Here is a 144,179-nt window from a genome sequence, read left to right on the forward strand (position 1 = left end):
TTAAACATATTTTTCGACAGATCAAAAATCGGTCAGAGAGTTTTTTTAAAACGTGAGATTTTCACGTGTTCTTCACTATTTCAAAAGTTTTCAAAAAGCTTTTCTCACTCTCTTCGATCGATCCAGATTCACTATCAATTTTTTTTGTCGTTTTCCCTCAAATTTTTCTCAAGGTTTTTGTCGTCTAGCACCAGTAAGACCATTCTACCCTTTCTTTTTTGGTTTAATGTCATTTTTCATGCATTTTAGGGAATTTTTCAGACCTAATAGTTTTTGGGGATTTTAATGTTTGACATGTTTTCTTTCACAATTGATTAATGGGTTTTTGTTATTGAATGATGTAAACATGTTCCTTATAGTTTAATATGATCAATTTTGTGATTTGGGAAGAATTGAAAATCCTAAGGCTTGAAACTCACTGAATTTGGAGATTTTGTTCAATTGAGATTAATTTGATGAAATTGGCTTGTGTAATTGATTAATTATGTCATTATATATTGTTATCTAACTTGTGTAATGATAAATTGATCAATTTGTTGGGATTTTTGGAATTGGGTTTTTCAAAGTTTGGATTTTTGTTCTAAACCTTTATGTTCAAGCCAATTCTGTGCTTTTAAAAAGTATAATTGGACTATTCTCAATGCATTAGAGCATGCATCATGTGGTTATTCTGTTCATGCATCATATAAATTGTTTTTTTTTTTTTTTAATTCTCTAACCATGTCTGATGCAGTCTGCCCTTGGTTTTTTCTTTTGTCTCTTTTCTATCTATCCTTTCCAATCCTTAGCATCATGGTTAGGAAAACTAGAGCCCATAGGACATCCACCTCCTCTTCTACTCCAACTTTTGATAGTGAGAGGTTTTTTAGTGAGAAAAACTAGGAGACCTATGAGAAGTTGAACATTCTTAGATCTGTGTGGGTTAAGAGAAAAATTGTTTTAGATGAGCTTGACCCGGAAATTAGGAGAAATTTTGAGCGTAGGGGCTGGTTGTCTTTGATGGATATAGACCATCCTCTTCCGGCTACCTTGATTAGAGAGTTCTACTCAAACCTCTTTGTCCACTCCAATGATTCCAACACCCAATTTGTGAAGAGTTGGATATGGAGTGAAGAGTATGTCATTACTCTTTCAGTAGTAGCCTCTGCTCTTGGGGTGCCTAAGGTACAGCAGCCTGTGTACCCTTATGATGAGTCACCTCCACTTGATGACATTATGTCATATTTGACTGGTACTTCCATTCAGTGGGGTATTGATCCTCGGATTACTTCTCATGAGTTGATCGAGATTCATTACCTGTTTTTCCAGATTTTTTGCCATTCTATCTGGTCCATCTCTCACTTGCACACCATTCCTATCAAGAGATGTGCATTTTTGTATGCCCTTATGACAAATGCTCCTATGAGTTTTCCTCATCTTTACATTCGACCCTTGGTTGAGGTTCATAGGAGTAGTTCTTCTGCTCATGCTCTTTTCTTCCTGGTTTTTATTCATCGAATTTTATTGCATTTAGGTTTAGATGAGTTTCTTGCTTCTGAGCCTGTACACATTATAGCTCCTATAGGTGCCACCTTCGTTAAGCAGAGAGCTGCTCAGATGAGAGCTAGCTCTAAACGTCCTAGAGTTGAGTCTTCTTCGGATGTTGCACCTCCTCCTCCTCCTTCTTCAGGTGATCCACCTGCTGATGAGTATGTTGATCCGACTGCTGCTACTGCTCCTTCACCTTCTACTTCAGATGATTCTAGCATTCGTCTTATGTTGGACACTGTCATGACCATTCAGGCAGCTCATGGTTAACTTTTGGTGGACATGCCCACGGAGTTTGAGGCTTTACGTGCAGATTTGGCGAGTTTTAGACGGTCACCTCCACCACCTCCTTTTGATAATAAGTCTTGATTGCCCTTTGACAATTTGTCCCAAAAAGGAGGAGTACATATGGATGGAGAGAGAGATAAGGGGAGTTTTTTTTTTTTTTTTTTTTTGGAGCTTTGGAGATTTAGATGGTATCTAGGTGCTTCATCTTGTACTTATTTTTTTGGCTCATGATGTATTTATTTTGATGTCTTTATTTTTTTTATGAGTTGTATATGATAGGGGGAGACATTGTGTTCTTATTTCTATTTCTCGTTTCACATTGTACTACATTGGCTATTGATTTATGTTTATGAGGTTATTCATGATATATGTCTTTTATTTTATGTTATGTGAAATCAAGAATTTATTTTGTTTTACTTGTATTTTCCACACATGTGTTTATTCAAATGTTACAGAAATATATAGGTTGATTCAGTCGTGCTGCTTTCTACACTTGCAACTGATAGATAGTAGTTAGGTTGAATTGTTTTTGGTTGGACAATTATATTGTAATGGGCTGTTTTTGTAACTTTGAGCATTTTGTTTTATTATGTGTTTTGTTACAAATTGCCAAAGGGGGAGTTTGTTAGGTTCTAAGGATTTAAGACCTAAATATTTTAGAACTTCAATGTATAATGTTGGCAAACCATGATCAAAACTTAAAGTCTAGATTAAGGCTGTTCAAAGTGTGTTTATTGTAAAGTTGGAATCGACTAATTGCAAAAAATTACTGTTCACTTTCTGCAAGGCTCGATCGATCGAAAATTAGACTCGATCGATCAAAGCTCATGTAGATTGTTTTTCTGCAGAATTTTCCAACTCAAGCCCAAGCCCATATGACGTGTAGGGTTTTATGTTTTGCTTTAAGTATAAAAGGAAAAACCCTAGCCACGTTTGACTGTTGTTGTTTATGTTGTGTGTGTGAATCTCTTGTGAGATTTAGAGGTGTTTGCCTTCATACATACTTAGGGTTATCAAGATCAAGATTGATGTCGAGAGCTTGGTGATCGTTTTAGTTGCTGCATAAAGATCTTAAAGAAAAACACAAGTGGGAGTACTTGTGGTTGCTGTGAATCCAAGAAAGAAGTAGTCCGTGGACTCAGAGCTGTCACGTAGTCGTGGTAATAAGTTTTCTACTCGAGGTAGCAATAGAATGTAAGTGGTCTAAATCGCTATTGTAAAACTTCAATTATTTCATAGTGGATCTATTTCACCTTGAGGATAGTTAGGTTAAATTCTCCCCAGGTTTTTTACCGGTTTGATTTTCCTGGTTTATCATATCGTTATGTTCTTTATTTTCCGCACTATTTCAATGATATGATTTATCTATGTTAACCTAGATCTGTATAATTTACCTAAGTTAATCACTTGACTAAATAACTAGGTTAATCTATTTGTATTTAAGAGGTCTAAAAACGTACAAAATGTAACAAAACATAGTCTTGAAATATTGAACCAAAGGAAATAAGGAGTCCCTATTTATAAATTTGTTCTTATATTTGATGTGACTTAAGAATATTTCAATTCTCTTCATAGAGTACACTACATGGCAGAACCTCAAGCTCTCTTGCGTGAGGTCTCTACTTTTATATATTCGGACATATGTGATTTAATGTTAGGAATATATGTCACTATTTTATATAATTGGCTAATCTTTTGACAAAACTCACTTTACTTGTAATTGAGTTGATCTAGGATGTGTTTAATGCTTCAAGAAACAAGGTTTTAAATTCAAGTGTTAAAACCATACAAGTCTGTCCAAGAATCAAGTTAGAAAGTGTAGGATTTTAAAGCTCGATAGCTAGCTTGACAGCTAGCCTCTATCGAGGTTTAAAGAGAGCTGTTTCAGCCCGAGGCTTAATAGCTGCTCGATAGATAGGGTATGTGTCGAGATTTATGAAGTTCAGATTTTCAGTTTTGATTTTCATCCAATCCGTTAATGTATGTTTGGGTTTTCTTTTCTTACAACCCTAAACATATATAAGGATTATTTTAAGGGCCGTAAAAGGTGACATAAGTTGCACAAGAGAAAATTCTATAGTGTGAAGAAGAGTGTGATTGGAAATAGGGATGGCAATTTAGATTCGACCCGCAGATACCCTGCCCGGTCCGACCCTAATGGGCCGGATTTTACCCGGCACGATAAATAATAGGGTCGGATATGGGTTTAAAAAAAAAAACCTGAAGCGGGTCCGGGTCGGGTTCGGATTTTATAAAAAAAAAAAAAAAACCCGAAACCCGACCCGGTTAAGACCTGATTATATTATATATAAAAATACTAAATTACCCTCATATATATATAGTTAAAACCCTAAACTCTCAATTCCGCTCCTCATTTCAGCCTCTCACGCCTCTCATCTCTTCATCTCTCTGAGTCACTACCTCTCATCTCTTAGCGATCTCACACGCACGGCCACAAGCCGTATGTATAGCATGATGAACATCATGAACTCATCAGACAAGAGCTAGCGAGACTCCCGTTTCCGACAGATGGAAGTATCGATACCAGAAGAGCTAACTATCCTCGCAGTTCCGACAGATTTAAGAAGGGAAGGAGGTAGTTTCATCCTCGCCATTCCCGTTTCTCTCAAGTCTTAACTCCGTTTTGTCCTCGCCATCGCCGATCTCGCACTGTCTCCATTTTTTTTTTCTGGGTTCAGTTCGCCTCAATCATGTGAATTTGTGTTTGTGTTTGTGTTTATGATTTCTGAAAGGGAAAAATGAAAATCATAGATCTGAAATTTGTGTTTGGATTGTGATTTTGAAAGGGAAAATGTAGATCTGAAATCTATGTTTGTGATTGTGATTGTGTTTGGATCTGAATTTTTTTTTTTTTTTTGGTTGGGCCACGAATTGAGCCCAATCCTTTAACGGGACCTGGTTGGGGCGGGTTCGAGGCCCAGGAAAAAACCCGCTTAGTTAACGGGCCGGGTCCGGGCCATGGGTCTTGGCCCGCAGGTCGGGTCCGGGTATAGAAAAACCCAGCCCGAACCCGACCCGTTACCATTCCTAATCGGAAACCTAGTTTACCCTAGTTCTTAAAGAAGCTGCTGTGTTTGTCCACCATAGGGTTTTGTGATCAAGCAACTTCATGATCTTTATCGTGTGATGAACTGAAGAACTTTCTAATTTTTGCCGTGTAGGTTTTCCCCATTCGTAAACTAATCACTGTGTCAATTTATTTTTCGCTGCATACTTTAATTAATTGGTGATTTGTTTGTGCTGTCACGTACAATTGCATGTTAATTTGATTAATTAATAAACTTGGCTAATTAATCAATTAATTCATCACAATGGGTCAATACGTTTTTGGCCTATCATTATATATGCTAGAAATATTATATTCTTATGTACTATCTTGAATTCTTTATAATGCAATAGGATAGCATTTAACAATCAAAGTAAACAAACAAAAAAACAAACAAACAAAAAAAACCTTAAGACACAAAACTAAATCGCATTAACCCAAAATAGAGTTTTAAAGAACACAAAAACTTATCAACCTAAAGTAGAGATGCAAGAAAATAAAAAATAATCCACCAAAAAATTGAGAGGGAAATAATAATTTTTTGTGATGGAAATTATGCATAGAATAGAAGAGTGAGTGAAAAATTTATACTAAGAGAATGATAGTAAGAAGAAACAAAATAAAGGAAGATAAATGGAAAGAGGAAGAGCAACATTAAGGAAGAGGGCTTGGGGAGATGAAAAGGTAAAGGGAATGAGATAGATTGGAGACTGTAAATGTTAAAAAAAATTAGTACAATTTTATGAGGACAATTTTATTTATTTGAATTTAAGTAAAATCTTATATTTTTACATATATATATATATATATATTTTAAATAAAAAAGTTGAGAAGGTATAAATAATTTAATGATAAGGAGGATCTGGCTAACTTTCAATGTTGAATAAAATAAGATGAGAAAAAAAAAAAGTAGAGATAAAATATATAACAATAAACACTATCAAAATTATTTTATGTAATAGAATAATAATATATTCTTATCTACTATATTTAATTCTTTATAATGCAATAGAGTAACATTTAACCATCAAAGATAACCCCAAAAAAAAAAAAAAAAAACTTAAAACACAAAACTAAATTGCATCAATCCAAATTATAGTTCTAAAAAATACAAAAATTTATCAACCTAAAGCAGAGATGCAAGAAAAATAAAAAATCTACCAAAAAATTGAGAGAGAGAGAGAGAGAGCCTTTTTTTTTTTTTTTTTTTTTTAAAAAAAATTTTATGGGAGAGAGAGAGAAGAGCCTTTTTGTAAGGAAATAAAACTATGCAAAGAATGAAAGAGAAAATGACAAATTTATAGTAAGAGCGATGTAAATAAGAAGAGACAAAATAAAGGAAGATGAAGAGAAAGCTGAATAGTGATATTGATGCAGAGGGTAGTGGGAAGATGAAAAGATAAGTGAGGGAAAAAGGTTGAAGAAAGTGTAAATATTTTAAAAAAAAACAGTGAATGCTAAAAAAAAATTATAGAAAAATTGAAAAGAAAAAAAAAAAATAATGACGTGAACACTAATGTAGCTTAATTGGAGTATAACAACAATAAATTCTACGCTTAAGCTTTTAGATATACTAGTTACGGATCCTACGCATTGCGCGTGATAATATTTTTAGGGTAGTCTCATTAAATTTATTTTTGCAAATTGGACTAATTTAATAAATAGTAATGTATTTCATAATCATATTTTCATTTGTTACAGTGACAATCACAAATGTAATATATAATTTTTGTCATACCAAAATGAAAACAACACAATTTTTCTCAAGAATTCAAAAGGTTGAAAAAATATTAATTTTTTTATAAAAATTATTTATAGTGTTTTATGTCTCATTAAAAAGTAACTAAAATTTGGAAATTATTTTTTAGTTTTAAAAAAACTTTTTCAAATCCAAAACTTTCTACCGTACAATCAAAAACACCGAGAAACGTATCAAAAAAATTTATAAAATTTAACAAAACTACAATTCAAATAAAAAAGAAAGGGAAAAATAAAACTCACATCAAAGTCAAAGTCATTCTCAAAATAAAACTCACATCAAAGTCAAAGTCATTTCAAATGTGATGTGATCAAGCCAAATATTCAATGCATAATCAAATTCAAAAATTTTATCCTATCATACATAATGATTGTAATCAAGCCATGTGTAAGGACTAGATTTGTGGCTTAGTCCAGGATGAATGGACTTAGGCCCAAAAAGCCTAAAACAATGAATTTGTAGAGAGTGATATGGAATTGGATGGCAATCATGAACAAATAAGAAGTACTGATATGAATGAACTTCTTGTCCGAGGAGGCAAGTGTGCATATAAATCAACTAAATAGAGTACAAGTGCAATTTTGATTGTTATAGTGTTCTTTCTCTCTATTTTTCCGATCATTTTCTCATGGAGAGTCTTTTACATTATATAGCTCCCTTTGGACCATCTTAATCTTACACTTGTTGGTCATTTGAGCCCTTATCTGAGTACTTGTCCCACCACAACCACAACTCACAGAAAGCCAAAGAGGGTGTATGATGGGACAGATACTCAGATAAGGGCTCAGATGACCAATAAGTGTAGAATCAAGATGGTCTAAAGGGAGCTATATAATGTAAGAGACCCTTCATGAGGAAATGATCGGAAAAATAGAGAGAAAGAACACTGTAGCAATCAAAATTGCACATGTACTCTGTTTAGTTGATTTATATGAACACTTGCCTCCTCGGACAAGAAGTTCATTCATATCAGTACTTCTTATTTGTGCATGATTGCCATCCAATTCCATATTAGCCATTGTCTAATTCATTAGGGCCTAGTTTTTTAACCCACTTTCTACAAATTCATTGTTTTGGGCTTCTTGGGCCTAAGTCCATTCATCCTAGACTGAGCCACAAATCTAGTCCTTACACCAAGTATTGTGTTAATATTGTCATAATCTAATCTAACATCTAATCAACATGCAAAAAATGGATAGATAAATAAATAATTTTAAACTTGAAATTGAATTTGTTTTCTTAAAAATCTCAAAAAATACACTAATGAGATAAGGAAGATGAGTAATACAAAATATTCATAAATGCTTAAAAATAATTACTCACGCATCTAAAAACATCATATAATAAAGATTTAACAATTTGGTGCTAATTTGTAAACAATATATTTACAAACAGTAAAAGGAAACTGCACAAAGGCCATCTTCTTCAACTGCACTAACTATTCTTCATCATATTGTCCAAAGTATCTTGTTGTTTTTCAAATAAACTAAAACTTGAAAATAACCGTCTAAGAGGAATATGTATAGACAATACTTGATTATAATATTAAAATTAAAGTAGATAAATATGTAAAGTTAAAACCGTCTAAGATGAATTTGTAAATCCAAAGTATTTATATATTTAATAATGTCAAAAAAAATTAAAAGTAAAAAATAAATATGAAAAAAATAATGATGTGACAATGACGTTGAGGATGAGGTGGCTTAATAAGAGTGTAATAACAATAAATACTACGCTTTAACTTTTAGATATACTAGTCACTGACCTGTGCGATGCACGGGATAGTTAAATTTAAAATCACTTATATTTATAATAACAAAGATAAAACAAATGTGTGATTGCATTAAAGATAGATTAATATAAATGAATCTAAATGCTTAGAAAGGCTTTTAGAATAATTTCCCAAAAATTGAAGAGACCAATTTATATTGCTAAGGTCTAAAAAATAATAATTGTGACTTCTTAGGATCAAGCATGCTATCTACTATAGTCAGACCTAAAAAACTATTATGCCATCTTAAAAAATAAAGGATTTTCAAATTTTAACATAAATATCATTCTAGAATCCCATCTATTCTTTTTATTCTTCTTAAACATGCACCTCTTATTGATATTTGATTTCCTTTAAGCTCATATTCCATGTTAATTAGATATAAATTAACGTTATTTTCTATTATAAATTATTACATATAAATAAACCTCATTACATAAATATATTTTACACTTATATGATTTTGGAGATTATTCACCTAACAATCTTCACCCAAGCATCCTCCTTCTAGAGTCTCACCTCTTTTCTTTAAATCTGCATATGAACAATTTTAAGTGAAATAGTTTCAGCCAATGATTTCGTGTAAATAAAAGTCACTTTTGCCCAAATCTAAGTGGCTTTTTTTTCTCCTTTTGGAGTGTGGGTGGGTTTTGCCTTTTGTAATTGCATGCTCTTACTATGCAAAACCAAAAACAAAAGATTCTAGAGTTTCTTATGTTTCAACATCTTATAGCCTTACACATCATCAAACACCATCAGCATGAGATGTTAATTCTGTGAAGCAATGTGAAAAAGAGTTGGAAGACATTATTTGGCAAACTGATTGAAGCCATCCGTTCATATATTCATTACATGCATGTGTAGAAAATAAAAAATAAGTTTTGTTTTCTTTGCTCACCATGACCAATATATATCAATCCTAATTGAGCACATATGAGTTCAAAATAAAGATAGTAGTTTCGATTTTTGTCTGCAATGATTTTTCACTTCCATCAACCAGGACCATTCGTTATAATGAAGAGTTACGTCATTGTAGAGTTTATATATGGTATAAAATACGAGTAATGGCAATTGACAACACAGCCACATGCATCTTATTTCATTCATATATACTTTAGTTCATCTTATTCGTTCAAGTCAAAATTTACTTCTTAAAGCAATGAAGGACACCACAATGATGCAGTTATTTACTAATAACCTTAATCCAAAAGTTCAAACTCTGAATCTAAGTATCATGACTAACCTAAACCTGAAACAATAGATTATCCATGAAAACCGAACAAATTGTGGATAGAATCTAAAGCATTCAAAAACATTAATCATTGCTTGGTATAATAGATATATAGAATCAAATGGTTAAAATACTATTTTAGTCCCTAAACTTTATCAAAATTTTGATTTTCATCCCTGAACTTTAAGGAGTTCATTTTTCGTCCCGAAACTATTGAAAAGTTCATTTTTCATCCCTAAACTATTGAAAATGTTTTATTTATGTCATTAAACTTTACTTTTCATTCCTAAATTATTGAAATCAGTACCTTTTTCATTCTTATTTTTTTTTCTAAACCATTAAAAAAAACTATTTACAAAGTTTAGGGATGAAAAAGAACTTTTTAAAGTTTAGGGATAAAAAACAAATTTTTGTCAAAGTTCAGGGACCAAAATAGTATTTTACCTAATCAAAATTCATGACTATGTATAGCAGATTGCTTTATAATTCCTATGCTACAATAAATTCCATGATAATTGTTATGCCAATTCTTTGAAGATAAAAAATCTCACCAAAGTGTACTTATAGGAACTTGTTTGGACTTGTCAAACTTCATAAGGTCGGAGATTTGAAACACAATTTATACATTATAAATAAATTGAAACTAAATAAAACTCACCAACATTCTACCTTTTCATACTGGAAAACCTATCAGCATTAGCCATTGCACTGAGTGACAATGTTTTTCCAAACAAATCTCTTGGCATCCATATCCCTGATATTTGCTAATGGTTCAGCTTCAATCCACTTGGTGAAGTAATCTGTGCTGACTAGTAAATATCTCTTATTTCCTACTGCCTTAGGAAAAGCTCTAACAATATCCAAGCCCCATTGAGCAAAAAGCCAAGGGCTGGATAGAGGATTAAGGACTCCTCTTGGTTGATGAATGTTTGGGGCAAATCTTTGGCATTTGTCACACTTCTTCACATATTCTTGTACTTCCTTCTACATGTTCGGCCACCAATATCCCTACGTAAGGGCTCTGTGAGACAAGGACCTGTGTCCTGTGTGACTTCCACAAATCCCTTCATGTAACTCTTCTAGAAGTAGCTCTGAGGCCTCAGGGTGTATGCACATCAAGTACGGCCCAGAAAAAGAGCGCTTATACAACTTTTGATCCTCGAACAGCCAAAACTAAGGACCCTTTCTTTGCACCTTGTCGGCCTCGGATTTACTCTTGGGCAAGATGTCTTCCTTAAGAAATAATACAATGAAGTCCATCCAGCTAGGACCCACCCTAATCTGATGAATATGACCATGTTTCTCCCTACTTCAGTGGGTTTACACAAGTCTTCCACAAGGATCACTTGAGATAAACTTTGTGCCAAGGAGGTTGCCAATGTGGCAAGAGAGTCAGTATGTGTATTTCTACTCTTAGGGATTTATGATAAATTAAAAGACTCAAACCCTGACTTTAAGTGTCTAACTTGGTTTAAATACTCTTACATTCTGAGATCTCTGGCTTCCAACTCTCCCCCTACTTGGCCGACAATCAATCTCAAATTTGAGAATATCTCCACTACCTTTCCACCCATTTTTTGAATCATGGTCATTCCTACCAACAGAACTTCATACTCAGCTTCATTGTTTGTGGTCAAGAAGTCCAATCTCAAGGATTTCTCAATTATGGTCCTCTCGGGAGATATTAGAACTAGCCCCATTCCAGATCCTTTATGATTTGCTGCACCATCAACTTATACCCTCTAGGACAAAGGTTCTTGCAGGGAGTCCATCGATGTCTTACTTCTCCACTCTTCTTCTAATGGGGATTCAGCGAACTCTGCCACCAAATCAGCAAGGACTTAACCCTTGACCGAGGTGCAAGGCATGTACTTGATATCAAAAGCCCTTAGGATCGTGCCCCATTTGGAAATCCTCCCTGTATAATCAGCATTTCGGAGTAGAGATCTGAGCGGAAGTTGGGTTAGGACAACAACCATGTGTGATTGGAAGTAGTGGGGGAGCTTACGTGTAGCGTGCACCACTGCTAAAATGGCTTTCTCCAGTGGAAGGTAACGGACCTTGGCCTCATGTAGTGACTTGCTCACATAGTAAACTGGCATCTACACACCACTATCAACTTGTACCAGCATCAAGCTCACTGCGTGGGAGGCCATTGCAATGTAAGCAAACAGAACCTCATTCACCTCAGGTCTGGACATAATGGGTGGCCAAGAAAGGTATTCTTTCAATTGCTGGAAAGCTAGAACACACTCCTCGGTCCATTCAAATCTCTTTCACTTGTTCAACAACTGAAGAAAGGCCTATACCTGTCTGCTGATCGAGAGATGAATCGGTTTAAGGCAGCAGTCATTCCTGTTAGCTTCTGGACTTCTTTACGATTCCAAGGTGGTTATAGACTGTTAATTGCCTTAATTTGATTAGGATTGACTTCAATCCTACAGTAAGTGACCATATAGCCCAAGAACTTTCTTGAACTAACACCAAAAGAACACTTAGAAGTATTAAGCCGCAGCTTGTGCCTCCTCAAGATCTCGAAGATATTCCCGAGGTCGTTAACAAGCTCAACCCTGTTCATCATCCTCTGGTAGGTAGCCCTTGCATTCTTTAAACCAAAATGCATTACTTTGTAATGGTAATTTCCAGTGGGGGTGACAAAAGTTGTCTTCTCTTGATCACTTATATCCAGTAGTATTTGGTGGTATTCTTGGAAGGCATCCAAAAAGCTCATCCAAGGATGGCCTACAGTTGTGTCCACTAGCTGATCAATCCGAGGCATGGGGAAAGGGTCCTTTGGACAGGCCTTGTTCAAGTTTGTGAAATTCATGCATACTCATCATTTTCCACTTTTCTTCTTTACTACTACTGTATAGGCTAACCATTCAGGGTAGAACACTTCCTTAGTAACCCTAGCCTGCTTAACCTTGTTCATCTCCTCCTTGACAGCATCAAAATGTTCTTTAGATGAGTGCTGAGGTAGTTGCTTCTTAGGGAGGAAAGTTGGGTTGACATTCAGATGATGGCAAATGAAGTTTGGATCCACCCCAGGTGCTTCATAAGCATTCCATGCAAATACATCAATGTTCTTTCTAAGGAATGCTATCAACTTCTCCTTCTCCTGAAGAGGTAGCTAAGCTCCGACCTGAAAGAATTTCTCCAGATCACTATCTATAACAATCTCTTCTACCTTCTCGCATTTTGCCCCTTTCAACACCGCATCTGTAGATAGGACCGGAATCCTTGATTGCTATGAGCTCCCCTCAGCAGAGGCCAATGACTCATTTTCAGGCTGATGTATAATTGCAGCCGCCAAGCACTGCCTAGCCATAGATTAACTAATAACAAGCTCTTCAACTTGGTCCCCGAACGGATATTTTACCTTCAAATGCAGGGTAGAAGAAACAGCCCCAAGGGCATGGAGCCATGGTCTTGCCACAATGGCCTTGTAGGGAGAATAAGCATCCACCACAATGAAGTCCACTTCTACTACCTCTGAACTTACTTGTACGGGTAGTCTAATCTGACCCTTTTGAAAGACAACTTTTCCATCAAAGCTTATCAAAGCTGAATCATATGCTGTCAAATCCTCAAACTTCAGATTCAGCCCTTTGTATAAGTCAGGGTACATAATCTTTGCACCATTGCCCTGGTCCATCAATAATCTTTTCATATCATACCATTCTATCCTAAGCGTGACCACTAAAACATCATCGGGTGGCTACATGGTTCTAACCTTGTCCTCATCCAAAAAGCTCAACACTGGTCGGACCTCCACTTTAGCCCTCTTCGGCTTAGGATTAGAGTCGTCGGCGTGTGGCAAAGCTACAGGCATCACCCTGGAGGGCTGCGAGCCAGTTCTTCCAAGAGCAGCAAAGATGACATTAATTGTACCCAAATGGGGCCTTGAAGAAGCATTCCTCTAAGCCCTCGACCCTGCTTAGTCTCCTTGCCCATTAGGCAGATATAAAAACTGTTGTAACCTTCCATCTCTGACTAGTTGCTCTAGATGGTTCCACAAAGTTCTATAGTCCTCGGTGGCATGCCCTCATTCCTAGTGGTATTAGCAATGAAGACTTTGGTTGCGCCTCATAGGGTCTCCTCCCATCTTGTTTGGTCGTTTGAAGTATGGCTTGCTCTTGTTCTTCTCCAAAACTTGATGCACTGACTCTTAGAGAACACCGAGTTAATCGCCTAAGGAGCCGTAAACCCAGATTGCCCAACAAAATCCCTTCAAGGCCTGTTATTGTTGTAGCGGTCCAACCTAAAATCCCTCATCTCCTAAGGGATAACCTTACCCTTCCTCTTGCCTTGCTGTTGGTCCTCCTTGACCCGTTTATACTTATCAATTCGGTCCATGAGCTGATGCATAGTGCCAGCAGGTTTCCCAGTCAAGGACTTCCTCAAACCATGCTCGGCAGGTAGGTCGACCTTAAATGTCCTTATAGCCATGTCATCGAAATCCCCATCGATCTTATTGAACATCTCCTAGTATCTGTCCGAGTACGTTTTCAAGTTCTCCCCTTCTCGCATGGACATGGATAACAAGGAGTCCAAGGGTCAAGAAACTCTACTGCACGTGATAAAACGAGACCCAAATGCTCGGGTGAGCTCTTTGAAAGAATTAATGGAACCTGCACCTAGGCCATCAAACCACCTCATGGCCACAAGTCCTAAACTGGAGGGGAATACCTTGCACATTAAAGCCTTATTCTTGGAGTGCATAGTCATTCTCTGGTTGAAGTGGCTTACATGCTTTATAGGATCTGTTTGACCATTGTACATGGTGAACGTGGACTAGGTGAACCTCCGAGGAAGTCTCCCTCCCTCGATTCTATGCGTGAAAAGTGACTTGGAAATTTGGTTGAGTGCTCTACTCATAGCATCATTTCCAAAGCTTTTGGAAGATGAATTTTTGTTTCTGCGCTCATAATAGTAGTCCTCATCATACGAGAAGGACTCACTAGAAGGAGTCCTTGATCTGCGTCTATAACTACCATCCTCTTCATCATCAAAAGAGAAGTCAAAATGGGAGGGAGTTCACCTTCGCCGTTCGTGACACAACTTCCTCTTTAAATGATCAATCTCCCACTGCATGTTCTTAGCATCTTCCTCATGAGAGAGGTGGCTCCCACCCCGAGAATGGCTCCTACCGGTCTGGGTAGTATGCACACTCCCTTCCCAGTCCCTTCTTTGTTCAAGATTACGGAAATAATCTTGACACTAAGACCCCATAGATTCTGCCTGATTCGGACCTGAACCTACCATAGTTGGATGTTAGACTCACTATGACACCAGAAAATTCCCATAGACGACGCCAATTGTAAGGACCATATTTGAGTCTGTAGCCCAAGGGATGAATGAACTTAGGCCCAAAAAGCCCAATACAATGAATTTGTAGAGAGTGAGTTGGAAAACTGAGCTCTAATGAATCAAACAACAAGTAAAGTGGATTCAGATGATAAGAAAATGAAGATATTCTAGTTTAATCTGAAGAAAATCATCCTCGACATAGTCCAATGAGATCATTTCTTATATATTTATCTCGAGTTTGATTACAAGTTCAATTCTTGATTGCTACAGTGTTTTTCTCTTAATTTCTGATCCATTTCTCTCAGGATATCTCTTCCATTTTATACTATCTTCCCTTTTCATCTCCACCTTCCATGTGCAAATCAGATTGTTGGTGTTGATCCTTATCCCATCAGCACCTTCCTGAAATCTTTGGATAGTAGCTGTAAGGCTGAAAGTTACTGTTCAGATATCACTTCCTCATTAATACAACCAAAGAGTTATCTGTAGAGCCTTTAATGCGATGGTAGCAGTTTTCCCTTCAGATATTTTATAGCTTCCCTATATCTTGTTCCTTCTTGATACTTATTCTCGTCAGTGGAACCATCCGGAACGTTACTCTTGATGTCAGACCGCATCGTCTGACCTCGGCTTTGCCTAGCCATGGAAGCATTCATCCTCGGATCACTTCCCTGGAACATAACACCTAAATCCCTTCCTTTATTTATCAGTGTTGACCTCTATCCCATGTCTATCCATCCTCGGACTTTTGAGGTGTCCTTGGACTGGGCCCCCGGCCCGATACATTCTATTGGGCCTAATATCTCTACAAAAAGTATAATTTAAGTGGTAAAGTATAATTTTTCTTTTCTGTTTTTAGTTTTTTCTTTTGAAATGGGCTGCACATTTCTGGAATATTAAGTATCCGTTTGGATACAACGTTTGGTGTTCAACGTCTGCATTTCACGTTTTTATTTTATTTTTTTTTTTTAGAAGAATGTTTCACATTTCCATTGGGTCTCGTGCACTGTTCATGAGACTCATAAACCCTTTTTTTTTTTTTAGCAAAACTTTCATTAAAAATGAATCCAACAACACTATTCACACATTTAAAAATTATTTTGCTATAACGTTTTCAGTTTTCAGCGGTATCCAAATAGACCCTAATTAAAAGAACTTTTTTTTTTTTTTTTGGAGAAACAAACACACACACATACGAGAGAAGGAAAGGGGTTGAGTGTGATGTTAAATGTAGATTTATATAATGATTGGGTCTTTCCACTTCTTTAAAGTGAACGTTTTGACTTCGTAAATTGATCCCATTGCGATTTATCCTTTAATAATAATAAAAATAATTCCATTGTAATTTTGCTCTTTCATTTCAGACATGTTAAACTCAATCAGGTTAAGAACTTTTGAAATCAAACCCAGCCAAACCCCTCTCCTTTACTGCATTGAGAAGTATTCATCTTTTTCTTTTTCATTTTTTCATTTTTTTTTTTTGGAGGGAAGAGAAGTATTCAACCAAAACTCAACCCAAATCCTTGTTTTACATCTTTGTTTCTCTTAAAGAGGAAATAAAGGGGTATTTGCCTATGCCATAGTTGGAAATAGAGAATCATGAGGTTTTTAACTTTTTAAATGCGAGGTAGGGTAGAAACAATATTCAAACCCAAAACTAATTACTAATTGTTCCAAAAGTTTAAATCATTAGGAAATTATGAATTTAATCATTTAACCAATATATATTCTAATAAAAGCAATTTTTTGAGTTTTAACAAAGGAAATTGAAGATGTAATCTAAATATTATATCATAGCAATTAAGGCGAAGTCTTACAGACTTATCCGTGGAATAAAAGATACACAAATCATATGTAGAGATCATGAACAATAGAAGTACTGTATAGAAATGAAAAACAAGCATGCACATCATTTTACTGAGGTAGTGGACGTTGATTTTGATTTTAAACTTTATGCAGTAGGGTGAGAGGCTTCCATTGCTATGCCACAGAGGCCTTCCTTTGCAGCAACATCTCTTTGCATCTGTATGTACCCGTCTTCGCCCCATTGTGTACCCCATGAATTCTTCACTAGCCAATACTTAGTCCCATCATTACTTACCTCATACCCAACAGCAGTAACACCATGGTCTAGGCTAGTGCCACAAGGTCCTGTAAAAGCACCAGTCGAATAGAACTGGAACTCAAAGCCTCCAGCATCAATGGCAACAGAAACTGGTTGATTAGCTACAGCCTTTAGCAATGCCTGCTCACTGTTGGCAGGCACATCTTCATAGCCAGTTATTTTGGCTGCATCGTTGGCTTCTTCGTTAGCGTTGCAAGTTCCATCAACACCCATGTAGGGGTAGTTGGCCTCTGTTGTGAGGCCGTGATTGTGTTGTATGAATTGGAAGGCATTATCCATCAAAACACCCTGGCAGCCTTGGTCCACACCTTTAGTATCACAAATTCACAATCTACTAGCTCTTGTTCAGACAAAGAGATTAATTTACCAGTTGTTAGCTGAGTAATTCCTTCCATAGCTGCCACTGCTGAAAATGCCCAGCAACACCCTATATGTTCATCACAAGAAAGAGTCAAAATCTTTTATATATATATATATATATATATATATATTTTTGGATAATTCAATAGTTGGAAGATGGAGATTTGAACTCTTGATGTCTCCATTGGAAACACAAGGAACTTTTAGACTTTTAATTAAGCTACAAGGTTATATTCTTGGCAAAAGAGTCAAGAGTCTTGAAGTCAATAAATATTGTTTATCTCAAAATTAAACACTTACCACATTGGCCTTGGTCCTTGATGGGTGTTACAGCTCCTTTCTTTCTCCAATCCATACTAGAAGGCAAAGCAGTCACATTTTCATATTTGAAGGATGTTGTCTCTGTGGAGCACTCATGCCCCTCGAATCTATTTCGTGAGGCTTTGAACTCTTCGTTTGTAAGATCTGCAAATTGGTTGACACTTAGCTTGTAAGATTTGTTTGCATCACCGTTCGAAGATTCTATACGTGCCACATTTTCCTTGAATATCTTGAAACGGTTCTCTTTCTCGTAATTGTCCTCGTATACACGTCCATAATGAGCCATCCATTGCTCATGCCTCTCACGCATTGATTCATCTTGGAGGGTGCGAGCAGTAGCTTGAGAAGCCAAAGCTCCCATACTGAGGATTAAAGCGAAACAAATCCATTGGCTCTGGTTAGTGAACCCCATGGTACTGGTAGCAGCTAGGATTTAATAAATTGAATGAATGAAAGGCACACCAACTCCACGGTAGCTTATGAGATTTATATAGATTAATTCATGTGTGTAGTCCTGCTAGAGGAAGCTTTGTCCATCATCTTCAACGTGCACGCACAGGTTTTCTGATTTGAGCCCATAATCTAATTTGATTACTAATATGATTTTCTCTAGAGTGATTACGTGGTGCATGCACTTGTCTCTTTATGTGTATTAATATGGGTTGAATCTTAAATTGATCCATGCCTTGGTCTCTAATAGTGAGCAGTTTAATCGTTTTCCTTTGTACTTTTCTTATATCAGAACAGGCCAAAATGCTCTCACCGTACCGTTTCATTCCATCATTAAAGGGCTGTGTATCAAATGCATGGTTATGACGTTACAAAAGGTGTTAAAAGAAGCTTCAAAGTTCATAGCACAAGCTAAGGCTTTGAATTAACAACCAATATCAACGAACGCTTGAACTGGACAGAACTATTTAACAACCAATTTCACTTCTATTTAACCAATTGGTCTCGCCTGTGAATGCAGAGAAAATTCCAAAAAAAAAAAAAAAATAAATAAATAAAGGATTTCGTGTACGTTTGGATAGAGTTGAAAATTCATTTTCAGATGCGTTTTGCGTTTCCAATGGGTTCTTGTGCACTATTTACGAGACCCGCAAGTACTTCATTCAGCAAAAAAAACTTCAAAACTGAGTCCCACTATATTATTCACATATTTAAAAATTATTTTGTTACAATATTTTTAGTTTTTAGTAATAAAACATTTCATGTGATTATTGTTAAGGCCCAACAATTGAATTTGGCTAATCAAGCAAATTAAGCACCGAGTCCACCATGCTGGCTCACATTGTGGACTAGAAATAAATTCGGTTCACGAGAACCAATTGGGCTGTGATCATATTGAATTTGAGTCCATTCTTGAACTTCACAATCATGGTAAGCCCGTAAACATTTGTTGGGCTAGTTCAGCCCATTTTCAGGTAATTACATTCTTAGAGCAATCACATCGATCACATCAATCCGTGCAAAATTCATGTCTATTTTGCAAGAAAAAACATTTTTTTTTTCTATTTTACACACTCACTTTTACAAGATATCCACATCAGTTTATCTATTCTATCATCTATTTTATTTAAATAATAATATTTCTTTAATTTTTTATTATATCAAACAAACCACTACCCACATGGCCCCACCCACCTTTTTCTTTCTTTGTTGTGAGCACATGAACAGTGCACAGTTACTGTTCATTTGCAAAACAGTTTGTATATTTGCACATTTTTACAAGTACTGATGTATGTGTTTTTTGGGTTAAAATATGCAAAATTGAACATTTTTTGTATTTTGCAAATTTTTGCAACCATTGATATGGCTACTCTTACAACCTAGAAGATACCCTAAATTACACAGTGCATTATAAACTTTCAAAATACATTGTCAGTATCTTAAACTATAATTCGTATTACAATTTGCACTTGTCATCAATTCTACCATTATCTTGGATGGAAAACCAAAGTTTAAGGCAGAAAGTGTAATCCAAAGTATAGTTTAAGATAATAAATGTAATTTCTCATTTGTTTTAAATGGATTGAGAATGTGAGCAATTGAGTCTTTTCACGTGGTACCATCCATGTTAACAGTAAAATTGATGGTAAGATGCAAAGTGTAATATAGGTTATAGTTTAGGATGGTAAGTTAGTAACTGTGCATTCTAAAAATTTAAAGTGCAAAGTGTATTTAAAAGTATAATTTATATCAATCAATTTTTGGTATAGGCGAAAATTGAACCCTAAATCTCTTATCCAACCATCAGAGACTTTATCAGATGAGCTAACTAGAACTCACTAGAAAAACCTAATTCGTTGAGTGTGATGTTGAATATAGATTTATATAATGGTTGGCCTTTAAATGAACGATTTGACTTCGTAAATTAATCCCATTGTGATTTATCCTTTAATCAAAAAATAAATAAATAAATAATCCCATTGTAACTTTGCACTTTCTTTTCAGACATGTTAAACTCAATCAGGTTAAGAACTTTTGAAATCAAACCCAGTCAAACCCCTCTTCTTTACTGCATTGAGAAGTATTCAACCTTTTTCTTTTTTTAGGGAAGAGAAGTATTCAACCTAAAGTTGACCCAATTCCATGTTTTACATCTTTGATTCTCTGAAAGAGGAAATCAAGGGGTATTTGCCAAAGCCATAGTTGGAAATAGAGAATCATTTATTAACCCTTATTTATTTATTTTATTACATCATCACCACCACTTGTATGGTGGATATTCACAACTTCTTAGCATATTCCTAACATATGGGCCAGAAACTCTGACATTAAATGAATACTCACTTTGAATTTCGTAAAATAATAGTGAAAACCCTAAACTTATAGTTGAAGCCTTCCCTGTACATAGATATTATAGAGGATAAGTTATCCATGACATGATACTTAAGAATGGTCACTTAAGTCCTCTTAAAATCTTACTAGATTCTAATTGGAAACATCAGATCCCATTGATGTAGCTAACGAAATTCTTTAGCTATAAAATATAAGGTAAATATCATTTTTTAAGCAGTGTTGTTCTACGTGGTTCTTGAATTATGTGTTCTTCATATATGTAATGCTGCGTTATAGAAAGCAAGACAAACAAGTTCTATTAAAAAAATTACAAAAAGTACAAATCTTGGTTAATTGGATAGTTCACATTGGAGAGATAATTTACCTTTGTCACAAAAGTTTCTTTATATTTTTGGATAATCACATAAATAAAAGTGCACTAGCTAAGTCGGACGAATTTCTTTTGATTCACTCAAATAGGTTCGAAAGAAAGAAAGGGCCACATTAGAAGAACAGTTATGATTCATAGCAATACATTAGCAGTATATTATTTGTCTATTTTTTTTTTTTTTAAATTTGGTTAATTATAACTAAAAAGCAAATGAGATATATGACTGGCTATGAATCTACAATTGATAACCTATAAAATAGAACACCAAAATTGGGATAGAGGGCCACCAATATTGCTGGATGAATTTTCATTTGGTTAATTAGATATTTAGCATGATTATGCAGGTAATAAACTCCTAATTTTAAAGCTTTATGTACTTTTTTTTTTTTTTTGTTGGTTACAATAAGTGAAGAGGGACTCAATTCCCTTAAGAGTAAAGGAGACAAATTGATATCAAACTTCTTATTTTAAGTGGATTTCAATTAACTCAGCTGGTAAAGAATTTTCTTGTTGAATGAGAGATTTGTGATCCAATTTCTACCTATACCAAAAATTAATTGGTATCTTAATTTGATAAAAAAAGAGTCATAAAAAACAGACAACATAAATTGAAACTATATCTTAAAATAAAATAAAATAAATTAACTTCTTGTTCCAAAGGCTCCCCGTATAACACGTTTTTTTTAATGTTAATGTGAGTTGTTAAAGCACTTGCATAATTTCTGAGAGTGATCATATTAACAGTACTTAACACTAATATACCGAATATCATCAATACAAATTCTGACTTACTTTTTACAAAGGCCGACAAATTCATAATTTTAATCCTAGCCTTGTCTTTTGACTATTAACTCCAGCTTGAGTCACTTAAGATTGGTTGAAAACAAACAATTTCCTATTCCCCCAAATCTCAGACCAAATAGCTTACCCTTTTTAATTGATTGAATTTGAACAAATATAAATTAAAATTGTAAGTTATTATATAAAGATGTACGAATAGTACCGCTGTTTTGCTTACCACATTATGTGTGTTCAGGTTATTTATAGAAGTCCCTATTTTTATCTGAATTGATGGTTTGAGAAGTAGGCCCGCCTTGTACTCTTTTTTTTTTTAACATAAATATATTTGTGATAAAATAACTTAACTTACCATAATTTGTTTGGTTGCTAGTTTTTGGAGATGGAGGTTCCATTTATTTTTGACCAATTGTCAAATGTCATACCAACCTAGCAAAAAACCCATCGTCATACCCACAACATTAAAAATATTTAAATAAAAATATATATAAATAAGAACAACAACAACAAAATTGCAGAAAAACATTCTCAAAAAAAATTGCAGAAAAAAATAAGTAAAAAAATAAAATTTTTTTTAAAAAATAAGTAAATTTATTTTGTATGCATTTACAAAATTATATCAACTTCTTTGAAGTAGAAATTAATCATTGGACCTGCTTTCCATCATATTAAAAACCCATAAAAGCAGGTAATTTCGGTTGGACTTCCAATCAAAGACTTCCTTTTGCCAATATTATTGCCTCGGAGAAGCAAATGGCCTTTTTCAGGCTTGAGTTAAAGACTAGATGCTCAACATATTTATGCGCCTCACAATGTTATTCTTTTGGTCTCAAATCTGAATGCACCTTAAAAAAAAAAAATCAAACACCATCATTATGGGCTAATTACCATATTCCCATTTTGGGGTAACTCTTTCCAGATTGTCATTGTTGGATTGAGTGAAGGCTGTGAAGCTGTTCTTGTTTAGTGCCACTCGAGTTTTTGCACTGTGTAGGCTCAAGTAATATTGCCATGGAGCAGTAAAAATATCCTCGTGATCCCATAATATTTTTCTAGACATGCTTGTTAAGTAGTAATTTTAACAAATTATTTGAATGATAATATTTGACCTCATAAATTGAGGGTTTTACTTTGAGTTGTCACTTATTTTCTTTAAATTAAAAAAAAAATTAAGAAAACATTATATTTTATGGATAGAATTGAAAATTTACATTTTATTAAACATAAAAATGAAAATTACATAACTTTGTTCTTAGATACAATCTAAGAAATTATATGGTTTAAATTTCCTAATTACATTTTAAAACATGATAAATTACATCAATAAGAGACTTAGTCTAAAACCATTGATCTAAAGTTGGAGACTTAAGGGTTGTTTGGTAAAGTAGTTTGAGAAAGGTTGTTTATAGTTTTTTTGAAATACATGTGTGAAAATATGTGTGATGTTGTTTAAAATGTGAAAAATGTGAATTTGAGATTGATGACCAAATAGGCCCTAGATTATAAAGTGAAAAAGTGTTAAGTAGTCTATCAAATGGTTAGCACCTTAATTTAGCAACAAGGTAGCATTCTATATTTTGAATTTTTCTTTGTCCATTTTTTTTTTTTTTTTGTATGTACCTTGTTGCTAATATTATATCATATATTGAAATGCATTTGTTAAAATTTATTCAATTAATATAACTTTCTTTTGAACGCAACTAAAATGTAAATTAAGAAAGCTATATCATTATTGATTAGTGAACTCCACCTTCACTCCTAACTGGCTGCTAGCTAATCTGATTGTTAAATTCCTAACAGATTGGAGATAATCTATAAACATGCATTAGACTTTCTCCTTCACAGGAAGAAAATGTAATAGTGTTGTACCAAAATATATATTTACATATATGTATGTATGTATATATAAATTAAAATTAAAATTAAGAAAAAAATGACATGCGACACACCAATTTTATGTTTAGGACTTGGGACAATGAGTGCTTTGCTGTCTAGTGATTTGGAGGCAATAGAAAAGCGTGGAAGCACGATTACAAATCCTACATTCCTACCACACAAAAAAAGTGAGACATGAGGCATTAAATGCTATCTCCTTTTCCTTCCTAAATTACCCTAAAAAGTATTTTTTGAGAATAACCTTACAAAGTAGTTATCATTATTATTATTATTATGTATAGAATCGAATGCTTATGCTCTTTTATAGTGGTACTTTGAGTTAAGTAATGTATTTAAATTTGGTGAAAGAGTGCAATTAAGTGTGTGTGTTTAACAATTTTTTTTCTTAAAAAAAAAAAAAAATCAAACAATGCTAAAATTACAATAAATTACACAATTTATATCACAATAGACTACTGACGAATTGTGAGTGATTGAAAAAATGTGGTAGGTTAAAAAAAAAAAAAAAGATTTGTACCTCAATCTAAAAGACATAAATATAAATAAGAGGAAAGGATTTCAACAATGCTTTGGTTGCATGAACTCACATCAATAAAAGTATTCCTTCTCAAAAAAAAAAAACTCACATAAAGAAATAAGAGAATAAAAGCTTTGCTGATATGTGTTGGATCTCCTTAATTACTACGAAGTACCTTAACTCAACATATTTTAAACCAGAACTTGAACTTTACTAATATATGTTGGATCTCACATTCTCACATATACTTGTTTGTCACCGTGATCATTTAATTGAGGGGTATATTTTCCTGGGCTGTAATTTGAACTCCCAAAGCCAATTAGAGAACAATAACGCAATGCAACATCAATAAGGAAAGAATACAAACATCGCGGGTAAATTACTAATTTGTTCATTCAACTATAGAAATTGACGTGGGTTCCAGTTATCTTAACTAGCTAGTAAAGTTTCTGATAGTTGAATAAAAAATTTAAGATTCAATCATCATTTACACTAAAAACTAATTGATATCTTGATATGATAATAAAGAGTTATTATCAGAAGCGGATGCTATAAGTTAAAATTCTCTCCAAAAAAAAAACTATAGAAATTGATTCTCAACTATTAATTGTGACAATTTTGTTTATAAAATTTTTAAATCAAGTCAATTTCATCTTTCAATCTTCTCTTACCATTAAAATTTTAAAAGAATTATGTAACAAACGGATCACTGCACTATTAATTTTTTTTTTTTTTTTTGGGGTCTAAAATACATTTTACACCCATAAAGTTTGAGATTTCTTCTAAATCAAATACTTGACTTTTAAAACTTTAATTTACACCATTGAATCCTACAAGGATGCCAATGTACCCATTCCGTCGTGGTATCATTGTCAACATTTTAGAAACGATTATTTTCTTTTTCTATCCAAAAGGACGTCATTTTTGTGTAGGTTAGCAGCAAGATTCGATAGGAGGAGCACATCGATATTGTTGCAATACTCAATAGTATTAATTACATGTTTTCATAGTCAAGCGATCAATTTATAAACAACCTCAAACTTAGAGGGTGTAAATAGTATTTTAACTCTCTCTCTCTTAAATAAATGTTGCTCTAAGAAGCTAAAAGTTAAAATTCACCTATATGTATGGGTTTTTTTTCCCCTTGTAATGTTGGTAAATATTGTACTTTGAAATAAATAAATAAATAAAAATCATGCGATTCTCTCTCTTCTAGGAGGGAGAGATATCATAACCACTAATGGTAGAAATGAGGTAAATGGGAATTGCAAAATCTCATGATGAAAAGTGTGGGAGTTGTAAAATAAGCACAAGGGTATGAGTGCAAATCCATTACAAATAGTTTTGGCAGTGGCTTTACTCAATGTGACTTGCAACGATAGTAGACTAGGGTAGTCATAACCGCACTACTTGCGTTCGGTGTACATTGTCCCATCGACTGAAAATGAAAATAGTATTGTAGGGCAATGATGCACTCTTACGATGCCACACATACTATGTAAGGGTATAAATACCTCCTCCATCAGTAGGAAGAGGTATGCTTAAAGCCTTAAACTCAAAACTTGCTCTTATTATTTCCCTTACCAAAAATAGTAACTGACTTGAGTTTCAGAGTGCTTACCATCGCCTAGCGCAATAACATGCTTTTCTAATGCAGAACTTGTACCTAGTTTCAGTAGAGCTTCATCTCCTATCAATTCATAATACGCAAATCCCCAAATTACCCAACATCGATGCTCTGACTAGTTACAGAGGTATGATTAAAACCCCTTTTTTTTTTTTTTGCTAAATCCAAATTTCATTAGCAGCAACAAAATCTATCTTCTAAGCTTCCTTGATAGCAATTGGAAAGGAAGATATATTATATCCAAAAGGCTTATTAACGTGCAAAAATTTGTATCTATTTTAACATAAGAATACTACTTTTTTAACTTTTTACCTATTTACTTTTCATAATACCCCACATCAGATTATCTATTTTGCACAACATTTCATTCAAATATCAATTTTTCTTGATTTTTAAAATTATTTATTTTTCTTTATACACAATAATCATCATTTACTTTCTTCCCTTATTCTCGAGATACTTAAAGAAAGAATATAAAACTAAATGCAAAATAAATAGTATCAATGTAAATTTATATAGTTCCTGTAGTAAACTTGTAAATTTACATAATTATACACTGACTGATATTGATAATTTTTAAGTAAAAATGTGCAAATTTTACACATTTTTTTAATTATACACTCACTGATATCATTTTGTCAAGTATGGGCTACAATTTTTTTTTTTTTTTTTTGGAGATAAAAAACTACGTATTATTATTCAACTAACTAAACAAAGAAGCAACAAAGTGAGAAATATTTGGAGGAACAAACTCTATTCAAACTAACAGAAGTGAAGATAACCTAGTTCTCCTATTTCAACGGCCTCTTAATCCAACCAAAATTTCTTGAGTTTTAGGACATTACAAATAGTGTTAGAAATCGTGTTAACAAAAGCATGATTAAAACATAAATGTCTTTGGTGGGATTTTGAACAATTTTGAAGATGAGTTTTGTCGGGCTTTGATTTTCTTAATAAACCAAAGGATTCTCAAATAAAAAATAAAAAATAAAAACCAAAGGATCCAAGGCCGTTGAATGAATAGTCACCATCTTAGCAAACTTACTAATAACTCCTCAAAAAAGTGAAAAGCTCGTATTTTCATAGATCTTGTCTATACTCCATAATGAAATTCTTTTTTAGTAAATGAAAATTTATTAAAGCAAAATATAAAAAATAAAAAAATAAAATAAAATAAACACCCAACAAATGGCAATGTGACTTTCATATAAGCCATCTATCAAAAACTTTTAACTTGTATAAGATAACATCAATCTGGTATAAAAAAGATATTGGTTGAAGCTTCATACTTTCTACATAAAGCTATGGCTGGTAATTATTTTTTCCCCATAGAACAGGATTAAAACCCATAGCTCTTTACTATGATAATATAAAAATCCATGAACATATTTTTATGTCATCAAATAGATAATTATATATAGCCTTCTAAAAAAAGATTATATAAAGATATACAATATATCTATCGATTCTATCCTTTGTGTCTTTTAAGTTTTAATCGTGTGTAATCCTAAGAAGTCCACGAACCTCTTATATTATAATGAATGAAAGTTCAGCTGAATTTTTTTGGGGAGAACTTTCTTTCTAATTTTTTTTGGAGAAGAATTTTCTATTTAATTATATATATAACTTTCTAGATTGAGGGAAAAGGAGGGGAGTAGAGTAGAGTAAAATAGAATTGACCTAAAATTAGTTTATTTTCACTTTTCAGCCAACTTCATTCTACTCCCCTTCACTCCTCCGTCCTCCCCTTACAAGATAAAACCCACTATCATAGTTTTACTCAAAAAATTAATTGTACAGCAATTTCCTAATTTCATCCATTCTACTTAAAAGAACTTGTGATAATATAACATTTTGTCATGGTAACTTTACTCTAAATAATAACCTTTGTGAACTGACTATACTTTTTAATTTCTAGTCACTTTTTTGTGCAACTCTAATTGTAATAACCATGTATATTTTTACATTCATTTTTCTATTATACAATGTTCTACTGTTGTCATTGTCTTCTAAATTGAGGACATGGATAATTTTGCTCCTTATCCTCATGAAAACAGGTAGACGAATCAGTAATAATTGACCTTCTATATGAGGCCCACTTTATAAAAGCTACTGTATGCATCAAAATAAATTTACAATACAACTGTTTTCTCAAAAAACTATACAATATAACTGCAAAATTTACCCAGTTATCAACGCAAGGAGGAAGAAGTTTGTAACGGAATAGTGGGAAAATTCATATCCTGGTATCAATGTCCTGGGTGCTTAATCTTTTCGTAGAAAGATGAAACTATTGCACACTAGCTAGTAATTTTCGTAAGAAATTTAGCTACCTCAGAACTTGCCAAATAATCTAACGTTATGAATGAATGAGAAGTCTTAGTATTTATAGACTTTTGCATGTCTATTGAGAAAAGATACACATGTTTACCAAAAATTTCTAAGGGTGTGCACGTATTGGATTTGATGGGTTGAGGGAAAATTTTTAACCAATCTGCCATTAGTGAGTTGGAAAAATTCCAAACCATTGTCAATCCACCAAACTATTTTTTTTAAAAAAATGGTAGGTTGGTTGAAAATTTGGGTAGTTTCAACTAGGCAAATTAAGCGAGTTAGGTGATGTCAGTTTTAAGTATACGTTGTATACTAAACTTCTAAATTTATTTTATCATTTACAAATAAATTTAAAAAGTACTTCTTCTAAATCCTATAAATCATTGAAGAACTTGAAACAAATATATAAACAATTAAAGAAAATCATAGGAAACAATTTCTTATAGATCAAAGTATACACGACTTATGGTATGAGTATTTTCTAACTTTTTTCTCCAAAACGCTTTCAAAAAAAAAAACTTTTTTCTCCAAAACAATAAAAAAAAAAGTTTTTAAGCATATCCATGTCATTGTGTTTGCTTTCGAATACGTTGGAAAAGTTTCATATTTTCCATATTACTATGTGTAAATTATGGAGTTAATAAAAAAAAAATCTTAAATTTGATATGAGATATAAACTATTGAATTTTTCTATTTTGTTTCAGGATTTTTGCTCCCTCCCAAGAAGCAAAATGCATTAAAATTTAGAATTTTTTTATGGCTACAACAAAATGTCACACAACATTTTCATAATAAGTTTTTTTTTTTTTTTTTTTTTTTTGTGGAAAAATATTTGATAAGTTGAGTTGTCAGTTTAACTTTTTAATAGAAGACAATCCAAAATTTATTCTAAATACGGAAATATTGGGTTGTAATGAAAATAGTTTGACCTTTACATTTTTTTTTTTTAGAAGATTGACATTTGCAATTGTTAAAAAAAAAAATATAGGATATAATTTAAACACCCGAACGGTTAGTAAAACAATTAATAAGCACAAATTTGGTGACTACATAAATTTTAAAGTCAAAATAATATTTAACACGTGTTAATTAACTGTTAACCATTTTTAAATTGATTTTGTAGGTTAGTAAAAGATTTTATAATTTTATTTCACAAAAGCTTTCCAAAATAGAAATAAAGATAGGGATGAAAATAAAATACTTTTTAGGTTAAAATGCAAAAATTATTCTCTAAGTTTCACTATTATTCATTTGACTCCTTTAACTTTCACTACAAAACACACGGGTCTTAGGCCGCGTTTTTTTTGGCAAACGCGGCAATAGAAGGACTAGAGCTGCATTTTTAAAAAATGTGGCTTAAAGAAAACAACATAAGCCGCATTTTAAATGTGTGGCAATAGAACGCCAATATTCTAAATTTCAAACGTGTTCAATTTAGTACTTCATTATACTTTCGTTAGACCTTTGCCATTAGCTCCCAAAACGATGACATTTTGATCTTTTTTTATTTTATTATTTTTCTAAATTTAAAAAAAATGTTAATTAAAAAAAGGAACCATAAATTTAAAAGATTATGGCAATTTAATTTAAGAAAAACTTGAGTTCCAAACGTACGGCAATTTGATCAAACATAATGCTTGAAATTCAAGTTTGACAAACTTGAATTCCAAAAAGATGCTACATAATTAAATAACTTTGGTAAAATGTTATTTGGTAAATTTTTCCAAAAATTATGCTACTTAGCAATTTTTTCCTGAAAGTTGAGAACTTCACCATTGATCATTGTCTCCGTAATGTTTTCTTCACCACCCACCATTTCAATCCCATTGATCAGTTATTATGGAAAGTGATACTAAATGAAAAATGCTCAAAGCTCTGTATTTTTCTTATTTGTTGCTTATTTAGATTCTTTGTGCGAGGAATTATGGAAGGAGTTGCATATTTGTAAGGTTCAAGGGAAGTTCCAGAAGAAAAGAATTTCATAATTTTCTTAGTCAATAAGTAAAGCCTTTTTCTTTTCATTTTTGTTTTGAATTTATGGGTTCTTGTATTTTTTTTAATTTTTTATTTATAAATAAATAATAAAACAATAAATTTAATAATTAGTATTAAAAAAAGACCAAACAGCAAAGATAAACAGAGGTAGAGGATTGAATTGAATAAAATCAAAGTTAAAAGATTGAAACAAATAATGGTAAGACTTAAAGGGTAGATTTTGCATTTTAGGCTACTTTTTAATTTAAGGAAATTTAGGGTACGTTTGGTACACTGAATGAGAATTGTGGGGCCCAAATGATTTACGGGCCAGGCCCATCTACCTGGGGAAAATCCGAAGGCCCAAGCCAAGGAGGGCTATGGCCCAAACTCGACAAAATAGCCTGTGGATATCGCTGAGGACGGCTCAGTCCTCGGCAGACCCAAAGTCCCCCCCCCCTGAAGGAAGGGTAAAAACGGTATAGGACCGAAATCAGGACAAAAGATCTAAAATATCCAGGGAAAGCTGCTCTCACTGCCATTCAATGCTCTGAACCTGACAGAGCCGCAGTCTTTGGCTTTTACAACCACCCCCAGCGACTTTGAATATGGGCTGATGGGACAAGTATCAATTTTGGAAAGATTGACCCTATACGTGGGCGAAGGACAGTGGACGCAGGCGAGTATAAAAGGAAAAATAAGTAACCTAAAGAAGGGGGTTGGGAAAAATGGCCAAAAACCAGAGCCTCCCAGCCCACCTCCAGGAGAAAGACTCCAGGGGTGTAGGAAAACGTAAACTAGTACGAACACCGCGAAAAACCCACCGCCTATCGATCAAGGCCTAGCCTTCCAAACCCACGCTCTACAAATGATGTTGTTAGGGGCCTTTTCACGTGCGAACCCGACACTGTTACGGTCCGCCACGAATCGCGTCCTTACAATTGGCGCCGTCTGTGGGGAAGGCTTGTGTGTTGGTATAGGAAGTGGGTCGATAGGGTTTCTTCGTTATATCTAACCGTTGGTTATAGAGTTCTAGTACAAAGTTCTGTTACGGACTACGTTTCATGATTAGGGGCTTGGTTGAGGAGCTAACTCCCTTAAAGCCAAGGTCTCCCGTAAAGAGCAAACTAGGCACTTGGTAACGTTAACCGTATGGATAAACTCTAGGGGCTTGGCTGCGGAGCTAACTCCCCTAAAGCCAAGATCCCACACAAAGAGGCCTCTGGGGAAACCAACTACCTGGATGTGGAAAACTAGGTTTTGGACAGAACCAAGGCATTGCATAGTCCTCGGACTCAAGCCTCTAGGGAAACCAACTACTTGGATGTGGAAAACTAGGTTTTGGATAGAACCAAGGCATTGCATAGTCCTCGGACTCAAGCCTCTGGGGAAACCAACTACCTGGATGTGGAAAACTAGGTTTTGGACAGAACCAAGGCATTGCATGGTCCACACGGACTCAAGCCTCTGGGAAACCAACTACCTGGATGTGGAAAACTAGGTACCTTGCTGGGACTCAAGCCTCTGGGGAAACCAACTACCTGGATGTGGAAACTAGGTTTTGGACAGAACCAAGGCATTGCATACTCAAGCCTCTGGGGAACCAACTACCTGGACAAAACAGTTTTGGACAGAACCAAGGCATTGCATGGTCACCGGACTCAAGCCTCTGGGGAAACTAACTACCTGGATGTGGAAAACTAGGTTTTGGACAGAACCAAGGCATTGCATCGTCCTCGGACTCAAGCCTCTGGGGAAACCAACTACCTGGATGTGGAAAATTAGGTTTTGGACAGAACCAAGGCATTGCATGGTCTACGGACTCAAGCCTCTGGGGAAACCAACTACCTGGATGTGGAAAACTAGATTTTGGACAGAATCAAGGCATTGCATAGTCCTCGGACTCAAGCCTCTGGGGAAACCGACTACCTGGATGAGGAAAACTAGGTTTTGGACAGAACCAAGGCATTGCATAGTCCTCGGACTCAAGCCTCTGGGGAAACCAACTACCTGGATGGGGAACCAACTATTTTAAAAAAAAACTATGGCACATAAACCTCAAAATTCATCCGAAGAGAGCTCCGCGTTAACAGATGGGTTAATACCTTGATTGCGCGGATTCCTCGGTCCACCCTCTGATCCCCCAATATCAAAGGGGTTGATGCGATACGGCGTAACATATTATCCAGAAGCACAACCAAAGCCCCTCGCTACTCGGCTACCCTCTCGGACGAATTACTTAGAGTTTGTCGTACTCGGACATCGCTCTTGCATGCATTGCGTAGCACTCAGCCGTTATCCCGGTTAGTTCCAAGAGTTTAATTTATTTGATGACTAACCTTGTTATGTTTGATAATATTTGTAAGTCTAAACTAGTAGGACTCTGTGTTAAGGCCTTTCTCTGCCTAGAATATCATTAAGGGCAAACTCATATTTAATATTCATGCATAAAGTAGTGGTTACGGAGAAAAAAGATATGTATAGAGAAATAAACACATATTTTATTAAGACAAAGGAACAGTACAGTGTACAATGGAAAGCTGAAACAAAGCCTACATCGAAGCTAACTACGTAAGTAACGAAGAATACAAGAGAGTAAAGATAAAGCCGAGGAGGCAGTTCAGAGGAGAGGTTGGCTACTGTCTCGAGACCTTATTCCCCCTCCATGCTTTTGCACGCCCATAACTCAGGCAGCAAAAGAACCCAACTTGGGGCCTGCACCGATACAGAAAAGGTGCAGGAAACCTGACCTCAGGCTAACACCATCTACAGAAAAGGTGTAGGGAGCCGGAAGTTGGGAAGCCCCCGTAAAAATTTGCCTGCTACAAGGCAGACGACGCTGATGGCGGAGATTCCTTTTTCTGACATACCAAAAATCTGGCATGACCAGAACCTGCTTCGGATTCTGACTAAAAGAAGGAGGAATACCATCTTCCTCCTGTCAAGGCGGAGGACTGGCTTGAATCTGTACCATCCTTGTCCATACCATATCACCTTGAGGATTCGGTGCCTCTGAAGCACGCGGAGACCTTTCATCCCTATCCAAGCCTCAAACATCTTGCTTTGGGGCACTGGCACTAGAAAGAGAGATCGCGGATATGGAAGAAATATAGTTCTGAAGGGAACGGGAGAGTTCATGTGCAAGTGAAGTGATCCCCTATCCCATTTATACCCAGAAGTAAACCGATGGCATTTAATTCGCGCAGCGTCCCAAGGAACGCTACAAACAAAATGTCTCTGGCTCGATTTCCAACGTCGTCTGCAACCCTGAGGATAAAGGAGTCTCGAGAGGGTGCACCTCGAACACTGGGACGCCAAAAGGTACCGCGTGATCAAAGGTTATGGAAACACCTCTTAATTTGTGGGCCCAGTAAATTCGCGGCCCAGGCCCGTTCAGCATATGGGCCCAGGGACAGAACCAAGGCCTTGTATGGTCCTCGGACCCAAGCCTGTGGGGAAACCAAGTACAAAAAATTATAAAAATTACAAGTTTTGGACAGAATCAAGGCCTTATATGGTCCTCGGACCCAAGCCTGTGGGGAAACCAAGTACAAAAAATTATAAAAATTACAAGTTTTGGACAGAACCAAGGCCTTGTATGGTCCTCGGACCCAAGCCTGTGGGGAAACCAAGTACAAAAAATTATAAAAATTACAAGTTTTGGACAGAACCAAGGCCTTGTATGGTCCTCGGACCCAAGCCTGTGGGGAAACCAAGTACAAAAAATTATAAAAATTACAAGTTTTGGACAGAACCAAGGCCTTGTATGGTCCTCGGACCCAAGCCTATGGGGAAACCAAGTACAAAAAATTATAAAAATTACAAGTTTTGGACAGAACCAAGGCCTTGTATGGTCCTCGGACCCAAGCCAATGGGGAAACCAAATACTTGGATAAGAAAAGGTTTGAATCCCGTAAGATGGGTTACTTGGTAAAAATGTCAGGTCACTTCATCCACGGCTTAAACACCATAAAAGGTTAAGGCCAATAAAGGTGTAAGGAAGGGGGTGGAAAGCCCCAGCACTTAGTCATATAAAAAGGCCGCTCATTTGGTGGGTGCTATATCTTCAAATGGTTATTCCTTACATGACATCAAGCCTTCGTTTCTCTCCTCGGCTAGCATGGGGTAAGTATTACTTTTCACTGATCGGCCTTATTATGTCAAGCATTTCTATTAAAGTTATGGCGACGTCTTTTTATTATCAAATCTTTTGGTCTTAGCCGTCATTGATTTAGATGCTATATTAATATGCCGAGCAGCGTTTGTAGATCCAAAAGAAAAAAAAAAGCATAGAGACAAAACATGCGAAATAAAATAACAACGATTTTTATTAATACGAAAAATTATTACAATGTACAAAGAAGGGCTCGAACGAGCCTATACAAAATGCGAACTGCCTAAGCGATAGTTACATCCGTAGTACAGATAATTAAACTCCCAGGCGTCTTCTAAACTCGTTTTCAAAGTCTCTCCAATCTTTGCCTCGATACTGCTCATATAATGATAAGAACCTTCTTTGGGAAGAAATGGCGGAGAAGGAAATAGTAAGGAAGAAATCAATGAAGAAGATGGAGGAGATGAATGAAGAAGATGGAGGACATGAGTAAAGAAGGAGGAGAAGAAGAGAGAAGAGATGAAAAGAAAGAAAAAGGAGTAAAAGAGGGAGAAGTGAAAGCACCAGGATGGAACTGGTGCTGGGAAGACTAAGAAAGGGAGATGGAGAATAGCCCCAGTGAAGGAAGAAAGGAAGAAGTAGAGACGCTTAGTCCCTGCCTCGATCCTGACTCCCAACACACTGGAGCCATACTAGGTATGCTCATAGGAGAGCGGTTGGTACTGATGATGGGTGTTCTCGACTCAGTCACGCCGAAAGTTTGACGTGACGAGTCCCTGCTTCGGATTTTGATTGAAAGAAGGGTGAGGTTGATTTTGAGTCTTCGCCATCCCTGTCCCGATCGAGCCATAATGAGCTTTATTGGAACATGGCGTCTATGGGAGGGGTTTGGCTCCTGCATCACTCGTTGTTATGATAAAGTGTATCACGATTTAGTTTGTGGACCAGTGGGTAAAATGAACCCTCGGGGAGGCCAAATATTTCAAATCTCAGAAAGATGAGAAGGAATTCTTTACAAAAACAATAACCTCCGCCTTTCCTTCTTATACTGAGGGTGGAGCGGGAGACATTTAATAGGTTCAAATATCCAAAGGAATCTGCCAACACGAACATGCCGGTTCCGTTTCTCCACCCCATCAAAACAAACCGCCGAATTAAAGCAGTCTCGTAAATAGTGGTCATTAAAAGCACGTTTTGGGATACCCGAACGATAAGAGCGCATCAAGTGCGAAATCAAAAGGCTGCCTCATAGACCGGCGCGTTTCTTGGACAGATGAGGAGCCGCCAGCATTATTAAAAGGCCAAATTGATTAGGCCGTAGGAAGAGGTTTTGCATCACCAAAACCCCCCTTTCCAACCAAGAGGTTGGACAGCCGGGTTTTGAGGGGCTATTGTGGGGCCCAAATGATTTACGGGCCAGGCCCATCTACCTGGGGAAAATCCGAAGGCCCAAGCCGAGGAAGGCTATGGCCCAAGCTCGACAAAATAGCCTGTGGATATCGCCGAGGACGGCTCAGTTCTCGGCAGACCCAAAGTCCCCCCCTGAAGGAAGGGTAAAAACGGTATAGGACCGAAATCAGGACGAAAGATCTAAAATATCCAGGGAAAGCTGCTCTCACTGCCATTCAATACTCTGAACCTGACAGAGCCGCAGTCTTTGGCTTTTACAACCACCCCCAACGACTTTGAATATGGGCTGATGGGACAAGTATCAATTTTGAAAAGATTGACCCTATACGTGGGCGAAGGACAGTGGACGCAGGCGAGTATAAAAGGAAAAATAAGTAACCTAAAGAAGGGGGTTGGGAAAAATGGCCAAAAACCAGAGCCTCCCAGCCCACCTCCAGGAGAAAGACTCCAGGGGTGTAGGAAAACGTAAACTGGTACGAACACCGCGAAAAACCCACCGCCTATCGATCAAGGCCTAGCCTTCTAAACCCACGCTCTACAAATGATGTTGTTAGGGGCCTTTTCACGTGCGAACCCGACACTGTTACGGTCCGCCACGAATTGCGTCCTTACAAGAATTATGATAGGAATTGTAATCTTTATTACTAGAAATAAAATGTGTTATAATATAATAATTAAATCCATTCATTAGTTTGATTGTAAGTGATAACATTAGAATGAAACTTAACATTTATTTTAGGAAATTTCTTACTCATACAATTATATTTTCTTAAAAATTGTTATTTTTAAATTTAAGAGAGATATGTGTTATTTTTTATAATTTTTTATTTTTATAATTGTTAGATGTATATGGAAAGTTTGTTTACTTGGAAATATATTAAGTCTTGAATATATATTATTTACAATTATATTACCACAACCTTTTAAAAAGTAATAGTTATTCCTCATTTTGAAGAATAGCTATTCATAAGGAATGATTATTCTTTGTAATAAAAACATAACCAAATTAAAGAATAACTAAATCATAGGAATAACTATTACATTACAGCGCTTATTACAATCTACCAAACATGCCCTAATTGTTTGATTCAATATATATATATATATATATATGAATGAATGTGGTAATGTAATTGTAAATAACACAAGAGAACTTAGTTATATATATATATATATATATATATAAATAAAATGAAAGAAAGAAAAAGAGGTAGTCGTAAAGACGTGTTAAGAAAAAAGGTGAAAATATCTTTTAGGTCCCTACATTTATGTCAAGTTTCACTTTTGTCCCCACTTTTTTGAGCTCATATTTTGGTTTTAAAATTTTAAAAATCATTTTCAATTTAGTTTATATCGTCATCTCACTAATGAAAAGTGCCTATATGGCACTGTGTGCCTATGTGGCCAATAAAATAATAATAAAAAATGTCACATTAGCATCCACATCAGCACATAAACATAAAAACACAAGAACACAAACTTAGAACATAAACATGCTAACAAGGAAAATGAAAAAAATGAAAAACTAAAATGAAAATACGAATTGGAAGAACAAAGAACATCATAGCTCAAAGAATTTCTATTCCAAAATTTTTATACATTCTTCCAAAAAAATCAATTATACATTCAACTAAAAATTGTTATCCTAAATCCTAATACATCATTTCTAATAACATAGATTCAACCAAATACATAGAATTTCATATAATGAAGATTCATGCCAACATATTTCCAAACCTAGTCAATCAAAACCCAACCTAATCAACAACAAAACATCCATTATATAGAAACCAAAAGAAATACAATCAACAACAAAACACCCATTGGATTGTGTGATACTCACTATTTTCTTTGCTTCTTGTGTTTCTGGTTAACCACAACAGAGTGGATCAACTTGATTTGCATATGACACTGTCTAAATTGCTCTAGACTTGAAAAAGAGAGAGAGCATCAATTAGGGCAAAGGCTTTTATGCTCCATAAATTTTAGCCAAAATCATCAAATCCATATTCAATACAACCTGATTTGGGTTTTTGATTAAGTACAATATTAGGGTGATTTTTGTGTCTACCAAAATTAAAGATTGGTAGATTTGATTTTTGTGATGTTGTGTTTGGTTGTCAAAAAAGTTCAAGAAAAGTTGGGAAAGTTACAACAATTTTTTTTAAAAAAAACTAAGAATATATATATTAAATTTAAATTAATTGGGAACACTATTTTTTTATTATTTTATAAATTAAAATTTTTTGTTATTTTTAAATATTTATTTATTATTTCATTAGTTATGTTAACATCTAATGTGACACTTCATACTGCATGAAAAACGATTTTCAAAATTTAAAGATTAAAATAGGAGCTCAAAAAAAAGTGGAGACCAAAGTGAGAATTCGCCCAAAATATAGGACAAAAAAGGAATTTTTGCGGAAGAAAAAAAAAATGAAAAAAGAAAGAGGGAGAGAACGAAGAGTTAGATCCAGCTCGTGAAGTAGCAACAACAAACAAGCAAATTATGAAAAGATAAAATTTTCAGAGGAAATAAAAAATCAAATACCCATTAAAGTCTCTCTCTCTCTCTCTCTCTCTCTCTGAACACAACTTTGCATCACTCACATTCATTCTTTGCTTCCTCCTCTGATATCACGAGATCCCCATCTCTCCTTCTCTCTTTCTATGTCTTCCTCGCACTCTCTCTGCTATTACATAACTCATTCTTTGCATTCTTAACACAAACAATTGCTAAAACAACCGAAACTCTCCCACCCACCAATTACAATTCACAAACATTTTTTTGCAAACTGGTTGTACGACATGTCGCATTCTCCAAAACCCATACAAGAAATCTCCAGCTTTGACTCCTTAACCACTCGGTTCCATGACTCACTGAGTTGCGACGAGAACAAGCCCGATTTCCGCGAGCTCGATCTGGCCTCCCCAGTCTCCCCCTTGAGAAGTCGTGGCTCAGTGGCCAATGGTGCACTCACTCCAAGCTCAAGCTCCAGCTCTTCTGGCTCAGCTTCGGCCAAGAACAGCAACAACACCCAGTTGGCAAGCAGATCCGAAACCAAATCAAACAACCACTCCGGAGAGCTCTCGGGCTTGTCCGAAACCAGCCCAATTGCCCAAGACCCTCACCGATCCAGTAATTCTAAACCGGGCCATCGGAGATCTGTCTCCGCCGAACCCCCTTTGATCTATTCGGGTGGAAATGGAGCAACTTCAGCTTCCTCGAATGGGACAGTATTACCAAGCGGTAACATTTGCCCATCTGGGAAAATCTTAAAAGCGGTTCCTTCTCCTAGAAACGCAACTGGGGCTGGGAGAATCTTAAAAGCTGGTTCTGGGACTGGTAACTATGGCCACGGAAGCATAGTAAGAGGCGGTGGTGGCGGTGCTAAATTGGGCGGTGCTGGCACTGGGAGTGTTATAGATGCTAATGTGACTGGGAATATACATTTTGCTGGAGAAGCTATGATGGTCAGGCGAGCACTTGCTAGTACTGATCCTGAAGAAGTGAAAAAGGCTGGGAATGAGTTGTATAGAAGAGGCCATTTTGTGGAGGCCTTGTCATTGTATGATCGGGCTATTTCCTTGTCGCCGGATAATGCTGCATTTCGGAGTAATCGGGCGGCGGCATTGACGGCATTGGGGAGGTTGGGGGAGGCAGTGAAGGAGTGTGAGGAGGCTGTGAGGTTGGAGCCTAGTTATGGAAGGCCACACCAGAGATTGGCATATCTTTATCTCCGGTGAGTGTGTTTTCTGTCTTGGAAATTTTATGCTTTTGTTTTGGGGGGCTTTGCTTGGATAAATGTGATTGGTGTTTTTTGTTTTGTTCTGATCTATACCTTGTGTTTCTTATTGGTTTTGGTGCATCTAGGATCTATTTTGTTTATTTGGGTCCTCTCATTGTTAGCTTGCTTTTGCTGATTTTTATATTCTTTTGCATTGGTGAATTGGTCTTGCCTCTGCAATGCCATTGTTGTATCTGTCACATTAGTCTCTACTCGTATTCCTTTTTTTATGGTACCTAATTAGAATGGTGGATTGCTGTTTGAGTAGTTGTTATAATTGCTATTATTTAAGAGAGTTCTTTGTTCAATTCTGGAAGTAGTTAAGATTGTTGGGTTTCTAATTTTTCTGTCTTCACGTTTGGTGAATTAGGTTTTTGAATCATTGACCTTTTGTCTTGAGGCATTCAACTAATTAAAGACTAATCAGTAATTGTTCAGTTTTCTATTGGCTGCAAGCCTGCAAGAATAATACGATTCATGGATCATTTGTCATATTAATCTGGATTTTTTTTTTTTTACAGTTTTGGGCAGGTTGAATATGCCCAACGCCACCTCTTTTTCCCTGGGCAATACCCTGATCAATCCGAGTTGCAGAAGATAAAGTCGTTGGTGAAGCATCTGAACCAATGCACAGATGCCCGGAAGATTGGCGATTGGAAGAGTGCAATCAGGGAATCTGATGCAGCCATGGAAATTGGGGCAGATTGCTCTCCTCAGGTAGAACCCTATTCATGAAATCTCTAGAATTTTCTAATTAATGTGGAGAAAAGTATCAAAATGCTAACTTATTAGAATGGTTTCTACAGCTCATTGCTTGTAAGGCAGAAGCCCTTTTGAAGCTCCATCAAGTTGAAGAAGCTGAGTCTATCCTTTCAAACATTCCTAAGTTGGAAAATTATCCTCCTTGCTGCTCGCAAACCAAGGTCTTTGGAATGCTTGCTGAAGTTTATCTTCTCTATGTCCGAGCTCAGGTGGAGATGGCATTGGGAAGGTATGCTCTAACATATAAAATTCATATACAAAGTAGTAATGGCTTTTGGGATGAGTGAGAACAGTTAGTTGATTCCTTGCAGGTTTGATAATGCAGTTGAGGCAGCCGAGAAGGCTGGTATGATTGATGTTGGTAATGTTGAAGTTGCAAGGGTGTTTAATAATGTGAAAATGGTGGCAAGAGCTCGTTCCCGGGGAAATGATCTTTTTAGCTCTGGAAGATTTTCTGAAGCCTGCTCGGCTTATGGAGAAGGCCTCAAATATGATAGTTGCAATTCGGTTCTCTATTGTAACAGAGCAGTTTGTTGGTCTAAGCTTGGACTATGGGAAAAATCTGTTGAGGACTGCAACCAGGCCCTTAAAATCCAACCGAATTACACCAAGGCCCTTCTAAGGAGGGCTGTCTCAAATGCAAAGGTGAGTTGGTATGCAATTGCTTATGTTCATAGTGTTGCTTTTGCTCTTTGATTTTTCAGTTTGTTGGTTTATACGCTTATAGTTGGCATCGTTTCTTGTGTTATGTTATAGCTTGAACGGTGGGCAGAGGCTACGCGAGATTATGAGGTCTTGAGGAGGGAACTTCCTGGAGACAATGAGGTTGCTGAATCTCTACACCGTGCACAAACTGCATTAAAGAAATCTCGTGGACGGGAAGTTCATAGTATGACCTTTTGTGGTGAAGTAGAAGAAGTTTCTAGTCTAAATAAGTTTAAATCTGCTACATTGTCTCCTGGTGAGTTTAGTGCCTTTATTATTGGTTTGTGATGCTTGTCTTTCTTTCCTGCTCCATTCCATAATATCCTCAATTGTCCTATCTGAATGAAAATTTCAATTTCAGGTGTTTCAGTCATTCATTTCAAAGTGGCATCAAATGAACAATGTGAAGAAATATCCCCATTTATCAATATGCTGTGCGTTCGATATCCATCTGTTAATTTTTTTAAGGTAGGCAACACACTGGTCCTTTGCTTGCCTTATGTGATTTGTGTCATTCCATGGCATTCTACATAGTGCTTGAAATGAGCCTATGTTGTGTTTATATGGTTTCATTGCATGGGTCTTCAGAGGTCATGTTAAATCTCTTTCCCTTTTATAATCCTTTAAATAAGAAATCCAACTCTTTGCATTCTTTATTGATATAGTTTGTGATGACTGGTGTTATGCTTGCAAAATATACTGAATGATCTTATTCTGTGCTATAAAAAGCATAGTACAATACTACAATCTGTTGTCAAATTTGACATATAAACAATTTTTTGTTGTTTGATTAAAGGTCGATGTGGAGGAGCTCTTAGCAGTAGCAAAAGCTGAGAGCATAAGAACAGTTCCGACATTTAAGATTTACAGGAATGGAGAGAAAGTGATGGAGCTAATCCGCCCAAGCCATCAATTATTGGAAGACTCAGTGAGGAACTTTAGCCTTTAGAACAAACGCCCAACCATACAGCATTTGATGGTAATTGTCCATGTATTCACTGTCTTTACCCAATTCATACTAGGAGATTACTTGTTACATAATCAGCTACATAATTGTTTCATAGAGGTCTAAGGCAGTGAATCCCTTAGAGAAATAGCTTCTTAGTTCACATTTGCGGAATTATATGGTCTTTCCATTTCATTTCTCTCTGATTTATTCTTCCTTCCACATTTTAATTCCAAATCCAATAGCTGTCCTTGTAATTTTTTGGCATATCTCAGCCTTATTCTTGTGTCCCATGTTCCATTTTTGGAGGAATAAAGCTGAAAAAGTGTACAATTTAATTATATTGTCTGCTTAGCTAAAGCTTTGAGAGAGAGAGAGAGAAAGAGAGTTGTTGGCTGGTACTGACATTGTGTACATATAATAATATGATATTATCCTTGTAGTGAAAGCAATGAGAGGCTGGATCATGTTTATCTTTTTTTGATCCAAAGAAATACAATGCGCTACACAACAAGGGGGTGGCTTTCCCTCTGCTTAAAAAAGCATCAACCTTGATAATTGCTGGAATATTTGTTTTAGTACGAACAAGCAACTTTTCTTTCATGGTGTTTACATGGCAATTTTTTATTCTTTTCAAAAATTAATTTTAGCTTTTACTAGCATCTCTAACTCCAAAAAAGGGTTTTGTTTGTTTGTTTTTTTTAGCTGGAGTCAGGGCTTGAATGCCTTTCTAAAGAGATGTAAGAAAAATCAAGGGTCAATAATTCAAAATTTTCTATCATTATTTTTTGCCTATTGATAAAGTTGCAGAGTGGGAATTATTGGTTTTTCTTTTTTGCCGAATTAATGGTTATATACGACCGGTTTATTTATGAAACACACTAGCCCCCAGTGCATTTACAACGCTTGCTCCCCCTGCCCCTGCGGGTCCTGGAGTGTGTCCTAAGTATGGGTGGTGTCTTAAGTAACTGCTTTTCTAAAGCTGGCTTTATCTTTTTCTATTTCGGCTACTTTTGAGGATGTTTCTTTTGTAAAACTGCTTAGGACTAGATTCCCAATTCACTACTTACCTCGTTACCTTTTTTTGCTCTAAAAAATAAAGATAGCCATTCACTTGGAGACAAGTTGGAAATGGTCCGGCACTTTCAAGAAATTCCCTCCTTCAGGTGAAATAGAAGAGTAGTGTTAGGAGCACCCCTAAATTCACACCTTGCTTGATTGTGGTGTGGATTTGGGCGTGGAAATGAGCATATCCCTAACATTACTCAAAATAGAAAAAGCTAGCCCTAGATTTGGGTATTGCCAAGTACTTTATTTCTAAAGTATCCAAATTGCTTCGTAAGCATAAACACTACTTAACAATGTTAGAAAATTCTTTTATAACCAAAATTCTTTTATGGGTTATGTTAATGGACATTGTAAGGTGTCTATTAAGAAATTGTTTTATGTTAAATTTTTTGTTTTATAGAGTATAGAGCTAGTAGAGCTAACATTTTAAGTTTCACTTATCACTTCAATCGTATTTTCAGTTACTTATCAATTCATACCAATTTTTTATTATCTGAACCCCACAATAACTCATCATTATTAGACATTTTACGGTACTCGTTAATATTTCCCTTTCCTTGATTTATATATATTTTTTCATCATGGCCCTAAATATGTTTTTCTCTTCATATTTAGCTGTTATTTATTTATTATTGGTTATCGAGCGCAAATAATATCGGTTGGACTTATGCAATCAAAACAAACGGTTGGAAGAATACAGAATACCTAAAGTAGTAGTTTAATACAATAATACAGAATACCTAAAGGATTAGGGAAATACAATGTTAAATGTCCTTTGTACCTAGGAAGTAATTTGGATATTTCTAAGAAGTCTCTTAATACTTGTTATTAGTCATACCTCATGGACATCTTTTTAATACCTTTTTTAAAAATTAGATTTATACAGTTTTGGCCAGCTGGAAAGGTTATAAAGAATGAAACAGACATAAATTGGGGCACCTTCCATTTAAGGACGTCGGGGCCCGAACCAATACTTTGATTTTGGATAAGATAAATAAGACACTTCTGTATTGAAATATGCAAAAGAACCTATTGGGTTGGTGTACTACCTAGTGATAGACTTTTTAGTTTTTTTTAAAAAAAAAAAAAAAAAAAAACTAAGTTCCCTTTGGGCCCATTGGTCCTGCCACCCTGGTTAACCAAGAACTTTGCCTTTGTGTGACCAAAACGGCCCCAACTATTTCTGGTCCCTCCTACTCTAATGTGGTTAAAGATCCAAGGTAAAAAAACAAAACAAAAAAAAACAAAATGTAAAATTTGGCAATGATGGTACGGTATGTACCAGTAGGTTTTATGGTGTTAGAGTATGTAGCTACTGACTGCTGAGTTGGTATGCATTGATTAGAGAGTACACAAAGGGCAGTCTGGCTGGCTGGCTGACAGTAGATGACCGTTCTGAATGATTCTCCTTGAAAAACGCTATTGAAATTGTCATAAAGTTGAAGAATCTGACCCTTTTCTCAACAGTTTAATGTGGTGCATGAGTGCATTATATCATGGCGCTTCGCAACAAAACCTGACCACCATCCATCATCCTTGCGGCTCCATTATGGCTTAAGTCTCTCTTTTTTTTTTTTTTTTGGGTACTGATTTTTAATTAAAAGATCCTCTTCTGTAAAGATTTTTATTTTCTTAATATTATGTTAATTCAAATTTAAGACAGCGAATAAATTACAAAAATAGTTATAAGTATAATAAATCAATCATTAATATATTAGCCTATGAGATTGACATATGAATCTCACATATACGTTGGATATATACAAATTTTTTATTAAAAATGAAGACTTCATGTAGGAGCGTATAGGGTTTTGTCATAACTCTTTCTTAGAGTAGTTTTACTTTTACGTTTAGCTTTTCTACATTAACTTTTTATGGCTATATTCAAAACAATGGGTGGATGTTTAAAATTAGTTAAACAACTCAAATATTTAATGTCTTTATTACTCTAAATGCTTTAGATTGATTTAATGGATAATTTTTCAGTTTTCTCTTTTGTACATAAGAACTAAGTTCAACTTAAAATTGCAAGAGTTGAATTCAATGGATTTGGTAATATGATTATTTGTCTCTATACATTTATCCAACTAAGCATAAATAGAAACCTCCTTAAGAGTTATCCTTCAAGAACTAAGTTCAATGTAGAATTGCAAGAGTTAAATTCAATAGATTGAGTAATATGATTATTTGCCTCTGCACATTGGGGGTCCATTTAGATACTGCTTATTTTGTTGGAAACTAAAAATTGAAAACTGAAAACACTGTAGTAAAATAATTTTTAAATGTATGAATAGTATCATAGGACCTATTTTTAATGAAAATGTTACTGAAAAAAGAGGTTTGTGGGTCCCGTGAACAGTGCACGGGACCCATTGGTGTGCACTATCCACCACTTATTTTGCTGGTGTGAACATTGCACTGACAGACAAAGTAAAAAAGAAACACTTCTCACAACAAAGAAAAAAAAAAAAAAAATAAGGCCAAAACACTGGACGTGGAAGTTTTCATCCGTATCCAAATAGATATTTGTTCAATCAAGCATAAAGAGTGACCTCCTTAAGAGTTGTCCTTCAATATAAACTTTGATGGAGTGATTTTTAAAGAATAAAGTGGGAGTAGGAGTTTTGATTCGAGATGATAATGAGTTGCTCATTACAACATTGAGTTGCAAAGGGAGATAAATTTGGATTCTGAAGAGGTAGAACTAGCAGCGATTGTCTAGGCTATTAGTTTTGCAATTGAAATAGGTGGAAGATATATCATCTTAAAGGGAGATTTAGCATATATTATTGCCAATTTTCTATCTAAGGAGGAAGATAATTCATAGTTGGGAGCCATGGCAATGGCAAAGGCAACAATATTGAGAATGAATATTCTGCATGGTCATAGAGATAATTTCATAAGAAAAAATATATATAGTTTCTTATAAAACATTTTAAAATAAATTTATATTGTACCGTGCATTGCATTAGACATCAGCTAGTTAACCAAATTAATAAAGTTATTTGTCGTCACTTGTCAATAAAATACATGTAACTTTGAATCCTATCTAACATTTTTTTTAAAGAAAAAAAAACTCATTAGTATTTTGTCCCAAAGATAAAGAGATAAGCCATAAAGTGGACGTTATAAAATTTTTATTAGGAGACCAAAATTATTATAGATTTGAAATCTCCTAAATAATAAAACTTATTGTTGGGTCAAATTTTCGGTTAATACATGTGTTGTGCTTTCATACGTCAGCGATTGGACTTGCGGTTGTTAACGGAATTTGCTGGTCCTTGATGTGGATGACAATGTCATTAGACTTGAAATCACAGATGTAAGGACTTGGGTCTGTAAAGAGAAATTGTGTTTTGCACTACACAAATAATGCCCATGGGTATTAATATTTTATAGGCAAGCATATACCTACTTATCTGTTATGAACAAATATATCAATTTTAAGAGTCACATCCTAACCGAAATACTTTTTCAGTTAATTTATCTTTATAGTAACAAATCTAACGTCTTGTTAAGTAACACTATCTGCTAAATAGAAGGTTATTCTATATACGAGAGTGTATCATATTATAGTGTGATCACCTATTATATTTACATACTAGCATCTCCCACTTAATCACACCATAACTAATGGTGTTAGTTATAGTCGATATGAACAATGGTCCTTACCCTTTGCCAACTACATCGGCATTAGTGTACGACTCTGGCTAACTTGTGTACATATCTTTGTCATCCTACACTGACCATACAATTCATTATATGCTATTTTTGCAACATAATCCAGGTGACTTCCAATTCACTATCTTTCGAGCGAACGACATTGGTCTCCCAGCAATGTAGCTGCTGCAAAGGGAGTTTTAGCCCACACCCATTTGATACCAATGACTTCAATCATACATACTTATATATGTGTTGACCTACGCTGAAATTTTCATATTTTACTTCCTCAAAGCCAATATTCATGAAAGTTTTCCTTGAACAAGGTTATTAGAGGCTCTCCATTGAAACAAGCTCAGCTGGACCATGATGCATATCAGTGGGCTTTACATTTATGTCTTAATTCAATTAGTTTATTTCGTCACATTTATTAACCCACATCTTCTGTTACATATATGTATTTCAATTTCACATGACTTATCCACGAACTCAAAAGTCACAAGTCTTGTGCATACACACATAACATAATGGACATGTGTCAAGGAAGACATAATTCATTCATGATGCCAAAGAAGACATGTCAAGATGATATATATGCATATTAGGAACAGGTGTCAAGTATTATGAACATGCACATTCCTTTTTTATTGCCATCCCACACGTTTTACCAAGAGTGATTTCATTTGGCTTCTTCTTGGTTCCATGGTTTAAACGCCACGTCATCTAATTGCACCGAATGCTGATCATAGAACTAACCATTCGGAAAGTCCTTGATATGATTCAATGCTTCCATTTGAAAACCCCGGCTACATCTGTACTCCTCGTTTGGCTGCCAAGTATATTCAATACACCACAACTGTTCATCACGAGTAGCAAATCAATCCAGTTGAGTAACTCTATCTATTTTCCTTCTTTATGAACTCTATCAAGCCAGTATTAAATTACTTGCATAGTAAAATGTATAAGTTTAAACCATAGAAAAAATGCACTAATATCAAAGAAAATTCCCAAACAACTTAGAAAAAAAAAAAAAGAAAGGCCCAAAACCGATCAAACGACCCGACTATAGACCCATATATTTGTTGACACAATCTTGAAATTGCATCATGAACCTATACTCTGATATCACTGTTGGTCCCTGATGCGGATGACAATGTTGATTTACAGGATGACAATGTTGTTAGACTGTAAATCGACTTAAGTCTTCAAAGAGAAATTGTGTTTTTCAACATCATTGCACAAATGAATGCCCAGAGGTTTTACTATTTATAGGCAAGCATATACCTCCTGAAAAGAAACATATCTATTGTAAATAGATATATCAATTTAAAGAGTCACACCCTCACCCAAATACTTCTTTAATTAATATATCCCTACAGAAACAAATCTCACATCTTGTGAGGCAACACCATCCACCAAATAGAAGGTTATTAATTATTATACGTATGAAGGTGTACATGTTATGGTGTGATTAACTACCACAATTATATACTAACAAAATTGAATTTAAAATTCTTTCCAATGAGTAACTTGTTTTGGCTACTACTATAGTGTTTTTCCTAGAAATTAAAATTGCAGATGAATATTTAAAATAGGATAGTGGATGGTTTCAGAGAGATTTATTTTTTATTTATTTATTTATGAAGCGAAGTAAGCTAGGAATAAATAGTTATATATAAGTATAACATAACAAAATTAATGCTTATAATGTGAAAGAAAGTTGAAATAATTATGCACAAAACTTGTCTTGTAGTGGTTTGGGTTGCAAGCAGTGATGAAAGCATTCAATAATAACACTAGGTATTCAGTTGTGGTGGAAGGTGCTTATTAGTATAGGGGCAACCTAAGGCCTAAGGTATTAACTATTAAGCAAAGCAGGATATAGAGCATTTGGTGGTGATGCCATGAAACATTCAACGATGAGACATTCAGATTCAGGGATGCATCATGAGGTATTCAATGGCACGTTAGAATGGGCCATGTAACCGTCAACAAGTATGAGATATTGTGAGAAGTTATTAGGCTCTTGAGAACTTATTCTAAGTCATCGATCGAAATCAGAAAAGCTTAGAATGTGAGAGCACATTCTAGTCAGCAAAACTAGAAACTTTTTGTTTCATGGAAAGTTCAACGCCTGCAAGGAGTAAAGTCTCATGTATAACTTGATAATAAAGCAAGAGAAGAAATCTAAAGAAATGATTTTGGATAAGCTTTTACAAATGTTTTACCTTGAGCCTTGTGGTTGACTGACTTTGCTTTATTTCTTAAATTGGAAATTAGTTGGGTGGAAGTAACATTTAGGTTTAGCCACAAAGGACTGCATTTAAGGCATATCAAAGATTAATGTTAATAGCCTTATAAAAAGAGGAAGTGGGTGTGGTATCCCAAGTTGACACCTTGACCACGGGCATGTTCGACAAGTCAGCCAATTATTAAGAAAATCAACGGCTTGGTATCCGGTACACCGTTCAATTCACCCAAGTCCCTCACATTTAAAAAAAAAAAACTTTTTTACCTTTTTATAGCAATTTTAAATCTCAACCATTCATACTAATTGCATAATTGCAATTAGTCAGTAAGTGTAAAATTCATTAATTTACATATGAAAATGTAAAGTTATGTAAAAATATATGGTTGTTACAATATAGCAATTGTGTTAATTTACACTTTGAATTTAGTTTTCTATTCTTTTTTTACGTATTCTGGGTATAAAAGAAGAGAGTGGATACTAATTTTTGTGTGTGAAGAAAGAGAAATAATTATATCAAGAAAATTTAATATTTTAATGAAATGTGATGTAAAAATAAATAATTTGATGTGGGTTATTTTAAAAAGTGCGTAAGTAAAATAAAAATAAAAATAAATTCTTATGCTAAAATAGACAATTTTTTTTGCTCGAGCTAATCCTCTTATCTCCCTTAAGTAAAAGTTGAATTGTACATGAGCATGGGGCAAGGGAATTAAATAGAATTTCATATGATTTCAACAGGCCTTGTGGCCCCTGTTTATAGATGGCCATATAACTTTTGGCATGTGCCATCTATGGCTGCATAGGGTCTCTGGGCCCTCGAGTCTTCTGTATAAGTTAAATGAGACATGTTTTCCTACTTGGGCTTCAAGGACTGATATATAACATGTCAGAAGAAACACCTTTTCTCCAAAAAGTGAAAAGAATATGCTGGTCTAGTTTTGCTCATTTGTTGACTTGCGTTTCAAGGTTTGATGTATGGTATAGTCGGCAGAAAAATAGTTCTCAACATTTATATATCAAATCTTAAATGTGGGTTCCAGTTAGTTCAATTGATAAAGTCTTTGACGGTTGTATAAGAGATCTAGGGTTCAATTCCCGCTTATACATTTGAAAAAATATATACTAATTTTTATGTAATTATATCTTTTTAATTTATTTTTCATTGACCGTTAAATAACTTAGAGCATCCGCATCAGTAGATGTAAAAATTATACATTTGAAAAAATATATACTAATTTTTATGTAATTATATCTTTTTAATTTATTTTTCATTGACCGTTAAATAACTTAGAGCATCCGCATCAGTAGATGTAAAAATTATACATTTGAAAAAATATATACTAATTTTTATGTAATTATATCTTTTTAATTTATTTTTCATTGACCGTTAAACAACTTAGAGCATCCACATCAGTAGATGTAAAAATTTTACCAAAATTTTTTTTTTCTATTTTACACACCAATTTTTGCAAAATACTCACATCAGTTTATCTATTCTACACGTTTCATTCAATAAAATATTCATCTTCACACTTCTCTCTAGAAACCTCACATAGACCCATCACAACCCAAGCCACCATCAACGATCAATTCACACACACCATCAACCTACCCAGCCACCATCATCAACCCACCATCACCCACTGATCAAACAAAGAATAAAAAAGATCAAAACCCCAAAACCCACTGATCAAATGGAGAATCCCAAAATTGATCAAATAAAGAATTAAAAAGGATCAAAACCCCAAAACCCACTGATCAAACAGAGTTTTGGCGGCGATCGGTGGTGGCACGACGAGAGATTCAACAAGTGAGATTCGGAGATCACTTTGGTGAGTGAGCTTTAGTGAGTGAGCTTCGGTGGCGATTGACGGTGGCATGGTGAGAGTGAGCTTGCTTCGGAGATCAGTGGCACGACTTGCTTCGGAGATCAATGGCAGCTTGCTTCGGAGATCAGTGGCACGACATGCTTCGGAGATCAGTGAGGTGAGAGTGAGGGACCAGAGATAAAAAGAGAGAGAGGTGAGAATGAGAAGCACCAGAGAGAAAAAAGAGACAATTAGGTGAAGGAAAGAGAAAAAATAGTAAAATATTAAATGCAAGGCTACAGTAACTGTGCATATATGCACAGTTATTGTAGCATTTTTGTATACATAATTTTGCAAGCACTGATGTGAGTGTTTTTTTTTTGGTTAAAATGTGTAACACCTTTTTGCATTTTGCAAGCATTGATGTTGTTGTTCTTATATTTTAGTGTTTAATGATTTATTTTGATAAATTTTAGTAGTGTATTTACCATAATCGGGGCTTGGTTTCACTTTACTTCGAGTTTTTTTGAAGGAACTCTCCTTAATTATCTGTGGAAAATTGTTAGTATTCCAACTTGTGCAATTTTGACTAATCTTGCACTTGTTTGTGTAAGTGATCAGGTATCTATATAAACCTAACTTCTTTCTTTAATTTTGTACTCCTAAGAGGATTGGTAATTTAGCCAATTTATTCCGGTTGTGCACAATCTAAATTGCTTGAGAATTGCTAGTTACATGTTTAGCTCATTTGCTTAGTGAGCAACTATAAATTGAAATTTTTTCATGCACATGCCAAATCATACCATCAAGTACCTGCTTTAGTGAATGTCTTAAATTCAATATTAAGAAAAAAAATTAGATAAAGAACCCTAGAAATTAGAACGATTGAAATCCATTTAACATGTAATCAAACCCTATAACATGACAAAGGTTCAAAATACTTTTCAACTTTTATTCTCACCCCAACAATTGTCACTTTAACCTTAACTTAAACAATGAGCCAACGATTGTTTTCGTTTTTTTTTTTTTTTTTTTTTTTTTTTTGCTGGGTAAGTGTTGTTGCAGGGGATAGAACCCCTGACTTGTTAGGCCCCAAGTAGACCGGGTACCACCAGGCCAGAAGGCCCGGTGGTAACGATTGTTTTCGTATAGCAAAACCCAAAGAGGCCCATATATATAAGGAGTGACTTAACAAAGTAGCAAATTAACCATGCAAATAATGCCAAACCAACAAGCCCATGCAAATTTACTGGCCAGCAGCAAAGGCCTCAACAGGGAAATTCTTTGTGATTCCAGCAAGACTCTTGAAGTTAATCTTCCCAGTTGGTGGATCATCAACTGTAATCTCACTCACTGGAGGCCAGAGCATGAACTCCTTAGCCTTCACTCCTTTGAGCTTCTTGATCCTCTTCTTCTCAACGTAGCCAGTGATCTCAGGGTCATAGCACACTAGCTTGCTAATCTTGTTGAACTCATGCTCAACATTCTTCTTCTTTTGTACAATCCATATGTAGCCAACGTTTTTCACATACCCGACTTCGATCACGTCGGCTAGAGGGAGAAGTCCCAAAGGGAGTTCAAATTCTTGGAGAAGAGAGGTTGCCAATCTCAGTCCCTCTTCGTGGCCTTACTTGACAATGCCTCCTTCCTTTTCTGCCATTGTTGAAATCTTTGGTAACTTTTTTTGTCTTATAACTTTGCTTTAATGTTGTTGCAAGAGGAAAATGATGCGGCTGGCTTTTTATATACTTTGTAGATGAGAGGCCAAATATATGGGACAAACTTAGTGGTGGAAACCAATGTTAATTTCATTGTTATAGTCGTCGGGCGGTTTGATCCACCAATTTTATTCTCCTTGAACAAGCTTTTATTCACATTTTTGTGCCGGTTACAAGGGCAAGTTACAAGTACGTTACTATTTTTCCTAATAACTGACCTTCCATCTTGTCTAATCTCCAATAAAACAAATTAAAGCTAAAGGGAACTTATTAGAAAAATACAAATAACCTGAAAGTTTTCAACTTAAAACCTGCCAACAATAACTTAGTAATATGTTTGACATTTATTAAAGTCAAAGAAATGAAGAGAAAAAGAAAATTCAGAGAACAATTTTTTTTTTTTCTTTTCAAATAATGAAGAATGAGAAATAAAAGGGGCCATAAGGCTTTTTTCAAGTGCAAGATAGAGGCCAGAGGGATTCAATCTTGTGTTGGAAGTTATTTTGTACCAAACACCATTTTGATTTGGCCAAAAAAGCTGATTTTGTATCGATTAATATCAAAGTACCATTTTGAGGTTATCGTTATTTATATACTTTAAAATACACATAAATAATTTAAAATTCACATATTTTATAAACTTTTTTTTATGAAACATATTTTATAAACCCAAATATTAATCTAAATATATTAATCCAATGTATTAGTTTAATGTTTTATAACATTTTTTAATAATTCTTTTATTGTATTAATCAAAACGTCAATACCAACCAAAACATTCGAAAAATCTCCAATACAATCACTACATACTACACTATTATTTCATAAAGTACATTTCAAATAACTATTGGTATCGGTGTAATGAATATGTATTACAATACAACTGGTATTGGTATGATATTAACTTCTTTATTACAGAAATTTCAAAGGCTTTTCTTTAGAGGGGGGCTAGATAAATAGGAGGGAGGGAGGGAGGGTTTGATCACCATAGATCACAGAGATTGTCTACTAAGCTATTAGTTGAACCTTGGGAGCATGAGCATTAGACCATTATTGGTCACTACGATATAAGGTATTGTGATTTAATATTAGCTTTTAAACTTTGGTAACCAAAGCTCCAAATGATCGAAAGAGTTAGGCGCCAAGTAAAGATACTGACGTGGCAGGACGAGTGGCTAAGGCTGACACGTCAGCTAACGAACTTTGCAACAAACTCACGAATCGAGTCTTTTTTTCATTTTCAGACTCGTATATATGTAGTCATAGAGAGTCTTTCCAAAATCAAAATCCTCCAAACAGAAACAGAAACAGAAGAAATTGGCAATGGAGTTTCAGAGCGAAAAGGGGATGAGATCGAAAGTGAAAACGAGAACCGAGAAGGTGTCACTGGAGAATTACATCGATTTCGTTCTCTCTAACAAGCAAATCGATCTCACCGTCAACTTCCTCAACCAAGTCATCTCTCATTTCGCTCTCTCTTTTTCTTCTTCTTCTAATTTCATTTCTTGCTTCTAATTTCGTTGAATTTTGCAGATTATCAACATGCACGGGTTCAAGAAAATCCACAAGGTTCAAAAGGTGAAAATGAAATCACACTCTCTAATCTCTCTCTCTGTGAATTACTGAAACTAGCTATATATTAGTATTAGCCTCTGTTTGATTGCTGAGAAATTGGATATGAAATCAATTGTAAATCAAATGATATCAGGAAATGCCTTAATTAACACCACTGTTTGGCTGCGAGAGAACAAAGCAAAGAATAGGAGTGTTGTTTTACGTTTCTGTCTATACTGCTCTGAATCATCAATGAAGTTCTTAGCATCTGTTTGGTTGTAGAGAAAATGGAAAGAAAAAAAAAGTTGATGAATGCTATGGTTTATGATATTTTCGTTTCTAGAAAAAGTTTCAGCTCAAGAAACTCGGCCAAAATCTCACATTTGAAAAGGCAAACAATAAATTGTACATAATTCTAGTTTAATGCGTTTTTTTCTGAGCAAGAGTAACCAAACGGATCCTAATGAAGTTATCGTTACAGAAAGTGCTGACGGACGCGGTGAACACTCTGGATCTGGTGGATCCGTCGCGATCAACACTAAACGACAACGTTTCGTGCTTCGCGTTCGTGACGCTGGAGGACGTAATCTTGGACCTCTGCGACCTCAATTGGCAAGAGTGCTGCGTCACCTCCATCCAAACCCTCGACTCCTGGAAACACTGCGGCGTCGTCTCGGGTGGTGCGCCCGACCCGATTAAGCCCAAGGCTTCGGATCCCATAGGAGTCGCTGACGTGTTCGGCGGAGATGGATCCACGTCTTCGTGCGTGGTCGGGTCGGAGTACTCGGGGTTGGAGCGAAGGTCCGGGGTTGGGAAGCTGGTGCCTAAGAGGAAGAGATCGAATTCGACGAGAGGAGGAGTCGGTGGCCGCCCTTCGGGTTGCGCTTCTGTCGGATCTTTCGGGTCCTGCTGAATGGATCGAGTCGGGTTTTTTCCTGCGTTTTGGCGGGAGGTATGTGGTGCGGTGCGTACTGTGTAGTGTGTAGCGGTAGATCTGTGGTTTGTTGAAGAGATAGGGGTATTTTTGTCTCTCAAGAATTCTCACCTTCGGTTAAGGACTTGCGTACTAGTTGGGAATTTGGGATTAGATCTATGATAGTATTTTGAGTCTATTTTCTGTATTTAGGAAGGGTATTTCATGCACAGTAGTGACAGCTCTTTTTGCGTGATAAAGTACGAAACAAACTTAATCGAGTTAAACAAAAAAAATTCGAAAGCCTCTGCTTTAGAAACAAAATATTTGAGAAAGGGTTATTTTTTTTGGATCATTGTCTTTTTGTTCCATATAATTCGCATTCTATTCTTGAAACCAGTGTGCGTGTACAAACTATCTGTGATTAACTCCTAAATCCGAAGTCATGAATTACAGCAATCATTCATTGGTGGGGAGCAAAAATGTTTCAGATTTGACGTGAGGATTGAAGGATAATCCAATAGATGGGATAGTTTGTGTGAAGTTTATAGTGACTTTATATTTGTCTAAATACGATAATTTCATTAATTTTTTGTCATCACTAGTGGTTGTCAAGTTATATGAAATAATATTGATTTGATATATCGCTAAGACTATTATCAATATATCTTATTATATCATTCTTAGCCAAAAGTCTTGTAGCTGAATTAACACTACTTCATGTATAAAATGCTTGAGAGTCTAAGGAAGAAAGAGTTCGAACTGCGAAGTTAACAGCATGTTGAATTTATTTCTAAAAAAAAAAAAATTATCCTTTTCAAAAAAAAAAAAGTATCTTATTATACATGTGGTCATCACTAGTTGGGGTCCAATTATATGAAAAAGTATTGATTTGACATAGCACTAAGGCTGTTACTAATGTCTTATTATTCATATGAATTATTCATCAAAAAATTATTCATATGAATTGCTTTTGAGGATATTTTGAAGATTTTGGGGTATATATATTTGGGGGGTTTTATGGGTAGTTTGATTATTTTTTTAAGGTTTTAGGTATATTTTCATTATTTTGGAGGTGTACAGTGTATATTGGTCATTTTAATAGCATTTTTTTTTTATCATTTTAGAGATCTCCATAGTATTTTGGTCATTTTATAGAAAGATTGAGAAATGAGAGCTTTGTTCTCCTAAGGTTGAAAATGTATTACGCCCCTAAAGAATATAAAACATTTTCAACCCCAAATAAGGTGTTTTTCTTGGTAAATAAACAAAAAATGAAAGAGAGAGGCTAAGTTTTGTGTACGAATTATGGATATTAGAAGTGAGGGCAAAATGGCAAATGGACGAAACTTGTTGAATTACTTAAAGATTTGCCAAGTATTTCAACAATTTTTTCTGCCTTTCACTTATTCTTTAACAGTAGATAAGCATATGCCCTGCATTATCATCGGGTAAGGGACAACGCCAACCCACAAGCCTAAGGGGGAGAGCGAGTACATGCTGCAGAAAAATCAATGATTCATTTAACAGTTAAAATACAAGTTCAAATCAAACTCTTCTCCAAAATTGTTCAAGAGACTAAAAAAAATATAACTCACGAAATTTGCAGCAGCCATAAACGTTTTGCAACACACAAATATATTTAAAAATTACACATCTAAAATTAAAGTTGAAGTGCACAAAAAATCGATATCAAACTTCAATATAATCATGCAGATCTTAAAAGCAGGCTCTTCAAAAGATGAAAAAGCCTTTCAAGTTATTAAAGATGACTCAAATAAATGAAGTTCTTCAGAAGAATCATCTTTCATTGATCAACTCAGAAATCATTTGTTCATTCCTGATGATGACTCTCAGTTAATTGATGTTCTCAAGAAGATTCATCTTTCATAGATCAAGTCACAGATCATTTTTCCATTCATATTTTTAATACCAAATGACAAACCAACCATCAAGTTTAACAGACATTTTAGAGATTGATATGTTGACCAACAAGCTCATCAGGCTCCACTTGCATACAGACGGGTCCATTCCTTGGCTGCAAGATTCAACGAAACAAGGGCCAGTAATAAGTAATGATACACATGACAATAATGCCTTGTAAACTCAACTGAAATCATTTCATCACATCAAATCAATTATTTTATGGTGAAATAAAACATTTTTAATCCTTACATAAAAATAATCAATATGGGTATAAGATAAATGAAAAAGTATCAACTATGGAACTTTTCTAGGCCACATGGCTACCATCTTGGTATAAGCTAATAGAATAACTAAAATTATTATTCATATTACCTGTTTCAACAGCTTCAGCTTCATTTGTCTTCCAATGCTTTGCAATGTTCTCGGAAAGTGGATCATCAGGGTTTGGAGCACTCAAAAGAGCTTGGATGCTGACACAGTAAATAATGCAACATTGAAATAAACTCAATTAGCTTTGCTTTAAATACCATATCACGACCCAAGATCCCATCATTTAAATGATCAATTTTTTTTTTTTATCTACCTTTCTTTTCCAAGTGACCAGCTTTAGATTTTTGTGAGACTTAAAGTACCATAATCCTAATATTACAGCAATCCTCTTTTTTTTTTTTTGGGGGGGGGGGGGGGGGGGGGGTGTGGGGGAGAGATAAGTAGACATTTTCCAAACTTTCTAATGAAGGTAAACTACTTTATGTATGCTTTTTAATTGAAGCACCAAATCACCTCAGCAATACTGTTCGGATTTGGAGGGCTGGACTCCATTTGTCTTTAAGAATATCGAGGCATATCCTTCCAAGCTGCATGAAATTACCCCTTATATTCAGCAATAATAAACAAATGATTTCTGGCCAAGGAAATGAGTGAAAGGGAGCAGGAACTACTTGCCTTATCAATATTAGGATGGTATATTTTGGTCAGGAAGCGAACCTGTTACCAAAACTGAATGAATTAAAAAAAAATAAAAATAACAAAGCCCAAGGTTGGGAATCAACAACCCAACTACAGCAAAGGGACTACAGTTAAGAAGCACACAGGTAGAAGAAACTCAAACTAAGACTTTCCTCAATGAAATTAAAATTAATAAAATAAACTTAATGGCTATGTTAAAGAAAGAACAGGCACAAATTCAGCCATTATTTGGTTTCTGTATGGGCCAGAAAAATGGATAAACAAACAGAATGGAATATTACAAGATACACTGATTTCATCCACTCTAGTAAAGAAAATATTTTGAAACACAGCAGCACAAGATCAGTTTGACTAAAACGGAAACACTTTTACATGAGTGACAGAAAAGAACAGAAAACTGAGTGCCTAAATCAAGAATTGGGAGATCATAACTTGAATGGTTCTTATCAACATAACTTATACAAGTCACAGATCAATATTTATATTGTAACAGTAACAAATCAGCAGAATCTTTGCATGCATCTCAGATATTTTGAAGTCAAACAAGTCCAATATTAATTGGAACCCTCCTGCTTATGCTTTAGTATTTACCCTATTCAGCAAGGCATTAAATCAATTGGTCCCTCCACAGGAAAATAGGCCAGATGAACCCATTAGTTTAGTACCATGGAAAAGTTTATCACATGATATATCTACGTAACTTCCACCACTGTCATTCTACACAATGAAGCAGATTTATCTTCATAACTCTGCATGTCTTATATTGATGGACACTGGCTTCCTTTTCTATAAAGTAAATTTTATGTCATAATGCTGCTGTTCTCATACAATACATTTCCCTTTTGATAAGTAAATAAGTCATTGAAAAGTGCAAAAGGGTCAGAACCCAAGTACTCGGAAAGTGTACAGCTCATACAATACACTTTCTACAATAATCATGTTATTTGACATTGCAATTACTACAAACCAGCCTCTTTCAACAGCATGATGAAAGCTCTTCAGATCTGATTCTTCAGTGGACCACTCAGCCTATATAAAACTGCAAAATACTAACAATTTTATCATACAGGCTTCAACTTACTTGTATGTATGTTAGCTTCTACTCTTCATTTGAACAATGAAAAACAAAATCTGGAGAGCTTTTCTCCATGCTGTTGAGTGTAAGCTCAAACCATCAATTGTTTCATATATTGTGTTGAACATGGACTTTATTAGTAAAATTATTTATCTATGCTTGAAGAACCTATCCAATGCTTCAAACATATATCCTGCGCTAAGATACTAATAATAATTGCTATACAGATCTCAAATATCTGTGAATTTTACTAAAATGAACTTACAAACCTCAAAACATTTCAGTCCTGTAAATTTCTTTCTCCAGTAGATGGTGTTGATGGAAGGTAAAACCCAATTAATTTTTTTGGTTACTTAACTTCTAAGTGCTCATCACGGTTATGCAATAACCAAAAAATGCAAAAGCATAGATTTAACATGCTGGGCTGAGAGAAATCTGGTATAAGTTCAAACAGGTCCAAAATAGTCTATGCATACAAAGATGAAAAAAAAATTTTATATATATAAAGATGAAAAAAAATGCATGCAACTCAGAAATTTTAATTTACTGCAACCAGTGAGATTTTGGATTCACAATACTCTCATTTTAAATGCCAATTGATCAACATCCACAAAAGCCAAATTATCCAATAATATTGTAAAAGATATTAACTTCCCCACGGTTTTTTTATTTTATTTCGTTTTTCATTCTTTTGAGGTCAAACATAATGTATAAGCTTTCAGTAGCCAACATTCATGTGATAGCTAAACAGATGTAATTAATACAACAAAAAATGATAAAGGTTTTGGTTATAACTTCTTGGCATACCAGGTATCACCTCTACAGAAGCATAATGCAAATAAACAAGATGTGATAAAAAACAAACATGCGACTTTGAAAGTGCAACTTGTTTGCATCTATTAGTTGCATGGAAATTACCATTAGGCTTCAAGTCCCAAAAGAATATTTACTTAAAAGTACAACAGCCAACAGATCATAGCCTAGACCTGTTTAAACATTCACAATCAGATAGACAGGAAAATAAAATATAAGCAAAACTTAAGAGTCTAAGCTACCATTACAACAATTATCGAATAACATAAGCCACACATCTCTTCAGACAAGCAACCATCTGAAACAGCAGATATAACTGTATCTGGGCTCTCAAGCAAGATAGCGGATGAATGCCTTCATAATGATCAAATGAACAACCATTGAACCTCAAAAAGATAGCATAAAATGGCATCAAAATATGCCTAAACATCATATTACCTTAGGAGCTGCCATTGGATATTCTTCAGGAAGAAACAATTCTAATTTGAACACTCCACCTATATAAAAATCAAGATATAAGAAATTAGATCATATATCAGTAGATGAAAAGGGAAGTTATCAAAGGGACAAAGTGATAACAAATGCTTTTATTAGGTTCCAAAAAATCTGCAGGATATTATCAGTTATATGGATGTCCTTTGTGTAATGATAATTCACAAAGAAAGAGGCAATAAAAAATATTATAATCCATAGGACTAATGAAGGATTCCAAATTCAAAAGTGCCAACAAAGAATATTCATAGGGGGAAAAAATCTCCTATAATGTAGTCAACAAGAGAAACATTGCTATTTTTATAACTACCTTCATAAGGAGATTGAGCTGGACCAAGAATCATAACATTGAAGTATCGCATATTGTCTTCAGAAGGAGAAGCACTTATTCCGGGAGCTGCATACAAATGTCACAAAACATGCATAATACAATTAAGCTCTTTGATTAGAACTGGCATTTTATGAGAAGAATCTACAACAATGTAGGAAAACAGGTTTAATCTTCATAATGTAACCATCCCATACATGATATAGCTAAAGAAGGCTTAACTGGCCCATCATTTCTAGCTTCTTGACATAATATTTAGTTTTGTAAAATTTGAGCCCCTGCCTACCCCACATTGGCCAACACATGGAAATGATAACTTAGGATCATAGTACAGTGATGCAGTTACTTCAAGGTTAACAATTGCTACTAAATGTTGGGTCAGAGAGGGCAGTGTCATTCATGATTTCATACTATTATATAATTTTTTTTTTTTTTTTTTTTTGTGTGGATAATTTCATATTATTATATGATTTTACTTCTATTCCTTTTAAATAGCTATAGCAGCCCATGGGAACATTAAAATTCCAACAATCAATTCATACCTCTAGCTGAATTTAACTCAGTGTTATGAACTCATATTGTACTTTGGATGCCTTCCAAATTGAGTAATTGATGTTGCTATAATGCACAGATCCTTTTAGCAAGTGAGATATTGTAGCCCGACACAAACTACAGTAAACTTGCATTTCTAGGTTACCCTACTCTGTAATTAGTGAAAAAAGCTGTTCGCTTTTTTTTCTTTCTTGACTAATATTATCACTAGTGTGGTTCAGTTTGGGTGTACTATGGAACAATGGAAGATACTATTACAGAGGTAGAAAACCCAAAACAAGTTTTGTTGGGAACAACAGGTCTGAGGTGGTCTAACTGAAGACCTAGTCTTATCTAGGTAATACCATGCAGACAATGACAATTCAGGTGCCTGTAATTGCCACCTTCATTCAGGGTAGCCTAACATGCAATAAAAAACAATATACCATGGAGTATAGTTCCATTTGACACTTTCCATGAGAAAACGTGCTGCTTGTCCACAGGGGTCTACTATCCCAAACCTGGGTAGAAATATATCTGTTGAAAATATTTACCAGCAATTGTGCAAAGGGTCAAATGCAAAGAAAAAAATGCTACTCCATCCTGAACATGATTCCCCAAATCCTATCATTAACATACAACTACCGCTTTTTTACCCCTTTCACCATCATCTATCAGTATCACACTTATATTAAAAGGAAACATGAAAATCAGTGAAACATTACCATAAGACAAATATCTTCTTTTAATAGTCTCAAGGGGCAGTTGATTTGTGCAATCTTATCAAGATTCCTACTACTTTCCATGACTGTAATAAAATTTCCATATTTGGTTCATTGTTACACAACTTTTTCCCCCCTCACCTTCCTACAGATATGGCAACACAATGTTTTAACTTTTAGGAATACGATTAGCATGTGTAACGGACGTAATCTCAGATTCAGATAATTCCACTTCTTTTATCTATGTTGTTACATGAAGATATTTATGAAATGACAAGAATAACCTTACATATATATGGAGTTTCTTTTGGAAATCCAAGATAAAAGTTGTGATTATTTCGAGATACTTTTTTTTTTATCATTATTAAGTTAATTATTTTCGAGAATTTCATATTTTAATAAGTAAAATTCTTTTTTTTTTAAAAGGCTGATAAAAGGCACCACCGATGTACACTGGAAGTGTACAATTGATACATTAAAATTAAAGGCTAAAAGTGCATCGATCAAACAAATCAGGCAAAGCAACGAAAGAAAACAACCCCAAAGCATTTATCCACCCCAATAAAATCTTGAGTAAAAGCTTCAGATCATGAGATCCTTTCTCGCCAGAGACCCCACCACATGAGGAAATGAGGGATCATGCTCCAAATCACATCATTACCCAACTGCCAAACTTGCCTTTCCAACTTGCTAAAAGCTCCACAAAACCTTTTGGCATAACCCAATACATTCCAAGGAATCTGATAGGAATGCATCCAAGGAACCAAACCTAGGAACTCTACATTTCCTATAATCCAAGATTCAGCAAACCAAACAACCGGTAACATTCCCGTCAAATGCATTGGAAAACTAGAGTCTATAACTGAGAATCAACCCACTCACAAAACCGGCCCTAGTACAGTTTTTCTTATAAACCAAAATTTCACAAATTTAAAGGAAATATAACAAGATTTGCCAGGAACTTTAAATCCTCGTCATAAGGAGTGATATTAGGCCCTAAAAACTGGGTTTAGAAATATTCTCAAAAAGTAGCCAAACATTCAACAAAAATTCATAAATTCCATGGAATCAAAGCGTAAACCTAATTACCACCATCATCAAAGCAAAGGCCTCAGCTCAAATTAGAGAGTTTCTGATTCTTAACAGCTCCAAACACATAATCTAGCATAAATTAAACCAACAAATCTACCCGCAAATAAACAAATTTACAACCAGAGAAAGAGAGAGAGAGAGAGAGAAAGACCTGGTTCACTGAGAAGCCGCTGGGTTTCCTGTTCAATCAGACACAATCAAAGATCAAAACCACAACGACGATACATACATACATATAGAAAGAGAGAGAGAGAGAGTATAGTATAAGATCGGAAAGAGAACCTTGATAATTCGCCGAGGAAGATTACTGTTCGCCATTGATTCTTCGAAGAATTGGGGAAGAGAGAGATTGAAGTTTGCAGGCGAAGAAAGAGAAACGCAGAAAGAAAGAAAGAGAAAAAGAGAGAATTATATGGGGAAGGATCTAAAAGTTTTTAAAGGCAAGCTAAGCTAAGTCTTCTTATATAGTGGTTCGTATTTATTTATTTTGATTCTTCTTCTTCTTTTTTTTCTTTCTTTCTCGTGAGTGATGGCCAAATGGGCAATTACTTGTTTTTTCTTTTTTTCTTTTTTTTTGGGGTTGGGGGAAGTGTGTGTTTTACTTTGCTGGGTACCTAATGTTTCTCACTGACCAATCAGCCTACTTTACCCTATTTGCTTCTTTATGTAGAACTTTTATTTATTTATTGAAAGTTAGAATCTTTATTATAACTTTTTAATCTATATTATAGAATGTCTTTTTTAACATTTTATCCACCAAACCCTCCAGCTCCAACTACTTGACTTTTTTTTTTTTTTAAATGTTGTAAAAAGATCAGAAAATACGTATTTGATTTTAGTAAGCTTTGAAAATTTTTAAGCTTACAAGCCCATAATTTACCATTAAAAATGTGATCAATGATTATTTTTCAATAAAAAAATTACAAAGTTTGAATTTTCCAATTTGAATCAAGCCATAAACCTGTAGAAGATCCAAATCGAGCATTATATATTAAGAATGTATAATATTGAAGAACATAAATATATATACAGTTGAAGTAACTTATCTTTTCATTGTTTTCAAGCCTGAGCTTGAGCTCACGATTTATGTGGTAAATCCTAGATTTAAATAATTTGACTCATTTAAGTAAATAAATTTACTAATTCTTCTTAGTGTGCGCTTAGATGTAGATTAAAATTATAAATTATTTCATTATTCAGTTTATTTTGTTATTATTTATGAGTCACATTGCACTTTTTGACACTATTCATAAGTCATATTGTACTATTTCAACTAACTTTTACTTTTATCTATAGTACTTTCAGTAATAAGTTTTTAATTTCAACAAAATAAACGATTTCCAAACAGATTCTTAAAAAAATTAACTAATTAAGATGGATGGGATGGTGAGCTCATTGGTCTAGAGCATGATGTACACTAGAAGAAATTAGGTTCAATCCACAGCATTATCGATAATTTTTTTTTTTTAAGTAAATTTTGTTTTTGTTGTGTGTGTGTTAATATTGGGCAACTAAAATGCAATAATCTTCCTTTCAAACCCTATGTCAGGAGGTCAAGAGTTGTTTTGAACTCAAAAGTCAAGAATTAACTGACTCCCCTTTATTTTTAGGAACTTTCAAACCCCGTCTCAAAGTCAAGACTTAAAGACTTAAAAGACACCCCTTGGTTTTTAGGAGCAGTGCCTTCAATAAACTCTTTTTTTTTTTCTTTTTTTCTTTTTTTGGGCTTAATGCCTTAGATGAACTCAATCATTCGCATAATTTTCTTCCCAAATGCTCCAAACTTTCAATGACATAGGCACATATCTTTCCACATGGGTCGATGATAAATTTCTAAAATCATGTGATTACACCACTAAAGCTTTTAGAACTTTTTAAAAGCCCACCTAAGTTCATGTAATCTTACTTGTCCACATAATTTCTTGTGGGTTCTTTTTGTTGTCTTGTCACATGTTGAACTCTAATTGGTGAGTTTATGCCTGCGGGTTGAGTTCACAATTCACATTAGCAAGGAAAGCAATGACAATTACCTATGCATGCTCACATTAACAAGGAAAGCAACGACAATTACCTATTTTAGAGAGTGTGTGGAATCATTTCTATCGTCTTGTCACGCATTGAACTATGATTGGTGGGTTCGTGTATAGGGATGACCGGATGAGTTCACTGCTCACATCAGCAATAGAAGCAATGACGATTACTAATGCACTCATTGTTTTGCTAATTGAGTGAGAGAGAGGGAAAGGAGGGAGAGAGTTGAATATGAGTAATAATTCGCATTAATGAGAGAGGACAAACGTTATATGGGGAGATGAAGAAAAATAAAATTACATTTGTGCTGCTCAAATGAGAGAGAAAGAGAGAGTAGGTTCCAATTGAGTTCATTGCTTACATTAGCAAGGGAAGCAACGATGATTACTAATGCATTCTTTGTTTTGGAGAGAGAGAGAGAGAGAGAGAGAGAGAGAGAGAGAGAGAGAGAGAGAGAGAGAGAGAGAGAGAGAGAGAGAGAGAGAGAGAGAGAGAGAGAGAGAGAGTTGAATATGAATAATAATTCGCATTAATGAGAGAGGATAGACATTACGTAGGGAAGACGAAGAAAAGGGGAATCTCATTTTTGCTACTTAAATGAGAGAGAGAGAGAGAGAGAGAGAGAGAGATGAATATAAGTAATAATTAAAATTAATAAGAGAGGATGGCCGTTACATGGGGAGACGAAGAAAAATGGAATTCCATTTTTGCTACTCAAATGAGAGAGAGAGAGATGAATATGAGTAATAATTTGCATTAATAAGAGAAGATGGATGTTAAATGAAGACAAAGAAAAATAGAATTTCATTTATGCTACTCAAATGAACATAATGCTTTTTTTTTTTTTTAAATATTTATAATAGTTATAATATGTTGCTAACGTTACAGTTCGAACTCTTTTTCTTATAAACTCCCAAGCACTTTGTGTACGATGGGGTGTCAATTAAGTTGCAAGACTCTTAACAAATGATCATAATACTTAGTCACCCTTTGAAATGTAAGTAACAAGGGTTTTAATATGGAAATTAAATGAAATAGAAAGTTTGGTTGGGTAAGTTAATGTAGATGACTTCTTAACTAGCCTTGCTTTTTGTAACAGTATTCAGGTTTTGTAAAAAAATCCTTTAGAAATCAGGAAGAGCTTGTTTGAAATAATGGGTATTAGCAGAACTTGAACTTTGGGCAATGAAACTCATGAGAGATTGAGCTAGTTTTGCTTTATGCTAACCATGGTAGGTTGGTTGATCTAGCTTAATCTAGTTTTGTTGTTACTTGTTATAAGGGACTCAAATTCATAACATTTCCAGTAACTATATTGAACTTAATTGGTATCAATCCACCAAGGGGCTTGTAGTTAAATTGACACCCCCTCAATATTTCTAACGAAAAAGTTCAAGGTTAAAATCCCTCTCCTCTAACTATCGAATTAACAAAAAAGAAAGAAAAAAAAAAGACTATTAATACAAACTTTATTAATTGTTCTAAAATAATATGAGCTATTCTCATGACATAAGGAAAGCTCTGTCCATAATTGTGTACCATCTCAAATTATTAGTATTTTTCGTAAATCATTTATGTAGTCTAGATCGACCTAACACACATTCAATGTGGGAATATTCAACAGTGTCTATACAACATATTCACAATCTAAATCCGGCACAACTTCAGACAATTCAGGGTATTACACCCTGTAAAGCTAAGTAACAAGATATCTGTCCAAATATCAAGGTACTTACATAACATAACACAGGCATCAGCATCTAGCAGGAAAGTTATACAATTGCCATACGTAGACTCTTGCTTCCAGTCTACTTAGAGATTATCAAGGGTAACTACACCAGAAGCATGCAGGTTATGCAGCATCAGGCATAAAGCTTACAATGATAAATAAACGTAGTACCCAGGGCAGGAATACAGGTGTGGTACAAGAATAAGGCAGTCTATCAGAACTTCTCCACTCTGAAGTTACAAGTACCAGTGGCATATGATAAATTCTCTCAAGATCAATGTATAAACATTCCTATCCAAGATATTGATAACAATTTGTTGAGTTGAATCAATTTCACTTTTCTTTGTTATTATGTAAGTTGATTATTCTTTACTAAAAGAAGAGAGGGGGGGGGGGGGGGGGGATATTTCAACAGCTACATGGGATGGTAACAAATGGTTTGAACTGAAAAGGCAAATATTGCAACATTTTCTCTGGGAAAAGAGGGATTTTTCTGTGATTAAGAATTGATTGATATAGAAGTGCATATAATGTGTGTTCGTGCAAGGGATTGTGTTCCCTAAATTGTCAACAAAAAGAGAAAAAATTATTTTTAGTTCACCATTTCTATTGGTGTGAAATTGTTGAAGTACTATCCAAGGAATTATAGGTTACAACATTATTCTTTCTCATCAGAGCCAAATTAGTCCTCTGGAGCACAAGCTTCCGAAAGGAGAGGTTCACAGGAATGGTGGACGAACATAGGCAGATCCATTGAAACATTTGCAACGGACTTATATTCTTCTAGTACTTCCACAGTCATTGATGTAATATCCTGTACATAATTGCACATCTTCAGGTATAAGAGGATCAAAGTACAAGCAAGCAACCAACTTAAATTCTATTGTAACAATGTCTCTTCAGCCTCAATATATGAGATCTCATGGGTTGCGGAGCTTTTTATCAGTTCACATAAGTTTGATGTGCTCATTGTTTCATTTTAAAGGTTTAGAGTGAATAACACCTAGAAGCCTCCCAGACAAACTGGTACATAAAAGAAATATTATGCTTTATTTGAATTTTTTATAAGTTGGTTTGAATTTTTGTTCCTGACTACGTCATTAATTTTTTACCTTGCTGTTCAATCCACGGATGTAGCCAACAAGTGTGAGCTGGGTCTGCTGGCCAGATATGCAGTCAATGTTTCCATCAATTATGCAAATATGCTGCAAAAAGAGAACCAAAACCTACATGATTAATTTTGTGTTGACTTACAATAAGCAACCTGGGTGCATTTTTAGAAAAAAAATTTAAGATCACATAAAAATTAGTAGAATCATTGCTGAAGGGCCCTCAAGACCAACCTACTTTCAAGTAAAGAAAAATCAGATAATCAGAAAAAATAGTCATCCCATTTGATTATATTTCTTTCTTTAAATATAAATTATATAATTTGAGGGTCAGCCCAAAAAATTATTCACTATACATTTTTTTTTCTCCATAACTAGTTACACTACACTATAATTGGAGGGTCAGTCTAGAAAACTATACTGAGGATTTATTGGGCTCATCAGCCAACTTCAACTTGTTAGTTGTTACTAAATATTCATTCTACTTCTTCATTTGAAGGGTATTACAACCAACTCTAAGAGTACAGTGAGACCATCATCAAATTGCTCACCATTGTTGGTGATGTCTATAACACACATGGGACATCTGAGAAACCAAATGAGAATTAGTTATCCATGGGAATTGATGACAATACATTTTTTTCCCTAGGGAGTGATCAATATGTTGAAGACCAAGCCTAGACATGACAATAACAATACCTGCCTAGTGAATTACAATGCCTGTGGGGGTCTAAACAGGAATGGGGGATTACAGGCAGTTAATCAGGTGAGTTCAGCTACAAAAGCTTAAAATCATCTTCACCGATGTCTCAGTAGTAACAGCCAATAGACATCTTGAAACCAACTTCATGCTCTCAAGGATTCAAACTCAGGATGTTGACCCCAACTAGATCACATGAAAGTAAGAAATAGCTAATAGCTTAACCACAACTTTAAACTCAATAATGGCGAGGGCTTATTCTAAAAGTGCCAAGGAACAAAACTTACATTGAATTTTTTAATAATAATATAGACCCATTTCGAATTCTGTCCACATACAAGGACATGAAAGCAAAAGCTAATTGAATGGTCAAGAGTTGAGTACTCACAAATTTTCTCTTAGAAATACAGGAAAACTGATCCCATCCAATGCTAACCACAACTTTGAACCTTTTATGCGGATCAACTTTGGCCCAACCAAAGTAAACTCCAAAAATTTGGTCTGGAAGAGCAGATACTCCATTCTCTGGATATATGTTTCAATGTTATCAAGAAGACAGAATACATACTATTACAATATCAAAACCAGAAAACCATAGGAGCCTGAAAATTAATGAATCTCATAGTCAAACAAGAAAAATGATGAAAAATATGTTAAATCTTGTTTTTAATCCTCAGGTTTCTTAATTCCCAACCATAGGGGAAAAGCAGTGACTTTGGCTATGGGATATTTGACAATTAAAAGGTCAGATTAGCCTCTGATATGTTCAATGAAGTAGAAAATTATGTATGGAACTTGAGACATAAAGTAAAACACAGAGTTGAAAGTTAGTTGTCTATGATACTAATGTTATCAAACTGCTATTCAAATAATATCAAGGTGAAGAAGTTAAATTTAACAAACCTATGACTTCACACACAGAGCCGTTGATAGATACAATGGTCACATGAATTGGTTCAATAGGTAATGCATTCTCTACCCCTGAAACCATTATTTAAACCAAATCGTTCAGTAGGGAAATGAAGTGCATAGGGCTATAAATTTAAGTAAGATGAAATATTTACAGTCGTCAAATGGTGGAAGACCCCATTGCTCGGGTTGAAATTCGAGAAGCGAATGAAGCACAGAATCTGCTAGGGCATAACAATCAGTTTCACTATGGGATGGAACAGCAACTACCTTCATTTTTGCTGCATTAGCTGCTTGAACACCAACCCTATAGAAATGTATTGATCAATATTGATTTTGTGTGTAACAAATATAATAACCACAGTAACAATTAATATAGTAGGGAAAAAGAAAAAGAAAAAAAAATGTGGCAGCTGCAAAAAACATTATAATTGCTCCTTTTTTTTCTTGGTAAACAAAGACATGATAAATTTGTCAGCATATGCTCCATGAAAAATTATGATGCAACTAGTGTGTCTAACAAGAAACCAGCAAAATTTTATTGTTAATGTACATCTCATGCTAGTTACAGTGATTTTGTAATGATAGTGTTTCAAAAACCACCTCAATAGAATAATTGACTGCTTGAATATGGTTTCAAGAGCCTTAACAGAATCATTACAGTGTTTCCTCATTTTCTTCCTTACTAATTTAACTTGTTCTGCAAGCTAGTAACAGTTCAAAGCCTTATAATGGTCATTCCTCCAAAATGGTAAGTGAGCAAGTAGTTCATGGCTTTGTGAGTAACACTAAAATTCAATTCAGCTTGTCAAATTAAGTCATAAAAATGCCTCACCAAGTCGATATGTGCTCACCAAAAAATTACAGACAAAATATTCCTAACAGTGACTATGTTTCAAAAAGCAATTCACTTGGAGATATGAAATCAGTTTATTGTGAAACCTTTGAACATCAATACTTGGAAGAGCTAATCCTAGAAGGTCTGACCATGGTGGCATAAATTAGCATGGGTTTTTTTGCATACTCTTAAGCATTATTTATTGCTTCCATTGTTTTCCTTAAGGGATAAAACCCCCTCCCACAGTTGGGACTGTCATCCTCTACAACTGTTAGTTTATATTAATGCTAAAAAGTTGTACTTAATGCATAAGGATATCGCTTCTACAAAATTTGGAGGTAAGTGATAAGTGATAACAAGTTTTACCCCACATTCTGGAGAGACTAATTCCCTAATTTGGGAGTAAGGCTCCCACTAATTACCTCTCCCAAACCTCATAGAAGTGAGAGCTTGGTGCATAGGGTACGACTTTTACGACCTTTCCCCAATGTATTCAATTTTAATAATTATGAAAATAATTCTTTGAAGAAAGTTACCGTTAGATTTATTAGAAAAACCAAATGATCCACTCAATATTGCCATGCAGTTATTGATGTATACAGATCAGAAATATATTTTGTAGAACATACATCATCCAGATAGTCCATCACAAATCACTATGCTGGCATTCACAAGCCATTAGACATAATAGTAATTTGTATACTGAAGAATGTTGGGTATGCTGGTTTAGTCTTTCACTGAAAAGCTTATGCAACAAATATATATTGTACTGACAGTTGCAGTAAGGCTCTTAAATTCAGAAATTATCACAAGTTTTTCATAAATTTTGATTGCAAATTTCTAGCAATAATCAGAAATCAGAATTATTCTGAACATGCACAGGAGCAGGGAAAAAGTGTTATTCAATCAAAACTCCACTGGAGTTTGGCACAGATAATAAGTGATTTTGTTAGAGAGGCTTAGCCGCATTTTTATTTTGAATTATATATAGATAATTGCTAGTTTAACTTACAAAGAGTCTTCAATCACCAGGCTGTGAGTTGCAGTTACACCCATTCTCTTTGCAGCCTCTTCAAATCTGTTAACAATTTGGGAATCATATGATTATAGCGAAAAAATAAAATGACGATCAAAAGTGAAATTTCTTCATGAAAAAGAAAAGAAAAAACAGAGGTAGTTGGAAATCTGGTGGAAATGGTTCCATTCTCATACATGAGATTCTTTGGATTTGACAAAATTTTTTCTTTCACATGTTGAGAATCATCTCAGAATTTCGCCCAAAAAAAAAAAAAATCTAATTATTTTTTAAACTTTTACTCATGGTGACAGAACCACCTTCTAGAATGGTTCTATGTATGGAAGGTTCCATTTCCATATAAATTCAATGCAGCCTTAATTTTGCTCTGAAATATTGCAAAAAACCTTACAGATCTGGAGAGGGCTTTCCCGATTTGACCTGGTCACTTCCAAGAATCACTGAAAAGTACTCCTTCCAACCTAGACAAATAATTTAGATGAAAAAGAATAAATTGATGTGGAAATAGTGCAGTGAAAAACCAATCATCCATTAAGAGATTAATTGCTATGCAACAAAAAAGAACAAAGAGGAAATACAAACAACTGAGAAAGCTATGCCCTGCAACTCTAATGGATAATACACTTGTTCAAAGAACATACACACACAAACACAAAACAGAAAAAGAAAGAATAATCCAAAAAGAAGTTGTTTGCCAATAGAACTCTGATCCAAGATTAACATTACGATTACATTCTTTGGACATGTCCTCACTTTGGTTTTTAGTGCATGCTGGAATGTTGGCTAACTATAATTTGTTCTATTGGTAAATTTACAATGACTCAATGATGTTTTGTTATCCTATTTCAAACCACAGCCATTGTAGATGCTAGACTCAATTCAGAACCTTCACCATGGACTTGGCCTCTAGTATCCAAGATTAGCATTACATGCAATTAGCCACCAAGATATGAGATAGTTATGCAGAAAAAAGCAAGTGCTTTAATGAAATTACATAATTCAACTAATTCAGGCATGCACAAAATATAAGAGGATGGAAATGCCAAAGCAGGAAAAAAACTCTTGGTAATGAAATCAAGCAATACTATGGACCGAGTGACTACTAGCCTGAGATTTTTATACCCTACATTAAACAACTATTATTTCATTTGGTTGTTTGATTTGGTAGGATTCAGTGACCTACATTAACAAATAAATGCAATATAACATCCTTTCACCCCAGATTACTAAACTTTAAGGAAAGTAATTGAAATAAAAAGATTTCCATCATTCCATGAAAGCAGTAATATATGTAAATTGCTTCTTAGTGATTGGTAGATTTGATAAATTTTTTATTTAACCAGAAGAACTCTAGCACAAAAAATTGATAGAACACTTACATCCTCTGCTTAAGAAGTTAAGAACAACTACTAAAGTTCTATTCCTGCACTTCTGCGTTTGTGCAACAATTGCTGATTCAGAAAATGTAAAGGGAACCTATGATGATGGTGAAACTCAATCAGGAGTGTGTAATCTTTTTGTATCCCCAAAATGTCACAGTCAGACACATTGTAAATATACAAAATATTTTGTAAACTTCGGTACTTCACTGTAATGAAAAGCACAAGTTGGAACAACATTCATGATTTACTATGATCCACACACAACAAAGAGAGACCTTTCAAATCCATGTTTATCAATTTTCACAGCAGCTCATTTTATCTATGCAGAAGGGGGAACTTCAAGAAGATCTCTACAAGAAATGTCCATTATGTTTATACAGATCAAATTACTCTAAATCTGTTAAACAACTTCGGCAAGTATTATGAGCAATGATAAATCATTTGGTGACAACAATAATTTTAATGTCAGGTTGGCTATTTATTTTTCTACTGACAGTATAATAAAGCGAATCAGTAGAACACGAATCAGAGATTAAAGAAAGGCTTGATCGAAACTAATATCCAGGAAAGTCAAGAAAGACAACCTTTTTGGAGAGATATCTTTGCATCTATGTATTCTCTTAAAGAGTTTGAAGCAAGAGCGAATGGCACTCCATGTTTATGGAGATGTTTCATAAGCCGATTAGCCCCAGGAAGTGGTTTCGCTTGCAGCCACCTAAAGGTATACAATTAACGAGTTAGAAGACTACACAAACGCTGCAGAGATGTAAATCAGTACAAGAAGGTTTCTTTCCATGCTAACATTAAAAAGTTGAAGCATTTAAGGATGAACAAAGTTCTCTGTGTTGCTTCAGAGCAGTTTCAAGCATGCGAAAGCATTTCATTGCATGCTAAGATGTAAGAGTTTTGGAAGCAAAGCAATTGAAGTTCTCTAAGAATAATCTTGCCATATACCGGCGTAGTACTTAAATTAGTTATTTATAACTAAACTAGTCTAGTTTCATTAACCAAAACTGTTATGTCAAGAAACAATGAACAGAATGGAAGATTTCTTCTGAAGAAAATCATTAAAATCCAAAGCAAATCAGCTAATGGCTCAACAAAGTTTTGGCGGTAGACTGTTGTAATAAAAATCATGTCTTTCATCTACTGTCTCATTTCATGCCAATTAGCAAAATCAGTAACTCTTTCTTCAGTAAAATCTGAAACTTCATCATATTAAAATGGACCATATTAAATCGTTGAAACATTCCATTCATGATTTAGTTAATTTTGTAATGGCATAATTTATTGAATGGCCAAACAAGAAATATTCTTTTGTTACCATAAGTTATTGTTTCCACATTCTAGCACCTAGGCTGGTCAAAAATACTATAAAATTCTGTTTGTAGAAAGGGCCTGGTCAGGGTTTTGACTTTTGAGAGTGCCAAAGAGGGCCTGTTCTGGGTTGGAAGAATGCTAATCGTTTCTGGTTTGGTGTACCTTAGACACAGATGCAGATTTCGGATCACGTGCCAAATAATAACGATTTTTTATTATTATTTTTTTTTTATGTGACTAAATAATAACGATTGATATTAAATTTTTTAAAGATGTGATTTTTAGGACTTAAGGTTATCTCAATATAGAATTAAGATTTCCCTCAAAAAAATATATACATAGAATTGAGATTGATATCATCCACTTTAGTAGATGATCAGACTGTTACTGCCGACTCTCGTTTAGGATGAAGATGATAACCATAATTTGAACCCCTTTCTTTATCTAATTATATATATATTTTTTTTTTTTGGATTTTCTATCTAATAAAAAAAATTTTTTTTTTGAAGGGACTATCTAATCAAAATTTGATTATAAACAATCACAATTCACAACTTCTTAAACATATTACATTTATACCTTTCTAAAAAGAAAATAATTTTAAGATAAATGTTATGTATATGACATTTTTACAACAAATTTTAAGTGAAAAATTGTTATGAATTGTTACTACTAAGCAAAAAATAATTTTAGCGGTGGGTAAAAATTAGAACAAATAATAATTTGAGAGATGCTACGTCTACAACATTTTTACAATATTTTTACAACAAATCACAAGTGGTTAGTTGTTATTGGTTCAAATTTGAAACTAACATTAAAATTACTTTTTTACCCTAATAATAACAACCAGTAACAACCCGTCACTTAGGATTTGTTTTAAAAATGTTGTAGACATATCATTTCTCTAATAATTTACCATATAGAATTTGTTGTGAAAGTGCTGTAAGAATGTTATAGACATAATACTTTGCAAAATTCAAATTTTGCTTTTCAATAGTTGTTGTTGTTGTTTTTTTTTTTTTTTTTTTTTTTTTTTTTTTCCAAAATTCAAATGCATGAGGCTAGATTGATTTTATTTCCGTGTTTGATGAAATTTAAATAGGAGTTGTTTTCGTTTCCTTATAGGTCACGAAATTAGTACTATTGCCTCTCCCTATTCCTATTCGTATAGAAGAACATTGGACTCCGCCCTATTTAACATTCTTGAGTCAAAGAAAATACTCTCCTTGAATCGCCTCAACGGAAATACAATATTAATTATTACACCCATCACAATAAAAACCACCAAATCGCACTTTCCATCAACTGTTCAATCTTCAAGCCACCAAGAAGGATCTGGTCTGGTCAGTTCTGGTGAGTTCACTTGGTCCTTTACCTTGTTCTGATTCTAATTCTAATTCTAAATTTCTAATTCGTACGACTTTATTATTATTATTTTTATTATTATTCCTCAGCTAAATTATTTAAGACCTGGGCCAGCCCAGGTCAGATCTATTGGTCTCAATTTGCCATTGAAAATATTCCATCAATTTTTTTCTCTACGTGCTTGGTTTGGTCAGATTTACAAAGCCCAATTTTGGATCCCAATAATCTGTGATGGAACATTCTGCCGGATTAGATTTAAACAAAGGCAATTTGAATAATAATAGGAATCAAGGCCATCATCATCAGAACCATGATGTTGTCGACCCTAGGGAATCTAGAGACCTAGATGAAAGAATACTTGCACATATTAATATTGAAGCACCCACATTTGATGGCCAAGAACCAAAGCACCTCGTTTCTTGGTTATTTACTATGGACAACTTTTTTGATTGGTACTACTTTCCAAACAACAAAAGAAAGGTCATGTTTGCCACAATGAAACTCATTGGTAGAGCTCAAACTTTCTGGAGGTGTACCCAACAACTAAGAGCTAATAGAAACCAACCTCCCATAACCGATTGGGTAGAAATGAAGGAAAAACTCAGAGAGGAATATCTACCAAGTTGGTATAAAGCTATGCTTTTGGATGAGTGGAACAGTCTAACACAAGGGAATAGACCTGTTACTGAGTACATGGACCAATTTGATGAATACATGTTGATATGCGATGTAGTTGAAGATGAGAGAATGATCTTGAGTAGGTTTAGGAATGGCCTTAATAGGGAGCTCAAGAGGGAGCTTATTCTAAGTCAGTTCACCACCTTAGCCCAAGCATATGCTAGAGTTCGAAGCTATGAATGGGCCAAAAAATCTGAGCTTGCAAGAACCAACAATACCCATCATAGATGAGATGATGGCCCCATAAATCTGAGCTTATTCACCAGCACGTAAAGAATATATTGGTGTTATTTGGATGAGCAAATTTGTTTTCATTAGGGACAAAGGAATTCAACACTTTTCTTAGTTCGTTGGAGAGGAAGGCCAAACTCAGATTGTACTTGGAACACCACAATCAAGCTACTACAACTTGAATTTAAATTTCCATCACGGTTGGATGATGAAAATTATTGCTAGTTGATGTTTTATTTTATTTGATTTTTAGGACTTAATGTTATTGGGTTTTATTCCCTTATTTAAAGTTATTTATTATGGATAGTTTACTTTATTTATTTCGTGAATAATGTTAGAGATACAAACTATTTTACGAATTTTTTTATAAACTGTTGATGTGGTGGGTGATTATTAGTAAATAAAAAAGTGATATTAATGGTGAGTCTAGATGAAAACAAATAAAAATTGATTACATCAACATTTTGTAAAAATGTTGTAAAATAGTTTGTAACTGTAACATTACATTTATCCCTATTAAGCAAAATTATGCTGTATTAGTTTTCAGTTCCAAAGAGTATGCATGACACTAATCATGTTTGTGTGGTAATATTATCATGACATGCACTCATCCACATAGAAATAGGTTCATGGAATTTTCTTTCAAAGAACAAATAAGGATGGTTTTTGTTTTGTTTTTTATTTTATTTTAGAAACAAAGATACAGACATGGGAGACTATAAAACCCATGATAACAAATAGGGATGGTTAAGACTATAAAATACTAGTAAAAGCACTAATGAAGATTGAGTAAAATATGAGATCCCAAACAGAATCAATGAATAAAGTATATAAATAATAAATGTTGCAAGATAAACAACATTTATTATTAAAACAACACTTATTATTAACATCTATTATTTATTAAAAAAAAAAAAAAAATGTTGCAAGACTATATTTCCTCTCAGAGCCGTTGTGTTTTAGTAGATGGGATATGTACTTTTTTTTTGAGAAAGAGAAGGGATACATACTTGGATGATTATGATAGCATATTTCACGCGTGAAATAAAAAAAAAATAGTATGTTAAGTTATCAACCACACTGATGAAAAAAAGCTTATCTTACAACAGTGTTATGGAAAAAGACAGATGAAAAAGACTTAAGAATAGAGTGGATGAAGTGTTAGATTCTTGGTTCAAATTCCATTAATTGTATAGGTATAATTCAGGGACGGAGCCAGAGCCGAATGTTTGGGGGGCAAAGTTTGGACTTCTAAAAAAAAATTATTATAAAAAATTGCAATATTTTGGTCATTAAGAGAGAGAATTTAGGCTAATTTTGATATTGAAAATCCAAAAGTGCAATACCAGAACTTGATTTGTGTTAAAATAAAAAAGCTTGTTTTTAATTGTTTTTTATTTTGTTTCATCCAAGTGCTCTGTTCCTTGTATATATAGTAAAGCAGCACTTTCCTTATTCATTTAATGAGAAATTTCTTTCTCTCATCTTCATCTCTGAGTTTATCTTCTCATATGAGATAGCAAACAACATATATATGGGGTGTTGTGAGGGCCCAAGTCATAACATAGCTTCAAGATTAATTTTTTTTGGGCTAACTGAACATTAACGTTAAATATACTTATACCTATAGAAATTTTTTTCCCCCCAAAATCTAGGTGTTGGGGGGGGGGGGGGGGGGGGGAGGGATGGCCCCCCTTGGTCAAAGAGTAGCTTCATTACTAGTATAATTTATGATAGCTAAGTGAAAAAAATAATTCCTATATATCTAAGCAAATTTCACACGTGAAAAAAAAAATTACATCAACCACACATATTAAAAAAGCTTATCTTACATCACAGTGTCAAGGACAAGGACAAAGAAAACAATAGATAAAAATGATTTTAGAATAAGCAGAGGTTTACTCAAGGATAAAGAAAACAATAAATAAAAATGATTTTAGAATAAGCAAAGGTTTACTCAAAACATGTTTAAAGCCTCCGACCACTAATGGGAAGATGATATGTGTTAAGTCATGCACAAGTTGGGTAAATAAGTCATGTGCATTGCACATGACAAATAAATTTCATCTTTTTATTGGTGGTTGGAGCATTGAGTTTCAAATATGTTTAGAGTCAAACTTTGTCCTTAAAAATAGAGCAGATGAATTGTGAAGTTCTTGGTTTAAAGACTATTGACCGTACTTATATAATTTATAACTTAATAACTCATCGATTACTAGGGAAAAAAAATTGGATAGGAATATAATTAACATTTTTCACTTTTTCGATTTTCCGGGCTGCTATATTCTTTTGTGGTTGATATATAATAAAAATAATAATAATCTCAAAAAAAAAAAAAAAAAGAAAAAGAAAAAGAAAGAAAAGAAAAGAAGGCTTACTTTTCGCTATACATGGGAGTGATTTCTTTGATAAATTGATCAGGTGTCAATGGGAGGCCATAGTCCTTAACAATTGCAGCAGCTGACTCCTTTTGTGTCATTCCCATTCGCTTCTTTTCTTCCCTTTCCATGTCCACTTCTTTCCCATATTTTGCTAAATATTCTTTCAACAATCCCTTTGTAAGTCTCTCTATACATACAAATAACAAACGACACAGAGAGAGAGAGATATATCAGAGAAACCCGTTATTTAAGGGAAATGAAAGAGGTTTGGTTTTTAACATGAAATTGTAGTTACAGACCTGTGTCTAAAATGGTCCCATCCAAGTCAAATATTACAGCCAAAATTTTGGTTTTTGGTTTGCAAGACTCACAGCAACTCATCTTTAAGCTATAGAAGTGTGTTTCTGTGTGTACGTGTGTGTGTGTGAGAGGCAGACACAGAGAGAGAGAGAGAGAGAGGGACAAAATGTGTGTGGGAAGTGAAATGAGGAAGGTATATATATAAACCATTAATAAGAATTTATGCGTTAAAGGAGGCGAAGGGAGGAATAAATACCCATAAAGAGGAATGAAAGGCATGCCTAAAGCCATTGTGCTGGCCCCTGGGTCCTCTGTAGCGTAAGAAAACTCATGCAAATTGTGATTGGAATGTGAGTTTTAGATTGAGAGGTCGATTCAATCTCAAGACAGTTGAGCCACTCGCGAATGAGAGTTGTAATTAAAATATTCGAATTTTGTTGGTATAATTAAGTTGTTAGTACCAAAAGTTGTTGATAGTTTTCATTATTTACTTTCCGAAAGAGAGAGAGAGATGGCTGTTAGAAGTGAGACTTAAAAAATTAGTATTATATAAAATCAACTTCTGAATCATAAACCCAATAGAATATCTAATCTAACATGTTCCCCAATCTCAAAGAGAGAAATGATGGAAATAGCTAACATTAACGGGCCCAAATTTGTTTTTTCTTTTGTGCTGAACCTTGAATCCAATACAACATCAAACGTGTTCCCCTATCACAAAGATCATGAAAGAAATAATTAAAATTAACAGGCCCTAATAATTTTTTTCTTTAAAAAAAAAAAGTATTATTCCTATTTGTATACTTTTTGGGAAAGAAGAGGACATAGTCACATGGTGGGAGGCAAATTACCAGCAACTTTATTTAGGAAATGTTCTTCTAATAATGGATCATGCTTATTATATACCAATGGTGTCCCTTTAATCCCTCATAAAGATATTTGATACTGAACACTCTTGAGTCATTTAGCAGGCCCGAATTGGCAGAATATGTCCCTTAAATGTTGAAAGGATATACCCTATTCTTTTTTATTTGATGAAGGATCGATATACCCTATTCATCAATATTGGAATTGGAGGCCGGACGACACTGCACACATACGCGACTTTAAATATAGCTGCATCTTGATTCTTGACAATGGAGGAAGGAGTATGGGCAAAATTTAAAAAAAAATATTTTTAATATTAATTATTTAAAGGACAAGACTTAAGTACAGTACTTAGGTGCTGTTCCTTAGATTCCTCTCTTAATATCCTATCATGTAGATTTTTTCACATGGAATGGAAGTGTATTTTTTAAGTTAAGTAATCATATGACTGAATCTTAAAATAGGAACTTAAGATACTGTACCTAAATTTTGTCCTTATTTAAATTAACATTTTTCTAAAGTTTTTTTTGGAGATATTGTCTATGGTTTTATTTTTATTTTTAAATAGTATGTTGATACCATGATTTCAATATTTAAAATTTTTTAAAAGAAAAAACACTTTCAATATAATTTCAAATAAAATGTTGTTTTGAAAACAGTATTTTAAGTTTTATTTAAGTATTTAATTTCATATGATACATTGAAAAGCGAAGGCAAGTTTAGAGGATTGAAAAGTAAAAATCATGGTTATAACTTATAAACCCAAATAAATAAATAAAAAGTAAAAAGAGGCGGATTAAATTTGATAGCCTCTTTTTGCCATGTTTATTGCCACGCATTAAATATATTAATTCTCTCTCTCTCTCTCTCTCTCTCTCTCTCTCTCTCGTGTTGAAAAGGGAAAAAAAAAATACTTTAAGGATTATTTCTTAATTGTGATACGTTTAATACCTAACCATCAACGCACCCCGAATCTTAGGAGTTTCTCTAACGCAAGGAGGAGGCCACTCCAAACCCTAGCCGCTTCAGTAGAAAGCCGTGCCTAACTACGGGTTTAGGCCAGTTTAGTTTCCCTTGTTGTACAACAACAAGTGAGAGTTTTCTCTGGTTTATGTTTTGAGATTCTGTTCTCTTCATGGAAAACCTGTCAGTGATGTTAGAGCAATAGAGACGATTGGGGACAAGCTTATTGCTGCAAAATTCTTTACAGGTAGAGTGCTGAATATGGAAGCCATTACTTAGACATTTAAACCCTTTTGGCAAACGAAGAAATGTTTTGATGTCAAAGATATGGGAAATCATGTTGTCCTATTTGTGTTCTCCGAGGGGTCTGACGTAGATAGGGTTCTATTGGAAGAGCTGTGGAGTTATGATAAACACCTTGTTTCTATGCAAAGGCTAGGGAAAAAATGTTTCTATGCGAGATCTTGCTTTTGATAGAACTTCTTTTTGGGTTCAAATCCATGACTTACCAGTGGGTGATATGAATCCAGAAGCAGCGGCAGAGATTGGGAGTGTTATTGGGGAAGTCCAGAAAGGGATAGAGGAGTGGGGTAATCAAGACGGCAGCAGTTTTATGAGAATTAGAGTCTGAGTGAATACGTTGAAACCGCTGTGTCGGGGTCGTAAAGTCTGTGGAGAAGATGGTGAAGTGGGATGGATTTGATTTAAATATGAAAGGTTGCTGAACATTTGCTATTGGTGTGGCCAGGTTTCGCATAGCGATAAGGACTGTGAGCTATGGGTGCAAAGCAAAGGTACCTTGATAGAAGAAGATCAACAGTTTGGGGCATGGTTGTGTGCTCCAACCTTGAATATGAAAAAATGCTTAATAGTAAGGGTGGAAGGGATGGAAGATGATAAGTTTTGCGAGAGGGCTCACGATGATCCAGAGGAAGATGGAGAGGAGATGGATACAAAGGACCATGGGTTGGAAGGGACACTAGTTGCTGCACCAGAAATCAGCGGCAAAGCTCAGGCCGGCAAGGTGGGGGCAGTGGTGGAGTTTTTGGAAAGCGATGAACCTACGGAATCAGTTTTCGTGATTTCAGGAGATTCAAAAGCTAAGGAGAGTTCTTTTGGAGGGAACTCGGATTTTTAGGAGATTCTTAATGTAATTGATTCAGAGATTTCAAAATTTGATAATCTAGCAAACTTGTCCATTACAAATGGACCCACTCCAATAACCATACAAGCCGAAATTGTAGGGCCTTCAAGATCCACAAGTGAGTTGGGCCCCAATTCAAAGGATAATGGTAGTCATAAAATAGGCCACAACCCAAAAGTTATACAATATAAGACTCGAGGATGGAAAAGATTTGTTCAGGATAAGGAAATTGGAGAAGAGCAGCACTTGCCTAATTATAAAAAAAGAATGACCAGAGAGGAAAAGGGGGATAGCGATAACTCTACCCTAATGAAGAAACGATCTGCTAGTGTCAAAAGCTCTAAGATAATGGTGGAGGCTGAGGTTCAGCCCCGCCAAGACTAATGAGTTGTCTAGCTTGGAATTGTTGTAGACTTAAGAACCTACATGCAGAAGAAGAGTTTGAAGAACTTATTCGAGCACAAGATCCCCTGATTTTTTTTTGTTAGAGAATTGGTTTGAGAAGAAATAGTTGGAAAAGATACGATGTAATGTTAAATACATGGGTTTGTTTACTGTTCCTAGGCAGAGCAAGGGTGGTGAATTGGCTCTATTATGGAAGTCAAATATCTCGGTGTGGGTGGATAGTTTCTCGAAATACCATATTGATGTAGTAGTTAATGATGGTTCAACTGAGGTGTGGTGTTTCACGGGTTTTTATGGTGAACCTGATACGAACGAGAGGGAAGAAGCTTGGTGTATGCTTTGTATATTACATGAAAAGCTACATTTGCCTTGGTGCTGCATGGGCGACATTTGCCTTGGTGCTATACGGGCAATTTCAATAAGCTTCTACACATGGAGGAGAAGAGGGGTGGGAGAATAAGGCCACATAATCAAATGCAAGCTTTTCGTCATGCCTTAGATTATTGTGGTTTTGTGGATTTAGGTTTTACGGGCCCATGGTTTATGCGGCACAGCAGAAGGCATGGACACTTAGTCTGGGAACGTTTGGATAAAGGAGTGGCTAACTATGACTGGTTGGCAAAATTTCCAATGGCAACAATTCGACACCTCCACTATTAGTCATTAGATCGCCGCCCAATTAGTTTGATGCTCAACCTAAACGGTGAATTCTAACATTGGTTTAGAAAACCTTTTCGACTTGAGGAGATGTGGTTGTCGAATAGTGGATGTGGAGATACGGTGCTACGTGCTTGGAAAATCCAACATGAAGGAACCCTGATGTTTAAAGTGGCCAAAAAACTCAAGAAGTGTAAGAAAATGTTGAAGTCATGGAGTAGGAATAGTTTTGGGAACGTCAAGAGTTAGATCAACAAGAAAAAAGAATTGCTGTGGAAGGTAGAAGAAACAGCAGTGAAAGAAGGCAGTTATGAGGATGTCATACAGCTAAGAAGAGAACTTAATGTCTTGCTTAAGAAGGAGAACCAGATGTGGTGGCAATGGTCTAGAGCACAATGGGTGGCCAAGGGTGATTGGAATATGAAATACTTTCATGGAGTGGCAACTCAGAGAAAAAGAAGGAACTTTATCAAAGGGATTAGAGACCGGGATGGAGTTTTCAATATTATGAGAGTGTAGTATCGAATATTTTTTTGGATTTTTACACTAAATTATTTGCTTCGACCAACACCCAAGAACTGGATAAAGTTCTAGAGTGTGTCAAAACCGTGGTTAATTCAAAGATGAATGCGAAGTTGACGAAGCCTTACACCTGGGAAGAGGTAGATGCAGCAATCAAACAAATGGCACCTCTAAAGGCTCTAGGTCTAGACGGGATGCCTCCCTTCTTTTATTAGACTTTTTGGTCTAGCATTGGTTCGGATGTATCGGAAGCAGTTCTTTCTTGTTTGACCTTTGGTACACTTCTCAAATCTATTAATCATACTTTTATATCCCTGATTCCAAAAGTGAATAATCCTGAAAATGTCTCAGAGTTTTCGACCCATTAATTTATCTAATGTTCTTTATAAGATCATTAGTAAAGTCATTGCTAACAGAATAAAACCTATCCTTAATTCCATAATTTAAGAAGCTCAGAGTGCTTTCACTACAGATAGATTGATCACAGATAATATTTTGATTACCTTTGAGTCCTTACATCACATGAAAACTCAATGCATAGGAAAGGAAGGTTTTATGGCTCTTAAACTAGACATGAGTAAGTCTTACGAAAGGGTGGAGTGGAATTTCTTGGAGAAAATTATTTTGAAAATTTGGTTTCAAGAATCTTGGGTAGCTATGATTATGCAATGTATCTATACAGTAACATATTCTATTATGGTGAATGGAGAACCCAAAGGTTTTATTCAACCTTTAAGGGGCTTGAGGTAGGGAGATTCTCTATCCCCATTTCTCTTTTTGTTTTGTGTGGAAGGGTTAAAAGCAATTTTAAACAAAGCAGCAGAAGATGGAGATATTAGAGGTTTTTATATTTGTCGTAAATGACCAAAAATTACTCACCTCTTTTTTTGCAAAAGACTGCCTTTTATTTTGTAGGGCCAACTTAGCTGAATGTGAAAAGTTACAACAACTCCTTGAATGGTATGAAGGTGCGTCAGGTCAACAGGTGAACAAAAACAAAACCATATTGTTCTTTAGTAGAAACACCCCTATTGAAACTCAACAAGAGATCATGGTGTTATTGGGGGTACCAGCCATCAAGCACTACGACAAATACTTGGGCCTTCCGTCCTTTGTTGGGAGACAAAAAAAAAACTTGTTTTAATCAGATTAAGGAGCAGATTTGGGCTAAAATGCAGGGCTGGAAAGAATGATTATTATCACAAGCTAGCAAGGAAGTGATGATCAAAGTAGTGATTCAGTCCATTCCTACATACTCGATGAGTGTGTTCTGCCTACCTGTTGGATTAATCAAGGATATCGAAGCAATGATCTGCAAATTTTGCTAGGGAAATCAGGACAATTCCAGGAAGATGCAATGGGTTAAATGGAGTACTTTTTGTTCATCCAAATCCCTTGGTGGTATTGGATTTTAGGATTTCTAGAAATTTAATGATGCCTTGTTAAGGAAACAAGTGTGGAGGTTGTTTTATGAAAAGGATACTCTGCTATACAAAGTATTCAAAGCAAAATATTTCCCATTGGGTAATATTTTTGAGACAAAGATAAATCCTCGATACTCTTACGCATGGAAAAGTATTTTGTAGGCTAAGGAGGTAATTTGCAAGGGTGCTCGGTGGAGGATTAGGGATGGGACATCCATCAATATATAGGAGCAGAGATGGCTGGACTCATTAGGGGGAGGTAAAGTTTTATCCCCTCAGTTCGACCAATCTGGGGTGTATGTCAATGGTCTGTTTATTCTAGGTACAAAGCAGTGGAATTCATGACTGATTGACCAAAATTTTTATTCGTGGGAAGTTGAGTGCATTAAGAGTACCCTTGTTAGTGAGCACATGGATGAGGATATGCTTACCTGGCCCTTGACATCTGATGGTATGTATTCTGTAAAAAGTGCCTACAATATGATTCGACATTTTATGTGGAGAGCATCAGGTGAGTCCCTACCAACAAAATTCAATTTCCATGTTAGACATGTCCTTAATGACAACTTGTGTAATCTATGTGATGAACACCCGAAGGATGCCATCCACTGCCTATGGTTATGTGATCATGTAAAACATATTTGGCTTTCAGATTCCATGTTCAGTTTTTTAAGAACAAAAAATTTCAGGCTCTTCAATGAGTTGGTAACGTATGCACTGTCAACAACCTCATTGGGTACAACTACTTTTTTTTCTATGGTTGCGTGGTGTATTTGGAATAGAAGAAATTAAATTAGAGAGAAGCAACAATGCTAGGAAGCAAAGGATATAGTCAAGCGAGCATCAAAACTACTCCAAGAATTCCAAGATGTGCAGGTTCATAGGCCTTAGGCCAATGGTCAAAGGGAGGAGATAAAATGGAAGCCCCTAGGTGTAGGATTATTCAAGATTAACTTTGATGGAGCTGTTTTTTAGGAGTTGCTGGCTAGTTTGGGGGTGGTTATTCGAGATTCATCAGGGTTGATCATTGCTACACTTAGTCAAAAGATCAGATTACCTAGCTTTTTAGACATGGTTGAAACGCTAGTTGCTAGAGGAGCTCTAAGTTTCACTCAAGAGATCAGCATTTTTTCAGGTAGAAGTGGAGGGAGATTCTCTGAAGGTTGTATTGGCTATAAATGATCCAAAGCCCAATAGGACCTTGGTTGGGCACATCATTTAAGACATTAAGGATATGTTTGGTAACTGTTTTTTTTATCAATTTTCTGTGTTCAAGGGCTATTTTCTATTTCCAATCACTAAAAACTTGTTTGGTAAGCTCAAAACTACAGAAAAGAGAAAACAATTTTTGTTTCTAATTTATAAAGAAAAATGAAAACAACCAGAGGGCTCTTTTCAATTTTGTGTTTTTTTTTAGGGTTGTGAAAACACGGGAAAAACAAGTTATTTTACAACTTTAATGAACTAGCTCTCTAGTTCAATCTGTGCAACTAAATTTACTTTGATTTTTATTTATATATATTTTTTCTCTTTGCCACTACTTCACATAATTTTTTCGCACTTTGCCGCTACTTTCTGCTAAAATTTCCCGCACAAATCCTGCTATATATTTCTTGTTTTTTGCCGCACCCCCAGTTCATCACAGAGAGGCTAGAGAACGAAACTAGAGACAAGGGTGCCAGGTATTGAAAAACCCACTCCCTTTCTCTCTCTCCCCTCCAGTTTTATTCTTTGTGCCTCTAATTTATCTCTCTCTCTCTCTCTCTCTTCCTAATTTCATATTTCTGTTTCCTATTAGCAGATTTTCTCAATCTTTTACAGCTTTTGGTGATCCATCTGTCAAAGGTACACATCTAAAATAATATTTTACTATCTATATAAATAAGACCTACTTTAACTTTGAATAAACTAATGTTACAAGGACAACTAGCTTTACAAAATCCATCTTAGGGATTGGTGTGATAGAATAGAACGTTTGGTTTATTTTATAGGTATATAGTGTTAGCACCTTTGGTTTATTTTATAGGCATATAATACTATCCTAGTTGATAGGATTCTAGTTTTATAGGTATAGTAGTGCAATTGCAGTGTGAGATTTAACAGGTTCCGTATGGTTCATTAAAAAAAAAAAAATAGGTTCTGTATGAAATACAAAATATGTGAGATTTAATAGGAGCCATGAAACATAAAATATTGCAGTTTTTTTTTTTTTTTTTTTAAATTCTGTGATATCTTTTTGCATCGTAATGAATTTCTTAACAAGGTGATTTCATATAATAAGCTATCCTTGTGCAACAACTATGCAATGGTTTGAGTTTGTTCTCTTCTTCAACAGTTTATACAAATTGTATCTAAAATTTAATGTCAATATCTCATTTTATTTCTATATTTGCTAATCTGGTGGTTTGGTATTTGTTCTGAGGTTGTTCCTAGTTGTTTCCATGTTTCATTGTATTATAATAGATGAAAGAAAACAATTCAATTGATGACGATAACCTTTGGATACCACAACTTGAGAAACTATTTATTGACATAATGTTGAAAGAGATCAATAAGGAAAATATGGCAAATGGGCAATTCAATTCCGATACTTGGAAGAAAATGTTAGCTACATTAAATGAATTGGGTAAACGTAGTTTTACAATGACTTAATTCAAAGGGAAGTTTAATATGATGCGTTTATTATACTGTGAGTTTTCTACACTCATAAATCAAACTGGTTTTGGTTGAGATGCTGAAACCAACACTGTTCATGCACTTGAGGAGTCATGGCAAAATTATTGTCAAGTAAATATCTTTGAATACAATACAGTGTTTTATTTTGAGACATTATCCCCCATCATTTTTTTTCCCTTATTAGATGTCTTTATATTTGTAGGCACATCCCAAGTCAAAGATGTTTCAAACCAAAGGACTTTCAAATTATAATCTTCTTGGACTTATATTTAATAAGTCTACAGCTACTGGGGTCCTACACTGTGCATCCACCCAAGACCTTCCTAATTCAGATGAAGAGAATGCATTGGAAGAACGACTCATTCATTGGGGAGTTCATGTTAATTTAGAAAGTCCTACCCAAGACCTTGTCATGGCAATCCTTGATTCTGACATTACAACCCGATTGAGCAAGCATCCTAGTGATAGTTGTGACGAGCGTCCTAGTAAGAGTAAGCGAGATATAATAAGCTCCCAAATGAATGATGCCTTACAATCAATGGCTGAGGCCACTAAGGCTAGGATAGAGGCATCTAAAGCAAAGGTTGAAAGGTATAAGAGGTGTACCATTTTTGAAGTTAGTAGCAATACTGCACCTACAAATGACTTCTCCTTAGGCAAGTGCATTAATATCCTTGAGACCATAGAAGCAGTCAATGATGAAATATTTATGAAGGCTGTTGAGAAGTTCAAGCAAGATCCTGATGATAGAGAGATCTTTGTTAACATGAGTCTCGCCAGGAGGATGGTTCGGTTGGGTAGGCTATAGGGGATTATGTCAAAACAATAATTTCCTATTAGATAATGTTTATTTTAATGTCTTAGAACCATGATTTGGTACTATTCTATTGTTATTTAATGTTGTTAAATGATGGTTTATTATTATTATTTTATGGTAATCTTTTATTTGTGTTAATAAAAGCACTATTTGAGAACAAATTTGATGTTTAATTGTCCAGGATGAATGTTGAACCAAATTATAATAGCAGTTCATCCTCTTCAGATGAGGAAGAGGACGATGATATGTTCTTCCTACTAATGTTTGTTGAGAATAAAAACAACTATATTCCTAAGGAGCCTTAACGTATCTCTATGTTGACTGGTGATGCATTTATAAAAGAGATATTGAATGACAATCCTCAAACGTGTTATGAGTTATTCCACATGGATAGGCCAATATTTACAAGTCTTTGTAACTATTTGAGGACACACAAGTTCTTAACAAACTCACGTTGAATCACAGTGGAGGAGGCAGTTGGTATGTTCCTATTAATAGTGGAACATAATGTGAGGATGAGGCTAATAGCAAATTGTTTTCAACACTCAATTGAGACAGTGGATAGACAATTTAAGGAAATTGTAAGAGCAATATGTCGCCTGAGAAAATTCATTATACGTCATTCTCAAAGCAATGAAATGCATCCACATATTGCTAACAATACCAAATTCTTTCCATATTTCAAGGTAATCCCAAATTACTGTTCATTTTATCATACAAATATTATTTGCTTGCATATGTTAATACTTGTGTTTATATTTTATCTAGAAATGTATAGGCGCAATTGATAGAACATATATCAGTGCATGGGCTCCATCATCAAAGCAAGTTAGCTATAGGAATAGAAGGCCATAATTGCCCATAATATAATGTGTGCATGTGATTTTAATATGAAGTTTACATTTGTTTACACAGGTTGGAAGGGTACAGTCAATTACTCACGAGTATTTTTAGCTGCACTTCAAAGGCCAGAAAATAATTTCCCAAGGCTTCCATCTGGTAAGATATATTGTTGCCTCACTTACATATTTACTATAAGGACACGATTTGTAGCAACTCAAAACGATGTTGGGTTCGCACGATTTAGCTGCACTTCAAAGGTCAGAAAATAATTTCTCAAGACTTCCATCTGGTAAGATATATTGTTGCCTCACTTACATATTTACTATAAGGACACGATTTGTAGCAACTCAAAACGATGTTGGGTTTGCACGTAAATAGGCCCAAACAATATAATTTGTAGAGCGTGGGTGTTAAGAACTAGATTAACTTTTTTAGAATGAAAAGATTCACCCTCACATATATTGAAGGCTCAGAGCTGACACAACGATCGTTTTCTTTTGGTAATCGATACAGTTCTTTTTCTTTTTTTTACGTTCTTCTTCCTCAGTCTATCCTTTCTTTCTTTCTCTTATGTTCCGATCCTCTTTTTTGCATGTTCTTCTTTCAGTTTATATACCACCCTCTGTGTTCCATCCTCACTACACACGTGTAGGTTGGGTTCGGGGGATTTCTTTCTATCCCATCTATCACCTCCTGGAACTTTCTATTGGCAGCTGTAAGGTTGCCTCCTTACTGTTCAGGTATCACCTCCACATTAATGCGGCTAGAGAGTTGGTTGAGAGATAATTAATACGAAGGCAACTGTAGTTATAGATATTTGTTTGTCTTTTCTTTTTTACCCTTGGTCTGTTATCCCATCTTTAGTGATGACGTAATTCCAAGGTCCGGTTGTAACAAGACTGCGTCCTGATCGTCCTCGGACGTATACTGCCGAGGAGTATGGCGTCCTAGGACGAACACGGAACTCTACTTTCGTGATATTGACTACCACCCTCCCTCGGTAATTACCCTTACGACCTGACTTGGTCTCCTCGGACGGATGTGCATCCTCGGATGGGCCACAGGCCCAACGATTTTGACCTTAATGGGCCTGTTGATTGGCTGGCCCCCACATTTACAATTTTCAAGTTTAATCCATTCACTATGTCATACTTCTCTCTATCTTATTATTATTTTGTTAGGTGGCTATTATTTAGTGAATTTTGGTTATCCATGCACCTTGGGGTTTCTACCTCTGTACTGTATAGAGAGATACCATCGACGAGACTTTCGAGGTGGGGATTGTCTTGAAGGTACTAAAGAGCTTTTTAATTATAGACATTCCTCTCTTCATAATGTAATTGAAAGATGTTTTGGCCTTTTAAAGGCACGATTTTCATTCTTAAAAATGATGTCTCGTTATAAACCATGTCAACAAGGGAATGTGATGAGAGACTCTTGCACAATTCATAACTTCATTCGAATGGCAACAAGAAATGATCGCTTGTTTACTCAGTTCAATATTAATAACCTTACTGTTGAAGGTGAAGGTAGGAATAATTCGGGTGAGCCATCACACACTGTTGACTTAACTGATCAAGCCACTGAAGCTATGTCAACTTATAGGGATTAGATCGCAAGATTGATGTTGGCAAATAATAGGCATCATTGATGCTATGCTATTTATTTATTTATTTGGATGAAATTGATTCTCTGGCATTGATGCCACGTTGTAAACTTTAGTTATTGATTATCTTTTATAACACTTGATTAAAGTGTTATAGTTTCAGTCTTACTTATATGATTAAAGTTTCAGGATTGATGTTATATACAAAACATTTGATTTTATAATTCCTATAGGTGTAAGGATTTTAAATACATTGGAGCAAACATGTTTTTGAATTAGAATAGATATAATTTTTTATTAAAAAAAAAAATTAACCCAACAAAACAAAATTCAACTTTTTCCAAAACAACTACCATAGAAATTTCCTGAATTTTGTTTTTGGAAAATGTGTTTTTCCTTTCAACTAACCAAACATGTTTTTCATTTTGAAAACATAATAAATTTGTTTTTTTCTTTTTCCCTGGAAAACAAGAAAACGAAAATAGAAAACAAAAACAGTTACCAAACATGGCCTTAAGTTTGCAAAAACCTGTATGTGGGAATGTAATTTTCAACATGTCAGAAAGGAAGATAATAAGTTAGCCAATTCCCTTGTTAGGAGAGCAGTTTTAGCTGCAGATACTAACGTGTGATTAGAAGAGCTACCACTTGATTTGAATGATGTATTCCAACTTGATTTACCTGAATAAAATTGACTTACTTGTTTCTCCAAAAAAAAAAAAAAAAATCCATTAACGCACCCCATTTTACATTGACCATTCCAATTCAAAGGCACGGTTAGGGGGGTTCAAAGTAAAATGAGAAATGATATGTTTACAACATTTTTACAATATTTTTACAACAAATCCTAAGTGGCAAGTTGTTATGGTTGTTATTGTTGGGACAAAAAATAATTTTAGTATTAGTTTCAAATTTGAACCAATAACAACTAACCACCTGTAATTTGTTATAAAAATGTTGTTAAAATGTTATAGATGTAACATCTCTCAAGTAAAATACACATAGTATAAATTGTACCTTTATTTGTTTTTTGAGAAAGGAAAAAAAAGACTTTTTGTACATGCATAAATAAGTATAACTTGTGCCCTTAATTCATATAAGATGTGTTCAGATTACACCTCAGATAAGTTTTATAAAAATTATCTTTATTTTACACCATAAATATTTAGAAGATTTCGTTCGAAAATATTTTGTAAATATTTATTGCTTTTCACTTTCTTTACTAAGTTAATAGCATTTTTTTTTTAAATTTATTTATTGTTTTCTATCTCATTGTTGTGCCATTTTCAATAAACCTTTTTTTTTTTTTTTTTTGTGAGAATCACAATTTTCAAGAAACTACAAATCCGCACTACACTAGATTTTGTTGATATCATCTAATCCAATCCAATCCAATTGAATCCAATTCAATTGTCTATTTATTCAATTTTAATGAGTTACTTTTCAAGTTCAACCAACTTATTTTCAAAATCTTGAGTGGATCGATAAAAAGCTTGTGAAAATCGTTCATTTGACTATTATTATAGACAATATTATCTATTGAATTCGAACCAGAACTCTATTTATATTATTTATGACTTTTTTTTTTAATCTTATAATTTATTGGACCTTATCCCATTTCTTAGTTAATATTTCAGCCTTTTTTTTTTTTTTAATAAGAATATTTCAGCCTATCAATAGGCTGAATATTTCAGCCCATTGATTTATGTCTGGCCTTTTTTTTTTTAGCTATACCCTTTAGTCTTAGTTTCATACTTTGCTTTTCATGGATAAACTCATCATATTTTATTATTTTCACATCTAGAATTTACATATATCACTGTCATCTACTAAAGAAAATTACGCAAAATTTTTGAATCTGATCTTCAATTAATCGAAGGGAATCGAATATACTAGGAAAAGACAGAAGGGGAACCTAATTTGAGATTGAATATTATTTATTATTTAACAAAATGAACAAACATACATACATGTATGTATATCTATTTACAAATTAGAAAAAATTGAAGGAGATGCTTAAAGATGGAAACTTTATTTGGAATAGAAGAGATACGAGGAGAAGATCAAGCACCAAATTTTGCCTTAGAATATGCTACACTGAGCAATAAATTGCCCACTACAAATCGCAGCTTTCAACTACTTGCTCTAGAATTTATTCCTCTTTGTTCCAAGTTCCAACCAAGAAATTATATTCAGCCCCAAGTAATGTTTTAACTTTTAATTAAACCATACATCATTCAATGCTTTTACCTTGGCTTTGGAAGTGAGAAAACTGAAATGTAGTTCAGCATAGCACTAGGACCTAGACTAACTTCAATTTTTATGCATTCTCATTGAGAGAATATATAAATCAACAACAAAATCCCAAAAATGTTACAAATAGATCGTTTAATTTTATCAAGGATAGCAAATTCTAAAAATCTAAGATAAAATAGACATCATATATAGAAACATATTGTATGGTAGAAAGCTAAACATGTTATACAAACAATAGAAATGCTCTATCTGGGCTGTGGCATTTTCATCAAAACAAGAAAATCACCTTAAGCAATTGGGTCAATCCTCTACCACTCCATCCACCATGACTGGAAGGAAAAGATTGAGTAGAGGCAAACTGGACTGACCATGTCCAGACATCACAGTATAATAAACCAAACAATCATATGACACCCAAAGAAAAAGGATAAGTAAAAAATAGAAAGGAAGAAGAAGAAGAGATCAATAAGCCCAATTTTCAGCCAAGAATAGGTCTTATGCTCCCTCCCCAGATACAGAGAGTTGTAAGCCACCATTTACATCACTGCAGAAGAACAATAAAATATAATGAACATAGCAGAACATTATAATACTAATGACAGCTAAAAAAAACAAATAACATGAACAGAGTAGTAAAGCATCAAAATACGAATGACAGCCAAGAGATCTGTGAGAAACCCACCTCTGCATGTTCCACCCCGCCAACCTTGGCAGTGCCATTAATCCTCTGGGCATCTTCTGTAGTTGTAAGAGGTGAAAAGAAATACAAACATAAAAAACTGATGCATAGAAGAAGAAAAATACCAGCAAGGTAATTGGTCCATTGCAAAGAAAGAGATTGATTCCTTTTGCAAATGCAAATAATACAATATGAACTTACATCATAAACTTTGTTTGCTAGCATATTTAAGATGAGAAAGATTGCTAAAACATATTCCCTATTCTACATCAATCTTCCTTCTCATGCATCTTTCTGTGCAGTGGTTCATTTTTTCAATATCAAAATTTAGGAATAAGAAAAGGCCCCAAATACAGTAGAATATGCTTATAAAAGATAGCAAATTATGTAAGCTTGTTGTCCATCAGTCCAATCCTCATTGCATCTCTAGCACTAGATTTACTATAACATCTGTTTCACTTTAAGCTCATTGATGTCATCAAGAAGAACTTACTGAAAAATGATAAGAATGACTACTTAAGAATGTACAGTTTATAAAAGGCGTAACAAACATTCAAACATAAACGGGAATCCTGACAAATCCAAAAAAGAGGCTTACACATTTAGCAGTCAGAAAGATATGTTCAATCTGATTTGCCACATAGTCCAATGCTATCAAAAGCAGCAGCAGCAACAACAACATCCAAACCTTAGACCCAAAATTTTGGGGTCGGCTATGAATCCTTAGTAGACTAACCAAGATTGGCCACATGTATTCTTTTCCACATTATATTCTATCCAAAGTTATATTCTTTGTTACCTCCTTAATAAACATGTCCTTTTTTACTACTTTGACAAAAGGCACAGAGTATCTAAAATAACCAACACCATTCCCTCCAAGTAACTCTCACAAATTCCTCAATGGTGAAACAGTCACTGGTCCTTTGTGTTTGATCTCAAATTTCTTTTCCCCATTTCATCATCAACAGTGTTTTTCATAGAAATTCTTGCTTATCTCCTTAACCATCCCAACAAAGAATTTCAGCTACAGCTATCCATTAAGAGGAGATTATTGACATGGAAAGCATTCTGCACTTCTAGGAAAACTCCAGAGTTACTTAATTGGCTTCCCGTGTCAATGGAACCATCAAAACCTAGGAGTCAAAGGTTCACTTTTCAGTTTATAGTTTGATTGATTAATGAAATTTCTCTTGAAATTTTTCAACGGTTTGGTGCTGACTCCAGCCAACCTCTGACTCCTATGTTTTCTGTCCTGCTTGGTGACAACTCTAAGCAGCCCTCAGTGCTGATTCTTATGTATTTTCATTGTTTCTATTCTTTAATTTCCATGTTAATTCACACCTCCATTTCATAGAATTAAAAAGATAACCCATTTTAGCAGAGTACTGACAAGATATCTGCTACTATTCTGTTTTGCTGCTGTCCAAGATTGCAAAGGGTGAATAAAATGGGATCCAAAACAAACAAATTCATTTTAGGGAAAAGACACCTGAGGAAGTCAGTTTTCATAAACCTGTTTTCTTTTGCATTTGATATCTCTAAAAGATAGTTTTTGTTAAAGAATGTGGGCACCAAATTCATTTTTTGATATAAGTCTTAGATGTCACAATGAGAAGGGGTGGCCTAATTTAATTCGCAACGTTCCCGGCAACCTAGTATAAGCTGCTATAAACAAGGCATCCTGATGTAACTGGCCTTAGGGAAGGAAAGTTCATCTCAACTAGAGCATTGACCAATTTTTAAAAACACCCTAAATATATATATTGCTTACTACAATGGAAGAGAGATATAACCCTATATTCTTCCCATGGAAAGATCCAGGCAATATCACAAAACCACAAGGCTCTTGGAAACATACTATCGTAACATCATAATGCACCAACCGAATCAGATGAACACAAACCAAGTTGTTAAAATGAATTTAATGACAAATACTCTCCACTCATTAAAATTGGCAAGTCAAGAAGGACCTAAAATTGTTTTATGCATGAAGAGATGTGATTTGGAGATACCTCTTACTCGTGGATTTTCTCCGTAGCAACAAAATAATTCGATATATATATATATATATAGCCACGAAATACAGTTGGTTCATACCTTGATAAGTTACCAATTGTCCCAAAAGCGTAGGCTATTAGGAAATGGTGAATTTAATCATTTAACCATAAGTCCAACTGCTTTCAGCCTGTATGGTCAGTTTATTCAATATAAAGAGAGTAAAATCACCTCCATCCTCTGGGATTTCAGAAGTCCACAAGGTGAGGTTGTCCCTAAGAAGCTGCAAAATTAAGGTGCTATCTTTGTACGAATCCTCACTGAGGTTGTCAAGCTCTGGGATAGCTTCATCAAAAGCTTCCTTTGCAAGGTAGCAGGCCCTGAAAAAAAGGGAAAAAAAAAGGCAATTTAAACATCAAAATGACAAGTTTATCAAATTTCTATAGATTAAGGGCAAAAAATAGTACTTTTACAAACCTTTCAGGTGAATGCATGATCTCATAATAGAAAACTGAGTAATTCAATGCCAAACCCAATCGAATGGGATTTGTAGGGGGCAAATCAGCCTCAGCTGCAGTGGAAGCAGTCTGCAAAGAGATCAAATCAAAATCAAAATAGGAAAATAATTTTGAGACATGCATGTGAGCATTCTATCCAAAAAAAATCAGCAAACCAGATGCATGTATGGAACTAGAAAGATGGGACATGCTTTTTTCTGAGATACAAGATATTAATAGGAAACACTGAAAATAAATAGTATGAAAAGCAAGAACAGAATAACACGTGTACCTGGGATAGGAGAAAGAAAAGGGGGGAGGAGGGGACCCATCTTCCAATCAATTATTAGAAAGACAGAAAAATTGTACTATAACCTACATCAAACTATTACAGAACCAAAAAGAACAAATAATAAACAAAAGCAATCTTTTGTTACATTACTCGAGGGATCTTGCAACTAACCTAAAGCTGAAAAAAGAAACTACTACAACATCATTGAAGAATAATCCAAAGCAGATCCTCTTTGGGCCTCTAGTTCTTTCACAATCACAATGATTTTATAATGACCAAAACCAGAACCATCAATCATAAGAGTCTTGAATCAAATAAGCTTTCCCTTCTCTAAGTAACAAAGCATGAAAACCATAAAAAATTCTTCAAATTCGTTTACTGAGAAATGGCATAAGATTTCATGTGCTTTTCTGTATATCTCACATTTCTTCCTCTTTGTTTAGGGGTATATTCAGATATCTTTCGAGCAAAAAACCAAGGATTTGAAATTCCAACAGTATTTTATATGCAACATCACTAGAGCTTTATTTATAATGAAGCAAAAAAAGGGCACATCTATTGAGATACAAAGGTAAATATTTACATTATTAATCAAATATAATATGTAAGTACGCACCTCATAAGCTTTCTTTGACTGATCAGCAGCCTCTTTCTTCTCATTACCAGTCCTGAACTCAGCAAGATATCGATAATAATCTCCTTTCCTGCAACCGAAGAGATTTTGATAACCTAGAAAACTTTGCATCTAAATAGACCAAGAAAAATAATCTTATTTTCTATGAAAACTAGGTCTCACATCTTGTAGTAAAACACCGTTGATTCAACAGCAGAAGCTGAAGGAATAAGATGCTCATCAATCACTGTCATTATATCATTACAAATGACTGATAGCTCTGACTCAATCTTCTGTCTATACTCCTTAATCTGCTTCACATGGTATTCATTTCCTTTTGCTTCTTCCTTCTGCTCTATTGAGGTTAGGATCCTCCATGATGCTCTCCTAGCACCAATCACATTCTTATACCCAACAGAGAGCAAGTTCCTCTCTTCAATTGTCAACTCAACATCAAGCTTTGCAACATTCTTCATTGCCTCAATCATCTCTGTTAAAATATAAGCAGAAAAGAATCAAAATTTCCAACCTTGATAAGTAAACAACCCCTAAAGTCCTAGTCATTAAGGAAGTCACTTGGCTTGTTTGTATACTTGGAAACAGACATGAAACCCATTTGAGGTAAATGAAGCCAGAAAATTGACAATTCTCAGAACAATTTCCAGCGACTAGTTTGCATACAAACAAAACGATCCCAAGAAATAATAAATTTCATGCATAAAGCAATTATTCCCTTGAACTTCATTAAGAAACATGATATAAATTATCCTAGCTGCACAGTGCAATTTTTCCCTTGAGCTTTATAAAGAAAGCTGATTAGGAAACATGATATAAACCGTTAAGAAGAAGAAGAAGAAGGGAAAAAAAAAAAAAAAAAAAAAATCCAACCCCCAAGAAAATAAATTTTTTTATAAAATTCAGTTAATTATTTTTTTAACGAAACTCGAACTTCCAATTGAAACACACCCATGGACATACACATAAAGTGATGCTCTAATTAATCTCAAGTTTCACTAATAACTTTGACAAAGACAGAGTAGAAAATCTCTCTCTCACACACACACACACAGATATATATTTATATATCTCTGTGTGTGTGTGTGTATAAATAAACAAATATACACACAAAAAGATATGTAAATAGAGGATTGAATTAGGGAAAACTCTAAAAGTCCTAGTCACTAAGTATAGAAGAGGAAATACATCAAATTTTCTCAGAACAATTTCCAGGGACTAATTTGCATATAAACAAAAAGATCCCAAGAAATATTAAATTGCATGCACAGAGCAATTGTTTTTCTTTCCCTTGAGCTATACTAAGAAACATGATATAAATTGCCCTAGCTGCACAGTAGATAATTCCATTAAAAAAAAAAAAAGAAGAAGAAGAAGAAACAATCTTAGCAAACAAGCAGAGCTAGCCATTACGAAAACCCTGAAAATATTGAAATCCCTGATAAACATTAGATTTATACAAAACCCAATCAATACAAAACATTAGTTCCTCAAGCTTTTCTGTCTATGTTTTTGTTTTTGTTTTTTTTATTGGCTGGGAAATAATTATAACCATTGAGCAAAGTTCAAACGAATTATTCATCAAACTAATTTCAGCAACTTATAAATTTTTTTTTTGTCTGAAAATAATGTTTCTCAAACACTTATTTTCTCGGGAATCAAACACAACTTTTACAAAATTCAGTTTTATTTATTAAGTAAACTCAAACTTCCAACTGAAACACACACATTAATCTCAAGTTTCACTGATGACTTTGACAAGGACAGAGTAGAAAATCACACATATATCCATAGATAAATTAAAAAAAAATAAAAAAATAAACAAACAAACAAACAAACATACACACATACACACATAAATATATGTAAATAGACAAAAACCCTAACCATCGTAGCGCTCGGCCTGCTCGGCGAGCTTGGCGGTGTAAACTAAGTTCGAGCGGGAAGCCATGGCCGATCTGTAAGAGAAATGTGAATTCACTCCTAGTACTGTGTTTTTTCGCAGTGAAAGAGAGCGTGATCGAAGAATAATCTAAGTAGTGTATATACTACTATATAGTACTGTGTTTCAAATGTTGGAAGTCTGAATTCGATGCGGATTTAGGATTTAGTTTTAAGGTATAATTTGGTTTTGCAGCCAATCATTGATTAGTCCTACTGTACTTGTATTGATCTAATCTAATCTAAGGAGAGTCAAGGACCAAAATTCCTATGTTGTCGATGCCAATTAGAGTGTGCCACGTTACTATGTACATTGGACTTTTGTTGTATTGAGAGAGGTAAAGACTTGTTGCAATCTGGAGATGACACAATGCCAAACTGGTCATGCCAGTTTGCGTAATTGCGTTGACATGACACCTACGTTGTAACCTCTAACCTGCTCACTTGTCAAGAACCACTTGGCCCAGTTGTTTTCTCTGCTGTGTGGTTCCATTTTTTTTTTTTTAATAGGTTGAAACTTATTTTAAAAAAATTTATTTTAACAGAATTTTGGATATATATAATTTCATATAATTTTTTGTTAGCATTTATTTTAATTATTATATCATACAGTTTCAAAAGGAAGTGTTTTAATATTAACTTACTTATATATACTTACAATTTGATCAATAAAAAATATTTATAATTTTTTGGGTACTAATACGAAACTTATTAGTTGCCCACATAGTGCTTTTAACATATTATATGGTCCATAAAATGTCACATATTATCCCAAGATCAACCTTAAGCTGGTTTAGATCATAGGTATTTACACACAAAAAATGGTTAGATTATGTGTGTGTGAATATTGGTTTTTATGTATGGTTCATTTAATATTGGACTCTTCATTTTTTTTAATTAATAATTAGATTGGGACAAAAATTAAAAAAATTTAAAATGAACATGAGACGCAAAATTGGTGTAGATAGGGAAAATTCACAACCTATCACAAGCTGACACATTATACTACCAAGTCCACAATGTATGGCCAATTATAAAGCGTCATAAACTGCTACTAGTTTTTACCATCATCATTCAGAAACCAACAAAAATTTGCCAAGTGTCATTAGAATAAAAACATAAAAAAAGCATACAAAATGTCAATCACACACCGACGTATGTAAGCAATGACATAAGCAGTCCAATTGGGTGCTGACATATGTCACCTTGAAAATTATGACATTTCGGCCAATCAAATGATACCATGTGTCTTGGAGAAAAAGTCTTAAAGCTCCTCCAATCAGGCTGTAATATGTGTCACCAATCAAACTCCGCCACGTGTCGCTCACCCACCTCCAAACTCCTATAAATAGAAGCCTTCTTAAGGCATTTCCACACACCAAGACACATCTTGGAAGACACCAACACACCAAGGCATCCATGCCGCCACCAGCAACATCAAAGAAGATTTAGAAGTACAAAAGTTTTGTTGGAATTAAGCCTTGAAGCCTCCAGGAACTTCAAAAACTTCAACCTCGAATACAAAAAACGTTCGAAGCAGAATCATCCAAACTACTTGTCTAGATCTTAAAGTGTCACATGTTATCCCAAGATCAACCTTAAACTGGTTTAGATCATAGGTATTTTACACACAAAAAATGATTAGATTATTTGTATGAATATTGGTTTTTTAGTATGGTTCATTAAATATTGCACTCTTCATTTTTTTAATTAATAATTACTTTGGAACAAAATTTAAAAACTTAAAATGGACTCGTGGCGCAAAATTGGATCTCAATTGAAATATAATTTAGAATAAAATTAAATTTTTCTCTCAATTTTAGCTTATATATAAAACTAGTTTGTAACTCGTGCTTATGCACAAAAACATTCAATAACAGTGATGATAAGATGACCTTACCTAGATGAGTGAAATGATTATTTCAAGTTTTATACCAAGTATTATTATGCTTGGCACCTAAATTTAGACTGATGTAGCGACAAATTGGCATAGTAGTTGACTATTTGTTATACGTAGGATCTTTTATTTTAACGTTTTAATTGGAGATAACTTTTTACTTTAATTCATTTATTGTTTTAATTTTAATGTATTTTAATTCATTTATTGTTTTAATGTTTTACTTTTTATTTTTAATAAAGAAAAGGTGAGAAAACTTTTATTGACTAAAATCTTTTTGGAACATGGACTCCAAATTAGGTGGTAGTTCTTTTAGCCACACATCTAGATTTGTATATAAAATCGTTCTCTTAGCAAGGGGAGGAAAAATCAAATGCGGAATGTAGAGTTCTAACTTCTAATTGAGAAAAACTTTTGTTTAAATCGAAGTAGTGTTTTAAAGTTTTAATTAGACATATGAAGTGTGGCAAATAAATTTTAATTCAAGTAGTCATAATTGGCAAAATAGTTGATAATAAAACCAGGCTAAAGTGTAAACTACACTCTTAAAATTTGGGGTTTTTAGATTTTACACCTTAAAATTTCAAAATTTAAATTTTATCCTCTAAAATTTATTCCATTTGCATTTGTAGTCCCTCTATCCATATTTTCTGTTATGTGCCATATAAGGAATTGTCACATGTGATTAATTAGTCCAATAGAACGATGTCACGTAGTAGAATAAAAATAACGTGTCATAATGACACTAATGTGCTATTATTTTGTTGGATGAACTAAACATATGTGACAAGCTTATGTGATAGTTGACAGAAAATATGGGTAAAGAGGCTACAGATGCAAACAAAATATAATTTAAAGGAGTAAAATCCAAAACCCCCCAAACTTCAGGGGTGTAATTTGCACTTTAGACTAAAAATAAATAATAAAATAAAGCTTCTATGCAGAAAATTATAAGGATTCAAAAGTTTAACTATTAAAATTTCATGAGGCTGACAAAATTTGTTTCTCTATTTATTTTATCTAAATATAAAATTTGAGTTTCTCAAAATATATAAATATATATATATATATATATATATAATTTGATAATTATGATGTTGGTAAAGAAAAAATTTACTACCAAATCAGTTCAGAGCTGTCTTTCTCTAACTAAGAGTATAATATATATTCAAGTTTTGAAGAGATCAATTTATTATTATTATTATTATTATTTACATTTCTTTTATTCTATCCTAAAATCAATACCTACTACATTGAAGAAATTTAAAATTCTACCTCAACCAAAAATTTCAAGCAAATTAAAAACTATTTTATTTGTACACAATATGGCATTTTTACACAATGGCGTATCAGAAATTAGATTTATTCCCATAAAAAATAAAAGAAATTAGATTTATTTATCCAACTTGAGATTCACAATGCTGAATCTCATGTAATGAATCATGTTTTTGAGGAGTAATCCAATCTCGAAACTCTTCTCTCAATTATTGATCATCAATGAAAACCGCTTTTAGTCGACCATCACTCCATCAGGGATTCCATGATCTGCCACAACTGATCAACTACTTCAATTTTGTGATATGCATCCGATTTCTTCGGATGTAAGAGAGGGGTAAAGTTCAATGTTAAGGTTGTACCAAAGTGCGGCCTAGTCTTCGAGAGTAACAAGAAATTTTCTCATCAAGATGTCAATGGTGTACAAATTAACTGTTGGCACGCTAAACTTTAGCAAAAAGGCTTATATGCTTAGCTGGGCATTCATTAGGATTGCCATGGAAGTCTGGAAGATTGGGATTTGGGAGTGCTGCAATATTTCTCATGGATACTAGGTTTTAAGGAATTTGGAAAGGTTGTTGCATTAAAATTATTGCTTTGTGAACCAATGAGATGGGTGAGATTCAAAATCAATGCAATGAAACAATTAAATAAGAAAAACTTAAATCCTTAACCAAAAAAAAAAAAAAAACTAGAATAGAATTGTAGTTTTTTTCGACCTTAGAAAACAAACTATTTAATCCCTAAAAATACCATCCAATAAAAATACTATTATTTAAACAACAGTTTTCAGTATTTAAACAACATTACATATATTTTCACACACTTTTTTACCCATACATATTTCTAAAAAATACAAACAACGTTATTAGAAATTTTTTACCTAATGAACCCTAAATTACATGACTATCCTCGAATAACTATTACAATCACCTCCATCTTCTAGCATTTCAGAAGTCTGGCATGTTAGAAGTCCACATCTTGATGTTGTCTTCTGGCAATTCAGATCGAAGTCCACAAGTTGTGGTTGTCCCTAAGAAGCCCCAAAAGTAAGGTGCTTTCTTTGTAAGACTCACTACTGAGGTTGTCAAGCTCTGGAAGAGCTTTATCAAAAGCTTTATTTGTAAGGTAGCAGGCCCTGAAATAAAGAGAGCAGGAAAGCAATTTTGACGTCAAACTGATATCTAAAATTCATATTTCTTCAGATTTTGGGCAAAACTAGTAGTAATATTTACAAACCTTACAAACCTTTCGACTGAATTCATGATATCATGATAGGAAACTGAAAAATTCAAAGCCAAACCCAATCGAATGGGATTTGTAGGGGCCAAATCAGCCTCAGCAAAAGTGGAAGCAGTCTGCAAAGAGATCAAATCAATATCAAAATAGGGAAATAAGTTTTCGTGAACATTCTATCCAAAAAAAAAAAAAAAAAAGGTTAGGACTTGATGAAACCCTAACAATATTTTACATAAAGCAAGAAAAAATAAAGGGTCATCTATTGATATAGAAACGTAAATATTTACATTAATAAAATGATATAATTTGTATGTACGCACCTCATAAGCTTTCATTGACTTATCAGCAACCTCTTTTTTCTCATTACCAGTCTTGAACTATTCAAGATATTGATAATAATCTCCTTTCCTACAACCAACAAGATTTTAATAATCTACAAAACTTTGAATCTAAATAGACCAAGAAAAAAAATCATATATTCTTTGAAAACTAGGTCTCACATCTTGTAGTAAAATTCCATTGATTCAACTTCAGAAGATGCTCATCAATCACTGTCATTATATCATTACAAATGGCTGATATCTCTGATTCAACCTTTTTTCTGTACTCCTTAACATGTTTCACATGGTATTCATTTCCTTTTGCTTCTTCCTTCTGCTCTATTGAGGATAGCATCCTCAATGATGCTCTCCTAGCATTAAGCACATTCTTATGCCCAATAGAGAGCAAGTTCCTCTCTTCAGTTGTCAACTCAAGGTCAAGCTTTGCAACTTTCTTCATTGCATCAATCACCTCTGTTAAAATATAAGCAAAGAAGCACAGAAAAGAATCAAATTTTCCAACCTTGATAATTAAGTAAACAACCCCTAAAGTCCTGCTAGTCACTAAGAAAGTCCCTCAGCATATTTGTATGCTTGGAACAGGATATGAAACCATTTGAGGTAAATGAAGCCAGAAAATTGACAAATCTTAGAACAATTTCCAGCAACTAGTTTTCATACAAACAAAACGATCCCAATAAATAATAAATTTCATGCATAGAGAAATTATTATGGACAAAGTTTAGCTACAAAATTAGTTGTAGCCTTAGGCTACAAACTTACTTAATATCTTTTTATTGGATGTGAATTTTGACAAATCCACCATTGGATTATATCTTCTTCTTATATCCTCCATGCTTGCAAAATTTCAAGAAAATTAAAGATCAATAGCTATGCCATCAATAAATTTTTTAAATTGCAAATTTTTGTAATTTAAAATTATGCACAAAATATAAGCTTATAGATCATATAGTAAATGATATCCGATTAACATAAAATTTAATATGTGTATTAAGGGCGTAAAGAACATGCAATTCAACGGTTAGATTTTCAAAATATGTTATAGTATTTATTTTATTGAGTGAGTTTGTAGCCTTAAGCTACAACCAATTTTGTAGCTAAACTTTGTCTAATTATTATTCCCTTGAGCTTTATCAAGAAACGTGATATAAATCATCCTATTTTTTCCTTGAACTTTACTAAGAAACATGATATAAACTATTAAGGAGGAAAAAAAAATCCAGCCCCTAAGAAAATAAAAACTTTTACAAAATTCAGTTTTTTTATTTTTATTTTAATTAAGTAATCTCAAACTTCCAATTGAAACACACAGATAGACATAAACACGGAGTGATGCTTTGATTAATCTCAAGTTTCACTAATAACTTTGACAATGACAACGTAGAATCTCTCTCTAAACACACATATATAACAATTAATAAATATTGTATTAAACAAACATACACATATAAACATATGTAAATAGACGATTGAATTAGAGAAAACCCTAATGTCCTACTCACCAAGTATATACGTCAAATTTTCTCAGAAGAATTTCTAGCGAGTAGTTTGCATACAAACAAAAAGAGCTGAAAAAATATTAAATTTCATGCATAAAAACATTAGTAGTGTTTTTTTTTTTTTTGGCTGGCAAAATATTTATAACCATACCTAAATTCATCAAAGTTCAAACGAATTATTCATCAAACTAATTTCAGCAACTTATAATATTTTTTTTCAAAATAATATATACTAAGAGACTAGAGTGATGCATATATGCCGGATTAATCTCAAGTTTCACTGATTACTTTAATAAGGATAGTGTAGAAAATCACACATATATCCATACATAAATAAATAAACAAACATATATATATATATATATGCAAATACATAATTGAAATAGAGAAAACCCTAACCATCGTAGCACTTGGCCTGCTCTGCGAGCTTGGTAGTGTAGAAGCCATGGTTGATCTTTCAGTGAAGTCTCAGGGTTTTTTCGCAGTGAATTTTCTCTACTCTCTGTACTTGATTTATTGTAGGAAATCATTGAGTCATACTGTACTTTTATTAATGTAAGGTGTCCTGGACCAAAATTCCTAAGTTGTCACCGCCAATTGGAATGTGCCATGTAACTATATGGATTAGACTTTTGAATTAGAGGGAATTAGACGAGAGACTTGTTGCTACGTACCACGTAACTTTATATGCCAGTTTGCATAATTACGTTGACATGACACCTACGTTGTCCGCTCAGTAGGGCAGGTCCCAATTGTAATCATCATATATATATATATATATATTTTTTTTTTTGATAAGATTTTTTTTTGGGGGGGGGGGGGGGGGGGGGGGGGGGGGTGGGGGGTGATCATCATGTGTAAATCATCATGTGTAACTCACTCCCTTGAGCATGACCATAGGGACACCCTTCTATTAGGGAATGTTGGATTGAACTATAACTACTGTGACTGGAGTGCCATAGACTTTAGCCTAGCACCCCAAGAGAGCTAGCAATAAGGCTCTATGCATGAGTGCTCCCACCTCCCATCCCTAGTACCTGCTAGGGTACAAACAAGGGATCATTGCATATACACGCGAGCTCCTTATCGCTAGGCCACCCTTCCTGGGGCAATTGTAATCATCATATAGATACACGTTTTGTAGATATCAATTTTTTTTTTCACTTCTTTTATTTTATCCTAAAATCAATAACTACTATATTGAAGAAACTTAAAATTCTATCTCAACCAAAAATTCTATTACAAAAAATTTCAAACAAATTAAATAAAATAAATTTTTATATTCATCATCAAAATCATATCTTTAAAGTACCATCACGATGATATTTGACTATTAGTTGATTTTCTAATATTTTGACACATAAATTTTGGTAGTCTCATAATTTTACACCATTTTTTATTAATTTATTCATTATGTCAAAATGAGAGCACTACAAAAAAAGCTACATATAGCAGTGTCTTTTTAGTGGCATTTGCAAAAAACCGCTACTATAGATACCCTATAGTGGCATTTTCTAAAAATGCTGCTATAGGCATATTTATAGTCGCATTCAGGGGCTTTATAGTGGTGTTTTATTACACTGGGCCTATAGTAGTGTTTTAAAAATGCCACTATAGGTTTTGGGTCTTAAAAGGACCTATAGTAGCATTCTATGAATGCCACTATAAGTCCTTTTTAAAATTTTTATATAACCAAATATTCTAGGAATATGCAACTATTTTAAAAAATTCAATTCAGATTTTTTTTAAATGAGCTATAGTGGCGTTTTATGAACGCCACTAGAGATCCTTTTTAAATATTTTTTATTTTTATAACAGAATATTTTGGGAATATGCCACTATTTTAAAAAATTCGGTTGAGCTTTTTTGAAAAAAAAAAAAAAAAGAAAAAAAAGGAGCTATAGTAGTGTTTTGTAATACCTCGCATACTTTTATTTGAGGTTATTATTAAGTTTTCTTTTAAATATAATTGATGGGCCATAGGTTTTCTTTTTATTAGTAACTGCAGCCCGCTACCCCACTAAGCCCACATCTTTAATACAAACTACAGGGTAGAAAAAGAGACAGTCAGGGTTTTCATAGAAAGGGTTTTATCAAAGAGGCTAAGAGGTTTTTCTTTGGAGTTTATAGCACATACAAATGAAAGGGCAATCAGATTGTTCAAGGTATAATTTCTCACCGTTAGAAACAAGAATTAAGGAATTAGAATTTTATTATAAAAGAAACTTTAGTGATGTGTAGATTGTTAAATTGGTAATTTCTTAGATTATGGTTTTACGTGGTTTCAATTATTCAGAAATCTTGATTGTCACTGTTCGGACTCTTGAGCAAAAGCCGAAATTGTTAAACCCATGTATATGGCTAGCGTCACTTTTGTAGGGCCATATGAATTTTTGGGTTGCCGTAACTCTAATTCTAATTTGCTGGAAATTTTGCACCTGACCCCACCCTTATGTCACTTGTTATCTCTCATTTTTGTCAAGGTCCTATTCTTCTTATTGTAGCTTTAATGGTCTATTGCCTAGGTGTTGACTAATTCCAATCAAAATGATACCTTAAGGTCCAACGTCTACTATTCTTTAAAAGGTTAATGACAGATTTGTTTTCTTTTGTCCAAATTGTAATTTCATCCCAAAATATTGTGGTATTAAATCCATTAGGGTCAATGAAATTAAGTCCTTGAGCAAAGTCATAATAGATTTGGCCCACAGTTTTCTTTGGGGTTATATATTTAAATCTTATAGTATTAGCTGCTGCCTATGGGTTTTGATAAATTCAAGGAAACACATTTTTGGGTAGAGATGTTTGGCATTAGTGATATCATTTAGTTCAGCAAAGTATTTTACTTGTGAGTCAATTTGTATAGGTTAGTAAGATTTATATTTTATAGAGGATATTAAGTAATTTCCATGATTGATTTTAGGTCCCATCTAAGAGTATTTTGAGACTATTTAGAGGATGTTTCAGCTAGACTTTCAGAGTGATTCAAGTGCTGTAAGTAATTATGCATAATATGCACAAGTTTTGTCCATTAGATTCTTAGAAGTTTTTAAGAGTTTTGTATTTCAAACTTATATTTTCTAAAGTTTGTCAAAAGTATTTTTGTATCTTTGAAAGAGAAATTTCGACTATTAAATAATGTTTTAAAGAGATGCTTTGAATTTTAAATAAGTTTTGAATGTCCAAATCTAATTTAAAAGATGATTTCTAAACTAAACTATTTTTTCGTAAATAATTGAGTTTCAATGTAAGCTTTCTAAAAGGTTCTTGTCCTTTAAATTTGTTAAAACCAAGTAATATTAAACGTTTCTTTTAGCCAATTGAATTTTTAGATTTACTCAAGAATTGTAATATATTTATATAAACTCTTCAGTTCTTATTCATTCCCTAAGAGGGTCAAACATCCTTTAATTTATGTTATATTCGATATTGTGATCTTTGATATGCCTCTGTATTTGAAAAGAAATTGTCAATATCAAGTAAATTATTATATTTTGTATAAATTTTTCTTTGTGATATGTGACTCAAAATAAGTTTTTTTTTTTGGATTTGATCAGATATATCAGATATATGTGTAAATCCGCTCACAGGATTGTATGTGAGAATATGTGTTGATCCCTCACCAGCAAGGGTTAGATGTTGGTATCCGCTCACAGGATTGTATGTGAGAATATATGATGTGTATATGTGACACTATGCTCTGATCAATTATATGTATGTGTTTTCTAATGATTTTAAGATGTGATTACCATTATATCAAGTGATTCATTATATGTTTTGGAATAATTATTTTTGATATCATTGAATGAGTTTGTGAAAAATCAAAATACTCATGCCTGGCTTGACTCTATTCCGTTGTGTATTCTGTATAATTACTTACTATATGTGTGGCTCACCCCATCAATTACTATTTTTTCAGATTAAAGTATAGTTGGAAATATAGAACCGTTGGGTCGCTTTGTAGGGTGCAAGGTAGAGCATGGAAGTTGTAGGCGACTTCAATATGCATTGAAGACTTATAGAGTTTTAGTCACCTTATTTTGTAATTCATGTTTTTATGGAGATTATTTCCCATTTGTGGAGTTTAGGTTTTTTTTAAGAGTATTATTTTCTTTGGAGTATTGATTTATTTTGGATTAATTATGTTTATGGAATTATATAAGTTTAGCAGGTTAGTCATGCATCTAAATTCATATTCTATGGATTTGGGTCGTGACATTTTTAAATTGACTACTACTGAGTAACATGGAGGGTTTTAAACCATCTACTACTTAACAATATGGAGAATTTTAAACTAAACCAAAGATGTCTAACTGTTAGTTAATCTTCTAATATTTTGCCAAATAAGTTTTGGTGGTCCCACAATTTTACACATCATTTTTGATTAATTTATTTATTATGTCAAAAAAAGATTTTTAAACGGACTACTACTCTGCAAATTAAAGAGATTTAACCAACTACTATTCAATTGTTTTTTTTTTTTTTTAGAAACAAACACACACACACACAAGGGGGAAGGAAATGAGTTCTAAAATAAATGCATACCACAAACTCCACTTAAAAGTTACGGTAACTTTTAAGGGAGAGTGGGGCAAGTTTTAAATTGGGGAAGAGTTTTAAACCAAACTGACTACAACTCTATATATACAACACCACACAAAAACCCTTTATGCGATTTACCCACCACACAAAACACTTTATCCTATTTACCCTCTTTCTATCATTTCTGCTCTTTTATTTAGTAAAATGTCCATACACTCCCTAGACTTTCAACTACTAGTCAAAACATCCCTTGAACTTTTTTATTGGCCAATTTACTCCATAAACTATACATATCTCCCAAATCAATACCTCTGTTAATTTAGTGTTAAAAAAGTAATAGAATAAAAGCATTTGAGATGCACGATAGATTTAAAAATTAGCAAACTCAATTTTATTAATTTGAAACCGATGGAAAGAAGAGAAAGCTAGGTCCAAGCACTGTATTGGTGGATCCACACTAGTTGTCTTTGAGTGAAACTGTGGATTTGTCAAGCTTGATTGACAGTGGACATTGGTAGTTTTGTGTAGTTGGATCCACATGTGAAGAAGACTGCTGCATTTGCACAGCCCTCGTGACATTCCTTCCTTCTATTGATATATGCCGACTACGTTGCCTCTTAATTGAGTCTGGTGGCCTTTGCTTTGGTGCACTCTGTGAAAGGGCTTTAGTCCTTGAGGATTTTGTATTAGCCATGTAATTCGAGAATAATGGATAGTCATAGGACATAGTTTCTGCATAATCTGGCCTGGGAAATGCAAAAGAAATTCTTGTTGGATCAGGTTTGGACACAACAGAGTAGTACTGAGGGCAGCTTTGTGCCGTGTTGAAGGAATAGTCATCAAAATGACCATTGCAGGCTTTTATTCTGTTAGTTTTTTAACGCCAAGCTAATAGAGCTATTAATTTGGCAGATATGTATAGTTTATGGAGTAAAATGGCCAATAAAAAAGTTTAGGGGATGTTTTAGCCAGTAGTTAAAAGTTTAGAGAGTTAGGGCTGTAAACGAGCCAAGTTTTGTTGAGTAGTACATGTTTGAGCTTGGTTTGTCAATAAAAATCAAATGCTCAAGCTTGGCTCTAGCTTGAGAAAAGCCTAAAAACAATATTTGAACTTAAGCTTGTGAGAATGCCAAAAAACTTGAGCTCAGCTTGGCCTGACTTGATTAATTAGTCAAGCCAAGCTTGAGCTCAAACTCGAGCTCAAGTCAAGTTTTTTAGCTTGGGATCCAAAAAAAATGCATCATCAAATGCTTCTATCACCAAAAATTAAGTAAACAAAAAACAATAATATACTCAGTTTATCATGCTTCTAATTCCACTCGTGATTAGAAATTGTTCAAATTACAACTTTACATAATTAAATCCATCCATTCATCATTCATTGTCTATAGCTTGAGTACAATTTTTACATTCACATTTGTCATCCATGCAACTATAATCTTCACAAATCTAAATAAATTAACATTCTGAAACATATATGAATAAACAAGCTATAAATTAACATTCTAAAACATGTGTAATGTCATAATAATGAGTTTATAAAGTAAACATATATCAAGTTACAAACGAGCCTAAGCTTGGCATGTTTTTATTGAGCCCTATTGTTCACGAGCTTATTCACAAACAATTTTTTCTGTTTGAGCTCGGCTTGTTTATCAAACAAGCCTAAAACTAAGACTCAAGCTTAACTTATTTATAAACAAATAAACATGAACGAGCTTTTTATCGAGTTGAGCTCGAATTGTTCATGAACGGCTTGATTTGTTTACAACCCTAGGTTTATGGGCATTTTTCCCTTTTATTTCTACAAACTCTTCATCCTTAAGCCTCAAGGAATATTTTACATGATTACATGAATTTTCTCTTTCATAGTTACTTTAACAGTTAGTGGTTGTGTATTACGAAGTCAGACAATATTTATCCCTTGAAAATTACATGGATCTTAGTAAATATTCAATAATATGAAAAAGTTTTTGTTTTATTTCTTTAGTTAGTATTGTTCCTATAAAATGTAATGAAAACGAGGAGACCATTGTTTTGCTTAAAAATACTCAATACCACTTCTTTTGTCTTTCCCATTATAAACGGTGACATTGAATAAATAAATTCCTATTACTTTTTCATAACAAAATATATATAATTTCGATTATCCACCTCTAATTTTTAATTAAGCATTGCACTGGCATAAAACTAATGTTATAATATATAGTACTATTTGTAAGCCCTTGCGATACACAGATTAATAAAAAAAATTATATGTGAATAAAGAAAATATTTTATTAATATCATCAAAACTATCATAATAATTAGTGGCCACTTGAAATTTTTAAAAAGTTTCAGTTAAAATAAATGATCTATCTTAACGATTAATGAAGCACATGTTAAAAACATACTAATTTTATAAGTTTCAGCTAAAAGAAATTAACTATCTTAACAATTAATGAGGCACATGTTAAAAACACATTAATTTTATAACATATATTGAGCTCAAAATGGAGAGCAACAAAGTAAGCACTGAGTAGAAAGAAAAAAATGTGTTTGTTACGCTGTGGGACGTATAGAGTATAGAAATTGCATTCTATTGGACAATAAAGGGGCTTCATTATTTTTGGGACCTTAATTAAAATGTAAACACATTCTATTGGTTAATAGATGGCCTTATATTATTATTATTATTATTATTTGGAATCTTCCTGTGCTATGATTAACTTCTTCTTTTTTTCCTTTTCATTTTACAAGTGAACCCATAAGCTAGATATATAATAGTGAATCTCAACTACGTACACCCAAATGTCAGAATGTTTTCCAAACAAGAACTTTTTCACACATTCAACTTTTTCACATCATATTCATGTTTCCTCAGGCATGATGTAAAAGACAAAATACTAGGGAAAAAAACGATGTCAAGAGAAAAACTTAGAAATTTTTTTTTTAAAGGGGTATATTAATTTACTGCAAACATATTGAGAATGATTTATGAACCTTCAAAAAAAAAAAAAAAAACACACACACACACACTCACTCACACCCAAACAAGATAGCATAACAAAACAAAAATTACTCTGCGTTAGGAATTGCAGAAATAAGGCTATTGTTCCTCTCAAGCTTCTTCATCCAACGCTGATACTTCCCATACTGAAACTGGTTCTTCTTCCCATCCATAAACCCTGCTTCTTCCCCTTCATTATTCTTTCCCACACTACTGCTCGCTCCAATCGAAACTGACCTCACCAACTCCTTCCCTAACTCATCATCACCCCCAGTGCTCTTTGCCAAAACAACCGCCTCTTCTTTCTCCTTGCTCTCTCTCCACAGCTTTCTCATTCTCTCCCTAACTTCGCAATCCCTTTCTTCATGCATCCCATCGCAAAACCCACACTTCAACTCTTTCCTCACTGCTCTTATGCTTTTCACTTGCTCAAACCCAAATGCCAGCCTTAATGCTTCATGTAAGGAATCGGGTTTTTGAGGAATAATCCAACCTCGAAACTCTTCCCTCAATCCATCAATGAACACACCTTTTAGTAGACCATCAGAGATTCCATGATCCGGCCATTGCTTCAATATCCATTGTAATCTCAAAAAGTAGGACCGCACTGATTCCTCGTCGCCTTGATTGATCATCATAAGCTCTGACCGCAACTGATCAACTACTTCAATTTTGTGATACGCATGCAAAAACGAGGACTTGATTTCTTCCCATGTAAGAGATGGGTACGGCTCGATGTTAAGGTCGTACCAAAGGGCAGCCTCGTCTTCGAGTGTAACGGGGAAGATTCTCATCATCATGTCAGTGGTGGACACATTGTTGGCAACACAAACTTTGGCGAAACGGCTTACATGCTTAACTGGGCATTCATTAGTATTGCCATGGAAGATTGGGATTGGTGCAATGTTCATGTACGAAGCCAAATGGGTACTGGGCGGCTGTGAGATTTTTGGAAAGTTGGATGTCGAATTTGGAAAGGCTGTTGTACTAAGATTAATGCTTTGTGAATCCGGGTCACGCAATTGTGAAGAAAATCGATCACCGGGTGCATTGGTTTCGGATTCAGAACTTATGTAAGCATCATCATTATCATCTTTGGCGGGTCGTTCATATTCGTATCCATTTTCATTTGATTCAGATAGTGAAGCATCTGAATAATTATCATCTTTGTATGCGTATTCTCGGGGGACTTTCCGATGATGCTTGCAATGAGACTTGTTGGCTGAACGTGCAGGCGAAGATTGACTGGCTTTGGTCTTCTTCGATTTCATATTTGCTTTTGTCTGAGAAAATGGGGGTTATTCTGAAAAGTCAGAGATTTGTATAGAGCAGATTTTGTTCCAAAGGGAAAGTGGTTTGGTTGAACTATGGACATGGAGGGACTTCACTTTGGGGTTTTAGTGGCAGAAAATAACTGCAGTGCCGGCTCAAGTTAGTGAACCGCGTTTACAATTGTAAAGTTGCAACGCTTGAAGTATGTTTGGCATTCAAAGATTGGGCCTTTGTTACAGCAGCACTTGTATATATGCAGGGGTCACATTGGATCCATGGCCCCCGAAATTTCTTAAAATGTTTTAAGTTTCAATTACATTTATTATCTTTAACGAATTATTAAGACCCTATAATATTAAGAAAAACCCTATTATCTTTAATATTATCCTTTATTATATATAAAACCCCATAATTTTTAATTAAATAATTCTTTTGTAATGTTACCCCCAATTTTTTAATCTTGATTCTGTCTATATTAATAAGAATGACAATTCATGGAACAAAATACTGAAAGTTAAAAATCAAATATATCAAATAAAATATTTTATGGTATCTAATTGTTTTTTGGGTATTGTACCCGCTATAATAATAGTTTCAAGTGTTTTGATCAATAAAATGCTAAGATTAATATTTTCAAGTGTTTTAATCAATAAAATGCTAAGATTAAAAACTTGAAATTAATCTTAGCTTTTTAAACTCCTCGTCATCTTCTCCAGCAGTGGCTTAATTTGTTGGTGGAACCCGGTGACTGTTGGATATTTTGATGGTGTGCTATGATTTTCTATTTTTTATTTTTATTTTTATTTTTTGTGTGTGTGTGTGTGTGTTTGGAACGTGAATAATATTCACATGACTTAATTTGTTTGGTTGAATATATAGAGTGCCAGAGCATATAAGTTGGGACAGAAAATTTGAACTCTTATGTGAACTACAAAACTATTAGCCCAAAACTCCACAATTAATGAATGAGATTGCCATTATTTTTATTTTTGTTCTTATCTTAGTGATGAATCTTATATGTGCTAGAGATCGACCCCATCCCCAAAATGTTTCCTACACTCATCGAATGGGGCATTGAAGCATCAAATGGATGTGAAATCGACTAATTAAGGGTGAATTTGGTTCAGTTTTTTGAAACTGGGCTTTTTGAAAAAGTGAGGTTTTCAAAAAGTGTGGTATGAAACTGAGCTTTTTGAAAAAGCTGAGTGTTTAATAAAAACTGTTAAAAGGTGTTTTTTGAAAAAGTTGAGTTTTTGGCTAGCACTTATAAAAGTGGTGGTTTGAGTGATAAATTACCAAAAAGAACAATGTATATATAAAGGAGTTTATTTCATTTTTAAATCAATTACTTCATAATACTTACTCAAAAAAAAAAAAAAAGCTACTTAATAATAATAATAATAATAAATATATTATTGTCATAATTATTTGTTATTACTATTACTATTATTGGTATTATTTTAATAATGTTAGTTTTTTTTTAGTATCAATTATTTTTTATTCTAAAAATTTTGAACCAAGTATGTTATTTGTCTTACTTTAATAATATTATCTATTTTTAATAATATCAATATCACTATTTTAATAATTTTTTTTTGTCTTATTGAATATGGTGTTATTTGTTCTGGCATGATGGTCTAAGAGCATCTCCAACATAGTATGTATAGCCAAAGTATAGAGAGTATATGCTCCAAATCTCTACTGTTCATGCTCCAACTGCTTCTCTATATCTGAAAAAAAATTTGGCTAATGAACAGTAGCTCATCAGACTTGATGAGCTACTGTTCATTCTTCAAATGCTTTTTTCCTATTATAATAATTAGGTGTTGAATAAAAAAATGTTGGAAGATGTGTAGTTGTTAAAAAAAAAAAAAATAATGAATGAAGAAATAATATTTAAATGAGATAGAGAATTGGATAGAGAATCTGTTGGAAGTGTATTTAAAAAAGTGGGTAGTTAAAAGGTAAAAGTCACTATTCATTCTCCAAATAGTACAAAAATTTGGAGATTCTACTCGAGATGTTCTAAAGGGGTTTCAAAGGGTAAAGTTGGGTTTTTAATAAAACAGATAGACAATTTGGTAATTCAACCAACAACTCTTGAAGGTTGAAGTGACTTTTTTGCAAAAGCTGGCCGAAGGTCATTTGACTTTTTGGGGGTCTTGCACTTTTTGAAAAAACAACTTTCTTGCTAAAGCAGCTTTTAATACCCACCAAATACCTAGCATTTTGAACTTTGAAGTAAAAGGTGCTTTTTCCCATCTAAAAACAAACGAGAACTAAAATGATTTTCTACAAGGAACCTTGTTAATAAACTTGAAAAAGATAGTGGAACACTGTGATAGAACAATGATACAAGCATGGCATCCAAAAGGGTGGAATCCAAAGCTCAATACTTATGATCCATGAAAAGAAGATGTAGGACTAAGAGCCCATTGTTTGAAAACCATAATTAATTGCAATTGCAAATTGTGTATTTTTCACGTTGTATAATATAGTATTTCAGTCATATGTAGTTGGAAATCCATGCTTTTGCATGAGATTATAACTTAGAAGAAGAAATTGAAAGAAAAAATCACAAAAGAAGAAAAAAAGTACACTTAAAAAAATAAGTTGTACTCAGTGCACAAAACTCCCACTTTTGCAGAGTTTAAGAGATATCATGAAAGGCAGTCTTAGCCCTAATTTTAAATGAAGAAATTGATTCCCGAACTTAAACCAGCGACATTGCTTTTAGTGAAAGACATTTGTCATTGCACCAAGGCCTGATGGATCATCACATAATAGAACAACCATTAGGGTTCTCATCACTAAACGTAGCACCGGTCTGATACCCAAAAATCGTGGAATGTGAAGGATTTTGATGGTAACTAGGAGCCTGGTCATTGTATCCATGCTTGTAGTAGTTGTAGGAAGATGCAGGCAGAGGGGCATAATAAGTGAGTGGACCATTGCAATTATGTTGATTATAGTAATGATAAGTGTAATCCTGGTGCTCTGGATTGTATGGCAATTGCCACAGCTCGGCCCTCCGTCCGGTCTTCCTGACTGCCTTAAGAACCTTCTTTTGGTCTGCCCATCCAGTAACAGTCACTTTTTGTGTAGCCATGTCTATCTCAATGTCATCCACACCTGCGCACATACAAAACCCAAGATGTTTCGGTCAAAAAGATAGGAAGAGTTGCAAGTACATGAAGTATATATATGGTCATTTTGATTTAGTGGTCTTATTTAATTATATACCTTTTAGTTTTTGAAGTGTATTTTTGACCTTGCCTTCACATCCAGCGCAGTCCATGTGCACTCGCATCTCTATGATCTGAAGAAAAACGAAAAAGAAAAATAAAATGTTGAACTAACTAATTAATCTCATTGCGTGATGAATCATGAATCAATATCAAGTTGTCAACATTGTCTTGGTTTCAAGTTGTTTTACATACTCTCATACTTTCTGTTTGAGTTGGTGGCTCATATTCTAAATTAGAAGTTACAGTAGTCTAAATGCAAGAAACATAACAAAGCGAGTTATGATTTTTTTTTGGAGGCATTATAAAGTCATTGTAAACTGATTATTTTTTTGGAAAAGTTAATAGATACCTTAAATGCATAGGTTTTAAAAATATTTTTAGAACTTTTTATGAGAAAATAAAAATTGATTTAAGGTATCTATTAACTTTTATATTTAAAATTGATTTTTTTTCTTACAACTTTTTATATTTTTTGTGAAAGTGATATAAAAAATTTCTTAAAATAATTTATAACAAATGTCTAAGAGCTTCCATTAACTGAACTCTTAATTTTTATAGTAAATATTTTCGTCTTATACTATTATAAATGTAGGGAGAATGTTAAATAATGTAAATTTCCTTATTTTTCCCCTTCTTTTTCACTAGTATTATTTCTGACTAATAGTGACACTCAAATCTCAATGTCATGCCATTCTTTTTCTATTATATATCTTGCTAGGTTTAGAAAATATTTACTAAATTGACAATCGAAAGATTTTTAAAAACTATTTACCAAAACAATGTTGTCATTAATTGATTCATAGAAAACACCATCTAAAAAGAAAAAGATATACGAAACTAATGGATGGATTATCTGAGAACATAAATATACATACTGAAGTCTGAAGGGCATTAGACAAAAACTTTAATTTGCACTTAATTTTAAATTGATCGAACACACTAATTAAACAAAGAGAACTTTCCAAAAAACACACACACACAAAGAAAGAGGTTTACTTACAGTCATTTTGCTTGTTGGAAGTGCTAGTAGTAAACTGTATAAAATCCCTGCTAAGCTCTTTTAGTTGCTGTACGTGTATGGTATAATTCGCAGTATGAATATGAAATGCAAATGAAGGTCTTCCCCTATATATACACACACCTTCCTCTCTCGCTCACTTTCATGTACTTATCAATTTTTTTTTTTTCTTTTGAATTTCCATTTGTTCTGTATAAATTATGATTTAATGCACCGACTTTCACTTGCAAGTGTCTGGTATTAGTGGGAACTTGAAGCAAAGGAAACATTACTTTGAATTAAGCCCTTTCTAACCAATAGGCAGGAGCCACGTGTTAGAAATCCACCATTTCTTGCATGGGGATCCATACACATATATATACCAGCTATAACGTTTAGAGATGGGCATTGACTTTGCAAATTGCATAATATTGCCTCAATTATTAGTCCCATAATGCAAGTAATCAAGGTGCGTGACATAACACGGGCATTGACTTGGTGCTTAATTTCTTTACAAACATTATTCGATCAATAATTTGATGATTAAGGAAAAGTAACATGATCGATGCACAACTTTGTGCATTACATTATTATTATTTTCAATTTGAGAAGATTGTGCTTTACATCTTAAGAATTAGAAGTTCAAATATAGAAATTTAAATTAAGGTGAAAAAAGACATGATTATTTTCGTATATCAAAGACGTGGAATTCTGGGTCGTATGATATATATGTCATATGAGAAGATGTAATGATTCTCTTAAGTTCATAGTATATCATCTTTACGTGCTCCACAATGGTGTCGAATTTGATCCTTTCATATGTAAGTATATACATAATTATATATATCATAATTGAATAACTAAAAGATTGGCATATGGTTGACCGTTGGAGCTGAGGATATAAGTCTAGAAATGCATATGATAGCGACCTTATCGGATCATGTTTGATACTTTCGGCCTCATTTTCCTTCCACTCAAAGTTTTCCATGCAAAGAAAGCTTTGGCATTTTGATATTCCTACTGACAGTTAATTAGTCAATGAGAATAGCAATGCTGGATTAAGAAAATAATTCAAATGCAGAGATTGCCCAATTTTTCCAAATATAATTGGATTTTCCTATTGTTGGTTTTAGGCTTTCACTCTCCTTTAGGAGTATAACCAAAAAAAAAAAAAAACTCCAATCCCATGACTTCCATGGCTATAAAATGGGGACCCATATATTTTTTCTTAAAGTATCCACAGCATCTGTGCTAAATGCTATAATATGACACATTTGGCACACCAAACACCAAAAACGAAGCTTTAGAGCATCCACTACATATGTGGTATTTGTGCTAAATGCTATAATATGACACATTTGGCACACCAAACACCAAAACAGAGTTTTATCAGATGTGTTAAATGTGTCAAACTTTTGCAACATTGAACAGTAACGTTGCAATTTTGCCACGGTATGGACGAATATGGTATTTGCGTTTATTTTTTATTTATTCGACTTTTCTCTCTCCTCTCACTTCTTTAATTGATTTTTTCTCTCTCCTCACAATCTATCTCTCTCCCAACCAGTGTTCTTTCCTCTTTAGATCAGATTCCCAGCTCCTCCCTCAACCTCAAACATCTTTCTCTCTTTACACCTCAAATCAAACCCAAAAATCTTCTTTCTTCTCTCTTTGCACCTCAAATCAAACTTCAATTCCCAGCTCAAAACAAAACCCAGAAATGGAATCATCACAAACCAAACGGATCTTCATGCTGTCAGAGAAAGAACAAAGGAATCGGCGATGGAGGTGAGGTAGAGCTTGGTGCCAGGGACGGTGAAGCCATGAAGGCATGCGAGTAGTAAGCGAGGTTCATGAGGGCGAGGTCCGCCGCTGGAGTGTTTGTCACGATCATGCTTGTCGACGACGGTGAAACCCGATTTTTATTCAAGTCGGGCTCGTGGAGTTAGGGTTCGAATCGGATCAGATCAAATCGAATGGAATGGGTTTGGTTTCAATCTGTGGTTTTTTTTTTTTTTTTTTGGCTGCAATTTGGGTTGATTTGATATTGCCATATTGGTGAGTAATTGTGGTGATTGGTTTGCAGTAGAGGTGTTGTTGCGGCAATGGATATTGGTGGCTGGTGGTTGTGCCGTTGATGTTGTTGCTGTTGTTGATGATAACGAGGGAGGAAATAATATATTATTTTAATGTGTAGTAAATATTATTTTAATGTATAAAATTGAATGATAAAACATCTGATAAATGAGATGTTGTAAAATGATGTGATAAAATAATAAAGTAGGCTTTTGGTGTGCTAAAATGACATTTTTTTTATATCACATCTGTCGTGGATGCTCTTACACGATGGGGATAGGTATTCAAATCCAAACTCTTTCTAGGGATTAGTAACAAGACAATGCAAATTGAGTAACAAAATTTGGTCATAGGACACAAATCTTAATATAAATATTAATCATAACATGTTCCTCAAAAAAGAAAAAAGAAAAAAAATATATATATATATATTTATATATATATATATATATTAATCATAACATATCAAATAAGAATTAGTTTAATTTTTTCTCTAGCGCTCAAATGCCAAAAAATCAATTTTTATTTAAGTAAATTATTTTCCACATTTGAGTTGGTTATTTTTAGTTCTACTGAAAATCCAACTTAATTCTTTAAGTTTTTTATTTATTTATTTATTATACGTACAGAGAGGTGATAGAAAAAGATGAAAAGTGAAGGAAATATAGGATAGAGTCTAGACTTTCAACATTTTTTACTAACTTATAGTTTGTTTAGTCTAGTTAATTTTCTTTTTCAACATCTTTGTGACAACATTTGGAGAATCCAAAACCTAACCATTTTTCAAGTCACAAACCATATCCAAGATCAGTTGTCGACCAAATTAATAATTCTTATCACAATCATCTCAAAGCATGGGTAATTCTCAAAAACCCAAAGTCCTAGCCTCCAAATGACTTCCTCCTCCTCAAGGCTGGGTCAAGATCAATATTGATGTAGCAATCAGACCCAACATCTCCATGGTAGCTGTTGTTTGCAGGAAAGACAATGGTAAAATGTTATTTTGCACACTCTTCTTCTTGGAAAAGTTAATGCAGCTCTTTTTAACCTTGAAATTGTCTGCCATGCATAACCTCTCATTTGTTCAATTTGAAGGTCATTCAAGCACAATTATTGAGGCTCAATAGACATTAGTTCCCCCTCCACTAGATTTTCTAGTCACTGTTATGTCAAATGTAAATGTCTCTTTAGAGCAACTGCATTAGTTGATGCAAAGTTGTACAAAATAGAAAAAGTTAGTCATTTTACACAATTTGAGTAAAAAAACACCCACATCAGTGGGTGTAAAATTGTGCATTTATGCACAATTGTTACAGTAACCCTGCATATATGCATGGTTAATGTAGCTTTTGCATTTATTATTTTACATATTTTTCTCTCTCCTCATGTTACTCTCTCCTTTTCAGCTTCTACACTCACCTCTCTCTCTTTTATCTCTGGTCCCTTCACATCAATAGCCTCACTGACAGGATCAACATAGAAAGGAGAAGAGATGACATCTCGGCCTGGTGAGGCCAATCATAGAGGTTTTTCCGATATCAAACTGGGCCTGATCCATGACATATTGACCTTGGAGAATCGGAACCACGGCGAAGCTCGTTACTACCTGGACAACTCCAGCACCTCCTCCGATGCCATGGGGTTTTTGTGTGGGGTCGAGGTCTTGATTTTCTGGTTTTTGGATTTACTGTTTGGATTTTTTGTGGGATTTGGATTTTCTATGGGGTGATGGTGGTTGATGATGGTGGCTGGGTGGGTTGATGGTGGTGGTTGGATGGGTGTGGATTGATCTGAAGATAAATATTTTATTTGAATAAATGAGTATAATAAATAAACTGATGTAAGTCTTTTGTAAAAATGAGAGTGTAAAATAGAAAAAGTAGGTTTTAAATATGCAAATTTACAAAAATTTTACATCCTGATGTAAATGCTCTTAAGATCCCTCTTTATTACGTTGGTAGGTACTTAAATTTTTTGGCCCATAACGTTGCTTCTTGGGAAACATTTTGTAATAGGATGGACCCAAAAGGCAGAGATCTAGGCCTGATTCCCCTTTATTCTTAATGCAATTATTTATAATTATTATAGGTTTATTGATTTCTGTGTAATGTTCAATGCTTTATTATTAGTATTTATATTTTGGAGAAATTGCACTTTACCCACCTGTGCTTTGGCCCGTTTTAATAATGTCTATCCGTGATTTAAAAGTTGTCACTTAACCCACCAGAGGTGGCCTCCATTAGACCCCTGTTACCCACCTCTCCCTTTTAACCGTTAAAAATAGGAGTAAATGTGTCTTTTTCATTATATTTTATGTCTCTCTCCTCTTTTCTCTCATTCTTCTTCTTCTTCACAATCAAAACCCAAAAATGTAAATGGAATGATGCGTTTAACATTCTTACCCAATGCTCACTACAATTGCCAAACATACTTTTACAATGACAAGAAAACCAATACACCTACAGTCACAAACAAAGCCACAAATCCATGTGAACATACACCCACAGATTTGCTAAAACTCTAAAACTCTAACCCCTTCTCTCTTGCTGGGTTCTCTAAACCCAGATTTGCAAGTAAAAAAAAAATCTGCAAAAAAACAAGAAATCTTTCACGCATTTGTTCACACAAAAAAACAAGAAATCTTTCACGCAAGTAAAAAAAAAAAAAAAAAAATCTGGCAAAAAACAAGAAATCTGCAAAAAAAACCCCAGCAAAGACTAGCAAGGCAACAGATAGTGGAGATCTATTCCTTTCACACATCCTTCGACTTTCGAAACCATCTCCATGGAAGAAGATCTCAAAAACAAGGTAAAGTCCGACCTCAAATCTTTCCTCAAAGGCAAACTTTGTGAAGACTATACCCTATAAAGGTGGAGCTTTTATTGTATAATTAGAAATCAAGCTGGATTTCCTCAAAAAAAGAAATCAATCTGGATTCTTATATTTTTTTGGGGTGAGGGTATAGATTTGTGTAAAAATGAATTTCATTCTTAGTTGTTGTTGATGGCGGTTTTGTGAGAAGTACTTTATATCTGATTTTGGTTGATGGGGAAATTTGTAGCTTGGAGATTTTTGATCCTGTGGAGTTCAATAAGTGGGTCGTGACTACCATGGCTTCAGAAATTGTTTTACAAAACAGGTTGTAAAATTACTTGTGTGTGCAAAGGATGGTGTTCATTTGAAGTGATGTTTTGATGGAGAATGTGAAGAAGACTGGGCTAAAGTTGATATAGAGGAAAACCCAAGCTTCAATACACCTCCTTGCTTGCAAGTGTTCAGATTTCACTTGGGTAATCTAAGTGAAGAGAGAAAGGGATTATGGGTTTTGGGGATTTTTAGGGATTCTCAAGTAGAGAGAAGGAGAGAGCTCGTTCTTCTTTTTAGGGTTCTATTTGGGTTTTAATTTTGGCTTATATAGTAAAGGGGATTTTTTAACGGAAAGGGCAGAAGTGGGTAACGGGGGTCTAACGGAGGCCACCTCAGGTAGGTTAAGTGATAACTTTTAAACCACGGGTGGGCATTGTTAAAACGGGCTAAACCACAGGCGGGTAAAATGCAATTTCCCCTTATATTTTTTATTAAAAGTTAGAATATTATTCACACCTTACAAATCAGCTACTGAGACTCTACTTTTTCTTTTTAAATATGGGGTAGAATATCATTTTCATCCCTAAACTATTACAAAAGTTTGTTTTTCGTTCTTAAACTTTCAGAAGTTCTATTTTCATCCTTAAACTTTGCAAAGCGTTTTAATTTTCGTTAGTTTTTTGTCTTATGTGTCTTGACAGAGTGTTGATGTGGTATCTAATTTAGACTAATTTATTTTATTTTAAAAATATGGACATGTGCCAAAGACTTATTGGCTTACCTTGAACATTTAAAAAAACAAAGGCCAAAATCACCCCACCAAAACTCTAACATTGTGTTTGATTGGGGTGAATTTAGGGAGGATGGGAAACATAGGAAGGAATTTGCTAAGGAAAATAGTGTTTTCCACTGTTTGGCAAACTGAAGAAAATAGGAAGGAAGGAAAACCCGAGAGATAATTTTCTCTTCTGGGCCCACAAATTTCTTCCTCCCAAACCGGGAGGAAAAGCCTGGAGAGAAAATTCTCTCACAACACTTTTACCATAATCCCCTCTCCCACCAACCCTCATTCATAACCTTCTCACCTATCCCACCTGATGACTCTTGGCCACAAATCCTTATTACTTTTTTTCCTCTTCTTATCTTACCTTCACAAACACCAATGTCCAATGGTCAGGTTCTCTTCTTTTTTTCTTTTTTTTTTTTTTCTTTTTTTTTTTAAATGTGATCTATTGTTTCTTGTCCTCATTATACTCCTCATTCATCTATTGTTTCTTGTCCTCATATGATGTGGTAAATTTTATATTATTTAATAAGTACAAATAAATCTATTTCTTTACATATTCTGTAACAATGGTATAATAGTCAATTTATATAAATTACATTTTCCATCCTTCCCTTTTTCTCTCCAACCAAACAAAAGAGTTTTTCACCTCCCACTTTTCCACCCCTCCAACCAAACACACAAGAGGGAAAACTAAATATTTTCCATCCTTCCACTTTTCCATTCCTCCAACCAAATGGAGCCTAAGTCTCAAGCATGCCGGCATTAACCCAAAATCCTTAAACCATGAAAACCCACCACCCTCACTCATTGAAAACCTTAAACCGGCGTCCCTAATCACCATTAGTTTCTGCTGTTGTCAAAGTTACATAGTGCTTAGTGCTTACCATGTGCCGCAAGCCAACCAAATTTATTAAAGCCACTCAAATACAACATGTAGTTCATCAATGTGTGATGGAGTCTTCAACAATAGACACTAGGGACCACTAAATCAATTTATATACGATATCCAATGGAGTCTTCAAGAACAATGTCTAATGGAGTCTTCTAATAGCACAACAACCCCAATAAACCCATACCCATCAAGTTATAGAAACAGTATATATACATTCAATAAAGCTATAAAGTAACAAATAAACAAATTTTACCTTATAAGGGAGTGATTAAACGCCTAGGACATTGAAGTTATTTTGCTAATTTTGGTCGCTAATTGGGCTGTTGTTGTGGGGGTTTCATAATGAAAAAGGTTTCACGAATGGAAGGAGTGAAGGTCCAGGGAGTAAAAGATGATTTTTTTTTTTTTTTTCACGTGAGCCAATAAGGCAACAAGTCCTTGCCACATGTACATATTTTTTAAAATAAAATAAATTAATCCAAATCATATACCACATCAACACCTTGTCAAGACACGTAATACAAGATTTGACAGAAACAAGCATAGGAATGAAAACCACAATGTTTTGCAAAGTTTAGGGACAAAAAATGAACTTTTGTGATAGTTTAGGGACAAAAATGATATTTTACGCTTAAATATATAAGAATAAACCAGTCCAATGATCCACTCTAGTCACCTCATTAGTATTCAAATTTTTTAATTTTTGGAACCATTTTTAAAAATACAAAACAAAACATACCCAAATGTTTCCTTGTATCAATAGGAGTACCGAATACTATACCGACTTAATCTCAATGGGAACACCACCGACTTAATATTTGATTAAAGGGATAAAACCATTTTTCGTCTCTACATTTTCACACGATTCTCACTTTGGTCCCTAACTTTTTTTTCACCGCTTTTAGTCCCTAAAATCAAAAAAGCAATCTCGTTTTTGTCCCTACCGTCAATGCCCTAACGACAAAATCCTAGGTGGCAGACGGAATAGTCTAAAAGCTGATGTGGCGCTGATGTTGCATTGATGTGGCAATTAAAATATTATTAAAAATATTATTTGGCATTTTTATATGCCACGTCAGCATTTTAATTATTTTTTAAAAAAAACCATGTCAGAAAATTTAAACTAAAATAAAAAAATAATTAAAAAACAAAACTTAAATCTAATTAAAAAACGGTTTCAAAAAAAAAAATCTAATTAAAAAACAAACACAAACACAAAAATAAGCTGGAGCTTCCCAAATCTCAGATCAAATCAAATTCTCTTCTCCTCTCTCTCTCTTTACACTCTTACCCTCAGTAAATCCCCAAATTCACAACCCTAAACCCCTAAACCAAAACAAACAAAGAAGAAGAAGAAGAAGAATGTTGAGCAGGACTGCAGCAGCAGCAATCAAAACCAAAACCAAAGATCCTCTACAACAATGCCACACCATCCTCCACTCCTTCGCCTACCTCCCACGCACCGCCCAGCGCCGCCTCCGCCCTTACCAACTCATCCTTTGCCTTGGCTCCGTCGACTCCACCCTCGTCGCCGACATCGGTCTCCGCCTCCTCCACGTGGATGCCTCGAGAGCAGAAGAGATCGCCAATATGGTTATGGCTCTCTTCCTTGGGTTGTTGAGAAGGACTCATCTGCTCTCGCGGCATGCTCTCTCCGCCGTGGGTTGGCTTGGGTCCGTTCAATCGCTTTGTAGAGGAATGCGACAGTGCCGTGGCTTGGTTTTGGGGATTATTAGTAGATCTACTTCGGCTAGGTCTTTGGCTACGAGAAGCTTAGCCTTCAAGATCAGCGTGCTCTATTTTGATGTTCACGGGTTTTTTTTTCCTTCAAATTTCCTATTATTCACTTCTCTTTTTCACTGTGATTTGTCTATGATTTTTGTGAGAGTTGGATTTGAGCACATTGTTGCTTATTTTTTTGAATTTCATGATTAGCATTTGAGTACTGAAGTGATGTGTGGGTATGAGTGAGTACATTTTGTTCGAGAGGATGTGGAGTTTTTTTATTTTATGGGTTTTTTGTGTGTTTGTTTCCCAAGAAAATTTCTGGGTTTATGGGTTTGCTAGAGATTGGGTTAGTTACTGTGTTTATGGGTTTGTTTCTTGGACTTATTTTTTGTTTTTCTAGATTTGATGGAGATTGGGTTTGGTTGCTGGATTTGGATTTGGGGTTTGCTAGAGATTGGTTTGGTTGCTTCTTGGATTTGGGAAGAACATGAATAAAATTTCATGTTAGTATTTAATTTAATTTTTTCTTCTTGTTTTTGTTTGTGTTCTTCTGATATGGGTTTGAGTTCTTGGTTGCTGGGTTTGGTCTGTGAAGAACACGAAGAACAAGTTGAACATGAATATTAAGAAAATAAAATTTTAATTAAAATTTTAAATTAATTAAATTTAAGGTTTTTTTTTAAAATTTAATTTTTTTTTTAAATTTTCTGACGTGGCTTTTAAAAAAAATTAAAATGCTAACGTGGCATATAAAAATGCCAAATAATATTTTTTAATAATATTTTAATCACCACATCAGTGCTACATCAGCACCACGTCAGCTAATAGACTATTTCGTCTGCCACCTAGGATTTTGCCGTTAGGGCACTGACGGTAGGGACAAAAACGAGATTGCATTTTTTATTTTAGGGACTAAAAGTGGTGAAAAAAAAAAAAAAAGTTAGGGACCAAAGTGAGAATCTTGTGAAAATGTAAGGACGAAAAAGAGTTTTTTCCCTTGATTAAATCTATAAATATCACCACAGTCTAGTCTATTCCCATTCACATCAATCCTTACTATTCTTGATTTAATTAAAATTCTCTCAACTTCTCTCTTTCTCCAACGTTATAAAATCCTCCTCTATATTTCAAGAGGTGATTCTGTGTGTGGTTCAAGAATGGCGTTGATCTTGAGGGGTGATGAAGTTGAAGTTTGCAGCAAGCAAGTCGGTTTTGTGGGTTCTTACTACGCAGCCATTGTGATCAACAACTATGGCAACCAATCCTATGCTGTGCGCTACAAGAACTTGGTCTCAGAAGACGATGAATCTCAGCCACTCATTGAGATTGTCTCCGCCGACGGGGTCAGGCCCATGCCACATACCGTTTCGGCTACTGAGTTTTCTCTATATGATGGGGTTGATGCTTATGATAATGATGGCTGGTGGGTCGGCAGGATTTCTGGGAAGCAAGACTCTGATCACTACTATGTGTTCTTCGACACATATGGGGTTGAGATTCTATATCCACTCTCTCGCTTGAGGCCTCATCGTGAAACCAATGGCATGTGGGCAGGTACGAAGTTAGGAGAGTTATGGGGTAAAAGTATAAACAAATTTTTTTTTTTTTTGAAACTCCAAGTAAGATGCTATGTCCATAATATTTTTACTACATTTTCACAACAAATCGTAAGTGGTAGGTTATTATTAATTGTTATGAGTGAGCAAAAAAGTAATTTAAGTTGTGAATTCAAATTAGAACTAATAACAACTTACTGCATGTGATTTATTATAAAAATGTTGTGAACGTAGCACTTCTCAATTTAGAAAGTTAAGCTTTTTCTTTTTTTTTTTTGGGTGTCTTGTGTGTTGTCAAATGTGTGTGGATGTTCACTTAGACTAGTTAGAATTGGCTTAGGAATTTTTTATTTTATTTTATTTTTTGTTTGTGTCTTGCGTGGGTTTGTTTTGGGGTGTTGTTTGGGCTTAAATTTGTCATTGGTAAATTTTTTTGTTAAGCTTGTTAAATTTATTTCAAATTTTAGATCAATAAAATTTTTTATAACCTATAAAAAGATCAATAATATTGTTGAGAGGGCAAAGTGCAAATTTATTGAAACAAATTGCTAAAATTAATACACACATACTAAAAAAATTTTGAAAAAATTTAGGGGGGCCACTGCCACCAAGTCCACCTATAGTTCCATCACTGCATGTGGGTTGCAAAGAAAAGGGTGTGATTCCAATTGGTGCCATTCTTTTAATTGGTTTCTCATCTGTTGTGTTGAGTACATAGTACTGCTGAGTTTTAATTTAGGAGAGTTATTTTAGGGAATGTATAATTAAGCTTGAGATAATCCTGCTATAAGTTTGGGTCTTATTAATTTTTTCTCTCTCTTAGGGGTCTTATTAATTTGGTAGAATATTCTTAAGGGGAAGATAATCTATTAATCTTGCTATATTTTTGGGTCTTATTAATTTGGGAGTTTCTTTAGGCGAATCTTGAATGTAAATACTTTTTCTAGTCGTTCAATCTTCTCATGAAAAACCACCGCGCACCCTTGGTGCAGTGGTCACTTCATAAGTATAAATGCTTATGGGATGTGGGGGGCAATGACTAAGGTTCAAGTCTCCAAGAGGGAACTTCACATACACATAACTTTTTTTTTTTTTTATGAGAATACCAAGACTTTTATTCATACTAATTCAAACATAATACATCCTGGGACACCACGTTCTCAATGCAACCCGGTGTTTCTTCAACCCAAGCATGCAGACCTGACACGCCTCTTGCGACCTGTGCTAATATATGGGCAGCTTTATTCCCAGCCCGAGGCACATGACTGAAGCTAACAGCATGGAACTTGAAGAGCTGGGACAACGACCCTGCTATATTATTAGCTATGGTCGAGGGTGGGTCTGTGAGGCGAAGCATAGCATTTACCACTGTTAGAGAATCACTCTCGAAGATGCATTCTCGAATCCCCATATCCCATGCGAAATTAACAGCTTCCTCCATTGCTTTAGCTTCCACTTCAAGAGCGCCCAGAGGAGCATTCAGCTTCCTGCTTACTGCCGCCACCACCGCACCGAAGTGGTCCCGTATCACACTTCCCACACCGGCCTCCTTTTGCTGGGCAAATACCGCACCATCCATGTTGGCTTTGAACCATGGAGGTTTGGGAAGTTGCCACGTTACTTCCGTTGACTCCTTGTAGGGCCTAGTGGAATGATTAGCCATTAAATAATCCTCCAAATAGCTTTTTGTCCACTGAGCAAGAACAGCTGCTGGCTTCCTATTCTTTCCGTGACGTACCTCATTCCGGTTTGTCCATATACCCCACGCCGTCATGACCATCAATCCAATATCTTCCTCCGTCCACTGTTTCACGTTTCGGGCATACCACACCAAGTCTATGAACTCGGGACATTTGTCCATGACCTTGTCTGTGTCCAAACCCACCTCCTTCCACACTTCCTTCGCACGGTAACAGTGCCAGAGCACGTGACTTGTTGTCTCCTCAAAATTGCCACATACCTCACAGATGCTATCCGGTGTTATCTTTCGACGGAAAAGATTGGCTTTCGTGGGCAGAATATTTCTGCATGCACGCCACGTGAAACTCCGAATTTTATTAGGGACCCTCAGTCGCCAAATAAAGCTCCAGAACTTCTTCATGCACGTAGCATTTGAGCTTTCTTGAACTCCATGGTTAGTTCTCTCCTCCAATGCAAGCCTATATGCCGATTTTACCGTGAATTTCCCCGATGAAGTGAGAGCCCAGATAAGACAGTCCTCAGGTAAAGTCGGACTGAGTGCGATGGTGAGGATAGACTCAACGTCCTTGGGCATGAGAGTGCTTTGGAGAGCATCAAAATCCCATTCTCCTCTCTGGCCATCAATCAACGTTGCCACTAGTAAGTCATTCCCCACAGATGGGCAAGGCGTGACCACTTTGTAAGTGGATGACAATGGAAGCCAACGGTCTCCCCAGATATGAACTTTTGCTCCATTTCCTATCCGCCAGCGACTACCTTTCCGGACAATCTGCTGTGCAGCGAAAATGCTTCTCCAGGCATACGACGGTTTAGTGCCCAAGGTGGCTGAGAGAAAATCTCTATCTGGAAAGTATTTGGCTTGGAAGACTCTGTAAAATAAGGACCCGGTGCATGTTTGAAGCCGCCACCCTTGTTTGGCAAGTAATGCTAGGTTAAAAGCCTTGAGGTCTCTAAAACCCATACCACCCGCCTCCTTCGGTGTGCACATCTTCTCCCAACTAAGCCAAGCCATTTTGTCCACTCCATTGTTTTGTCCCCACCAGAATTTGCGAACCATGCCAGCAAGCTCATCACACAAGGAGTCCGGGAGTTTAAAGCAACTCATCGTGTAAGAGGGAATTGCTTGGCCTACTGCTTTTATTAGTATCTCCTTACCTGCATTCGATAAGAGCTTTTCCTTCCACCCTGATAATTTTTTGCCAAGCTTGTCTTTGAGATCATGGAACGTACTCTTTTTGGATCTTCCAACCAAAGAGGGTAGGCCCAGGTATTTTTCATGTTGGCGAATGATTTGGGCGCCAAATCTATTCTTGATCTCCTCTTGTATTGCACGTGGGGTATTCTGGCTGAAAAACAGAGCAGTCTTGGCTTTATTAAGCTGTTGACCGGAAACCGATTCATATAGGGTAAAGATACGCTGAAGCTCATCACACTCCTCCAAAGATGCTCGACAAAATACCAAGCTATCATCCGCGAAGAATAAATGGGAAATTCTTGGAGCCTTCCGACATACGGAAACTCCACGGATAGCTTGCCTTTCTGCTGCATGACGGAGAAGAGCTGAGAGACCCTCTGCACAAAAGAGAAATAAATAAGGTGATAATGGGTCCCCTTGGCGGAGGCCCCTAGAGGGCACAATTCTGCCTCGGGATTGCCCATTAATACGGATGGAAAAAGTGGTAGTCGTGATACATCTCATAATCACCTCAATCATTTTTTGATGAACACCCATTTTCCTCATGATATTCTCCAAGCAGGTCCATTCTACCCTATCATAGGCTTTGCTCATGTCTAGTTTTAGAGCCATCTCCCCCACTTTCCCAGTCTTCTTTTGGCTAATATGATGCATGGTTTCAAAAGCAACCAAGACATTATCAGTTATAAATCGCCCCTTGGTAAATGCACTTTGGTTTTCACTAACAATGATAGATAGAACATTTTTCAATCTATTAGCAACTGCCTTAGATGCTATTTTGTAGGCCACATTACATAAACTAATAGGCCTATATTCAGTAATTTTCCTAGGATTTTGGACCTTAGGAATGAGAACAATCTGGGTATCATTAAAGTGAGGAGGAACAATACCATGATTCAGGAAGTCCAGTGCAGCTTGAGTGACACAGGAGCCGGTGAAGGACCAAAATTTTTGATAAAAAAGAGGTGGCAATCCGTCCTGTCCTGGGGCAGTATGAGGGTGCATTTGCTGTAAAGCTTGGGCAACTTCTGAAGCTTGGAAATCTCTAGCAAGGAGTTGGTTCATAGCATCAGTCACTGAAGGAGAAATAGCATGTAAGAGCTCCGTCATCTCTCCTGGCTGAGAGGAAGTGAACAGAGTGGAGAAGTACTGTGTAGCTACATGTTCAATCCCATCCAAACCCTCCTGCCAGTTACCATTCTCATCCTCAAGTCCCTGGATCCAATTTCGTTGTTTCCTGTTTGAAGCCTTGGTGTGGAAAAAACTTGTGTTACGATCACCCTCCTTTAGATAGTTGTTTCGAGATCTTTGTTTCCACATAATCTCTTCTATATCAAGCCAAGAATTAAGATTCTGCCTGACCTGTTTAATAGTGTCCATGTTGAGTTCAGGGGAGGTTTCCAACGCCTGGAGTTTATTCCGGAGATTCTTGATCTGGTGGCCAACATGACCGAACTCTCTTTTATTCCATAGGGTGAGGTGTTCATTGCATGACGAAATACAATTCTGGAGTGGATGGCCTGTAGGTACACACAGACCTAGTTCCCATGCATCACGTACCACCTCCGTACACCGTGGGTCACGAAGCCACATGGCTTCAAATCTAAAAGGTTTTGCACCCTTAGTTCTTCGTTTCTCACCCTGTTTCCACCGAAGAGCAAGTATGCAGTGATCCGAAGCAGTTGTTGATAGATGGTGTAACTTCGCATTTGCGAACTGTGAATACCATTCCGGAGTAACCAGTGCTCAGTCAAGGCGAATCCACCAACTATCTCCATTTGCAAAAATCTTGTTCCAGGTAAACCGTGGGCCCACAAAGCCCAGGTCTTTGAACCGGCATCTGTTTATAGCATCCCGAAATCGTTCCATCTGTTTCGGCGCCCTCGAATTACCACCAAGCTTCTCAGCATCACTGACTATCTCATTAAAGTCCCCTATACACAACCAGGGAAGATAATTGGAAGTCCCTAGTCTCTCGAGAATCCGCCACGTCTCCTCTCTCTTACTTGTCTCCGGTTGCCCATAGAACCCCGTGAACCTCCACTTCCCTAATCCATTCGCTCCACCCACCTCAGCATCAATGTGCCATGGACCAAAAGTTTGAACACCAACCTTTATCTCCTTCTTCCACAGTAGTGCTAACCCACCCTTACTACCTTTGCTAGCCACAATCAAACCTTCTGTAAATCCAAGTGTATATTTCTTTTTAGTCATCTCTTCTTTGGATAGCTTAGTTTCCATAAGGAAGACTAAGATGGGATCTTCAGAGGCAATAACCTCCTGGAGTGCTCGAATTGTTCGGAGGTTCCCAAGCCCCCGACAATTCCAGCTTAATGCACTCATTGATCCTGGCGGTGCTGCCTCGCAGCCACCGCCTTTTCCGTAAACTCCAAAGCCATCAACCTGCTGACCTCAGTCACCTCTGTTTCAGTTTTCTTCTTTTTTGACGTAGTATTCATTTCATTCTTTGCATGGTCCTGGGCCCCACGTTTAGTCCCTGCATGGTTCTCCTCAGAGCTTGGATGAGCAACTTTCGGCCCTGTAATGATCCTTTTCCAAGTTCTAGCCTGAATGTTATTAATAATAGGCCCACTATCCAAACGGGCCTTAGGTTTTGGGCCTTGGTCCAGCATTTCCTCCATAACGGGTCCACTAATGTCCATATTGGTTAGCGCCTTGTCAGCCGGTTCACCAGTCCTGCAATCAATATTATCATCAAAGATATTAATCTGCTCAGAAGATTTAGGGCCATTATTGAGCGCAATATCAATTCCCTTGATGTGCGCCTGAAATTTCTCGTTGTCTGTGAGAATCTCCGTGATTTTCGCCTTATTCCCAGTTTTCGAAAACTCCTCGATATCCGCGCTTTCCTTTCTCATGCTACTCTCCATCCTAACCGCCGATGACTGACCGTCATTCACCGTCGTCTGAGCAGTCCGTTGGAGAGGTGGTCCATCGTTACCCGTTTGAGAGCTACTTCCTCGTTGCACATCTTGTCCTGCCACCGATATGACTCTCCGTCTTGCCATACTCATTCGTTGCGCTCGCATCCATTCTCCAAACGGTTGCTGCTGTACGCTGAGCATTCCTTTGCTGCAAAGCCAGACATCACAGTCTTTTGCGTCATGCGTTAGTCTCCCGCACCAGTAGCAGAAAACTGGGAGACGTTCGTAGCGAAACGAAACCCACCCGTCACTGGCCGGGCCAAACCGCACTCTCCTCCCACGACTAAGTGGTTTTGTAATATCAAGTTCTACTCGCACCCTCATAAACTCCCCTCCATCCGTTTCGTCCTCATCGCTGCAATGGATAATCCGCCCAAGGGGTTGACAGATTCCTTTCGCTGCTTCTATCGTCATTCTCCGAGCCGGAATATCATGTATTTGGACCCAAAAGACTGCCGTATCGAAACGAAGATCTTTGAGGGACTGGTCAGTTTCGTATCGGCACAAAGCAATCAAGTATTTGTCAAAACTCCACGGTGCACCAAGTAATATCCTCTCTGCATCCAGTTCGTCCTCAAAAGTGAAAAGAATCAGATGGTCTCCTAGCTCTTTGATGTGAAACTCGTGTTTCGTCTTCCACAGTGGTCGGAGAGTCTGAGCCACCACTTCAATACTGAGAGATCGTTTTGTAAAAAATTTGGCTGCTAACATGCTTCCTGGTTTAAGGTTTTGCTTTCCAAAATCAAAAGTATCGCCCTCTTGTTCTGATAGCGACAACCGGTTCCATTCTTTAGTCAAAGAATCCATGGTTCACACTGTTTCCCTGGTCCCACAAAGAAATACCCACAAGCCCTATATGTAACGTTGTTACATAAGGGAACAAAATCCTACGTGAGGAACTGGATTCCACTGACCGGGAGTCTGGCGCCGCCACGACTCTAGGTCAGAGAAACTTAAATCCACATACACATAACTTAGATTAGGCTAGAGTAGAAATTCTATCTTGTATTAAAAAAAAAAAAAAAAAAAATCTTCTCATGAAAATATGTAATTCATTTACTTTTTAGTGAGAAATATGTAATTCTTTTTTGCTTTGTAATATCTATGGTCTCTTTTTTTTTACTCAATTTTTTTCGCTTAAATTTTGTACTCTTGATGCACTTACATGATATAAGTTGGTTGTTCTGAAGATGAACGAAATACCAAAATTCTAACCCAATTTTTGCTATGGTCTCTCTTTTTCCACTCAAAGTTTGGTATAAACATTGACATGATATAATTATATATCTTCTTTTCTGAAGAGAAACAAAACACTTAAATTAAAAAATTATTCTATTTTTTGCCACTTTTTGGGGGCAACTTCCATCGCAAGCCCTTATAATTTTTTGGGAGTGCCTGTCATCCCATGTAATCCAAAAACAACAAGATCAAATATAAAAAATATAAAAAATTTCTTTTAGTTGGGTTAATCGGATGCCCGCTCATGTGCTCTATAATTGGGCATTTGAAGGATACTTTTGAATGAGATACTCTTCCTTACTTCTTTTCTCCAAGACTCTCTAATAAGGTCTTGATGGATTATGGTTGTATTTTGTAATTTTGGTTCAACGAAGCTTTACCTTTTATCAAGATTTTTTTTTTTTTTTTTTTAATTTTAAAAAAGGACAAAATAACTCAAATAAACCCCCCCAAAAAAACAAGAAACAATACTTTAAAAAAAAAAAATACACCTTAACCTGAAATATTAATAATTAACATTTCATTTTAAAGCCATTACACTATTAAAAAAACTAAAAATATGAAATAGAAGAAATAAGTCAATAACACCTTAATGGTTAACCTAAAATAGGGTCGACTCTAAGCGTTAGTACCCAGACTTCTAAATGTTATATGTTGGTATAATTTAACATCAAAGCACAAAAAAGCACCATTATCCCGTCTTCCAATTCTAAAAAAATTTATAATCTTGCTACAGTCCCTTCTTACATATATGACGATACTGTAGCTCCATTCTATAATTTTTAATATATTTTATTCCCTCCGCTACAGTACCATATAAATTTATACTTTCTCTTTCTTTCTTTCATTTCTCTCCGTCTTCCATCTCTTCTCTCTCCATTGTTCTTGTTCTGTCCTCTCTACTCCTCAAACTAGAAAATACCTTTTCTCAAACCCAAAACCTTGTGTGGTGGTGGTAGCGGTAGAGGTAGAAGTGGCATAGAAGTTTCGTTGATATGGCGGTGGTGGCGACGTGGGTCTAGATCGATGGTGTTGGGGTGGTTTGCCTCTCTTCTCTATCGCTATCTCTCTCTAGTTGCTGCCATGGGCGGGCTTGTTGTCATGGGTCATTTTTGGTCATGGGTTGGTGGATTTTAGTATTAGGTTTTCTGCCATGGGTAATGGGTTTGCTGATCGGCGTGGTGGAATAGTGAGGTTGAGATCAGTGTGGTGGGTTTCTAGGTGTCAGCGTTGTGGTTGTTGTCAGCGATAGGGGTGTGCATGGGTTAAGTTGAGGGGATTTTTTGACCCAACTCACCATAGTGGGTCAAAAAAAATTTAACCCAACCCAAGCCATTACATAAGTCCAACCCAACCCACATGGGTTGGGTTGGGTTGAGTTGAACTCATGGGTTGGACAATTTTATTTTTTTTATTACTATTATTATTAAATTGAGTAGAAAAAAATATATTACACTTGCCACTTGAGTTGATAAACAAAATATACATTAATATATAAACTAATATTCCAACTTAGTTGTAAACAAAATATATTTAATTATCCAACTAAGTTGATAAACAAAATATAAATGAACTAGTATCCTAATTCACTTATAAAAAAAATATATCTTAAATTTTTTAATTTTTTTCTTAATTATATAATATATTTAAATATATATTAAAAGAACTAATAGGATTTTATATTAGATATGATAGTAGGAACCGAGAAAGTGCTCAACAGCTGGTTTTTTTAAAAATTTATTAAATATATAATATATTTTAAACATATATTAAAATATGGGTGGGTCGGGTCGGGTTTGGCGGGTTTGTAATTTTATGACTCAAACCCAACCCGACCCACTATAAAATAAATTTGTAACCTAACCCAACCCACCAATCCCTAAAAACCGGCCCAACCCAACGGGTTGGGTTGGATCAGATCAAGTTTGGCAAGTTGGCGGGTTTTCTGCACACCCCTAGTTAGTGAGATCAATAGTTTCTTTGTGGTTTTTTTTTTTTTTTTCTTCTCTTAGTGATTATATGGTGGCTATTTCTTGTGGATGTGGATGTTGTTGGTGGTTTTTGGAGGCTTCTTTGTGTTTTTTTTTTCTCTATGATGGTTGTTTCTTGTGGTTATGGTTGTGGTTGGTGGTAGGTTTGGTGGTCTGAGTTATGAGTTTGGTGGTCTGAGTGGTGGGTTTGGTGATTTCTGTGGTGGGTTTCTTGTGGTATTTGGCAATTTGTGTGTGTGTGTGTGTGTGTGTGTGTGTGTGTGTGTGTGTTTTTTTCTCTCTCTTGGTGGTTCTTGAGGTGGCAGTTTCTCGTGTTTGTTGTTGTTGGTGGTGGGTTTGCTACTCTGAGTGGTGGGTTTGCTCGAATATGAGTGGCAGTGGTGGCGGCTGGGTTTTTAAAAATATTTTTTTATGGTGTATTTTAGACACAAACATGAAGAGGGAAAAAGCCAGAGAGAAAAGAGAGGATGATTGAGAAAAGAGAAAAAGAGGAGAGGAAGAGAGAGAAAGAGGTGATGAAATTAATATTTTATTAAATAGATGATATAAATAAGAAATTGAATGTTGAGCGTATTGTAAAATGGAATGATATAATAGAGAAAGTAGCTTTTGAGATGGTAAAATGGGATCATTTGTAGAAACCGGATGTGACTCAATCTAGGCCTAAAATTCCCATGTATCCCTTGCCAAAAAAAAAGCATCCAAAATTATATTATTATAATAACTGGTTTAATAACAAATTTAACATATATATATATATATATATATAAATATATATAAAAGTGATTAAGTGAGTTGCACACTATTTCTCCCACCTCTAACAAGACTCTCAAAATATTGGCTTAATAAAAATCAAGCTCAATTAAAATCTTAAATTATTTAATCCAGAAAAGAAAAATTAAATTTCAAACCATATATTTTAAGAGTGTATAAATGAAAGTTGAAGGTTTCAAAAGTAACAAATTAAATTCTCAAATTTCAAAAAGTAAGAAATTAGTGATTATTATTTAATAAAAGAAAATGTTAGCAAAACCTACATACAAAAATATTTAATTAATAATTTTGCATTTTATAATAATGATTTTTAAATAAAATATATATAATGTAAAAGGTTTTATAAATAGTATTTAATCGGTGTACATATGTGTGAGTATTTTTTTTTTTATTTTTTTTTTAAAGCCTCTCTTAAACTCTCAAAGACTCGAACTACATTGATCCACCCCTGATATATTCTATTCTATTAAGATTAAATCCAAATCCAAGTTATTCATTAAAAAGAAATTGATCCAAGTGTGTATTCTGACGAGATCTTCGTTGGGTTATTTCATATTTGTACCTATGGGCCCAAAAAACATTTGCAAGTTTGTATTAGATTTTACCAGTCAAAGGAAGGAAAGTCGAACTTCCTGTATCACTCCTTGGCTTTGTAATTGTACCCGCTACCCAGTAACCGTTACCATTGACAATAATAATAACAGACTCGCTCTCAAACTCAAAACACTGAAACATCAATTCACCTGTCCGTGAATTTATTACCCACAAACAAACAAACAGAAATTTTTCCAACCAAAGCTGATGTCTTTGTGAAACACAGACGCATGATCACACAAAGCAGATGTGGAAAACTATCAAGCACAAAAATCACATTAATAACACTCACTTCCAAAAACCCAGATATTTTTTCCTCTTAAATTTACATTTCCTGATTCTCCATTAGCACCTAAACTTCAAGCAAGCTCCTTATCAATTATCATCACCACCAACAATGGTAGTCCTAAACTACATCTCAGTGACCTCTACAGCCACACCCATATCTCAGGACTCTCCAACTCCATCTGTGCCAGACCCAAGGCAGACCAAGGTCATCCTCCCCAAGAAGAAGCCTCTCAAATGGTCCACTGGGGTGGCTCCAGGTGACTACGCTGGCCCACCCACCACTACTAAGCTCAGAAAGTACTGGGGAGGCGAGGAAGAGGACCCTTTGAACTCTGATGAGTTTTTGTGGAACAAGGACTTCATGGCTCGCTATCAAAGACTGATTCAGGACCCTGAGTCTTCTGTTGAGGCCACTCCTACTAAGGTTGTGTTTTTGTTGTTTTAGCCTTTGCTCTTGGTTACTAGACATCTGGGTTTTCCTTTATTTGTGTGTATTTGTCTCTTTCTTTATTGAATTTTGTGGCTTTGTTGTTGAATTTGATTCTGGAGTATAGTATTTGGCTGTTTGAAGATTAATGGGCTCATGTGGTTTTGTTCCTCGGTTGGGCTATTTTGTTAAATTGGTAATAGATTTCTGTGTACGGAATGCTTAATTTGATTTCAAAACTATGAGCTTTTTTATTCTATAAACAATGAGATTTTGTAGTTACTTTGAATTTTTGTTTAGTTTGGTTGCTGAGAAGATAGGGCAAAAGAAAGAAAAGGAGAATTGAAACTTTGTATTATTCACTGACTTGGTATCCTGCTGTATGAAGTTTATTTAACCTAGTCTTTTGAATTAATCTGAGTTCAAAACTTTTTTTTCTTCTGAACCAACAAACAGACTATATTGGACTTTAAGATTCTTTACATTGATTTTCTCAGCAACCAAGCACAGTTTTTGTGGATGAAATTTTGGTTTTCATTGGTGAATAAATTGCTTTCGTGTATACAGGAAAAGCCATCTGGGTTTCTAAGTTTAAATAGAGTCATGAGCCTTGACAGGTTTGTTATCAACTTATCATTCTTTGGAATTACTTCAGTTACCCCTTGGTTTTTATTTATGTAATTTTAATTGTTTCCATTAATGTGATTTAAAATATGGGCAATAGTTTGGAAGTCGATTTGAGCAGAGAACTCACAGCTCCTTCGAAGCCTGCATTAGAAGAGCAAGTTGAGACTACAGCTCAAGTATGATAAATGTCTGGAAAATTTTACGAGTTATTTATCTCAGTGAACTTGTGCATTTACAATTACTTTTCTCAGAGTGTTGGCCGCAAGTCACCTAGATGGAAACTGGTGCCAACACGACGTGAGCAAGAGAAGTGGGATAGAGCAACCAAGGCTGCAACTGGAGGCAGTGTAAGTCATTTGTATCATTTTTTTTTTTTTTTAATTCAGAGAACTTCCATTCTTCATTATTGCATGAAAGTCCTTCTGATTTCAAGCTAATTGCTTATCATTTAAAGAGCATTCTAGCTTTTGGAAAATAAAAGAGTTTGATAGTTGCTCTAGGAAGAAGAAAAGCATTTAAATGCATTTATTGGACCAAGTATTATTGGTGAGGATGCTTTGTATCTTTGAAGTTCTGATTTAGTGCTAACCTGTAGGATGTGATGTTTCGGGAAATAAGGAAGCCTCGTGGGGACCCAGAAGTGTTGGCTGCTCAGTCAAGGGAACAGTATTTTAAGGTACTTAGTTGCCGTATGTGGGAGTGCCACCCCATCTTGCATTTGTCAATGTTTGTGTACTTTTTGTGTTTCTTTGCTTTAACAATTTCTGATTATTCCTCTTTTTCAAATCCTATGTTTTTGCTTCTGCAGTTAAAGAAGAGGTTACAGATTCTCACTTTGGGTATAGGTGGTGTTGGTTTAGTCTCTGCTTACATATCCTATTCCCCAGAAATTGCTGCAAGGTATGCACATTTCAGCCTTATGAAAAAAAAAAAAAGGAAAAAAGATTTGAAATCTTAATGTGTAAGCTAGTTGTTTGTTAATCTAGATACTTAATGGAAATTTAATTTTAAAAATAACTGTTCTCTACTGAGACCTTCAAATTAGAAAAACAATTTTTTTTAATAGACTAATTTCCACAAGAGATAGTGCACTGTGTATCTCAGTTTTAGTTTTTAGGCATTCACAAGTGGATTTTCTGCAAGTGCACTTGAAAACAATTTCTACAAGTAGCTTTGCTTTGTGTTAGTTCCAAATGGTTGGTCCTCAAAATTTTTGTGTTTAACTCTTTATTTTATTTCCACCTGTAAAATAAGTTTCCAAAGTTCCTTTTGAACATTGAAGTTGTTAGCCCACAATTTGTCAATTTTCATGATAACACTAATGCAATCTCACAGTGAAGGATAGTTCATTTTGGCATTGACTATCGCTCATAACATCTGATGATATTAAACTGGAGTATTGAGAAGATTATTCACTCTTCATAATACTTGATGTTCTGCTATCCTTTCATGTATTCAGCTTTGGTGCTGGGTTGCTTGGTTCTTTGGCGTATATGCGTATGCTGGGGAGTAGTGTGGATTCAATGGCAGATGGAGCTAGGGGGGCTGTCAAGTATGTGCATACAACTTATTGACACTCCGGATGTTATTTATATATTTGTTTATTATCTTACAGCATACATATTGCATCACATTGCATGCTTGGTACTGTACCTCCTATAATATCCGTGCCAAAATTTAATTGATAATTTGAATTCCTTAAATTCAATATGTATACTTTAATTCGTCCAAATATATTTTGTCTATTTTCTCATAGCGTGTGAAATTATTTTTGTTTTATGATATTCTAAAATTTGCTCAGATTTTAATAGCAACTTGGGGCAAATTATTTGATGGCATATTGAAGTTTCACTTGAAGATGCCAGCTGGCCGGCTGGCTGCTAGTAATGCCCCACATTCACTGATGTTGGTCAATTTATAAGTGCAGGTGTCATGTGCTTCCTGCTTACCTATCGCCCACTCCTGGAAAACATTATACGTGTTTTTTTATATAACTATTTTGCTAAAATAGTTAGGTTTTATCTCATTTTTTATCTAGAACTAATACTGCAAAAGCCAAGTGTTGTAGCCTTAGTAAGTATGCATTGAGATGGAGTCTTCCAATGTGATTGAGGGAGATTGCCCCAGTATCTTATTACAGCATAGCGTTCTTAACTAGTGGCTTTATTAATGCATTGTAAAGTTAATGCTGCTGATTTGAATGTTTCACCTGCATTTACAAAGAAACTTCCTCACAATTTGAGGTTTTTTTTTTTAATTTAAATTTTTTTTTTTATTTATATTTGAATTGATATAACTTTAAAGAGTGAATTGGAGGACTTATATGCATAATGCATGATTTAGGCTTGTTCCTGTATATTGCAGTTGCTGCAGGAGTTGGTTGGATTTGCATGGGCCAAATGTGCCAATTAGCACAATTTTAGCAATATTTTAGGAAAAAACAACCTTGACAAAGTTTATGTAGCACATTTTTGAAACTTGAGTTTGACAAACTCTAGTTCCAAGCAAGTATGGGCTCCGCTGCTTGACGTGCCACACAAGCTGCTTGGAACTCGAGTTTGTCAAACTTGAGTTCCAAAATGTGCTACATAACTAAATAACTTTGTCAAAGTGATTTTTCCTAAAATATTGCTAAAATTGTGCTATTTGGCAAATTTGGCCTATTTGCATGTATATATCTTGACTGTACTCAAGATGGCATAAATGTGTTTGTACATTGTTAAAAGGACGGAATTATAAAATGTTTGTATGAACTTGAATGAAGTGCATTCCATGATTTCAGTTGGTTAGGATTCAATATGTTAATAGTTAATTGGTTGGGCCATCTTGTGTTCCCAGAAATTTTTTTTTCCAGATCAAATATTGGAGTGATGCCAAGCAACTTTTTGTGCATATTTTTGGGGTCAAATGATGGTGATTGAGAAAAATATGAAATTTATAGTGTAGCAGTTCCCCTTATCAAGAATGCTCTAGTGGGTTTTTTTTTTTTCTTTTAATTGGAATCAAGTGTGATGGTATCTAAGAGTGGGCATTGCTCAGTAGTACCCATGTTAGAGGTGCAGTTGACAGCCATTAATGAGGACGTTAATTGAACACCAATTTTGCATACTCTTATTAGTTCCCCATGGTTAACAAATGGAAGTGGATTCATATTCATCCTAATTCTTTTATTTTATTTATTAAATAACATTGACTGAATTTTCTGTTTGCATACTCTTACTAGTTCCCCATGGTTAACAAATGGAAGTGGATTCATATTCATTTTAATCCTTTTATTTTATTTATTAAATAATGTTGACTGAATTTTCAGGTATTTAGCGTACTATACTTCTTCTTTTTTCTTGCAGGGGAGCAATAGCGCAGCCTAGGCTTTTGGTTCCTGTTGTATTGGTCATGATCTATAACCGGTGGAACGGGTAAGTGCCTTTGGTTGCATCTCTGTTCGGAATGATGCTTCATCTGTTATTTTGAAGCAGATGGACTGCTTTCTCTGTAACCCAATTTATGTTTGTAGCAATGAGTTCTAGCTTAAATGGCACCTCCTCTCCTTATAAGACTAAGATGGAGGGTCAAGTCAAGGGTGCATATATAATTTACCAATTAAGAAAATTGTAATTTTTGACTAATTTTTAACTTGTTCTACATTTTCTTATTTTGCTTCATTTTCACTGCACTTACTCGAGGCTTTGTTCTTCACATTTGTGGCCCTTCACAATGTCAATTTTCTGGCTTTTAAGCATTAAATTATCAATTTCACTGGACCTTAGCTATCAAAGATAAAATACTCTCCGATTTGCAGTGATTTTAGTATTTAGTTTGCTTGTTAGCTTCTGTATCTTATGTAATATGTTTTTCCATGGATAACTTCAGTATTATTTTTCAGAGAATACTGTAAGCTGGTTTGCTATAGTCTGAGCATGAATTTAGCAACTATTCCTCTGACAAAGCTATTTTTTGGTATAGGATCCTTGTTCCAGAATATGGATATATGCAGTTAGAATTGATACCAATGTTAGTGGGGTTTTTCACT

At 34.7% G+C, this 144,179-nt stretch overlaps 9 protein-coding genes and 2 pseudogenes across 12 annotated transcripts in view; 5 read left to right on the forward strand and 6 right to left on the reverse strand.

Annotated features, from left to right (window-relative positions):
* Nucleotides 1-16,904: 16,904 nt before the first annotated feature.
* On the reverse strand, nt 16,905-18,171 carry LOC115958290 (annotated as a pseudogene).
* A 19,935-nt stretch (nt 18,172-38,106) lies between these two features.
* On the forward strand, nt 38,107-42,275 carry LOC115955925 (inactive TPR repeat-containing thioredoxin TTL3-like). The gene is made up of 7 exons (XM_031074333.1): nt 38,107-39,344; nt 39,911-40,106; nt 40,196-40,380; nt 40,463-40,796; nt 40,908-41,112; nt 41,218-41,324; nt 41,653-42,275. Exons 1-7 carry the CDS (start codon nt 38,410-38,412, stop codon nt 41,803-41,805), a joined length of 2,115 nt encoding a protein of 704 aa, XP_030930193.1. The 5' UTR covers nt 38,107-38,409; the 3' UTR covers nt 41,806-42,275.
* An 11,314-nt stretch (nt 42,276-53,589) lies between these two features.
* On the forward strand, nt 53,590-54,938 carry LOC115957969. Its single transcript, XM_031076329.1, has 3 exons — nt 53,590-53,762; nt 53,841-53,885; nt 54,343-54,938. Exons 1-3 carry the CDS (start codon nt 53,631-53,633, stop codon nt 54,772-54,774), a joined length of 609 nt encoding a protein of 202 aa, XP_030932189.1. The 5' UTR covers nt 53,590-53,630; the 3' UTR covers nt 54,775-54,938.
* A 1,475-nt stretch (nt 54,939-56,413) lies between these two features.
* LOC115955627 (ubiquitin-conjugating enzyme E2 35-like) lies at nt 56,414-63,232 on the reverse strand. The gene is made up of 8 exons (XM_031073831.1): nt 63,005-63,232; nt 62,874-62,901; nt 60,360-60,446; nt 59,996-60,054; nt 57,646-57,687; nt 57,484-57,557; nt 57,073-57,170; nt 56,414-56,812 (listed from the first exon to the last, which is right to left on the reverse strand). The coding sequence occupies exons 1-8, from the start codon at nt 63,038-63,040 to the stop codon at nt 56,775-56,777; spliced, it is 462 nt and encodes a 153-aa protein (XP_030929691.1). The 5' UTR covers nt 63,041-63,232; the 3' UTR covers nt 56,414-56,774.
* A 3,659-nt stretch (nt 63,233-66,891) lies between these two features.
* On the reverse strand, nt 66,892-78,893 carry LOC115954837 (bifunctional riboflavin kinase/FMN phosphatase-like). The gene is made up of 10 exons (XM_031072793.1): nt 78,731-78,893; nt 78,429-78,618; nt 73,041-73,171; nt 71,466-71,535; nt 71,051-71,116; nt 69,356-69,507; nt 69,195-69,272; nt 68,680-68,816; nt 67,595-67,687; nt 66,892-67,296 (listed from the first exon to the last, which is right to left on the reverse strand). The coding sequence occupies exons 1-10, from the start codon at nt 78,810-78,812 to the stop codon at nt 67,165-67,167; spliced, it is 1,131 nt and encodes a 376-aa protein (XP_030928653.1). The 5' UTR covers nt 78,813-78,893; the 3' UTR covers nt 66,892-67,164.
* LOC115954838 lies at nt 74,924-76,297 on the forward strand. Of its 3 annotated transcripts, none has more exons than XM_031072794.1 (2): nt 74,924-75,129; nt 75,245-76,297. In XM_031072794.1, exon 2 carries the CDS (start codon nt 75,373-75,375, stop codon nt 76,048-76,050), a length of 678 nt encoding a protein of 225 aa, XP_030928654.1. In that variant the 5' UTR covers nt 74,924-75,129; nt 75,245-75,372; the 3' UTR covers nt 76,051-76,297. The 3 variants fall into 3 exon arrangements, with proteins under 3 accessions (XP_030928654.1, XP_030928655.1, XP_030928656.1); XM_031072795.1 differs by having other exon boundaries at nt 75,256-76,297; XM_031072796.1 differs by having other exon boundaries at nt 75,261-76,297.
* A 14,035-nt stretch (nt 78,894-92,928) lies between the features above and the next one.
* LOC115955765 (14-3-3-like protein D) lies at nt 92,929-99,234 on the reverse strand. Of its 2 annotated transcripts, none has more exons than XM_031074087.1 (7): nt 98,890-99,234; nt 97,171-97,477; nt 96,991-97,078; nt 96,063-96,172; nt 95,817-95,965; nt 93,594-93,649; nt 92,929-93,455 (listed from the first exon to the last, which is right to left on the reverse strand). In XM_031074087.1, the coding sequence occupies exons 1-7, from the start codon at nt 98,951-98,953 to the stop codon at nt 93,453-93,455; spliced, it is 777 nt and encodes a 258-aa protein (XP_030929947.1). In that variant the 5' UTR covers nt 98,954-99,234; the 3' UTR covers nt 92,929-93,452. The 2 variants fall into 2 exon arrangements, with proteins under 2 accessions (XP_030929947.1, XP_030929948.1); XM_031074088.1 differs by having other exon boundaries at nt 93,076-93,455; nt 93,594-93,646; nt 98,890-99,177.
* A 3,779-nt stretch (nt 99,235-103,013) lies between these two features.
* On the reverse strand, nt 103,014-110,463 carry LOC115956887 (annotated as a pseudogene).
* Nucleotides 110,464-116,773: 6,310 nt separating this feature from the next.
* On the reverse strand, nt 116,774-117,316 carry LOC115955255 (heavy metal-associated isoprenylated plant protein 28). Its single transcript, XM_031073327.1, has 2 exons — nt 117,241-117,316; nt 116,774-117,129 (listed from the first exon to the last, which is right to left on the reverse strand). Exons 1-2 carry the CDS (start codon nt 117,305-117,307, stop codon nt 116,774-116,776), a joined length of 423 nt encoding a protein of 140 aa, XP_030929187.1. The 5' UTR covers nt 117,308-117,316.
* A 10,653-nt stretch (nt 117,317-127,969) lies between these two features.
* On the forward strand, nt 127,970-129,374 carry LOC115956888 (protein AGENET DOMAIN (AGD)-CONTAINING P1-like). Its single transcript, XM_031075158.1, has 2 exons — nt 127,970-128,366; nt 129,316-129,374. The coding sequence occupies exons 1-2, from the start codon at nt 127,970-127,972 to the stop codon at nt 129,372-129,374; spliced, it is 456 nt and encodes a 151-aa protein (XP_030931018.1).
* Nucleotides 129,375-138,956: 9,582 nt separating this feature from the next.
* Nucleotides 138,957-144,179, forward strand: part of LOC115956052 (protein CONSERVED ONLY IN THE GREEN LINEAGE 160, chloroplastic-like) — a 5,461-nt gene continuing 238 nt past the window's right edge. The window contains exons 1-9 of the mRNA XM_031074511.1: nt 138,957-139,519; nt 140,090-140,139; nt 140,247-140,325; nt 140,401-140,496; nt 140,745-140,825; nt 140,958-141,049; nt 141,609-141,701; nt 143,497-143,565; nt 144,113-144,179. The exon at nt 144,113-144,179 is cut by the window's right edge and continues 238 nt beyond it. Of these exons, the coding sequence (XP_030930371.1) occupies nt 139,205-139,519; nt 140,090-140,139; nt 140,247-140,325; nt 140,401-140,496; nt 140,745-140,825; nt 140,958-141,049; nt 141,609-141,701; nt 143,497-143,565; nt 144,113-144,179 (942 nt within the window). The 5' untranslated portion in view covers nt 138,957-139,204. The remainder of the gene's footprint in view (nt 139,520-140,089; nt 140,140-140,246; nt 140,326-140,400; nt 140,497-140,744; nt 140,826-140,957; nt 141,050-141,608; nt 141,702-143,496; nt 143,566-144,112) is intronic.

Source organism: Quercus lobata, chromosome 8, assembly GCF_001633185.2.
Source record: "Quercus lobata isolate SW786 chromosome 8, ValleyOak3.0 Primary Assembly, whole genome shotgun sequence".
In the NCBI taxonomy this organism is placed as follows: domain Eukaryota; kingdom Viridiplantae; phylum Streptophyta; class Magnoliopsida; order Fagales; family Fagaceae; genus Quercus; species Quercus lobata.

Coding starts and splice junctions, on each gene's coding strand:
- LOC115955627 (XM_031073831.1), bottom strand. CDS start 63,040: ATGGCGAACAGTAATCTTCCTCGGCGAATTATCAAG. Junction 60,055..60,359: donor AGCTCAATCTCCTTATGAAG/GTAGTTATAAAA, acceptor ATTTTTATATAG/GTGGAGTGTTCAAATTAGAA. Junction 56,813..57,072: donor AGCTGAAGCTGTTGAAACAG/GTAATATGAATA, acceptor TGAATCTTGCAG/CCAAGGAATGGACCCGTCTG.
- LOC115955925 (XM_031074333.1), top strand. CDS start 38,410: ATGTCGCATTCTCCAAAACCCATACAAGAAATCTCCAGCTTTGACTCC. Junction 39,345..39,910: donor TTGGCATATCTTTATCTCCG/GTGAGTGTGTTT, acceptor TTTTTTTTACAG/TTTTGGGCAGGTTGAATATG. Junction 41,325..41,652: donor CATCTGTTAATTTTTTTAAG/GTAGGCAACACA, acceptor GTTTGATTAAAG/GTCGATGTGGAGGAGCTCTT.
- LOC115954837 (XM_031072793.1), bottom strand. CDS start 78,812: ATGAGTTGCTGTGAGTCTTGCAAACCAAAAACCAAAATTTTGGCTGTA. Junction 71,117..71,465: donor GGAAAGCCCTCTCCAGATCT/GTAAGGTTTTTT, acceptor AATTGTTAACAG/ATTTGAAGAGGCTGCAAAGA. Junction 67,297..67,594: donor TCCGTGGATTGAACAGCAAG/GTAAAAAATTAA, acceptor AATTATGTACAG/GATATTACATCAATGACTGT.
- LOC115957969 (XM_031076329.1), top strand. CDS start 53,631: ATGGAGTTTCAGAGCGAAAAGGGGATGAGATCGAAAGTGAAAACGAGA. Junction 53,763..53,840: donor CCGTCAACTTCCTCAACCAA/GTCATCTCTCAT, acceptor TGAATTTTGCAG/ATTATCAACATGCACGGGTT. Junction 53,886..54,342: donor AAATCCACAAGGTTCAAAAG/GTGAAAATGAAA, acceptor TTATCGTTACAG/AAAGTGCTGACGGACGCGGT.
- LOC115954838 (XM_031072794.1), top strand. CDS start 75,373: ATGGAACATTCTGCCGGATTAGATTTAAACAAAGGCAATTTGAATAAT.
- LOC115955255 (XM_031073327.1), bottom strand. CDS start 117,307: ATGCGAGTGCACATGGACTGCGCTGGATGTGAAGGCAAGGTCAAAAAT. Junction 117,130..117,240: donor TACACTTCAAAAACTAAAAG/GTATATAATTAA, acceptor GTATGTGCGCAG/GTGTGGATGACATTGAGATA.
- LOC115956888 (XM_031075158.1), top strand. CDS start 127,970: ATGGCGTTGATCTTGAGGGGTGATGAAGTTGAAGTTTGCAGCAAGCAA. Junction 128,367..129,315: donor AACCAATGGCATGTGGGCAG/GTACGAAGTTAG, acceptor TACTTTTTCTAG/TCGTTCAATCTTCTCATGAA.
- LOC115955765 (XM_031074087.1), bottom strand. CDS start 98,953: ATGGCTTCCCGCTCGAACTTAGTTTACACCGCCAAGCTCGCCGAGCAG. Junction 97,079..97,170: donor ACGGTGTTTTACTACAAGAT/GTGAGACCTAGT, acceptor CTTCGGTTGCAG/GAAAGGAGATTATTATCGAT. Junction 96,173..96,990: donor AGTCAAAGAAAGCTTATGAG/GTGCGTACTTAC, acceptor ATCTCTTTGCAG/ACTGCTTCCACTGCAGCTGA.